We start from the raw sequence: 144,179 nt of genomic DNA, 5'->3' as shown, positions 1-144,179 counted from the left end.
TTCTATATGTGGCTGGATTCAGTTTGTTAGTATTTTGTTGAGGATTTTTATGAGCAGCTACTACCATTATTATCTTCTTTATTCCCACCATTCAAAGTGCTTTTACATGTATTATTTCACTTACCTTAAAAAGAATTGCATGAGGTGGGTAGTATACTCATATTCACTGAAGCAAACTGAGGCTCAGGAAAGTAATGTGATTTTACCCTAATTATAAATTTGCAGTAATACATCATATAAATTGAAACCAAAACCACAGATGAGAAGAACATTAGGGAGATGAAAGAAAGCAGGATTTGGTGAGAACAAAGAGAAACTTTGTACAGCTAGAAGTTTACAGGGTCAATTTGAATGGCATCTGTGATTTCAATGACATGAGAACTGAGGTCATCTGCTGATGTGCATAATAAAAGTAAATAGACTTGTGGTTTCAATTCATGCATGTAATGAAACCAAGTAGGGGTGACAATTCTCATTGAGATCATGATTTGACCAGATAAACTGGAAGGAGAATAAACCAAAATTTTGATGATAGAGATTTGACTGTTATCAATAACAGCACACTGCAACTTACAGATTCCTTTTTCCTTGGAAAGCTTTTCCTCAAGTAACCTGCCAATTCACACACTCTTCTCTAAGCCTTGGTGGAGCCGTACAATGATATACCATGACTGCTCAGTCAGAGAAAGCTGAGTTCAAATTCTACCTCTGGCCCCAAAGGACAGTGTGACTTTGCAAGTCATTTAATATCTGCAAGACTTTACTCCCTCATCAAATGAGGGAATTGAACTAGATGTTCTCTAAGCTGCCTTTCAGTTTTACGACTCTATTAATTAGTGAATAAGGGGAGTGGTGATTCAGTGGACTGGGAATTTTCAAACAGCATTGATGAGGAATTCACTAAGGGTAGATAGGAATTACTGAAGAGCAATGAAGCCTGGTAAGGGACAGAGAGCAGGTAAGCTAGGGTGGGTAGCCAGTGAAAGTGGGAAAGTAAGCAGATTGGGGTGGGGGCGGCTACCCAGAGTTGGGGATGTCATGGGGCATATTACACAGGCTACTGTAATCTAGTTGGTTAATTACATATTGTTTTAATTAAAAATAACTAAAAGTAATTAAAAATCCAGATCAGAGAGTCTAGACTGGGACAGAAGTCAGATAAACCCCACACCTTTCACCACCTATTTTTACATCAGGATTACGATCCCAGTTCACTGGATGATGCACTGAAGAGCAAGGATCTTACCCATAAGTGCCTCCAATAAAATTCCAGAAGTCCTGGCCCATCAGCTTCTCACATCATTCACAGGTCACATTTCATTTCTCTGAACTGTCACGTGACACTTCATAATGATCTGGTTCATCGGAGGCAATGTTCTGATAATCAAAAGACATCAGTTTTTCCTTTTAAGTTTTTAACTATTTTAAAATTCTCTTTAATGCAAATGAAATGAACTATTACTGTAAAAAATTCTAACATTCACACACATTATATAGATACAGACAGTCCCTATAATTCCTTTTCCTATTGTTAAGATGGGTGAAAATTCCTCCAAGTCATGCTTTCTCTGTATACACAAATGTAATATTATTTACAAAAAAACGGAATCATGAACACTATTTTGCAAAGTGCCTTTTTCTTGCTCACCAACCAGTATAATCCAGGTATTTTTTCATGTCAGAGCATACAGATGTGCTTTATCCACTTTGACAACTACAGAGGAGTCCATCATATCACTATATCATAGCATAATTTATGCAGCTCCTATTGATGGGTATTTACCTTGTTTCCAATTTTTTGACATGTAAACAATAGTGCAGTGAACATCCTTGTATATATCTTGCATATTTGGTTTTTTAAAAATAAATTTATTTATTTATGGCTGCATTGGGTCTTTGTTGCTGCATGCAGGCTTTCTCTAGTTGCAGCGAGTGGGGGTTACTCTTCGTTGTGGTGCACAAGCTTCTCATTGCGGTGGCTTCTCTTGCTGCGGAACACGGGCTCTAGGTGCGCGGTCTTCAGTAGTTGTGGCACGCGGGCTCAGTAGTTGTGGCTCGTGGGCTCTGGAGAGCAGGCTCAGTAGTTGTGGCACACAGGCTTAGTTGCTCCACAGCACGTGGGATCTTCCTGGACCAGGGCTCGAACCCATGTCTCCTGCATTGCCAGGCGGATTCTTAACCACTGCACCACCAGGGAAGTCCCTGCATTTCTACCTTTCTTGAAATAATAGAGCATAATATGCTGAAAATGTTGCTTTTTTTCCTTCCATCTTCAACATTAAAATGGCTACACAAAAATTCACCAATTTTGATGTCTTTTAAATGCATGCTGATATGACAGCTGTCACATACAATCTAACAAAATTGTTTCAAATGAAGTCAAAGACAAGTAAGTGCTACTAGAGCCATCTTATGGAAAAAAACAAATGAACCTTTTGGCAAACCCAGTGGAATGGGACTTTTCCCCCATTCTTTTTTCTGATCTATCCCCAAGCCCTACCCTATACTGTGGGCATTGGGGTAAGAGGTAGGGGAGAGCTGAATGATGCCTGGCACAATTAGAAGTGCCATCTCCAACCCCCCAGAGAACACCTGGCAGGAATCTCAGATCACAGCTTTGTCCAACCTCCATAATGCTTATAAATGTCACAACCTAGAAAATAAAGCAACAAAGTAAAAATTAACCAATCCACCAGGACAGATAGATTAAAAGTATCTTAAAGTATTAGAGTGGCTAGTTATCACTCTGTAGAAGGTATAGAATCTGCATTAGTCATATGCGTGGTTTCCATTTTTAGGAGCTTTGTAACATGTTAATATTACATGTTTCCCAAAATACTTTCCTACTTATTGTTGCTCCTAGGTTGCCAAGATGGGTCAGCCAACATGGCCTTAAAAATTAAGTACCACTGGGCTTCCCTGGTGGCGCTGTGGTTGAGAGTCCGCCTGCCGATGCAGGGGACACGGGTTCGTGCCCCGGTCCGGAAAGATCCCACATGCCGCGGAGTGGCTGGGTCCGTGAGCCATGGCCTGTGCGTCTGGAGCCTGTGCTCCGCAACGGGAGAGGCCACACAGTGAGAGGCCTGCGTACCACAAAAAAAAAAAAAATATATTAAGTACCACTGATGTTCAAATTAGATGAGTCAAAAATAGAGGACTCACCATGTGGATCTGAACAGGACGGCCTGAGGAGAAGGTAGAGAAATTAGGGGTAGGATGTGAAATTGATGCACAGCTGCATCTTATATGTCAGCATTCCCCAACATTTTTGGCACCAGGGACCGGTTTCACGGAAGACAGTTTTTCCACGGACTGGGGATGGGATGGGGATGGTTTGGGGATGATTCAAGCGCATTACATTTATTGTGCACTTTATTTCTATTATTATTACATTGTAACATATAATGAAATAATTATACAACTCACCATTATGCAGAATCAGTAGGATGGGAGCCCTGAGCTTGTTTTCCTGCAACTAGATGGTTCCATCTGGGGGAGATGGGGCTGCCTCAGCTCCACCTCAGATCATCAGGCATTAGATTCTCATAAGGAGTGCACAACCTAGATCCCTCGCGTGCGCAGTTCACAGTAGGGTACCCACTCCTATGAGAATCTAATGCCACCTCTGACCTGACAGGAGGTGGAGCTCAGGTGGTAATGTGAGTGATGGGGAGCGGCTGTAAATACAGATGAAGCTTTGCTCGCTCGCCAGCCTGCCACTCGCCTCCTGCTGTGTGGCCCTGTTCTTAATAGCCACAAACCGATAATGGTCTGTGGCCCCAGGGGGTTGGGGTCCCCTACTATATGTCTTTGGAACATGCATGAAGGACTGAATATTGTTCTATGTGAAAACTAATGACACTGTGGGAGTTAGGCAAAACAATACTTAAGATATGATCTTGGCTGTCAGAGAGCTTCTGTATGCTACAGTGACTGCAAATAAGAGATGCATGGTCACAATACTATGGAGATACATTAATTGTAATGAGAGAGTTCGAATTGCTTCAAGGCGAAGAAATGCATCAAGAGGCAGAAACAGAGTCTGTAAACTGCATTTATTGAGTGCTTATTGGGCACTGGGCACATCAGATACAAAAGAGTTGGGATGGGGGCAGGTAAGAACTTAAGAAATTAAATATACACATTAATTTTACCACGAATTCTAACTACTAGGGAAGTACAAAATTCATACAAGAGTTATACTTTATAATGAAATTCTGATGTCTGTCAAAAGGATAACCTATACATACAATGCAATAAAAATGTTTTAAAATTGTGCTTAGTATCAGGACTACCCCGAAATGGGTTGATAAAATGCCTATACAGCATTATACACATATATTTTACATTAAAGATTGCTTGTAAAGTACAAATACTTTGACCCCATTGCTGAGAAATCTATGGCTGACAACTATATGTCCAGTTCCTCTAAGAAACATCGCAGCATTTGTAGTCCATCTCTCCTTTAAACTCCACCTTATTTTTAGTTTCACTTACTATCAAGTTCTCTTCAGAACTGTTTATATTTCTTTTGTCTGATCATCTTCTTCGAGTTTCCTGATTTCATTTTTTAAACAATTTATAGTTTCACGACTTGCTTTTAATCTCTCTTTAAGCTCTGCAATTTCAAAGCTTGTTTTTTTTTTTGCAGCTTCTAATTTTTCTCTGGTTTTCACTTCAAGTTCTGCAACTAAAGAAAACATACACTTTCACTGATTTATTTCATTTTTCTCACATGTACAAGATATTTCATAGAGCAATAAATGTGGCATTTCCTTAAGCCAATGTTTTCATGATGAAATGCGGACAACTTAAGATATGTAACTTTATTTTATTTTTATTTTATTTTATTTTTTTTTTGCGTTACGCGGGCCTCTCACCGTTGTGGCCTCTCCTGTTGCGGAGCAAAGGCTCCGGACGCGCAGGCTCAGTGGCCATGGCTCACGGGCCCAGCCACTCCGCGGCACGTGGGATCTTCCCGGACTAGGGCACGAACCCGTGTCCCCTGCATCTGCAGGCAGATTCTCAACCACTGCGCCACCAGGGAAGCCCTAAGATATGTAACTTTAGACACAGGGGGGTGGGTAAGAAAGTCTGAACTCTCCAAAGAGGATCTAAGATGTCTTCTACCACTAAGAATGAAATTCTGACCACTAATATTTTAATTCACAGTTAACATTTTAAGACATAATGTCTTAAATTATGTCTAATTTCCTAATTTGATATGGAAATGAGGGAGTATATACAAGCGACATCCAGCTAATAAGTTTACTAAAAACAGTACTCTTAAATTTATGTACAGGTAAAACTTATATAATCACACTGGTAAAACAAACCTGTACCTTTTTTCAAAAAGATATCAATAAGTGTCTTAAGTTTGAATTCCAGCTCTATCATTTACTAGATGTGCCACTCTGAATAAGCTATTTATTATCTCTATGCTCTATTCCTCATTGCTAAAATGAAGATTATAATAGCAAATACCTCATAATATTATTTGTTTAAAAGATTTAAAAAGAATACTGTCTGGTACATAAAAAGCCATATTAACTACTATTATTATTATTACTGAATATTTAAACATTCTAGCTGGCTACATAACAAATTACAAAAGAAAAATATTATTACTGCAAAATAGATTATATCGATTTAACTATTCCACTTGGATAGTGTAGCATCAAGTTTTACAGAGAAAAATGACTACTATCATCCAACATTTCCACCTTGTGGACATTTTAGGTAATTGCTGCTGATGCCTGTTGAGGCACAGCTGTACTTTTGTTAAGGTAAAAGGATCACTAATTGGAAGCTGTGTGGTTTGGTGAAGAAAAAAAAACAAAACCATTGAAATCAGAAAGACTTGAGTTCAGATACACCCTTGGCCCCTTAATAGCTGAATGCTGATATCTCTAAGTCTCCCTTCGTCTCTTCTTTCTATATGATACAATTAAAACTTCGTATTTCTCGGAGGATTTATGAGGATTAAGTAATACACCTAAAGCATCTAGCGCATTAAAAACACGCAATGTGGGACTTCCCTGGTGGCGCAGTGGTTAAGAATCCACCTGCCAAGGCAGGGAACATGGGTTTGAGCCCTGGTCCAGGAAGATCCCACATGCCGCGGAGCAACTCCGCGGAGCAACTACGCCCGTGCGCCACAACTACTGAAGCCCACGCACCTAGAGCCCATGCTCCGCAACAAGAGAAGCCACCGCAATGAGAAGTCCGAGCACTGCAACGAAGAGTAGCCCCCACTCGCCACAACTAGAGAAAGTCCGCGCGTAGTGACGAAAACTCAATGCAGCCAAAGATAAATAAATAAAATAAATAAATTTATAAAAAAACAAAAACAAAGCACACAATGTGTCCTTATTTTCCTCACTGCTGGTGCTTTCTTTTTGTGATATATTTTGTAACACTGGTAAACTTTTATATTGCCAAAACAATCCATATTTTTCTTTGTAATTTTTCATTGCTTTTATTTTTTAAATTATTTTTGAAGACAGGTAGTACATACACATGATACAAAATTAAAAGGCTGAAAAGTGTAGACAATGGAAAAAATGTCTCCTTTTTACATGTGTATGACTGATTTACTTTGCTGTACACCTGAAACTAACATAACATTGTAAGTCAACTATACTCCAATAAAAACAAAAACAAAAACAGCCTCCTTTTAGGGCTTCCCTGGTGGCGCAGTGGTTGAGAATCCGCCTGCCGATGCAGGAGACACGGGTTCGTGCCCCGATCCGGGAAGATCCCACATGCCGCGGAGCGGCTAGGCCCATGAGCCGTGGCCACTGAGCCTGCGCGTCCCGAGCCTGTGCCCCGCAACGGGAGAGGCCACAACAGTGAGAGGCCCACGTACCACAAAAAAAAAAAAAAAAAAAAGCCTCCTTTTACCTCTCCACCCCACCAACCAGCGCTCTTCCCAGAGATAATCACTCTTAGGTTTCCTTGGTATCCTTCCAGAAATAATTGGTTCAGAGACGAGCATACACCTAAGTGTGACTTCTCCTCACCCCCAACACAAGTGGTGTCACACTATCCACACTGCTCAGCACCCTGCTCTTTCACTTAACATTACTACATCTGAAAGCTCATTCCATATCACAGGGCTGTCTCATTCTTTCAAAGGCTGCAGAGGACCTCATTGAATGGACATACATAATTAATTCATCTGTCCCCTCTGATGTACATTTGGAGTATTCCCAGTTTTCTCTATTACAATGCTATAACGTGTATGCTGCGCGTAATCACTTCGGTATACTTGTGGGCTAAATTCCAGTAAAGAGTAATTGAAGGACATTTGATCTTGTAAATCTGGAAGAATGACAAGTGACTCTTAGAGGTCCTCTTAATTTATAATCTCACTAGCATTGTACATCTATTTCCCTACTGCATCAACTTTTTGGTCTTAGTTAATCTGAAAGATTAAAAATGGTATTTCAGAATACTTTTAATTTACATTTCTATTACTTCTGAGGCAGACAATCTTTTAATATGTTTAGGGGACATTCCTCCCTTTCTTTTTATGGATTGTCTGCTTTTCCTTTGCTCATTTTTCTTTTAGGTTATTGGCTCTCCCCACCACCCTTTTAAAAAATTGAGGTATAAATGACATATACTAGTTTCAGGTGTACAACATAATGATTCAATACTTGAATATATTGCAAAATGATCATCACAGTAAGTCTGAAGTTAACATCTATCACCACATATAGTTACAGATTTTTTGCTTGTGATGAGAAATTTTAAGATCTACTCTCTTAGTAACTTTCAAATATGCAATACGGTATTATTAACTACAGTCACCAGGCTATAAATTACATCCCCAGGACTTACTTTATAAGTACAAGTTTGTACCTTTTTGCCCACCCCTCACCTACCGCCTCTGGCAACCACCAATCTATTCTTTGTATGTGAGCTTTTTTTTTTTTAAGATTCTACATATAAGTGAGACCATACTGTATTTGTCTTTCTCTGATTTATTTCACTTAGCATAATGCCCTCAAGGTCCATCCATGTTCTCGCAAACAGCAAGATTTCTTCTTTTATGGCTAAGTAATATTCCATTGTGTATATATGCATGTGTGTGTGTATGCATCTCTGTGTGTGTATATATATATATATGTGTGTGTATACACACACACACACACACACACACACACACATACATATATATAAAACACCTCTTCTTTATCCAGTCACCTGTTGATGGACACTTATGTTGTTTACCTATCTTGGCTATTGTAAATAATGCTGTAATGAAAATGGAGGTGCATACATCTTTGCAAGTTAGTGTTTTTGTTTGGTTCAGATACGTATCCAGAAGTGGAATTGCTGCATCATATGGTAGCTCTACTTTATTTTTCTGAGGACCCTACATACTGTTTTCCATAGTGGCTGAACCAATCAACATTGCACAAGGGCTTCCTTTTCTCCACATCCTTGCCAACACTTGTTATTTCTTGTCTTTCTGATAGTAGCCATTCTAACAGACATGAAGTGATATCTCATTGTGGTTTTGATTTGCAGTTCCCTGATGATTAGGGATATTGAACATCTTGTCGTATACATATTGGCCATTTGCATGTCTTCTTTGGAAAAATATCTACTCAGTTCTTCTGCCCAATTTAAATTAAATTGTATGCGTTTTTTGGCCATTGAGTTGTATGAGTTCTTTATATATTTTGGATATTAACTCCTTATCAGATACATGATTTGCAAATATTTTCTCCCATTCAGTAGCTTGCCTTTTCATTTTGTTGATGGTTTCCTTTGCTCTGCAGAAGCTGTTTAGTTACTGGTTATCAGCCTTTTTAAATGATGTGCAGGAGCTCTTTATACATTAAAGAAACTAGTCATTTGTGATCTGAGTACAAGATTTTTTCATGGCTTGTCTGTGTTTAGATTTTGTTGACAATACTTTTTTACTATGCATTAATTTTTATCCCCTTGCTCTCCCCCTCTCTCTCCATATCAATTATAAAACATATATGGAGTGAAAGGCACATTGTGAGATGGTGGGATACAGAAGTAGGAGATAGACAAGAAAGAAAAATGCATTACAGTGTCATGAAGTAATCATAGGGCACTATGACATACCAAGGGGAAAGGGTGTGTGTGTGTATATCAAAAGAAGGCTTCTTGGCAGTAGTAAAATCTGAATTGAGTTTTAAAGAATGAGAAAGAGGGCTTCCCTGGTGGTGCAGCGGTTAAGAATCTGCCTGCCAATGCAGGGGACACGGGTTCGAGCCCTGGTCCGGGAAGATCCCACATACCGTGGAGCAGCTGGGCCCATGTGCCACAATTACTGAGGCCCAGGCACCTAGAGCCCATGCTCTGCAACAAGAGGAGCCACCACAATGAGAAGCTCACGCACTGCAATGAAGAGTAGCCCCTGCTCTCTGCAGCTAGAGAAAGCCCAACGCAGCAAGGAAGACGCAAAGCAGCCAAAAATAAATAAATTAATTAAATTAAAAAAAAAGAATGAGAAAGGAATTAGGTAGATGAAGTGGACATAGTGGGCCTTGGAAAGAGTACAGAAAGATTTGGGAAACAACAAGGAGTCCTATATGACTGTAACAGGTAGTTTAAAATCTAGTCAGGAAGACCTGATTTAACTCATTTGTCAGAGGACAGCATGCACTGTAGATACAGATTTTTTGTGGTCTGATTTAGTCACTACACTTTATTTTTGACAAATCATGAGACTACAAAGGGTACCATATATTGAAAGAACTGGGTTAATTACCAATGAGATGATAGGGGAAAACATTAAAAAACTTCTTTTAGCCTGTTCTGGTTTTCTGCTTCCAATATATTAAATGCTTATACATACATTTAAGATATATGTGTGTGTGTGTGTGTGTGTGTGTGTGTGTGTGTGTGTATGTGTGTGTGTGTGTGTGTGTGTGTATATATTAATATAGATAAAATTTCTGTTTTAAATTTCCAAATAAAGCCTCAATTTAGAGTAAGTCAATCCAAAGAAGAATTAATATTTTTGCAAAGCCAATGTAACTTACTGGTTAGAAAAATAGACTGTAAGGCTCTTTTTTTTAAAAAAAAATATTTATTTATTTGGTTGCGCCGGGTCTTAGTTGTGGCAGGCTGGCTCCTCTGCTGTGGCATGCAAACTCTTAGTTGAGACATGCATGTGGGATCTAGTTCCCTGACCAGGGATCGAACCTGGGCCCTCTGCATTGGGAGCGCAGAGTCCTAACCACTGTGCCACCAGGGAAGTCCCTGTAAGGCTTTTTTACAAAGAGATAGAACAGTTTATCGGTTAAGAGCACACACTCTGTCTCAGTTTAAATCCTGGCTTTGCTGAGTGATTCAGGCCAAGATATCAAATCTCTCTATGCTCTAGGGTCTTACCTAGAAAATGGGGCTAACAGTAGTACCTTCCTCCTAGGGTTGTTAAGGGTATTCAATAAATTAAGAAATGCAAAACACTTATCTAGTACATGTAAACTCTCTTCAAGCATTCACTATTATTTTAATTATTCCTTGTATTAGCAATTTCTATTAAAAGCTAGATCATCAGTACTTAAGTAAATTTCCATAGGTTTACCAGTATAAACATCTTTATAAACTTTTAATGTGTTTTAAATTTTATAATGAGCAACCTCTATCCTGGCTATTACTCTAACTAAAAATATTACTATGTTTTTAGAGCCTAAGTTCCGAGGACTGCTTAGGATAAAGTCCTGGCTCTACCACTAACTCATGTTAACTTGGGCAAGTTTCTTACTCTCCCTGTGCCTCAGTTTCCTCTTCTAAATGGATTACCTAATAAAGTTATTGTACAGGTAAATGAGTTTATACATGTACAGATTTATAAGAGTACAAACAGTAAGCACTCAAAGCTAACTGATATTATTACCAAATATTGAGTATAATGCTCTCAAACTGGTAAAAGTATACCTATCTTTTTTAGACCTTTGATTAATATTCCCTAGTTGCTTTCCTAAAAGGCCTACCCATACAAACAATTCATAGAACACAGGGTTCACCACATCCTTAATAGGTACAACTATTAAAAATTCCTTTTGCTTATTTGATACAAATATAACCACCCATTATTATTCGGTTTGCATTTTAAAAATTACTAGCAGGGTCAAATATTTTCCCTTTTTATTTACTAGTCATCTCCTCTTTCATCTGTCCATGTCTTTTGTCCATTTGTCAACTGAAGTTTAAAATTTTATTCTATTTTATTTATTTTAGGGTTTAAAAGATATTAATCCTTTGTCATATTTTCTACAAATTTATCTTTCTTTTTTGCCCTTTTGAAATTCATAAGTTAAATATTTTTTTGCAAAATCAAGTTTGCCTTTCTTTCAATGTGATTTCTTCTAACACCTCAAATTTGGAAAGTCTTCACTAGCCAGGACAGTCATTTCTCTAATTTTTTAAACAGCTTAACTGACTTTAAAAAAAGTTAACTATCATTAATTAAACTGGAATTTGTTTTGATAAGTGGTATAAAGCAATGATCTAAATTAAGTTTTCTTCTCAAAAGTTATCAATTGTGTCAATATCATTTACAGAATTATCTTTTTCTTCCTTATGGATTTGACACTGTTGAGAAAATAGTGGACTGAACCCAGACCACGGCAGTGAAAGTGCCAAGTCCTAACCACTGGACCGCCAGGGAACTCCCTCATCTCATTCTCTCTTGATCCACTTCAACTGATCTTCTGTCCTTACTATTCTCCTTCAACTGCTCCTATTAAGGTCACCAAGGACCTCCACCTTGCTATAGCCAATTTCTTGGCTCTGATCTTACTTGACCTATCAGAGATACTGAACACAGCAAATGACTATTTCCTGATACAATTTCTTCACCTGGCTCTAGGATATTATGTGCACCTAGTTTTTCTCCCTCCCCACTCACTGTTCTTTCCTAATTCCTTTGCTGGTCATCTCCTTAATCTCTAAATGTTGGAGGGCCCAGGGCTCAATCCTTGAACCTCTTTTCTATGTTCACTTACTCTTGTGATGATACCATTTGGCCTCACAATTTATAAATCCATGTGTGTATTAACTTCCACATTTATATCTTCAGCCTAGGCCTCTCCTTGAATACCAGACTTTGAGTACAATCCCTCTCAATATCTCCACTTAGATGTCTTACAGGCATCCCACATCCGTCATGTCCAAAACTGTACTCCTAATCTTTCCCCTCAAAGCTGCCCCTCCCAGACTTCCCATCTCTATGAAAAGCAATAACGATTTTTAATTTGTTTGTTTCCTCAGGCCCCAAACCTTAACAGTCATTCTTTGTTCATCTCCTTCTTTCACATTTTATTATCAAGCCATCAGTAGATCATACTGTACCTATCTTCAAACTAGAACCTGACCCCTTCTCACCACCTCCATTGCTATCACTCTGGTACTACCCACAATTCTATATCTGGATTACTGGAATAGCCTCCTAACTATTCTGCTTCTACCCTTTCTGCTTTACAGTCTACTCTCAACACAGCAACCAGGGTGATTGATCTTTTAAAAATATTAGTCTTATACTGTCACTCTTCTGCTCAAAACCCACAAAAGACTTCCCATCTCCTTCAGTTTAATAACCTAAAGTCCCTATATGAGCTGGTCCCATAATAACTTCTTTGGCCTCATGTCCCACTTCTTGTCCCCTTGTTCACTCTACTCCAGGCACACTGGCCTTCTTGCTGTTCCTCGGATATGCCAGGCATGCTCCTACCTCAGGGTTCCTGCCCTTGCTGCCGCTCTACACGTAACATTCGTCTCTCATGTAGCTGCATGGCTCATTTCCCCACTCCTTTTGGTATTTGCTCCAATGCCACCATTTCAGAAAGCATTCTCTGACCTGCTCTTAACCATCTCCTCCCAACAAAAGTGTTCCCTCCCCTGCTTTAGTTTTCTTCATGCCATCCAATCACTACTTCACACTTCATTGTTCTGTTTATTTAATATTTGTCTTCTTTCCACTAGTATGTTAGCTCCATGAGGGCAGGGCTTTTGTCTGCTCTATCCTCTAAACAATGCCTGGCACCTTACTGTTGCTCAATATATACTGTAAGCAAATAAATGAAAGATCAAAGGAAAAACCGAATAAATGGTGACATAAATGTCAACACAGGGTTGGTAAGTGGATTTCATCTTGAATGACAACTGCAAATGGTTGGCAATAGCTGCATGAAACGATGTGTAGGGGATTCTGAGGCCTCGTAACGGGAAAAGATAACATGACTGACTATCAATAAGGCATTCTGGTCTTCACCACCCCAGCATAAATATAAAGCTATATCAGGTGACAAGTAAAAAAGAGAGAGAGGGAGAAACTAGTTCACAGTGCACTCAAGTATAATTATGTTCTGCCAAGGTTCTTCACATCGATTTTGTTAGCAAAGACTAGTAAACAGAAAATGATTGAGTGACAGGTTAAGCAAGACTAATGAAAAGCTATGCTTAAATGTAATTAGTGAATAAAGACAAACAGTATTTCAGAGTGTGTCAGAGGCTGTCTTTTACCTTTTTGAAAGTAGGCCTACTTTGAGAACTATTTAAAACATCCTTCTTACCTGTTCTTTAGTAATACATATATTGTGTAACTCCTAAACATTTTACCTGTATCTACTAAGGGAAAAAATAGTCGCTAATCATACAATCCTTTCACCATTACAGAATACATTATTTCTCAGGATTAATTATGAACTCATGGCACTTACATTCTGTTTCATGCTTATAGGCTCCTAAGGTAAGCTGACGAGATGTTGTTAATAACTGTTGCATCATTGCTGTTGGGTCTTGAAATATCTAACGGAAGAGAATGAAAAAAAGCCCAATGACTGCAAAATCTACAATTTAAAATGCTTTATTTATTTATTTATTTAGTTAGTTTATTTTCTTTTGCGGTATGCGGGCCTCTCACTGCTGCAGCCTCTCCCGTTGCGGAGTACAGGCTCCGGACGCGCAGGCTCAGCGGCCATGGCTCACAGGGCCAGCCACTCCACAGCATGTGGGATCCTCCCAGACCAGGGCACGAACCCGTGTCCCCTGCATCAGCAGGCGGACTCTCAACCACTGAGCCACCAGGGAAGCCCACCCTAAAATGCTTTAAAAACTCTCATTATAAAATCTCTTACCATTTCATCATAGAACTCTGAAACCACTGTCTTTTTTCCCAGCATTGCATTGGTGTCTGATTGAAATAGCTTTAGTAAGTGATACAGGGTTACCTGTGAAATAAAAACAGACATGACATCTGTGCAATGGTTATTATCATCATCATTAAACATCATCATTTCTGTAACTGATTTAGAGACTGAATTAGTAAACATATCAAATTCAGGATCTTGTTTCAACTATAACTTACTGTGTCAGGTCACCCAAATTCTGTGTGTACTTTTATTTTCCTATTAGGTATTACCTATGTTTTGAAGAGGGTAAGCAAACATTAGTTACAAAGCATCTCTAGAGAGTGACTATATATAAAAATAACACAAGATACAGCTATGGAAATTAAACTGGTAAGTCACTAAGATGAATTCTTTTACTTACACAGGTGAAATTTGATTAACTGTGACAGTTAAAGTTTACAAACTTAACTATGGCGAAAAAAGATTTGATATTTTCAAAAGGAATGATCAATACTAAAATGTTCAGCGAGGACAAGTTAATTTCTTTAGTGTAATAATAAGATTAATACATAAGTAGCATAATAAACAAACACAAAGTTAGTCAGTGATAATTCACTTCGGCAAGAGCAATATGTCTTCAAAATATTTAAAAACAGATACAGTAAGACATCAAAGGAAAAGCTTTGCAGCACAATGTGTGATTATTTGAGCAAAACAAAACCTAGCTGGTAAAACATCAGAGTTCATGTTGAAGGTATAGAAACCAATTCAGAGGCCTCAAAGAATTTTCCAAAAAGTTAGCTAAAATCATAAGGAGGATGGATCATATGTCATATTTAAAGCAGATAATTTGACAAATTTCTGGAACAGACAGAAAGCAGATGAGACCACACAGATGGATAAACCATAACAGGGAAACCCATAACCTAAAATCTTAAAGAAGAAAACTGCATCAGAGGTGGGAGCCGCTGCCCCCAGTGGAGCCCCAGAGAGACTGCAAGCGCAATGCTGGCAGGTACAGAAATCAAGGCTGTGGGGTGGCTAGGCTGACCAACCTTCCCTCCTCTCCCCCCACTCACAGACAAGAGAGCGCACCTCCTGTGGGACCTAGAATTCTTCACCCAATCAAGTGAGAGGTAAACAAAAATAAAGATATTTTCAGAGAGCATTGGCTCTGAAATTTTACTTCTCATGCATCCTTTCTGAAGAAAGTCCTGCAGCAAAATGAAAAAAGAAACCAAGAAAGATGAAGAAAAAGGATCAGCTGTCATCACTAGGAGCTGACAGGCACTATCTAAAATTGAAAAATCCAACCTTAGGGATTTAAATACATGAGATGAATGGGAATAATTTCTAGAGAACTGAAAACAGTAACTGTGATTTTCCTGAGGAAGGGGTCAGAGATGGGGGGGAGAGAAGATATTACGGGTTGAACTGTATCCACCAAAGGATATGTTGAAGTACTAAACCTCAGAACATGTAAATGTAACCTTATTTGGAAATAAGAGCCTTTTGCAGATGTAATCAAGTTAAGATGAAGTCATTGGGGGGGACCCTAATCCAATATGACTGGTGTCCTCATAAAAAGAGAAGTGACACACAGACAGGGAGGGAGAGAAGGCCATGTGAAAATGGAGGCAGAGACTGGAGTTATGCTGCCACAAGCCAAGGAATGCCTGGGGCCACCAGGAAGTAGAGGAGGCATGAAAAGATTCTCGCCTAGAGGTTTTGGAGAGAGCATGGCCAACACCTTGATTTGGGACTTCTAGTCTCCAGAACCGGGAGAATAAATTTCTGTTGTTTTTAGCCACTGAGATACTTTCTTATGGTAGCCCTAGGAAACTAATACAGGAGACCTGTACTTTTTAGTTTTTAAATCTTTTAAAAAAACTACATCATAAAGCCTTCCATTCCCAAATTTATTATTCAGACCTGGCGAGGCATTCATGCAGATAAAGGCAATGAATAATTTCAGGACAGATGTCTCTAATTTTCAGTGGTGTTTGAAGATTCTTAGAGCAATGAAAATGTCTATACTTGCCAGAGATATTTCTAGGAATAAAACCCCAATATTAGCATTTTGCTCTTAGAAACAACCATTCCTTTTACAGTGGTTTGATGTGTAACAGGATACTGGATAACAGAAGTAAATCACAAGTTGCCCATATCTTTCTTTTATATTTTAAATAAACCTCATACGACTTATTTTCTGTAAGAGCCGACTATTCAAAAACTATAATGGTTTCATTATACTAAAAGAACACTACAGTAATTTGGAGGGGATAAAACTCAGGCCTATGTAGATCTATATGGAAACCTATTCAATAAAGGAATCACTCCAGAAAGGCAAAAGATCATATTACTCTACTTTCCCAAGAGTAGACTTTGAGAGCTGTCTCATAATGAGGTTACATTATATAATGATTTCTTTCAGAGATGTATTTTCCAATTGAGGGCAGGGTAGGGAGGAGAGAAGGGGGAGACAGATGAGGAGGCAGACAGGTAAGGCAGCACATTCTCAAAAAAATGAATTTAAAGCAATCTTACAAAGTTAACAAGAATCTCTGCTCTAGTAACATGACCAACTTCTTCCTCTCTCTCAACATCTGCCTATTCTGTGCTCTATTCTCCCTAACAGACTACTTTGGTTAAGGATAAGTGTAGTGTCTTATCTTTGTATCCCACCCCTTGGGCAACATCTTGCAAATATGGATATTTAATATCCATATAATGTCTGTGAGAGTATCCCAGAAGGACAAGAATGGTAGGAGACCTGGAAACCTTATCACATGGAAGATATTTAAATGAGCTATAGATGGTTCTACAGGAGAACAGAAAACTAAAGTATGAATAGTTATCAGTAAAAAGTTCAAGGAAGCTTAACATAAAGTAGAGCTTTCTTAAAACTAGAACTACCCCAAACCTGAATAGGATGTTTCACTTAATAATGGAAGTCAATATTCTCTTCTTGCTATACTGGACTGCCTAAAGGAACTTCTTCTCCTATGTAGGAAGAGTATGGTCTACCTCAATGGGTCCTAAATATTACTGTGCATCAAAATTACCTGGGGTGCTGGCCCCTCTCCAAACCTGTGAATCACGCTCCATGGAATGGGGCCTAAAAGTCTGAACTTATAAAAAACACCTCAGGCATTTCTAATGCAACTAGTTAGGAACTAATTCTCTGTATCACTGGCCCAGGTGACATCCAAATCCTTTAAAAGCACATCGTTTTACAAATGTAATCTGATAATTAAAGTGTTAATGTTTGGTGCTAAAGAAGCGAGCTGAATGTATCAAGATGAAAATTAATGGTGATGAACATTAAAGCCCTGAAACTGGAGTTAAACACCAGCCACACAAATGTGCAATGAGAGAGCCTGAGTTGTGACCCTTTAGGTTTAAAAATAAAACAGGCTTAGTGGTTTTAGTCAAAAGCAAGAGTAAAGGAAGGAGTGTGAGGTCTGAATGCAAATACCTGGATTCAAAAACTAGCTCCACCACAATTAACTGTGTTTTTGAGCACATGACTTCATCTCTGAGCCTTTACATGTTTATCTTTAAAACAAGGATCTCACCAACATCACAAAGTTGCTGAGGGGTCAAAGTGAAAGCTTTGAGAGACTTTTTACATTATCAAGCAACAATCTGAAGAGATCAAATAATGAAAAAGTCAGTGGTTATAAATAAGGATATAATATATAAATTATATATTATAAATTATATATATAAATAAGGATCCAGGTATAAGATAAAGCTGCTAGTACTGATGACAGTTTGAAAATGTAAAAAGGGGGCTTCCCTTGTGGCGCAGTGGTTGAGAATCCGCCTGCCGATGCAGGGGACACGGGTTCGTGCCCCGGTCCGGGAAGATCCCACATGCCGCTGAGCGGCTGGGCCCGTGAGCGGCTGGGCCCGTGAGCCATGGCCGCTGAGCCTGCGCGTCCGGAGCCTGTGCTCCGCAACGGGAGAGGCCACAACAGTGAGAGGCCCGCAAAAAAAAAAAAAAAAAAAGAAAATGTAAAAAGACTTTCTAGGGCTTTTAACTATAAAAAACCGGACACTCCCATTCCAGAGAGCATATGGATTCCACTTGTTTGTTACTAATAACCAAACGATACTAATGAATTTAAAATTTTTTTGCTGTAGTAATCATGTAATTTCCATGATTCCTTTCAAATAACTGTTCACATTCTATCTCTTCTTTTTATACTTGAAAAACAAAAGAGTTTTGAAAGGCACTTCACTTAAAAATGAAAAACCTTAACTCATAGCAAGATACACCAAGCCATAAGCTTACATAAAGTATACCTGAATGAAAATGTCAACATATAACAAGCTATTGAATATTGTAAAGTTTTTACAATTACTAAAAAAATACATTTTATATTTGCAGAGATTAACATTACTCACAGGTCTTTCATTAGGATCAATGAAAAATATTTTGATGATTATTTCGAATTCACCCCAACCTGTTTCAGTAATTTCATATGGAGGCTTAGTAACTACTAAAAGAAAGAAAAAAATAAAACAATTATAAATTGTAAATTACTGATACAATTTCCTAGCTCTTTTAAAATTTATAATATTATGAATTTTAAAAAACTATTGTACCTCTTAAAGGATTGCCATAGCTTTCATGTAATTTAAATTGGATTTTCTTCACATATGCTGACATATCCTAAAATACAGAGGAATTAACTAATTAGTTCTGCCATCTACACATAACAATTAGGAAGGAAATACACAGAGCACCTGTGCCAATTTTATAAAATACACTTCCCCTTAAATTTTATGGCAACCAATTTTCTAAGAAACATGAATTATACCCTGGAGGTTTGTTTTTTATTTTAACAAAGGAAGCCTGTGCAGAATTCTTTCAAAATTCATAATATATAGAAATATATATGTCCCTAATTCATTGTTTTGCATTCCTATTTTTATATATCTCTGTAGACAATACACAAAATCAATTTTGATTTTTCCATAAAACAACAGTACATTTCCAATATTTTCTACAGAAATAAACATATACACCAAAGCAAATCTAAGAACTAATAAACTTCAAAAAACAAAATTATATTATACAAAGGTCAACTAAGCTAAGCAACCTAAAACTGTTGGATATAAAACTCTTCCTTTCCTTAATTATATTTTGAAGCACAAATGCATATTCATTAGTTCTGGCACACAAAAGGGATTCTACTAGTGAAGGAGGTCTTTTCAAAAATAATTCATTATAGAAAAACAGGAAAATGCAAAACAGAGTAAGTCGCACTCAATAGTAATGTTCATTAATCTTTCTATTTGCTTTCAGGAATTTTTATGTGCTTATTATCTACATATTTTTTTAACTGGGATCCTACTGTAATAATATATTACTATCTGCCTTCATCACTTAACATTATTTTGTGAACATTTTTTCTGAGGCAGATTTTCATAAGCATCTTTGAAGACTATTTTGGGAATACTTTCATTCATTTTTTCTACAAATATGAGTGACTACCAATATTGGTAGATGCTATAATGATAAATAACAGAATCTTGTCCTCAGGGTCTCACTGTAAAGTGGGGGGCAGACCAGAAAACCAGCATTTCAATGCTGTAATCTGTAATCTTTTGTGTGCATATTAGGTCATGTGTTATGAGGACATTAGGTACAAATCCATAGGAAAGGCAGCTATTTTAGTCTTTGGAGATCAAGAAAGTAGATCTAAAGAAAATACACTTGAACTAAGACCTAAGGGAACAATAAGAATGGAGTGGGTGGGAAGAAAGGAAGAGGTTTAAGAGTGTTCCTTTGGGAAACTGAGAGTAATTTAGTATTGGTAAAATGTAGCATATAAAGAAATGAGGCAAACACAGACAAGGGATAGGCTGCAGGGATAGGATAGGGAAAGGTCATGGCAGGCCTTCTAAACATGATAGCTTTATGACGAGGGCAACAGGTAGTCACTGAAGGTATTTTGTTTGTTTGTTTGTTTGTTTTTAACAGCTCTATCGAGATATTCACATACTACACAAATCACCCATTTAAAGTTCACCATTCAATGGTTTTTAATATATTCACAGAGTTGTACAACTATCACCACAATCAATTTGAGAACATTTTATCACACAAAAGGAAACCTCATACCCATTCTTCCTTCTACCCACTGTCAACCACTAATCTAGGTCCTATGTCTATGGATTTGCCTATTATGGACATTTTATAAAAATGGAATTATACAGTATATGGCTTTTGTGTCTCGCTTCTTTCACTTGCCATGTTTCCTAATTTCTTCCATGTGTTAGTAGCATGTATCAATACTTTATTTTATTCCTTAATAATATTCCACTATATGGATACACTACATTTTATTTATCCATTCATCAGTTTAGAGACATTTGGGCTATTATGAATAATGTCACTACAAACATTCATATACAAGTTTTTGTGTGGACTTTGAAGGTTTTTTTTTTCCTCCGTCTTTTAACTTTATTTAATAGAGAATAGTATAAATGCTGAAGAAAAAACATTATCAAGCTTAATTGGTTTCAACATGTATTAACTCAGTCTTTTGGTGGAATACATGAAGAAAAGATAAATAGAACTCAAAAGTCAACTGCCTTATTCTTTGTCCTTGAAATTAAGATAACTTTGGGTTGCATCACTACTTGATGTCCTATAGATGTTTGATTTCACCTCAAGAGCTCTACATTCAAGTGGTCACCTTTAAATTGTGGCTACAGCTGCACTGAGTTCAGTTACTGTAAACTGTCCTACATGGCAGTTTAATGTGTGGCATATTTTGCCCTTCTTTCGATTTACCTCTAAATTTATCATCCTTTAATTTATTAAATGTGACTGAACATACTGTGGGGTACATGGGAAGAAAGAGTATTCAGCATTGGAAGTAATTCTGAATGATAAGTCAGCATTTCTACCCTTAAAATTGACACTATAAAGTTATTTTGAATAATTATTAAATTTATTTTTAAAATGTGACCCCTTGATAAAGTAAAAGTATGTCCAAAATTCTAGTCTCTTACATGTGGTAAAATATAATTCAAACTGTTTGAAGCAGACTACCTTTATCATCATCAAGTTGTGAATCTACCCTTGGGCTATTTGGCACCATTTTCATCTTTTCAGAAGTAACAACTCTTCATGACATCTCTAACTGCTTTTTCAGATGTTTCTAAAAGGTGATGAATGATTACAATGATAACATAAATTCTCACCTGCCTTCTTGCTTCCACTATATTGGAACAATGATATTTGAAACACAGAATGAAGGGTTTTAAATAGAGGAATAGCTTATTCATTCAGTAAGTATCTGTTGAATACCCACTATGTACTTACTGCATTCCAGGCAGAGATTCAGTAGCAAAACCAAATTACCAGCAGCTAGATTATGTAGCAGTTTGTCTTTCATCTTTTCTGATGGTCTGATTACCAAATTATCACTTAAATTTACTATTCCTGAAATACCTGATTATATACTAGGCTACCTTAAGGTGTGGTGATTGGAAGACGTACTGTGCATATAGCATAGTTCTCTTTACTGTAACTTAATTTTAATTAGAAAACATTTTTGGAAAGTTGATTCTACTAACAATTATAGAAAGATGACAGCTCTTTATTCTTTCAACTTTTTTGGTAACATTTCTAAAATGGGCCAATTTTATTATCAGTTACTATACAACATTACAATTTAACTCTGAGGAAAAAAAAAACTATAGCTTCAAAAAAGTTTTAGGAAAAACAATTACCTACCTCATTTCTATATGGTTTTACATATACTGTCCACTGATGGGTGTGCCCATCCTCTTCTCTTTTCTTTCCAAAATATCGAGCAACATTACCGTAAACTATTGGTTTAACGATTGTAACCCCCTACAAGAAAACAATTTCAACACCAGTTAACATTTTATTGGGCTTCCCTGGTGGTTCAGTGGTTAAGAATCCGCCTGCCAATGCAGGGGACACGGGTTCGAGCCCTGGTCCGGGAAGATCCCAAAGGCCGTGGAGCAACTAAGCCCGTGTGCCACAACTACTGGGCCTGCGCTCTAGAGCCCGCGTGCCACAACTACTGAAGCCCCCACACCTAGAGCCCGTGCTCTTCAACAAGAGAAGCCACCGCAATGAGAAGCCTGCGCACCACGACGAAGAGTAGCCCCCACTCGCCTCAACTAGAGAAGCCCACGCGCAGCAACGAAGACCCAACGCAGACGAAAATAAATAAATAAATTTATTTTAAAAAAAACAACACATTGTATTATTACCCAAATAAACAGAATTAGAACTCTGAAAGCTTGTTTTAAGAAATGGCAGGCAGTCTAACAACCTAGAGTTTGCTTAAAACATGGATTTCCCTCAACAAATCATTTCCAGACAATTAGCCTCATTTCATAATACCACAAATAACTAAACATCACATTAATTACAATGTTCCCACTTTGAAAACGTGTATTTAAATCATGTGGAGTACTTTGAGAGTTCCTTTTTTCTTTCTCTCTTTTTTTTAAAAGAAACAGAAAAAGCTCTATTTACAAACTTTAAAAAGCAGTCTGGAATAACGCTCACCAACTTTACCATCACCTTATGGTAATGTCCTTATCAGCTTACACCAGGGTTCTCCAAAGCACAGTACAAAAATTAAAGACAGTTTGGAAGGGGATTTTAGGTAGAATAAGGGCAAACATTTTCATTTTATTATTTGTGTTTAATCTGTATTAGAAAAACCATAATTATAACTAGCAATTCAAACCCACAATTTCAAAAATAGTAATGCTTAGGAAGGGACTTTAAAAAATTGATTTAAACAAAAATGTTAAACACTACATTTCGATTCAGATAATGGCAAAGAGGCACTTGGATGACTCAAGCTCGGTAAACCCTGGACTGATGGCATGTGTGCTATATTTGTGTTCAGTTCTGAGATGTACATACATGTTTCTCATCACATCTGGTTAAGTGTAAAGGCAGATTATGATGGAAAGGAGATAGAAAAAAATTTCAAGTGAAGAAAATTGCTGAATGTTGCACATGAATTTGAGACCAATTGTTCAATAGTAAGACTGTATCTGAAGGTCAAAGAGCAAGATATATCACATGTGAAAAGTGCTGTGCCAATGTAATCAACAATTAATAAGAAATGAGGAAAAGCAGTGAACAAATGGAGAAACTTTTCATTGTGACTAGATAATTCACAAATAAAACCAATACCTATTAGCCTAAAGTTAGTTCAGAAGAAGGCAAGTGGTTTGTACACAAACTTAAAAAAAAAAAAAAAAAATCACAGCAAGTGCCCTTTTGTGGCACCCAAAGATTGGCCCTCACATTCAAGGCCCGAGTGAGTAAGTACAAGGAGCACCGACATGGTGAGGGATAATAGATCCTGTACTGCTACAATGTTGCTAGGAACTTGGGGAGTTCCTCAATGATGAAAAGCGGGCTCCTCTGCCAAAAGACTTTCTACCTGGATCAAATTTTTCTAAATTGGGAAAAGATGCTTACAAGACCACATAACAATCAGCACGCAGAAGAAATAAGTCCCTAATTTTAAAGTTTTACATGACTAACTCGGACCCATTTTCGGTGGAAAAGCATTTGAGGACTACAGGCCTAATTTCAAGTGATTTTGGACTTAAAAGACTTTTAGAACCTAACATGACTAAAGTAGAGAGAGTTCTGTAAGTTCTTCTCCAAAAGCTAGTGTTGTAACCCTTTGTTCAGTAGTACTTTCTTATCATTCCAAAACCTCGCCCAAAAGTGGGGGAAAAACGTATGTTGACGAACCTTATGGTACTATGAACTTTACCTGGCATCTGTTTCCCCTTCCATTAAATTTCAGTAGCTTTTCAAACTTTCAAAGCACTGTGTATGACAACTGTATATTCAGTATAAAATTATGTGAAAACAATATGACATAGAGAAGGACTCAAAAAAAACAAACCTAGATCAACTAGGTTGGTGCAAAAGTGGGTGATTTCTTTTATAAAAAATTTTCCTTTCTGCGGTAAATAAAAATCAGAAGGGGTAAAAATAGGTGTTATATCAGGAACCAGTTGGTCGTCTCATAAAAAATTAAGGTGCCAGGGGATGTAGTAAAGTGGGAGGGAAATGTGTCACAGTGTCATACATTACGTTAGGCTCTATGATCACTTTAATTAAAAACTAAGAAGCTACCGAGTACTGAATGTTCCCTATGTGCCAAGCAGTGTTATGTTCTTTGCATGCCTTGATTAGTATCTTGGCCGTAGCCTTGGGACTTTAGGAACACCATGAACTTGGGGAAGTCTTCTGAATTTTTCTAGTTATAAATACTGGGGGTGATACTGCCTCTGTAGGGGCTGAATCAGAGAATCGGGTAAAGCGTCCACCCACTGTGCTTACTTCGCACGGTATCTGCTACTGATATCCTCACAATAGGTGAGTACCGCCCTCCCCACCGCCTTTTTACAGGTGACCTGGGTTGGCAGAGGAGAAGCAAGCCAGGATCTGTCAGCCCCGCAAGTGGCTTTTCCCTCGGCAACAATGTCCAGCTCTCCCCCAAGCACCACCGATTATGCTTGTTTTTTGTCTGGGATGGTAGGGAGGCGGTGACACATGAAGTTGGGGCCAAATGAAATGATGATTTTCCCTCTGGGGCTTTGACTCGCCGTCAGCCTGGAAACCGCGGCTCCAGTCAGAGGCAAGAAGGCACCAGAGGAAACAGGCAGGCCCTCCCCAGGCCGCGTCAGGAGGAGCCGGGGCGAGAGAGCCACTCCCAGAGGGGAGGCGCGGGCCGGGCACTGACCTTCACTCTCCCGCCGGAGTCAGGCCCAAATTCGGCCATTCTCTTGAACATATTGTCCTACGGAAGAAGCCGCCGCCGCCGCCGCCAGGGAAAGAGACCGGGGCCGGCGGACTCGCCGCTCCGCTCAGAAGCCCCGCTCCTCCCGCGCGGGCCCAGGAGGAGGGTTTCTGGCCGAAGGAGGATGAGTCAGCTGAGCTCGGGGTGCTGAGGGATCGCCAACGCCTCACAGCAGACGGCGTCGCGGAAGCCCCCTCAGCCCCGCGCGGTTGGAGAGCGGGACGGGAAGGGCGGCAGCGGCGACGCTTTGTGCGCAGGCGCGACGAGCTCGCGCGCACACTGCGCACGCGCGGAGCCGCTGCTTTTAGGCGAACGGAAGACCGGTTTTGGTTGCCAGTGCCTGTCGACAGGCCAGACCGCCTGGCATCGTAATGACCGAGAAACTGTGTTTTGGAGGTAATACCTTGCCATCGCCAAAGCATGACAGTTCTGAAATTAAGTTCATGAAATCTCGCCCACCGACAGCTTTTCGTTGTGTTCATCCAGACGTCCTCAGGCTTTCAGGCTTGAATCAATAATTAAAAAAAAAATTTACTCCTTTCTTCCTCTCCTTCCTTCCTTTCTACTCATTTTGGATTCTCAGGTCCATAACGTGACGCAAACCTCCCCTCCCTTGCCCTTCTGTGGTACTAACTACTTTGCAGGTTAGTGCAGTGCTAAATGAATGACCTCCAATTTAATTGAAATATGAGGTGCTAGTCAGAGGTTCGCTCTCCTTTTTCTTCTGTTTTAAACTGTAAGCTATTCTATTTCCCTAGTCTCCTCAAACCTCCAACCTTGACACCAACCCTCTCATTCTGATCAGGTGACTTTGCATCTTATTTCAACAGAGAAAACGGACCTCCATGCCACCAGACCTAAACACAAGCTTTGGTTTGCCCAATATCCACCCTCCCTTCCTTTCTTCTCTTCTGTTCAAGGGAGAATCGTCTCCCAGTTTATTTATTTGGGTGAAGTAGGAAAGAGTAGCTTTATTGCTTTGCTAGGCAAAGGGACAGACACAGCGGGCTCGTGCCCTCAAAACTGTGTGTCTGTCTTCCAGTTTAAAATCAATCCTTCAGTCAGTGTTCTTGATCTCATTCTTTTTCACTTTCTTGAGGATTTTGCCCAATCAGCCGTCTCCATTCTGCCCTGTACCTCCAACTTTTCTTCTTAGGCTTTTTCCCTTAAGAAGAGTTAAACAAACTTTAATCTTTCCAAACACATCTCTAATCCTGCAAAACTCTCTGTTTTATCTTTCAAAGTCAAATTTGAACCTGAATTTCACCCTCACAGAAACCTCTCTGACCAGTTGCTGGTTTTATCAGTAAATCCAACATCCACGTTTAACTCCCTTAGCTTCTTGGCAGGATTTGACACTGCTATCTACTGCCCCCTTTTATAAAATGTATTCTCTTGGTTTTTCTCCTATCTCTCTGGCAGCTGATTTCCGGGTGGTTTATAGTCACACTGTCCTCTTTGTCTCCATGGTGCCTCAGGGATTGAAACACTTAACAAGTTTATATATGAGTTATTTGTGAACTCCACGAGGGCAGTAATCGTATCTTATACCCCTTAATGTTCTTAGGCCCTAGTAAACATTTCTATTCATCAATGTTTGTTGACTAGTGAATAAATGAAAAATGGAGAGGTTAAGAAGACTTGAGGCTCTTTTTCCAAAGGTGGTTGAAATCAGTGAGATCTGTTAAAGTCCGCTCTCATACAACATCCTTCATACTACAATATAGGATTGTTTGTCCCCTGTGAAACAGGAGTGCAGGGGGCAGGGCACAACCTTTGAAAGAATGACATAGACCAAGAACATGACAGAAACTGACTAGGACCAAATGGGTCCAAGATGGCAGACAAGTTGACTTCCACTAGACCTTGAGCCTCAGTATACACTCACTGTAACTCATCAGCAAGCTAAATGACACACCCACAGACGCCATGACTGTTCCAAGCCGGACCATGAGGATCAAAAAGTGGGCAGTGGCCCAATTCCTGGAAATCCCTGCCCTTTCCCAAAAGAGTTGGAATACTCCTCCTACTCATTAGCCTATGAAATTATCCACCCCTATAAAAACTGACAAGCCCATACCCTGGTGCCTCTCTTGCCTTCTGAGATGGCCCACACACTGTGGAGTGTGTTTCTCTCTAAATAAATCCCCTATTTACCTATCGCTTTGTCTTTCACTGAATTCCTTCTGCCATGAGACCTCAAGAACTAGGTGTGTGATCTCAGTTGGAAGACCGTGGGTTTTGGCCGGGTTTGAGTCCTGGCTGTGTGGGTTCAAGTCCCAATCAGGGTTTTGGCTGACTTTGAGTCCCGGCTGCGTGGGTTCAAGTCCTAATCTGGGTTTAGGCTGGCTGGGTCCCAATCTGAGGTGCAGTTTCACCTGTACCCTCTCCTCCATTTCACCTTTCAGAACATGATCTCTGGAGCACAAAATTGCCCTTTGTAATTATTTCTCCAGCTTTCGTATTTCTCCTTTCCCCCTGTTTCTCAATGAATTTTTTTATTCTTTGCTCTAAGTGTTACCCTAAGTATTTTTTTTTAATGAATTTATTCATTTTATTTATTTATTTTTGGCTGCATTGGGTCTTTGTTGCTGTGCACAGGCTTTCTCTAGTTGTGGCGAGCGGGGGCTACTCTCCCTCGTGTGGGCTTCTCATTGCCATGGCTTCTCTTGTTGCGGAGCATAGGCACTAGGCGTGCAGGCTTCAGTATTTGTGGCACACAGGTTCACTAGTTGTGGCACACGGGCTTAGTTGCTCCGCAGCATGTGGGATCTTCCTGGACCGGGGCTCGAACCCGTGTCTCCTACATTGGCAGGCGGATTCTTAACCACTGTGCCACCAGGGAAACCCAACCCTAAGTATTTTTAAAGCAAAATAACATTTTAACATTTAATAAAATGAAATTAATACGTTAAAACACATTGGGAACTTTGAGGGAAAGATAGTGGATTGAATACACATCTTCTGCTTCCTTTCAAAACTCCTTTGAAATAAGTAGAGATTTTCAAAAAGGCATGAACCTTTTAGAAAGGGTGGGGAGAATGGGAGAGAAGGCAGAAACAAAATCTTGAAACTTGGAATAAAAAAGGCAAGTGGTATACAGCAGTCCTAAGAGCTGAGTAATCAGAGACAATAAACTATTCAGTTCACACTGCAGAAACCCCCCGAATCTCAAGAATTTGTGGTTGTAGGGATCTCTGGAAATAAGGGAAGGGAGGAGGAGGAGAAGAGATAGCAAAAAAAGACTGGTTGAGATTCTGTTTAAGACATATTCAGGTCCTTACAGCCCAGCAATTACCCCTTACTTATCCCCAAGGGATAGAACAGTGGTAAAGCAGGGTCTCTGCATTGAGGATCACCAGACAGAATTGAGGGAGGAATACCCTACAGAAAATAGGTAGATTAGCCAAACACATGCCAGGTACTAAGACCATCATCGCACTTAACTCTAAAATAGTGGCAACCAGACCTTTTTTTTTTTTTCCTAGTAGAGAATAGGGATAGGCTTCTCTGAGGAATGTGACCAGTCTAAGAGGAGAGATCTAAGGAGCCCCAATGAAACTAATTCAACCAACTTGGTCATCCTTCAGTGAAGTACACATGGTCAAATCCACATAGGCCCTTGGAACTTTAAATTACTTTTTTAGTTTCCCAATCCTAAATATAAGTAGATAACCAAGAATTACCAAATAACAGAGAAATGCCTCTAGTATGAAAGATATAATCCAAAGTAAACAAGCAAAATGGCAGATTAGAGGAAACATGGAGAAGTCAACTAAAACCAAAACAAACCCAAACTATTATTATTACTATATCCAGATAAAATAAGAAATAGCAAACGTGACACAAAACAAGGAAAAAAAAAGAATATATATTCAGAGAATGAAAAACAGCTGTTGGAAATTAAAACTGTGATAGCAGAAATGAAAAAAAATGGAGAAAGATGAGACTGATGAAATTCTAGCTGTGTCTGAAGACCTGAGAGGAGACTTAAATAGAAGACCTAGATAGCAGTGGGGATTTAGACGTACAAACTTCTATGTATAAAATAAATAAGCTGGGAATTCCCTGGCAGTCCAGTGGTTCCGACTCTGTGCTTCCAGTGCAGGGGGCACGGGTTCCATCCCTGGTAGGGGAACTAAGGTCCTGCAAGCCATGCAGTGTGGCCTAAATAAATAAGCTACAAGGATATATTGTACAATACAGGGAACATAGTTAATATTTTATAATAACTATAAATGAAATATAACCTTTAAAAATTGTGAATCACTATGGTGTACACCTGAAACATAATATTGTACATCAACTATACCTCAATAAAGAAAAAAAAGACCGAGAGTTTGGGAATTGAACTAATGATAGATACAAAGAAAGCTAAGCCAATTAAAAAATCATGCAGGTATTAGCTCTAGGGAAAGGCTTCCCTGGTGGCACAGTGGTTGAGAGTCCGCCTGCCGAAGCAGGGCACACGGGTTCGTGCCCCAGTCTGGGAAGATCCCACATGCCGCAGAGCGGCTGGGGCTGTGAGCCATGGCCACTGAGCCTGCGTACGCGTCCAGAGCCTGCGCTCTGCAACGGGAGAGGCCACAACAGTGAGAGGCCCCCGTACTGCAAAAAAAAAAAGAAAAAAAGAAAAAAACCTCTTGCATAAGAGAAGAAAGTAATTGTATTTATGGCTATGTAAATACTGAGTATTGATCTAAAAACATATATGTAATTACACTGGAAGGATGGCTTTTAGGGAAAGGTGCCATGTGTGATGGAGATGGAGGAGGAGAAAATAGAACTTAATCCTTAACTTGCATAGTGGGGATCAATATCTTAAAATGGAAAAATCCAGAAGGAGCAATACAAGCCTAATACTTAAAAGCATGGGCATAAATATAAAATTCTTTCTGTGCCACACAGCTTGTGGGATATTAGTTCCCCGATCAGGGATTGAACCCGGGCCACAGCAGTGAAAGTGCCAAATCCTAACCATTAGGATTTGGGAACTCCAGGGAACTCCCTAAAATTCTTAACATTAAGCTAAAAGACTAGAAAATTGTGCATGTGAAGGGGGAGGAATGGGGAGTTACATCTTTCAAAACAAACCTTGTAGAACTATCTGACTCTGTAAACACTGAGAATTTATAACCTTGTTAAAATTTAAAATGATTCAAAATATAATTTGCATAAAAGACGTGCATTTAATTGAAAAACACTGTCTATGAATGACATTAGTCACTCATGATTGTAACTTTTAGTAATTCCCTTTAGCAACCTCTAAGAAAATATTTTTAAAATAAGTCCGCTAAATACAAGTGCAAGAAATGTGCTCAGGGCTTAGTTACAATTAGTGCTACATGAAGAGCCCCGTTATCATCTGGAATATCACTCTGCATTTCAAATAATATCCTGAGGTGAAACTGAGCAACATAGGAATTAAATTTCTTTCAAAAATGATCAAACTTTGATATTGATTTTTACTTCATTCTCAGAATAAGGGTTGAAATTTGGTTTGGGAACTTGATTGTATTAATATAACAGGTATAAGTAAGACATATTTATCACAAACACTAAGCAGAATCTCCAAAAAATATTGCTTTCCCTCTTAAGCCAACTTTTGCTAATCTCTGATCGTTTCTTCAGTCAGCCATTGTTATGGGTCTGTCCTGGTGCTTCTTGGATATATCCTACCTCTGCATCTGAGCTGTCACTCTTTTTTTTTTTTTTTGAGCTGTCACTCTTCAAGCCTCTCTCCCCTACCTTGACTCATTCTTCATACACCTCTGGAAATCCTGATATGAATAAACCCATATTCTTTTTTGTTTATTTATATCAAAATGGTCCCAGAATCTTGAAGCCTGAGGCTACATCTGTATTGGGGCCCTCTGCTGTCCTCCTATGGCTGGTCACATAGATTTGAGACCTGACCCTTGGAACCCCAGAAGCTGCTGTACTGGAATCATGTGGGGATCAGAGAGTAAGAAAAATCTCAGAGGGACTTCCCTGGTGGTGCAGTGGTTAAGCATCCAACTGCCAATGCAGGGGACATGGGTTCAAGCCCTGGTCTGGGAAGATCCCATAGGCCACGGAGCAACCAAGCCCGTGAGCCACAACTACTGAGCCTGCACTCTAGAGCCCACAAGCCACAACTACTGAGCCCATGCACCACAACTACTGAAGCCTGCACGCCTAGAGTCTGTGCTCCACAACAAGAGAAGCCACCATAATGAGAAGTCCGTGCTCCTCAACGAAGAGTAGCCCCCGCTTGCCACAACTCGAGAAAGCCCGCGTGCAGCAACGAAGACCCAACATAGGCAAAAATAAATAAAATAAAATAAAATAAATTAATTTTTAAAAAAAGAAAAGAAAAATCTCAGAATGCCCAGCATGGGGGAATATACTAAATAATCGGAGAGATTCAATCAGTGGATATTTACTGAGCACGTATCATGTTATAGGCACTGTTCTAGGTGTTTGGAATATGGGTGTAAACAAGAGTAAAACATTTCTGCCCTTCTTCCTGTAAGGACAGTGGCCCAGCATGGTGTGTCAGAGTAACACATGTAACACGGTAAAGAAGGTGTCCAGATGTGGAAGTAGGGGGGGCCCAATGAGGGCTATCAAAGTCTGAGTGAAGAGCATCTATTCCATGGTGTGGCAGTGTTGGGAGATTGGTTACATACAGACAAATTGATCAAATATATGCATGTGCTAAGGATACATTTTCAGGATACGAAGGACAATGGGTGCCAGGTTTCTCACTGTCATAGAAGGGAGTTACCAACATGAAAAAGGCAAAAACTAGAATTAACCTTGTGGTGTGGGATTGGAATTTGAGGTATTATACGAATTCAATTTAAATAGATAAATATTATGTCAATACACATATCCTCTAGCCCTGGCCATTGATGGGGCCTGGGAACAATGGCACTCTAGTGCCCAGAGCTTGTTTTTTAAATACCATTATCCACTATGAGGAATAAGGGCTCTTTGGAGAAATGGCTGATTCCAGGCTGAAGCAGGAAAAGAACAAGGTGAGCCTTAGAATATCTTATGCCAGAAAACAAAAAAGTGCACAAAGAATGATGGGGACATGTCAAAATGACACAGAAACTAGCTTGCAGAGGCTCTAGTGGCCAAATCAGGGACAATGTGAACATCAAAATAAATGATAGTAATGGATTATGACTCATTATAATTTGAATAAAGTAGGAAGTCAGGGGTCCATACTGATATAAGTAAATGCATACATTGACCTTTTGATGAGGAACAAAATTTCTCAAAGTACCTTACCCTCTCCCAAATACTTCACAGTGGAGGTGACTTGCAGACATCACCTTATTCAAATGATGAATGTGAACACCATCAGTAACAGAATATTTAAAAACTGCATGTCACCTGAAAGGATCCAACGAGAAGAGCACAATCACTTCTGTGGTATCCCTGCCAAAGATGCATAACCTAATCTAATCAAGAGAATATCAGAAAACTCTTAGGTCATTTTACAACATAGCTGGTTTGTGGTCTTCAAAAGGGTTAAAGTCAGCAAAGTCAAGAAAAAAAGTGAAGAAGTGATCTAGATTGAAGGAAACTGAAAAACATAATAACCAAATATAACACATGATTCTGAATTATACCTTTTTTTTTTTTGCGGGCGCAGGCCTCTCACTGTTGTGGCCTCTCCCGTTGCGGAGCACAGGCTCCGGATGCGCAGGCTCAGCGGCCATGGCTCACGGGCCCAGCTGCTCTGTGGCATGTGGGATCTTCCCGGACCGGGGCACGAACCCGTGTCCCCTGCATCAGCAGGTGGACTCTCAACCACTGCGCTACCAGGGAAGCCCTGAATTATACCTTTTAATTAAGAAGGACCTATGGGGACAGTTGATGAAATTGAATAGGATCTGATGATTAGGTGGTCCTAATTTGTCAGTGTTAACCTCCTGATTTGGATGATGTTTTGAGGTTATGTAGGAATTACACACAGAAGATTTCAGAGCCACTAGGCACCATGTTGGCAGTGTATTCTCAAACTGTTCAGAAAACATAAAAGGCTGTGCTTTACTTGCAAATTTTGGGAAAGATTGAGATTATGTCAATGTCTTTTAAAAGTGGGAAAAACTCTTATTCTTTTGAAAGTTATAATTCAGCAAGAAGAGACAAATGAGTAAGTAAAACATGTCTATCAAATGGTTATAGGCTTGAGCCTGGGGCACTCCCACAGTTAAAAATCAAACAGCAGAGAAACAGCCAGCCAAGGAGGACTGAGAAGGAGCCATCAATGAGGCAGGATGTAAATGAGAAGAAGCTGAGGAAGAAACTAGAAGTATGACAAATGCTGCTGAGAGATCAAGTAAGATGAACAGAAAACAAGTGATCACTAGAACTGGCCCCAAGGCATCATGGAAGGAGTCATGTTGGAGCAGTTTTCAGCTGAGTGAGGATAGCAGTCAGATGAAGAAGAGGTGAAAAGAGAAAGGGAGGTGAGGACGTGGAGTTGGTTGTGGAGCGCGCCATGCCCGTTAAGGGTATTCAGCCTGGAGGAAAATGACCAATTGAGCACAGGCTCCCAAAATAGAGGCAGGCATTCATGCATGCCTCAGTAAGGTTGAGCCAACGCTCTTGGGACTTCTCCAACCCACGTTTCCCCCCGAGGTGATCAGTGCATGACAGGTGCAAGTGAAGCCCATTCTGGACAGATGAAAGCCCCCTTTTTGCTAATGTTTATCACAAGGTCAAGAACAATATGCCCAGTCCTAGCAGAAACTTTGGGTGCAAACACAGACGGTAGAAATATTGTTATCAAGAAGCTAGCAGGATGAAGGACAGACTGTTCCCACGAGAAAGAAACTAACCTAATCTTAAATAGAACCTAGTATGCTTTAACTCCCCGAGCTCCCTGTAACTGCATTTTATAAAAGCTGTGCATATAAACAATAAAATTGACACTTGTTTGCAATGGCTCCTGGTGTCCCTCCCGTCCTCACTCTCCTCTTAAACTTTTTCCTCATCCCCTTGCCGCCTGAATTCGAGCCCTCGGTCGTGCTGGCAGCGACAGTTGGTAAATATAGATATCTCATCCCACAAGTGTTGCTGTAAAAGGAAGCAGAGAATGATGCTGTAGTTGGAGGGTTATGTAGAGAATACAGAGTTCTTTGTAAGTTGGAAGGTTACCAGGGCCGTTTGTACAGTGACGGGGTGATCCAGCAAAGAGGGAGAAACTCAGGATGCAGGAAACAGCCTAAATTGGAGTAGTGAGAGGGCTTCGATGACGATTGCATGTGGAGACACTGCCATTGGCAGGAGCAGAGGCCCTTCATCCTAGTAATAAAGGGGAAGGAAGAGATGATGGGCCCAGGGAAAGATGTGACCTCTGTTAATGGTGGTGAGGAGGGGGAGAATTTTCTCTAAGGTTGTGTCTATTCTCTCAGTGTAATATAAGGCAAGGTCCTCTGCTGACAGCAGAGAGTGTGGAAGGCCAGTGGTCAGGCGTGTGTGCTGGGACTTTGAAATGAGAGAAGTAAATAGTGATAGTCATTTTGGAGAGTGGGGACACTGACACAGAAGGATTGCAGAGAAGTGACTAAGATGACCAGGCAGACTTGAAGGCCCATTTGAGATTTGTGGTTATGAATTTAAAGTGAGGGGAGGGCTTCCCTGGTGGCGCAGTGGTTGAGAATCCGCCTGCCGATGAAGGGGACACGGGTTCGTGCCCCGGTCCGGGAAGATCCCACATGCCGCAGAGCGGCTGGGCCCGTGAGCCATGGCCGCTGAGCCTGCGCGTCCGGAGCCTGCGCTCCGCAATGGGAGAGGCCACACAGTGAGAGGCCCGCGTACCACAAAAAAAAAATAAATAAATAAAATAAAATAAAATAAAGTGAGGGGAATTCCCTGACAGTCCAGTGGTTAAGACTCCGCACTTTCACTGCTGAGCACGAGGGTTCAATCCCTGGTCGGGGAACTAAGATCCCACAAGCTGCGCGGCACAGCCAAAAAAATAAAAAATAAAAAAAATAAAGTGACATCTGTCAGCATGTTTTTGGATTTTTCCAGCAATATCTAGCTGTTTCAGTACAGGTGAGGATGTAGGAAATACTAAGTGTCAGATCATTTTTTTCCAAATATATACATATGTATTTCTTCAGCGATACTAAACGGCTCTAAACAAAGAGACAAGGTATGAATTGCAAAGCTTTTAATGAAAATGTTTGTATTTTTTACAGCATGCAGAATTTCACACCTGTCGTTAATTAGCAATTATTACAATACTTAAAAACTCATCTGCCTCTAAATTTGTCATAATGCATGAATCTAATTTAATAAAATTAAGGAAAAGCAACAGGTCATCTAATCCCTCTTTATATTCCTTCAAGACCAGCAAGATGCATAAATGAGTTCTTTAAAAGGGATAAGATAGATTGATGTATGAATTGTGAGTTTATTTTTAAAGCTGTGTAAATGCAACATTTCTAAGAAAACATTTAAATCAAAGGTCACACTTTATGGAAACAAAATTCTTAATTCAGGCTGTTTTCATTTTTAGCCACTTGACATTCTGCTCTTTTTAAAATTTTATATTGCCCAACAAAGAGTGGTTATCTTTTACTGTTTTTGGAAATGACAGAACAGATGAAGGTGTCACATGCCTACACAAGTGGGATTTTGCCTAAGATCAATTTGTTTAAACATATTCTTTGGTTATATTTTTATTGCATATTGGGGAGTACTTATATCATTCAAGATTAAGTCTGGGTTATTTCTTTGATTAAGAACTGAATGTACTGGACATATATTTGATAATTAAGATTTTAGAAAAATATTCATCAGCATTTGTTCTATTAGCAAACCGAAAAATATTGTAGGCCTAATATAAAACAATAAACACATGAGGTAAACATTAAGCCTCTTAGAAGAGAGACCATATGCTCCTGCTTCTGTAAAAACATTATTTGTTTGAAAGAATGGTAGTATGACCTTTCGCTCAACTATTACTTCCTTAATGTGAAAAAGAGACAAAGAGCTGAAGAAAGAAAACTCCACAGTTACACTCCACAACCCTGAACATAACTCCTGAGATCTCGGTTTTGACAGTGACTTTTCCATGCCACCCTGCAGAGAAAGATGAAACAAATGGTAATAAGGTTAAAACATACCGTCATTGTAATACATATACTTCAAATCCTTTGGGAGAACAAAATAGTTTATCAATACTGAAATACAGGCTACAGATCAATCCAAGTATTAAATGGAGATATGTATACCAAGTACTTCCTGTCTCCCCCCCAAGCCTTCACTAGAGCACAGAATGCTGAAGAAGAATGTTGAGTCCCGTGTAGTCCACAACTGCAAAGTACATTCCACATTTACTTAATTACAAAAATAATTTCAAGATATGACAAGGAGTTCATAGAGTGTGGAAAATCTTAAAAACTCTAGAAATTGGGACTTTCCTGTTGGTACAGTGGTTGAGAATCCGCCTTCTAATGCAGGGGATGCGGGTTCGAACCCTGGTCAGGGAAGTAAGATCCTGCATGCCGCGGGGCAACTAAGCCTGCGTGGCACAACTACTGAGCCCGAGCGCCACAGCTAGAGAGCCCGTGTGCTCTGAAGCCCGTGCGCCAAAACTAGAGAGAAGTCCGTGCACAGCAACGAAGAGCCCGCGAGCTGCCACGAGGACCTGACGCAGCCAAAAATAATAAATAAATAAATAAACATTTTTTAAAAAGAAAAAATCTCTAGAAATCTCCTAAAAAAAATTGAGGAGTAAAAGAATAAGATTCTGAATCAGTTAGTGTAGATGGTTTCTATGTGATACGTTGTTTAGCATATATACCTAAAGCTGCAATTTTCAGTTCTCAGTAGCATGCGTTGGTCTTTGGAAATATTCCCTCACTTCTCTCATAACAGTAGGGTAAAACAGCTCTTCCCTTTAATGATTAACACATAGCATGCTCTGTAACAGGAACTAACATAGTGTTGTAGGTCTATTATACTGCAAACACAGAGAAACGAACATACAAACAAACTCATAGAAAAAGAGGTTGGATTTGTGGTTACCAGAGGTGGAGGTTGTGGGTGGTGTGAGGGGAGGGGATTGGATGAAGGCAGTCAAAGGTACTACAAACTTCCAGTGATAAGTACTAAAGATATAACGTACAACATGATATATATAATTTTAACACTGCTGTATGTTATATACGAAAGTTGTTGAGAGAATAAATCCTGCGACTTTGCATCACACACACACATTTTTTCTTCTATTTCTTTAATTTTGTATCCATCCATGAGATAATGGATGTTCACTAAACTTATTGTGATAATCATTTCATGATGTATGTAAGTCAAATCATTATGCTGTACACCTTAAACTTATACAGTGCTATATGTCAATTACATCTCAATAAAACTGGAAGGGAAAAAAAAAGCATACCATGCTCTAATGCCTTGTGGATCCTGGACAACCCTCTTTGCACATTTTACAGCTTCAGTGATGTCATCTTTCAGCAACTCTGGAAAATAAGTGGTGAGAAATGGAAACAACGCTCATAGAAATTTCATTTTAAGTTTAGGTTCAGCCAGCTTCATTCTCTTAGGCTGAGAAAAGAACAACTACAATTATTTTTTAAGAGTCCATGTATCTGTGAATGTTGGGGGAAAACTCTTTCTTCATTCCATCCCATTTGGCATGAAATAAACCATTCTGTTTCTCATTTACCAAAGTCATTATAAGCTCTGGAATTATTCACTAATGTGATAGAAGATTATCTTTTTATTAGGCACTATAAAAAACAAAACAAAACAGAAACAAACCAACAAGCAGAAACTGGTCTAGCACTTCTTTGCTCAGCAATTCTACTATTGGATATTCACCCTAAAGAAATTGGGGCTTCCCTGGTGGCGCAGTGGTTGAGAATCAGCCTGCCAATGCAGGGGACACGGGTTCGTGCCCCGGTCTGGGAGGATCCCACATGCCGCGGAGCGGCTGGGCCCGTGAGCCATGGCCGCTGAGCCTGCGCGTCCGGAGCCTGTGCTCCGCAACGGGAGAGGCCACAACAGTGAGAGGCCCGCATACCACAAAAAAAAAAAAAAAAAAAAAAAAAAAAAAAAAAAAGAAATAATGAGATGTACCCAAAGATGTATGTACAAGACACTATCTAACTCTTAGAGGAAAACACAGGCAGAACACTCTATGACATAAATCACAGCAAGATCCTTTTAGACCCACCTCCTAGAGAAATGGAAATAAAAACAAAAATAAACAAATGGGACCTAATGAAACTTAAAAGCTTTTGCACAGCAAAGGATACCATAAACAAGACCAAAAGACAACCCTCAGAATGGGAGAAAATAGTTGCAAATGAAGCAACTGACAAAGGATTAATCTCCAAAATTTATAAGCAACTCATGCAGCTCAATAACTAAAAAACAAACAACCCAATCCAAAAATGGGCAGAAGAACTAAATAGACATTTCTTCAAAGACATACAGATTGCCAACAAACACATGAAAGAATGCTCAACATCATTAATCATTAGAGAAATGCAAATCAAAACTACAATGAGATATCATCTCACACCGGTCAGAATGGCCATCATCAAAAAATCTAGAAACAATAAATGCTGGAGAGGGTGTGGAGAAAAGGGAACACTCTTGCACTGCTGGTGGGAATGTAAATTGATACAGCCACTATGGAGAACAGTATGGAGGTTCCTTAAAAAACTACAAATAGAACTACCATACGACCCAGCAATCCCACTACTGGGCATATACCCTGAGAAAACCATAATTCAAAAAGAGTCATGTACCAAAATGTTCATTGCAGCTCTATTTACGATAGCCAGGACATGGAAGCAACCTAAGTGTCCATTAACAGATGAATGGATAAAGAAGATGTGGCACATATATACAATGGAATATTACTCAGCCATAAAAAGAAATGAAACTGAGTTATTTGTAATGAGGTGGAGAGACCTGGAGTTATCTCTCTTTTAAAAGGAACTGAACAGAATATTTGTTTCACCCCAATTAAAGAAATCTGTAAATTAACTTGTTAGAGTAACAATGTTTATACAGGAACTATATTTTTTGGAGATGCAAACTAAAGAATTTAGAAATGAAATGTCATAATGTTTCTAATTCACTTTAAAATCACTTAGCAAAATATATATATATATATAATATATACATAAAAGAAGTAAATATGACAAAATGTTTTACTGTTAAAGTACATGATGAGCATATTGATGTTTATTATACTAATATACTAATGTTTCTAATTTTCCATATATTTAAAACATTTCATAATAAATAAAAAGTAAAAACAATTTTTTAAAAAGGACCACACATATTCCTCCTCTTTGGTTAACTACTAATCCTTTTATTTTCCAATAAAGGAGGGTAGATTAAAAAAAAAAAAAAAGACAGCAAATCAAATTATCCTTAAACCTCCCAAACAAGGTAAGTAGGAGGAATGGCATTGTTCTTTTTTTTCCTTTTTTAAAAATTTTATTTTATTTATTTTTTTAACATCTTTACTGGAGTATAATTGCTTTACAATGGTGTGTTAGTTTCTGCTGTACAACAAAGTGAATCAGCTATACGTATACATATATCCCCATATCCCCTCCCTCTTGCATCTCCTTCCCACCCTCCCTATCCCACCCCTCTAGATGGTCACAAAGCACCAAGTTGATCTCCCTGTGCTATGTGGCTGCTTCCCACTAGCTATCTATTTTACATTTGGTAGTGTACGTATGTCCAATTGGCATTGTTCTTTACAAAGCATCAACAAGTCCAGTTATAATAAAGTGATGTCATTCCAGAAGCTTTTGTATATTAGAAAACAGCAACCTTTTATGATACCAGATCTTTAATTTCTTCCTTAAGGAATTATGAGAATAATAAAGAGTTTCTAGAAGTTAAGATGGAGTTTTTCTAGGTCCCTGATGAACCCTTCAAGACCTTTTCATTTGTATTGAATCTCTATTTTTGTAAGTCTAACCAGATGGATCCTGTGCCATCACTCAACATTATCTTGTCTTACCTCTGCAGGGTATGTTACAGGCGTTAACTGCTCCTGGGGTTTTGCCATCATTACACCAGTAGAGGCTATTGATTTGAAATATCCCATAATCAGTGCTTCGGTTTCCAGGATTGTAGTTTGTAGCTCGTGTATTATAACTGCTTTCCCATTTGGCCAAACACATCCCTGAAAAAAATGTATTTTAAGTAGTAAACAGCAACACCATATAATTTATAGTTCATAGCATAATTATATAGTTCTATTTAACTAATTCTATTTTACTAATGACTTTATAAAGATGTATTTTACTTGTAAAATATTTTAACACTTTGGTGTTAGAGGGCCCTTAAGAGAATTCTTTTGTTAGCAAATCATTTGGTAATACTAATGAAATAAGGTAACATATTTTTTAAAATATTAAAATAGCTGTTTCTTCCATTGCTATTACCCTTCCCCTGCTCCCATCCCTCAGGTGAGATTCAGCCTAGAATAGCAAAATCAACAGAGATGTTGAGTGGGTTTGGTAATTAGCAGCAGATGCATATGCTAATGCTTTTTATTAGGAAAAATAAGGATTTTCTGAGAGAAAGAAAATTTCTTATGATACCTAAAGGTGAATTTGGATATCAAATTAGAATCCAGACAACAGGAGTCATAGAATAGGAAAGACTGTGTCATCCATCCACCCATCTAGCCATTTGCTCATTCATTCAAAAATAGTTATGGAGAGGAAATGTCTGAATTCAATCTGAAAAATTCAGTGATTACATTGACAGATATGGACTAAAATATAGAGTAACTTTTACTTAGGGCAGATCTTGAATTCTGTGGAAGAAAATGAAAAATAATCAACTAGAGTAAGAATAATAAAATGTCATTTCATGCTACATTTCAGGAATACTTATATAGATATTGATTGAAGGGTAATAGGTTCCTACTGTCCCTGTTTTAAGAATTCAGTGTAATTTTTTAAAAACTTTGTTGTTAAAAACCCAACATCATGGTAAGGGGATTAAAAATGAAAAAAATACTACATTACTCAGGTTTGCAGAACCCAAGATCCAAACTGGAAATGGTTGGAGTCCAACAACCAAGGGCTTGATAGACATATCCTCGGTGCACAAATGAATCTTTGAATCAGCTTACATGTGCCAGCTGGCAAATTTAGTGGCACTAGAAGCATACAACGTGTCCTGGCATGCTTAGAATGGTATAGGATTTGCCTCAATCCTTCACCTGGTACATCTGATTCTAAAGGAAGTTGATGTTTTCAACCATTGTAAAGTGTACAAACCATCAAAGGAATAAAAAATCCATTCACTCAAAGTCCCTTTCTTATTCTTCATCCTCTATGAATATCTGTTCCACACCTGGCTAACTATTTGGAAGGATGAAGAAGAGTTAACTTACAGTTTGCCAGGCTGATTCCGTGATAGCCATCCAATCCAAGTCTTTTCAGAGTTCTGGCAAGCTCACACCTCTCAAAGATCTTGCCCTGGACAGCGACAGAAAGGAGAAGAAGCCCCAGAATAAGGACAGCCTTCATGCTGACTGAGAAGCCAGACCTCCAGGCTGGCCAGGGTGAGCTGGCCCTGGTATTTAGCAGCTTTTCACTTCCTTCTTCTTCGAGTGGTCTGGCAGCTCCACCCTCTGAGACATGTGGAAAACAGGAACCGTTTATTGGTCCACTGACTTTAAAAGTTTTCTTCCTTAGGTTTGAAGAGGGATATTCTGAGGTCCTAAGGATGAGCTGCAAGAAAATAATGAAATGACATTGCTTAAAGACATTGCTCAGGAAGAACTGGGATTAGCACTATTGCCAAAAGAGGAACTTCCTCCTTTTTTATCATGAATTTCAGCAACTATAAAGGAAAAAAACTGAACATTTTACGCAACTGCAAACGAGCTCCAATCTTTAGTTAATATTCATTTTCATTAAATTGTTTTATGTGTCTTCACTATATTGTCTCCATCTTTTCACTTAAAATTACTTTATATACTTTCCACAAAAGAACACGACACTCTGTTGTCTTGATAGTTATATAGCACAAAACCATGTTGCTCAGCCAGATTCCTATACTAACTTTTTTGGTTACTATTGTAAACTCTTAATTTATAAATCAATGTTTACTATTATAAATAAGTCTCATGTGAACAACATTCTTAACTCCTTTCTGACAATGCCTTACTTCACATTTCCATGTTAGAACATAAAGGGTCATTATAAAGCAAGGGAACTTTATAGCAAAACCTACAGAAGAATACCAGAATATGTCACCAAAAAATATTGCCCTTTTGCATGAGGATGATTTTGAGCTGAAGGTAACTGAAAAGAAGCAGATCCAAGAAAAGTTCTCTGCCCTCCCCCTATTTTCTTGAAAGCAGAACATAAATTTGTGCAGAAATTAATCACCTACAACCCTAGACACTTAGCCCCAAGACAGCACCAGAGGACTCTACAAAACAACATTTACTGACTAGCTATTATCTTCCATTGGTTTCTTATATATTGAATCAGAATCATTGATCCCACAATTTGCCACCCTTGGAAGCCTAGTGCTTGTTGCTCCTCTAAAAATATATTGTTCCTTTCGTTAAGATGATATGTAAGTCCAAGTTCTAGCCACCTCTTTGAGTTACTCATCCCTGCATTTCTCATAAGTATATATGAGATATACATGTTAATAAACTTGTTCTCCTGTTAATCTGTCTTTTGTTCCAGAGCCCCAGCCAAAAACCTAAAAGAGTAAAAGGAAACAAATTTTTCCTCCTGTACAGTTTCTGGTGATGGGACAGTAAAAGCCTGGAACACTCCACTCTCCCTAGAGACTATAGTTTAGATATGGGATAACTGACAACAGGCCAGCAGAAGGTAAGAATTCTTACCATGTCAGTCTCCCAGATCTCTGTCTGTAGTGCACAGTCAAGAGAGAAGGATAAACATATCTCCTTGTCCCTTCCTTGCCAAATGCACAGTGGCAGGAGAAAAACATTTGTGAAGATAGATCTTGAACAACTTTTGTGATTTTTGTTGTTGGTAATCAACACCTATGGGTATTCTTAGCCTCCCAGAAAGTCATGTTTTCCTTTGTCTCTGTCTTTTGTGTCATTTGTCATAAGGACGAAAAACCATAAGATGAGAATCTCCTTTTGTCTCATTTTATGTACTGAGAACTTGGCTTTGTAACCAGTGAGAATATTCCCTCTGGTTTCTGCCAGTTGGGGGGTGCAGACTGTCTGTCAGGCTTGCATCAGCAGCTAGTCAGCCAGCTAAGAGACTAAGACATGAAGTGACAGGCAACATTCTCTTTGTCCAACCATGCTGGCTCTCAGGGGAGTTTGTCTTAATAAAGGGTCTCAGTCCATAAGGGGCCTTTATTGGCTCTACTTTCATTGCCTTGTTTGTGAGGGAAAAATTCTCATCCCAGTATCCCCTTTTTGGTAACACAGATAAGTAGGTCAGTGATTTCAGGTGTCTCACTTTGTGGGAGATAGAGGTTTCTTTGACACCTGTGACAATGAAGGTCTTTGCTTTCTTAGGCTATCTCTGGAGTGGCTCTGCATCTTGAGAGGGCTACATTTCTTAGGGGACACCTTTTGTGTCCATGGTTAAGCCTTGAAATTGGTTTTAAGACATAAAAAGACTTACTGGTTTGGAGTCACAATTGAAATAGGTATATTAAAGCTTTGGACTTTTACATCTGAAAGGATTTTTAAGAGAGCCCTCATCTTAAACAGATGTCCTACTGGTACCTATGGGAAGATCAGATTGAAGAAAGGAAGAAAAGAAGGAAGGAGGGAAGGAGGGAAGGAGGGAAGGAGGGAAGGAAGGAAGGAAGGAGGGAAGGAAGGAGGGAAGGAAGGAAGGAAGGAAGGAAGGAAGAAAGAAAGAAAGAAAAAAGAAAGAAAGGAAGGAAGAAAGAAAGGAAGGAAGGAAGAAGAGAGATACAGAGGAATACCTTGGCTAGTGTGAGAAAAAAACAAAACACTTCCTGAACAAGATTAGGAGAGGAAAATCAGAGAACAAACGTCAAGAAGTGCAGGTGGCACTCAAGCAGGTGTACAACTTATGTAAATATTGATAGCCAGGAAATAGCTTTGATAAAAGTTCAGAAAATGCACACGAAGAGTTGATTTATTGTCCCTTACTCTGTAAGCAGACCCCACCAGGTCCAGACCTTCCCAGTATTTTGGGCCGGCACTACCAAAAAAAAAAAAAAAAAAAAAAAAAAAAAAATCAATGAACTATCCTATCTTACCGTTAAAGAAAAGAGAAACATTACAGTAATTATCCTAGATTTCTGATAATAGGCAAATATGCCTGAGTTCCTTCTTAGATAAAACCTACAATCCTTTTTCAGTCCGTTGGAAATATTGATCTTACCATATCTTTGAAATGTAAACATCCAAAGAGACAATTGTTGGGACTAGTGGCTCAATGGTTAAGAATCCACCTGCCAATGCAGGGGACAAAGGTTCGAGCCCTGGTCCGGGAAGATCCCACATGCCACGAGCAACTAAGCCTGTGCGCCACAACTACTGAGCCTGCGGTCTAGAGCCTGCGAGCCACAACTACTGAGCCCACGTGCCACAACTACGAAAGCCTGCATGCCTAGAGTCCGCGCTCCGCAACAAGAGAAGCCACCACAATGAGAAGCCCGCGCACCTCAACGAAGAGTAGCCCCTGCTAGCTGCAACTAAAGAAAGCCCGCGCGCAGCAACAAAGACCCAATGCAGCCAAAAATAAATAAATAAATGAATTTATTAAAAATAAAAAATAACAAAGATAGTTGTTGGCTAAAGCAGCTATGGGACTGGAAAAAAAAAGAGAGAGAGTTTTAAAAACAAACTTCTAGGGCTTCCCTGGTGGCGCAGTGGTTGAAAGTCCGCCTGCCGATGCAGGTCCGGGAGGATCCCACATGCCGCGGAGCGGCTGGGCCCGTGAGCCATGGCCTCTGAGCCTGCGCATCCGGAGCCTGTGCTCCGCAACGGGAGAGGCCCCAACAGTGGGAGGCCCGCGTACCACAAAACAAACAAACAAAAAACCTTCTATTTTATATTTCCATAAGCTCCCTTGCCCCAAATTTTGTCCACAGCCTCTATAAGATCATGTATTAAAGACAAGTAAAATTCTTAAAAGTCTTTTCCACAAATATTGGTAAAAGCTTCAGCCACCTGAGCAGGTAAACTTAACTTGTTCAATCTGCCAGAAACACCATTTAGATCCAACTATTCTTTTATAAGCTAGTGAGTTTTGTACTACTGTACCTGATATGTGGCTAAAATTTTTAAATGAAATCTATAATATCTCTGTTTGCATTTGTCTATGTGTCTATGTATATCTATATATGTATGTTATGTATATGTGATATTTTTCTCCCTCTGGAGAAAAACTTGCAAAAGAGCTCTATTTAATTGGCTTAAAGAAAATACAAGCACTTATATAAATTAAGACTAGTCAAGTAAGTTTATGTTATCTCTACTAGATGCTTGAGATTATAAAATTAGAAATTTAACCTAAGGAAATAGTTACAATAAAAATGATTTTCTTAATGTACGTCAACATGGTAGGGGAAAAAAAGCCATGTTTAAATGTTCAGGTTCTTTGCTTCTGTGATTTTTGCTACTTGCCTAATTTGTCAACAACAAAAATAACTTAAAATGATGGTTAACTTTTCATATCTCATGAAATTTTCATGGCCACTCAAGAATAATTGTTAAGAACACATGAATTAAATGGATGTAAGTGGGAGAAAAGTTTGTAAATGAATTTTGCAACAATCATTATGTTCTATAAAATATGTCTGCTTAAAAATAGTTTCCAAAATCTTTTCGTAACCTTAACTGTAAATGATGGATATTCAATGAATATCTAGATAATTTCCAAATAAGAGAAAATACTGAAACATTAATTGCCAAACATAGGTTAAGGTTATCTGCTTTTGACTTCTTATTACAGAGAAACTAAAGATATTTGGGTCTGTTAATAACATGTTCTTTTTGCCACTTTAAAAAAATTGTACCATGAAAAGGCATATGTCTCTAGAAATTACAAAATGATGTATTCTTGGGAATTCCCTGGCAATCCAGTGCTTAGGACTTGGTGCATTCATTGCCAGGGCCCGGGTTCAATCCCTGGTTGGGGAACTAAGATCCCACAAATTGTGCAGTGCTGCCAATAAATAAATAAATAAATAAAAAGTAAAAGGAGCAAATAAGATAGAAGATGTGGGTTCTAGGAAACAGGGTTCTAATACAGGGAAGAGGAGAAGGGAAATTATAGAGATGAAGGGAGAAGTGTCCCTGTGGACTCCCTGGGGAAAACCAGAAGAGATGGCCTGGAATGTCTGAACCTATTGAAGGGAGTTGGACAACTCTGGCTGAGACTTTGGGTAATAAATTAATACATGAATAAGTACATGGAAAACTAAGCAAACAGAAAAGTAAGGCAATTATTAACTCCAAGGAAACCAAAAAAACTTAAGAATAGAAATACAACCAAATTATACCATCAAATTATACTCATCTGTGAGTGTTTGTGCATGCTTGTAAAGGGGAACAACAAGGCAAGGGGAGCTGAGAGAGAGCTAAATCTTCATCTTCCTGGGTGGAAATAAATAGAAAATGTCTATGACTGAAAATAAAAACTGAGTAGAATAATCATGCTCTTGAGATATATGGCTGTAATACTAGAATATAGCTAAAGAAGCTAAAAATAGGGCTTCCCTGGTGGCGCAGTGGTTGAGAGTCCGCCTGCCGATGCAGGGGACGTGGGTTCGTGCCCCGGTCCGGGAAGATCCCACATGCCGCGGAGCGGCTGGGCCTGTGAGCCATGGCCGTGGAGCCTGTGCTCCGCAACAGGAGAGGCCACAGCAGTAAGAGGCCCGCGTACCGCAAAAAAAAAAAAAAAAAAAAAAAAAAAAAAAAAAAAAAAAGAAGCTAAAAATAGCTAAATAAGTTGAAAGGGATTATTACCTCTAGTGTTGGGAATTGGATGAGAAAGGTTAGGGCTATTTTTCATCATTAAACTTATAACACTTTATTTGACTTTAAAAATATATACATGTATTTTATGATAAAAAGAGTTTTAAAATGTATTATGTAAGAAAAAGAACTAAAAGACATACACCAGAATGTTTACAGTGGTTATTTATGAATACTCTTCAGAATTTTTACTCAATTTGTATATTTTGGCATTTTCCATGTTTTCTTCTTTCAGCATATATTACTTTTGCAATTAGCAAAATAATAAATAATTACACACACACAGAGGAATGTGCAGAATCACTAAAAAAAACAATGATTATTTTGAAGTCCTCGACGTCCCTCTATGTATATGAACTCAGCCATATTTGTAGAAATAGTCTGCCATTTAACTTTAAAATTATATTTCTCCTATACAGCTCTTCTGTACCCAGATCATTGATCTCTTAAGCTTCAATGGAAAGGAGTTAAATATTAATTTTCACTGAGCTTCATGAGCCGCATTAAAATGGCACATAAGCTATATAAAGATAAACATGAGAGAGTATCTTGGAACAATGCTGTTTTGGTAGGATCATTATTATTGTAGAGTTAATTTTTTCTAAAAGCTAAAATATACTCTTACAAGAATAGAATTTATATTCCTTGGAATAAAGCACAAGTTGCCAAGCTCCTGGAACACTATGTCCCATCCAGGTTTTTTCTTTGGGAGACTATATCATTGAAGGAGGATAAACTGGGGAGGAGACTCCCTGAGGCCAGGGGTGTTGAGGAAGCAAATTTGGCCAGATCTAAGATAATAGTGGTAGCAGGCTTAAAAGGTGGCAGGGCCCTGCATCCCACTCCCATGGGGGGCCCAGAGCAACGGCAAGAGGTCTCTTGGATGGCATGTAGTTGCTGGGGAAATTGAACACAAATTGCCCTGCCTTGGGAATCAATGACGCTTTGAAAAGAAGCTTCTGCCTGCAAATGAACCACATCAGCTTGGGTAATGACCACCGTATGAACATCTCAGTGATGGACCAAAACTCTAAGGTCTTCCTCAAGTTTTCTGGATTTTGTAGTTTCTTGAGATGCTTGGAAGCTCCTGGGCAGAGGATTAGCTAAAGAAGTTTAAAAAGACGATCACTGACTCACCATTTGGGGAAGTGGGGCTTACAGACAAATTTTGTTTGATCTAGAAAAGTAAAGCAAAGTGGTGTTTCTTGCAGCCATTTATGGTAGAGCAAATTTATACCCACTGCACTATTTGATCTACACTTACCTGCTCTGAATGGGATTGGAGAGTGGGAAGTGAGATGGCTCTTGGGAGCCCTAGAGATGAAACTATTTTCCTGAAAATGGCTCTTTGGTGTCATGATTCAGGTAAACATTAACTCTGGAGGTAGGCCTAGGTGTTTCAGTTTTCAGTGACTCAGACCTTACGGACAGACCACTCTGTCTTGATAATCATGTTTTGCTATCATCTATCCCATCACTTTTTTTGTTGTCATTCCTACAATCCTGTTTTTCTCTATTAGCACAAAATTAAAATCTATTTGTGTCAGTATATGAGGGACATGAAAAACTGTATGAAAATAGGATAACCTTGGAAAGTAACTGACACTGGTAAATCAAAACTGTCTGTATTCATGAAAAGAGGCATTGGCATGAGTTTTGTCAAAAGGTATAAATAATCACTCGTTAGTGAAGCAGTGCCATTTTCTTGAAGCCATTATGGACCTTGGGAGACCACGGTCAGGGCAGCTGCACTCATTGCATTCTCCAGCTGATGCCGTCCTTGTGTAGTTCGGCTCAGGGGTGCAGAGGACCTAGTCTCATCTCTGCTGTGACAGCATGGCGGCTAGGAGAATTTGGAGGGGTGGGGCAGTTGGAAGGGCTGCGGTGAGGAACACCGCTGGGCTCTCTGGGGGAGCCCACATGTTGAAAGGTTAAGGTGGAGTAAATTCTTCAACTAATGTAGCATGTAACAGCCTTGTGAAACAGGACCAGCACACAGCTGCTCCCTGCAAGTCCAGCAGCCTGGCCACAGGTCAGAGTGGCTCCCTGTGGGGACATTCCCTGACTTAGGAGCAGTGCTTGACCCCAATCCAAAGGTGGCACTTTGTTGGCCCCTCAGGTATATGGGTCATTGAAAAATGGTAAATGGTTTGGGTTGCCTAATCCAGACCACTGTATTTTTTTGCCTCAAGGATTAGTGACCACTTTCTCTTCTTTTAGCTCTCGATATCCCATTTATATCAAGATATATAACTTATATCCCAATTTAAGTTCCCATTCTTTGCAAAATAGATCAAACGAGATAATTTCCTGTGTTCCCTGACACCATCCAAACTCCAGAAATCATCTAATTTTTGTACTTAATTTTCTCTATGGTCTTGCTGTTTTTGTGTTTTCAGTCAGGTAGTTGGTTCATACCGAGAAAAAATAATACTATTTAACATACACAAGAGAAATTATTTCTAATATGGTAGCAATACTGTGCTGTAAGAGTCTCTGGTTACTGTGCTCTAGCACAGAGCCACAAGTTACTGACCCATCAATTGATCATTAAGCCTAAAAAAATAGTACTAGCCTAGTAATCTGCCATGTACTTTACTGCCAGTCATAGAGGAGATTTTACCATTCCTGATACTTGCCACGTACTCACTCTCTTCTCTGTCTTCATTCCTGCTGTTTCCTCAGGGTACTATGTAGACAACGAAAGAAAAGTTAGGATATCCGGTGGCAAAGAGAAAGTTGGAGGGGTGAGCAGGACCAGACCTGGAAGCTTAATCCCCGACCGTGAGATTTAGCGCTTAATCCCAAAGACAATGGGAAACTATTCATGAGTATTAAACTGGAGAGTAATTGGATCAAAATCTTAACAGAACAAAACACTCTAGATTGGATTCAGGGACCGCTGCTAGAAAACTGGCAAGGAATCCAGATGGCAGACAAAGGTGGGGGTGGGTAACAGAACTGGGAAGGTTTCAGAGATATTTAGGAGGTTTGAATAATCAGGATTAGAGATTATCCAGACCAGTTCAAGATACAGGGGAAAAGGAAAGGTAAATAATACTAGCTTTTGTTTATCAAATGCTTATGAAGTGTTAACCACTTAATAAACATTACTTATAATTCTTACAGGGGTCTTAAAGGTAGGTATTATATCTATTTTACAGATGAAAAAATATATGTCCCAGAGAAGAAAAGTCTCTTGCCCAAAGACATATAGCTAGTGAGTTGAAGAGCTGGGATTTGGATTCAGGTCAGTTCCATGGTCTTTTCAGTTTACCACATTACCTTGTAAAAGTTGAAGTGAATGGGAAGAAATTCTACCTTGACCCAATTCTCACCCTTTGACACACTCTAACTCCTTTGTCTACCTCTTGTCTGATTTTAGCGACCGATATAGTTCTGCAAACCCATTTTATGTATTTATTTTTTAAGGTGTGATTTTTCTCTAAGAGGTTGATCTAACACCAGGCAATGCCATGGAACAGTTAAGAGACTATTTAAAAATCAATATTCTTGATATGTGAACAACTGATAATTGTGGCAAGCTTTTGATTTCTTTGTGAATACTTTCTTTGTTCTATTACTTCTGTTATCATTATGCAATCAGAACTTAGGCTGGATCTCACTTCACTTCCCCCCTTTTTTTTTTCTGCCCCTCTTCACATTATGAACAAATATTTCCCTTCCCACGACCTGTCAGGTTACAAAATCCTCTTTCTCAGTTTACACAATAATTGGGTATTCATCATTGAGAAATTATAATGAAATAAGTAACTGACTTTTCAAACATGTGTTAAAACAGTCTTATTTACAAAGAGATGGAAATGCTCCCACTTTAGTTTCCTCTTTCCAGAAGAGTATTCTGATTTCACTTCTCTATTAAGTATGACTTTGGGATTTCAGGTTTGTTTGATCTTTTTATTTGTGCCAGTGTAACTGCATAATCATTAAACTTCTTTCACTGAACTAGAAAACTATTTCAATCCGTACAATAGCTCTGGTAACATCACAAAATGTTGGGGGAGGAGAGAAGAAATTGTTGCAAATAGGGGAATAAGGTCATGTATTTGGGTTGTATTTTCCCCCCTCTCGACAAACAAACATTTTATTGCTACCCTTGGCAAGCAAATAAGATAATATGCTTAACTTCTTATTAACAACAATTTATATGTACACATTTAATTGAAGATGGTGCTGTTCTCCCTTTGACATCACTCTAAGTTGTTTAAGATGCAGCCACACATTTTCTCACCCCAGTCCCCCATCTCAGGTCAATATCATACCTCTGTGAGGTGGCTGGTTTGCTGCCATGGGAGTGGTCTATTTCCAACTCAGTCAGAAAGGAAATGAACTCACAAACATAGCACCACTTACACACAGGTCTCACAATGACCTGAGCCAAAGATGATGGGGGCTAGTTATCAGTGCCTTACACATTTATTTTGGAAAATAGTTTCTTTGACTGCCGATTCAAAATGATTTTCAATTAAAGAGTAACTTAGTAAATTAGAAATACTATACAAATATAGAATGGTAAACTCTAACCTGCTTAAAAAAAAATGAATGGATGCTTTAACATCTAGGAACTTAAGATAATTTTCAGTTGCCTCATAAGAATACTGTCTTCTGGGCTTCCCTGGTGGTACAGTGGTTGAGAATCCACCTGCCAATGCAGGGGACACGGGTTCGTGCCCCGGTCCGGGAAGATCCCACATGCCGCGGAGCGGCTGGGCCCGTGAGCCATGGCCGCTGAGCCTGTGCATCCGGAGCCTGTGCTCCGCGACAGGAGAGGCCACAGCAGTGAGAGGCCCGTGTACCACAAAAAAAAAAAAAAAAAAAAAAAAAAAAAATACTATCTTGTAAAATGGAAAAGTTTACACATATACATACAAACATGACTACTAATTTTTGTGAAAAATAATAGGAATAAAATAAACCTAAATACAGAAAAACTACACTTAAAATATCTTCCTCATGTAAGAAATTCACTTCACTGCAAGTCAAATATCCTCAATGTACTCTGGTATGTGAAATCTAGTTTAGATCTGAATTTTGTGACAGGACTACTGACATGGCTTTCTAAGTAGTCTCCTTATGTCCAGTTTCTCTCCCCTCCAACCTACTTTGCATCCAGAGCATGCCAACCCTGAACTCAGAGGACTCAGAGTTTGTAACACACATATGTCGATCACATGTAATCTATGACTTTATTGTCTATTCTGTGGTTTGCTGCCATATTGTCCTCATATTCATCATGATGAGCTCTTTGAGAACTTATGCTCCTTTAAGATTTCTCCTCTGCCATCTCAGAAAGAAGCACACTCATGTGCACAGTGTAGACAGTCAACAAAATTGGTAAATTCACTGTATAAAAAAATGCATTCCACCTACAATTAAGGTGTTATTCTTCTCTCTCGACTACCTGTGTTAAAACAGTGTTTTGATATTCCAAATGATGCAAGGAAATAATACAAACTTACAAATAAAAACCAACCACAAACTACATAAGGATGTGCTTCTCCAACACGAGAAAACACTTACAAAAAGGTAACCTAGAATTTTAAAGAAAGAATCATTTTTTTATAAAGAGTTAACTCAGGCCTCTGGAATAAATTAGAAATAAGACAATATGTTTGAGACACAGGATTCCTCATGCCAATATATGTCAAAAATTTTGAAGGTATTATTCAATGCTTCACTATAGTAAGGGAAAAAAATTTCTACTTCAATTGTCAAGCAATTATACATGAATAATTGTATTATGGAAGAAGGTTCTGTGTACATTTGGTTGTAAGTTTAGGAATTTGTCCATTAACTAATTCAATAAATAATAAAAGCTTAAAAAATAATAATAATAAAAAAAGTTGATTGATTGAATACTTTCTATGTTAGAGGCATCATGTTAATGCTGAGGATACCAAGGTGAAAAGGCATGACTGTTTGCCTCTAACAGGACATGCAAACCAACAATTACAATCCAATATATAGTTGCTTTATTGTTGGTCTGCACAGAGGGCTGATGGAGCACAGAGGGGACCTGAAGTCAGTGGGGAAGAGACAGTGAAGGCTTCACAGCATTTCAGCTGGATGAGAATTGGAGGGAGAATAGGATTTTGTTTGGTGGGCAACTGGGGTAGGAGACTTGTGATAGGAACTTCCCATGTCTGTTCTCTTCCTTCCAGGCACAGGGGAGGATTATACTTCCCTACTCCCTTGAATTTAGGGAGAGCTATGTAACTAATTCTGGCCAATGGGCTATGGGTAGAAATGATGAGTCACTTCTAAACTGAAACATTTAAGTGCTAGTGCAAAACACTCCAGTACTTTTCTATCTGCCTTGGCAGCTGGTGAAGTTGTATGTGTCAGAAGGTGTAGCTACCTGTTGGTAAAACCTCTGTCAGCTCAGGTGCCTGAGTGACTGTGTGGAACAGAACCACTTGCTGAACTATGATAGACATTGTGGCGTGAACAAGAAATACATTGCGCGTTTAGCCATGGAAATCCTGGGAGTGTTTTGTTATTTCATCATTTCAGATGGAGGTAAAACAATTTTAAAAACAAAGGAAAGGGAGGGAGCTGCTGTCACCATGTCGTTGGTTGGCGCCCGCTTGGGCCCTTTCGCGCCCGTCCTGTTGGCCACTAGTGCAGGCCGCGGTACCCGCCACCTCGGAGTCGCCGGTGTTGGACCTGAAGCAGTCCTTCCTGTGCTGGGAGTCGCCGAGTGGCCAGGCCACGCAGGCCGGCCGTTGGTCGCCTCCGTGGGCCTCAATGTCCCTGCTTCTGTTCGTTATTCCCATACGAACATCAAAGTGCCTGACTTCTCTAACGTCACACTCGAGTGTTAGATAGTACAAAGTCTTCACAACAGAGCAGTGAGGCTAGAAAAGGTTTCTCCTGTTTGGTAACTGCAACTACTGTGGGTGTCGCGTATGCTGCCAAGAATGTCGTTTCTCAGTTCGTTTCCAGCACGAATGCTTCTGCTGATGTGTTGTCCATGTCCAAAACCGGAATCAAGTTATCCGATATTCCAGAGGGCAAGAACATGGCTTTCAAATGGAGAGGCCAACCCCTGTTTGTGCGCCACAGAACCAAGGAAATTGACCAGAAAGCTGCAGTTGAAGTACTCCAGTTGAGGGACTCACAGCATGAGTTAGAACGAGTAAAGAAACCTGAATGGTTTGTCTTGATAGGTGTTTGCACTCATCTTGGTTGTGTACCCATTGCAAATACAGATTTTGGTGGTTATTATTGCCCTTGCCGTGGGTCACACTATGATGCATCTGGCAGGATCAGGAAGGGGTCTGCACCTCTCAACCTTGAAGTTCCCTCATATGAGTTCACCAGTGATGATATAGTGATTGTTGGTTAGATACCTGGACTCAAGTCATAGGCTTCTTTCAGTCTTCGTGTCACCTCGGAAGAGTTACTTGAGAACAAGCCTTCTGTACCTCAAATTAGTTGAATTGAAATATTTAAGAATTGCTAATAATGTGTTTGCGAACATGTGAAGTAAACTGGATTTTATGTTGAATACTTTCAAGCATTCACCTAATAAAGCCAGTTAAACACTGTTATGCTCAAAGACTTCAAAGGTACAGTGATAGGTAACTCTAATTAAAAATTACAGACTGGTGTATGGAGAGAAAAAAAAGAAAAAAACAAAGAAAAGGGAGAATAGACAAATCTCCCATGCCAAAGTATTCCAGAAAATTTATGTAGATACTCTGCCCACAAGGAAGTGGAGTGTAACTAACCACTCCTTAAGTGTGGGCTGTGCACAGTAACTTTCTTCCCAAGAATATAGCATGGAAAGGAGCAAAAAGAGTAATTTTACTGCAGAGAAACCTGACAAATGCTACTTCAGCCAGTGGATCAAGGTTAATATCAACAGTAATAAGTTATGTTGATAGATTGTATCCTAGATACCATGTGATAAAAATGGTATCTGTGGTCTCCCTCCCCAAAACACATAATCCTTGCCTAGTCATGAGAAAAACATAAGACAAATCCCAGTTAAGCATCGGTCTACAAAATACCCCATCAGTGCCCCTCAAAACTGTCAAGGTCATCAAAAACAAGTGAAGTCTGAGAAACTATCAGAGCTAAAAGGAGCCAAAAGAACCTAGCAACTAAATGTAATGTGGTACTCTAGATAGGATCCTAGAACAGAAAAAGGACATTTGGTAAAAACTAAGGAAATCTGAATAAAGTATGAACTTTATTTACTAATAACTTTTTGATATTGGTTCATTAATTGTAACAAATGTACTACGCTGAGGTAAGATGTGAAAAATAGGGGAAAGTGGGTTTGGGGAATATAGAAACTATATGTACTATCTTAGCAATTTTTATGTAAATCTCAAACTATTCTAAAATTAAAAGTTTATTAAAAAAAAGAGGTATAAGAGAGAACATAGTATGTTCTAGAAATTCCTTTTAAAGTGGGGAGTGGAAGTAAAGAGTTTGGCTAGGTAGGCAAAAGACCTTTTATTCTATTCAAAGGAGATTCAATTTGTAACTTGTATAGGCTGGGGGAGGAATTCCTAGAAGAACTGTGGATGGGCTTCAGGGGTGTTGCAAAACCTCTTAAGTTGTATAAGATTTTATTGTGTGTATGTGTATATGTAAGTTTTTCTCAGAAGAATGTCAAAAGCTTTAATTATTATTTACTTATTCTTAAAGGGAAAAACACCTAAATATGTTAATAATCATTGCTGAAGGTAATGCTGAAACTGAAATATTCTGAGCAAGAGATATGAAACAATTATATCTTGTTTTTTTGTTTGCTTGTTTGTTTGTTTTGGCAGTGCCATGTGGCATGAGGATCTTAGTTCCCTGACCAGGATTCGAACCCATGCCCCTTGCATTGGGAATATGGATTCTTAACCACTGGACCACCAGGGAAGTCTAAAACAATTATACTTTGTGTGCAAAAGAGATCCCTTCTTGGTAGTACAGACTAAAGTGATAATGTGTGTGTGTTTGGAGGAGGAAGGCAGGAGTTAAAAGCCAAGATAGTAATAAAGACCACGATCTTCAAACTCTTGATTGTGGTCTACTTTGCAGGGGGAAGAAATGATCCCATAAAATACCTTACCCTACTGTTGCCGCTTTCCTGAGAAACAAGTACTGAGTCTTTAGGATGAAGTATCATTTTTTTTAAACCAAAGTTTGATGGGATTAAATATACATCTACTTTATCATCAGGGTTGTGAATGATTAATATTTGAATCAAAATGAATATATGTCTTTAAGGGTAGCTATAAGCCTAAAGCACTATGATATTAATGTACATTTATGGGAAATTATAGTTAAAAAGCCAAAAAGCAGGAACTGAAAACCATGACAATGGTAACAAGGAATCCTTTCTGAAAATTAGGGTAATTCCAACTATTGATGTACAATAACATTGCATTCTACCAGACTTCTTTATAGGGTATAGTTTAATTGGTAAATCCTATTTGTGTGCTAATTTTAGCTTATTAACACAAAATTTCAGTAATCCTTAGTAACTCATGTAGGTGGTTATTAACAATTAATCCTTTGTTGTATATACAGATGAAAATATATGGAGTTATGCATCATTAGCCCATAAAAATGGGGGAAAAAAGTTTTTTTTTTTTTTCAATTCATGGTCTCTTAGGAGGACTGTGGACTGCATATAATTCTTTGAGAAACTGCTGTCACAATCTACAAGAGAAATAATGAAAGACCAAGATAGAAGCAGTCAGGAGGTACAGAGAACAGGAGACAGATAGGACAGATATCAAAGGATCAGAATCAGGGGAATTTTTGGATTGCTTGGATGGGGAGATGCAAGGTAGAGGGGGAAAGCTACCTTGATTTTTTTGTTTCTGGCAGGCCAATTATGGGGAATACAGGACAGTGAATAAACTTAGAGGAGGAGAGGGTGGGTAGGAGATAAGTCCAATTTTTAATATGTTGTGTTTGAAATCCCAAGTCGATGTGTCTGGTAGGCACCTGGGTCCTCTGATCTTTCAGCTTTAGAAAAAAGGGTCTGGGCTGGAGCTGTAAAATTTTTTTTTTTTAATAAGTTTATTTTATTTTTGGCTGTGTTGGGTCTTCATTGCTGTGTGTGGGCTTTCTCTAGTGGTGGCGAAAAGGGGCTACTCTTCATTGCGGAGCACGGACTCAAGACGCACGGGCTTCAGTAGTTGCGGTGTGCAGGCTTCAGTAGCTGTGGCACGCAGGCTTAGTTCTTCCGCGGCATGGGGGATCTTCCCGGACCAGGGCTCGAACCCATGTGCCCTGCATTGGCAGGAGGATTCTTAAGCACTGCGCTACCAAGGAAGCCCTGGAGCTGTAAATTCTTAACTTAGAAAAGTGAAGCATTCACATCATAGTGTGACTTCTCTAACATTTACAACAATAAATAGGAGTTCCAATTTTTAAAAAGAATTCCATTATATATCTAGACACAAATATAGGGAGGGGGGAAGTCAGCAATTAAGAATTCCTGAGATACAGCAAGAGTAACTACTTTTTATGATTAGAAATTCTTGGTGGGGGAATTCCCTGGCGGACCAGCGGTTAGGACTCTGCACTTCCACTGCCGGGGGCGGAGGCCAGGTTTGATCCCTGGTTGGGGAACTACGATCCTGCAAGACGCATGGTGCACCCAAAAAAAAAAAAAAAGTAATTCTTGGTGAATGAAGTTTCCATTGCCTCATTTCTTGAAATTATGTTCCACTCATCTTTGTTTCTCCTTACCAATTTCTCTCCTCTTTAAATCATGGAATTCAGGTGTCCATTTATTTGTTGCTGTTGTTGTTGCTGCTGTTTTTCCTTCTTTAAAAAAAAATTATTACTTTAAGTTTTATATTGGAGTATGGTTGATTTATAATGTGTTAGTTTCAGGTGTACAGCAAATTGATTCAGTTATACATATACCTATTTTTTTCCCAGTTAGGTTATTACAGAATATTGAGTTTCCTGTGCTATATAGTAGGTCCTTGTTGATTATCTGTTTTATATATAGTACTGTGTACATGTTAATCCCAACCTCCTAATATATTACCCCCCCCCACCTTTTCCCTTTGGTAACCATAAGTTTGTTTCCTGTATCTGTGAGTCCGTTTCTGTTTCCTAGATAAGTTCATTTGTATCATTTTTTAGATTCCACATATAAGTGAATCATATATTTGTGTTTCTCCGACTTACTTGGCTTAGTATGATAATCTCTAGATCCATCCATGTTGCTGCAAATGGCATTATTTCATTCTTTTTAATGGCTAATATTCCATTGTGTGTGTGTGTGATATATACATATCACATGTTCTTTATCCATTTATCTGTCAATGGACATTTAGGTTCTATCCATGTCTTGGCTGTTTTAAATAGTGCTGCTATGTACATAGGGGTGCATGTATCTTTTTGAATTATAGTTTTGTCTTGGTATATCCCCAGGAGTGGGATTGCTGGATCATATGGCAACTCCATTTTTAGTTTTTTGCAATTTAGTTTTTTGCAATTTACACTCTCACCAAGAGTGCAAGAGGGTTCCCTTTTCTCCACGCCCTCTCCAGCATTTATTATTGGTAGACTTTTTAATGATGGCCATTCTGACTGGTGTAAGGTGGTATTTCACTGTAGTTCTGATTTGCATTTCTCTAATAGTGATGATGAGCATCTTTTCATGTGCCCATCGGCCATCTGTATGTCTTTGGAGAAATGTCTGTTTAGGTCTTCTGTCCATTTTTCGACAGGTTGTTTCTTTTTTTGTTACTGAATTGTAACTAAGCTGTTTGTATATTTTGGAAATTAAGCCCTTGTTTGTTCCATCATTTGCAAATATTTTCTCCCAGTCCGTAGGTTGTCATTTCATTTTGTTTATGGTTTCCTTTGCTGTGCTAAAGCTTCTAAGTTTGATTAGGTCCAATTTGTTTATTTTTGCTTTTATTTCTATTGCCTTGGGAGATTGACCTAAGAAAACATTGGTATGATTTATGTCTGAGAATGTTTGCCTATGTTAGTTTGAATAATTTCAGTGGGCTCTGGGCTATAGGAGTGGTCTCTAGTTGTTTAGTCCCTGGACCTGGGGTGATTTAGGGCAGAAGAAATATTGGCTCAATGTGTGACGGTTAGATAAAAGAGGTAGTCAGAAGTATGGGCTCTCAACTGGTCGGTTTGCATATGAAAGGTATGTTCAGGCAAATTATTTACTATCTCTAGGAATTAGCTAGCCCTGGGAGGGGCAGTCTCTCCCCAGCCAACAAGGTCCCCTAGATGCTGTCACAAAACACAAAGAATAAAAACATGGTTAATATGATAAAACCAAATAATACATATTATTTTGGGCATATTAATACAGACTTATGAGTGTTTGTTTCTTTCGTAGTCCCTCTTGTCTTTGTCAACCCCATTCTCATCTCAGCAGCTTCTGAAAGATGATTCAGTTTTTTTTTCTCTCTGGGTGACCAGGCCTTGCCTTCTCTCTATCATAGCCACATTTTAATGCAGCCTGCCTGGATAAGGCTGAGAGCTCCACTAAGAGGAAGACCTTCTAGACTGTTGGAGGTCAGGGGTGGGCAAGACTAGGGAATAAGAGTACTTTGGAAGGAGCTTTCTTCGTTGGAAGACTGACATCCATGTTCTGGGGCTGGAAGAGAGGGAGACCCAGTACAAAACCCAATGAGAGGTCAATCAGGGGTCACCAAGCAATCAGCATCCTGCAACAGAGAATAAAATCTATTCTCCTTGACAGGGCTTCCCACATGCTTCAGCAACAACTGTCTCCAGGCTGGTGAAAAGTACTGTATATTGACCTCTCCCTGAGAAGGACTGAGGCTTAGCAATAGTGGTAACAGCTATGATGAACAGGTCATTTTCTTGAGTTGTCTGGGCTGTCCAGTTTCAGGATGAAGTGAGAATAAATAGGATAGATACTCTGGACTGAGTAAGTATCCTTGGATTCTTTGAACTTCAAAGGAAGAGGTGTTTAAAGAAGATAGAACACATTTTTCTGTTAATGTGGCCAAGTGGGATCTTAATTGGGAAAACACCTCTGAATGGTGAAGTAGGAGACTAAGTAAGGCAGGGCACCTTGCAGGATATAGAATCATGCAACTCAGGTACTAGATAAATATCCTTTCTTTCCAACCATCCTATCATGAAAAGGTTATCCATGGCTGAATTAGCACCATCAGAATCTACATTTCCTGTAAGTGACATAAACTTGGCTCCAGGTGCCTCATACATATTTGCCCAAGTAACTGCTCTCTCTTCAAAAAAAAGATTAAAAAGCTGCACTCGTCTCTATGATCCTGACCAGGATCATCCTCATGAAGTCATACTCTACGAAGTACATGCTCATATTCATTATACATATTCTATGAAGCTCAATTTCTTCCTCTATAAAATGAGAGTACTAATGTTTACTCTGTAGCTTAGCTGAAATCATACTATGAAGATTATGGCAAATTTTAGACAATCAAGAAATGACAGCTCCTCTTCTTCCCCTCTCAGTTCTTTCTCTCTAAACAATAAAAACAACTTATTATTTTAATACAGCACATGCCATAGCATTTACGTATAATACTCTTCTGACTGTCTGAATAAACCACAAATCCAGAGAGACAAGAATAAAATGAGAAGATTTCATCACAGCTGATACAATATAAGAGCATGGTTGATACTAGAATAAGAATGAGAGAAAACAGAGAAAATACATTACCTTCATGGCATCTATTTATTAGTTAATTTTAGAAATTTTTGAGGAAAAATAAACAATAAAGAGATACCACCTGGAAAGACAGCTATTAAAAACTGATCATAGTAATCAAGAAAGTATGATGTGGAAGGAAAGATAGACACATAGGTCAATGGAACAGAACAGAAAGCCCAGAAATAGACTTATAGAAATATGCCCAGTTAATTTTTGACAAAAGAGCAAAAGCAACTTAATGGAGGAGGGATAGTTTTTTCAATAAATGGTGCTGGAATAATTGAATATCCATTGGCAAAAAGAAAAAAAAAAGAACCTTGACCTAAACCTCACACTTTATGCAAAATTATGCTCAAAACAAAATTTGAACTTAAATGTAAAACTATAAAACTTACACAAAAGAACATAGGAGAAAATCTTGAGACCTAGAACAAGGTAAGGAATTCTTAGACTTGACACCAAATGCATAATTCATAAGAGGAAAAACAGATAAATTGGACCTCATCAAAATAAACTTTTGCTCTTCAGAAGACCCTATTCAAAGGATGAAAGGACAAATTAGAGGCCAGGGGAAAAATTTGCAAATCACTTATCAGACAAAATCCCTTTATCTAGAATACATAAAGGACCTTCAAATTTCAACATTAAAAAAATAATAATCTAATTAGAAAACTGAGCATTGACACAGAAAAGACATTTACAGACATTTCTCCAAAAAGGATACACAGGTGGCAAATAAACAAATGAAAATATTTTTAACATTATTATCCATTAGAGAAATACAAATTAAAACTACAATAAGATATCATTATACACATGAGAATGAAAAAATTAAAAATAGCAAGAGCACCAAAAGCTGGCAAGGATGCAGAGAAACTGGATAACTCATACATTGCTCGTGGTAATGTAAAATATTACAGCCCCTCTAGAAAGTAGCCTGGCAATCCCTGTCAGAATGAAAAATGGACCTATTATACAAACCAGCAACCCACTCTTGGGTATTTATTCCAGAGAAATGTCTTCTTTCCACATAAGAACTTGTATATGAATGTTCAAAGCAACTTTATTCTTAATAGCCAAAAACTGTAAACTATCCAAATTCCCTTGAATGGGTGAATGGTTAAACAATCTGTTGTGTCCACACCATGGAATACTATTCAGTGATTAAAAAAAAAAAAGGAACAAACTGCTGATACACACAACATCTTGGAGGAACCTCAAGGAAATTATACTAAATGAAAAAAGCCAATGTCGAAAGGATACATACTGGAAGATTCCACTTATCTAACATTCATGAAATAACATAATAAAAGAGATGGAGAATAGAATAGCAGTTACCAAGGGTTAGGGATGGGAGGAAGGAGATGGGTATGGCTATAAAGTAGTGAAAGAAAGGAGTCTTGTGGTAATGGGTACAGCTGAATATCTTGATTGTGGCAGTAATTATCTAAGGCTCCACATGTGATAAAACAGCATAAGGCCACACATAACATACTCACAAATACATATATGTATAACTGATGAAATTTAAATAAGCTCTCTAGATTGTATCAATGTCAGTTTTCTGACTTTGATGCTGTTCTATAGTGCAAAATGTTAACATTGGAGGTGGCTGGAAGGAGAGTGCACAGGATTCTTCTGTACATTTCTTTGCAAACTTCTATGAATTTATAATTATTTCAAAATAAAGAAGTTTTTAAAGCTGCTATGAACATTTGAAAAATATAATTTATGATAAATAATTTTGTCAGATACACCGAAAAGACTTTCATATTTGTTCAACTTTACTGAATCTAAAACCTCCTTTCTTCTCTTACCTTTTATTGAAAACCTTTCAACAGAATTATTTTGACACTTAGAAGCTGGTATGGACAAAAGAGGCCAGTGAGAAATGTGTAACTGCTGGGTGTCCATAAATGATCTGGACATTTTGTCATTTTAGGAAAGAGAAAATAAGCTGGGCATGAAAGTGTACCCTTTATCTTTAAATTTTTTCTTGTATCTGTTGCAGGTTGCTTGAACCTCAACATTGTTTTAATTTTTGTTTTATTTATTTTATTTTTATTTTGTTTTACGACTGTAAAAAGAACATAGATGTTGCAAAATTATATACAATATAGAATTGTTTTTGAAAAGAAAGTGAATTCCCCTGTCTACAAATCAAAATAGATCCTAATAAAGAGACCAAGAGGAATAGTTTTATTTTTTGGTGGTATAAATCTGAAGCTTATTTTGATAACTTAAGATAAAGATGGTAAAAACTAGAGCAACTACCAAACAAAACCCCTAAAAATAGTGAAAAATCATTAAACACATTAAAATGCTGTATTAGAAAAATTCGTTTAATGCAAAAAAATGCAGTAAAGGACAAATAGTGGTACAAGAAAGACATGAGACATAAAAAACAAAAAGTAAACTGGCAGATGTAAATCCAACCATATCAATAATAACATTAAATGTGAATGGATAAGACAATCAATACCAATTCTTCCCAAACTCTACCAAAAAATAGAAGAGGAAGAAACAGTACCTGACCCATTTTATGAGGCAAATATTACCCTGATACCAAAACTAGAGAAAGACATCACAAGAAAAGAAAACTACAGACCAATATTTCTTATGAATATGGATGTAAAAATCCTCGACAAAATACTAGCAAACTGAATGCAGCAACACATAAAAAGAATTATACACCATGACCTAATGGATTTTATACCAGGAATACTAGTTGATTTAACATCTGAAAGTCAGTGTAACACATCACATCAACAGGATAAAAAACAAAAATCACATGATCATCTCAGTACACAGGAAAAAAAATCACTAAAAAAATCCCACACCCTTTCATGATGAAACTACTCAACAAACTAGGCATAGAAGGGAACATATTCAATCTGATAAAGGACATCTATAAAAAAACCACAGATAACATTATACTTAATGATGAAAGACTGGATACTTTCCCCCTAAGATCAGGAACAAAACAAAGAAGACCACTCTCACCACTTCTCTTCAACATTATACTATACAATTACTTATGAGAAAGAAATAAAAGGCATCCAGATTAGACAGGAAGAAGTAAAACTACCTCTATTCACAGATGACATGATCTTGTATATATTGGGTTGGCCAAAAAGTTTGTTCGGGTTTTTTCTGTTATAGCTTACTGAAAAACCTGAACAAACTTTTTGGCAAACCCAATAGAATATCCTAAGGAATCCATTTTTTAAAAAAACCTATTAGAACTAATAAACAAGTTCAACAAGGTGGCAGGATACAAGATCAATATACAAAATCAACTTCATTTCTATACACTTCCAACGAACAATCCAAAGATGAAATTAAGAAAATAATTCCTTTTACAAAAGCATAAAAAAGAATAAGATACTTAGGAATAACTTCAGCAAAAAAAAAAAAGTGCAAAACGTATACACTGAAAACAACAAACCATTGTTGAAAGAAGTTAAAGAAGATCTAAATAACTGGTAAAATACCACAAGTTCATGGACCAGAAGACTTACCATTGTTAGGACAGCAATATTCTCCAAACTGTACAATAGTCAGGACATGGAAGCAACCTAAGTGTCCATCGACAGATGAATGGATAAAGATGTGGCACATATATACAATGGAATATTACTCAGCCATAAAAAGAGATGAAATTGAGTGGTTTGTAGTGAGGTGGATGGACCTAGAGTCTGTCACACAGAGTGAAGTTAGTCAGAAAGAGAAAAACAAATACCATATGCTAACACATATATATGGAACCTAAAAAAAAAAAAAAAGGTTCTGAAGAGCCTAGGGGCAGGACAGGAATAAAGACACAGACGTAGAGAATGGACTTGAGGACACGGGGCAGGGGAAGGGTAAATTGGGATGAAGTGAGAGAGTGGCATGGACTTATATATACTACCAGATGTAAAACAGATAGCTAGTGGGAAGCAGCCACATAGCACAGGGAGATCAACTTGGTGCTTTGTGACCACCTAGAGGGGTGGGATAGGGAGGGTGGGAGGGAGATGCAAGAGGGAGGAGATATGGGGATATATGTATAGCTGATTCACTTTGTTATAAAGCAGAAACTAATACACCATTGTAAAGCAATTATACTCCAACAAAGATGTTAAAAAAAACAAAAAAACAGTGGTACATCCCCTCCCCACCGAAAATCTCCAAACTGATCTACCTATCAGAATTCCAGTAACTTCCTTGCAGAACTGACAAGCTGATTCTAAAATTCGTACAGAATTCAAGGAACCCAGAATAGACAAAACAAACTTGAAAAAGAAGAACAAAGTAGGAGGACTCACTCTCCCCAGTTTCAGAACTTACTACGAAACAATGGTAATCAAGACAGTGTGGTACTGGTTAGGAGGGCTAGATTCAAAAAGACAGATAATAACCAGCATTGGTTAGGATGTGAAGAAATTGGAACTCTCATACACTCCTGGCAGGAATGTAAAATGGGGCAATCATTTTGGAAAATAGCCTAGCAGTTTCTTAAAATGTTAAACACAGAGTTACCTTATGACCCAGAAATTCAACTTCTAGGTTTCATTCCAAAAGAAGTGAAAAACACATGTTCATGTAAAACTTGTAAACAATGTTCATAGCAGCATTATTCATAACAGCCAAAAAATGGAAACAACTTAAATGCCCATCAACTGATAAACAGATAAATAAAATGTGGTACATATATTTTTTTTTTTTTTTTTTTTTTTTGTGGTATGTGGGCCTCACTGTTGTGGCCTCTCCTGTTGTGGAGCACAGGCTCCGGACGCTCAGGCTCAGCGGCCATGGCTCACGGGCCCAGCCGCTCCGCGGCATGTGGGATCTTCCCAGACCGGGGCACGAACCCGTGTCCCCTGCATCGGCAGGCGGATTCTCAACCACTGCGCCACCAGGGAAGCCCAGGTACATATATTTAACAGAATGCATATAATGGAATATTACTTGGCCATGAAAAGAAATGAAGTACTGATATATGCTACAATGTGATGAATTTTTTTTAATGTGATGAATTTTGATAACATTATGCTAAGTGAAAAATGGCAATCATAGAAGACCACACATTATATGTTTCTATTTGTATGTTGTACAGAGTTGTCCAGACAGGCAATCCTATAGAGACAGAAAGTAGATTAGTGACTGCCTAGTGCTAACAGCATTGGGAAGAAATGAGAAGTGACTATTAATGAGTGATGAAAATACTTTTATCTCAATAGAGCTGTTTTTTTTTTTTTTAAGGAGCCAAAGAACAAAGACTTGTTACATATGGAGAAACAAAGGGTGACATCAGAATTCTTGTCAGATATAATACAATGAAGTCATTGGAGTAACATCTTTAAAGTACTGAAAAGCAAAAACTGTCAACCTAGTATTCTATACACAGAAAAATATCTTTCAAAAATAAAGTTGAGGGCTTCCCTGGTGGCGCAGTGGTTGAGGGTCTGCCTGCCCGTGCAGGGGACGCGGGTTCGTGCCCCTGTCCGGGAGGATCCCACATGCCGCGGAGCAGCTGGGCCCGTGAGCCATGGCCGCTCAGCCTGCGTGTCCGGAGACTGTGCTCCGCAACGGGAGAGGCCACAACAGTGAGAGGCCCGCGTACAGCAAAAAAAAATAAAAATAAAAAAATAAAGTTGAAGCATCACACTTCTAAATAATACTTGGGTCAAAGAAGAAGTCTCAAGAGAAATGAAAAAATTGTTTAAACTAAATGAAAATAAAAATACAGCTTATCAAAGTATATGGGATGCAGTGAAAACAGTGCTTACAGAGGAATTTATAGCATTAAATACATATATTGGTAGAGAAGAAGATGTAAAATAAAAGACCCTAAGCTTCCACCTTAGGAAACTAGAAAAAGAACAATTCAAGCCTAAAGCAGAGGAAAATAATACAAATTAGAGCAGAAATCAATGAAATTGAAAACAGGAAAATAGAGAAAATCAACAAAGCCAAAATCTAGTTCTTTGAAAAAATGATTAAATTGATAAACCTCTACTAGGCTAACCAAATAAGAGAGAGAAGACACAAATTACTAAATTCCGATACATATGCTGATTAGTACAAGTACTGATACAGGACGAACTTTGAAAAATTATGCTAAGTGAAAGAAGCCAGTCACAAAGGACCACATATTATGTGATTCCATTCATACAAAATGCCCAGACCAGGAAAATAGAGACAGAAGGTAGATTAGTGGTTGCCTTATGCTGGGGTTAAGGGTCAGGTGGGTGATAGCTCAAGAGTACCTGGTTTCTTTTTGAGGTCATGAAAATGTTCTGAAATCAACGTTGGTGATGATATACATTTCTGTGAATATATTAAAAACCATTGTACACTTTAAATGGGTTAATTGTATGGTATGTGAACTATATCTCAATAAAGGTGTCTAAGAGAAAAAGCAGGGTACAGAACATTGTATATAACAGGCTAATTGTGTCAGAAAAGGGGGAGGGAGGTTACCAAATATTTCAGCACAAAATGCTTATCTATGCATAATATTTCAGGAAGGACATAGGAGACAGACTATATTTATTGTCTCCAAGGAGGAGAACTGGTGGCTGAAGGACATGTTTGGAGGAAACTTCACCTTACACATTATCTTTTTGTACTTTTTGAATTTATACCTTGTGCTATATTATTAGGCAGATTTACCATGAAGCTAATGAAGCTTAAGTTCTGGGGCCCCCTCACTTGCAAGGGCTCTTCATAAGGCCCCAAGAGGGACCCCAATAACATATTTACGTGGTCATATGTGTTTGTAAAAATTCCAAAAATGAGATGTGTTAACTTCAACAGCTAACCTTGCTGTTTCTTTCCACTCCAAATTCCCCTCCTTTACTTCTCCTTTTGTGTGATGTGTGGGGAAGGGAAAAGAGGGAATCTGGCTGTAAACATTTTGGGGAAATGGTTAAGGGAAAGTAGACTAAAGAGACACTTTTAGTTTGGGTTATGTGGATGGCAGTCACTTTCACATACAGCAAAATTATTGCTAGTTGACCTGATGTAGAAATGACTTCCAGGAATATTATCTTATTATCCACTATGCCAACTCATCTGGCACTGCAATAAGAAGGTGGATGGATGGACCTTGAATTTAGACATAGGTAGGCAGAATGATGGGTCCCCAAAGATGTCCCGTGTCTTAATTCCCAGAACGTGTAAATATGTTATGATACATGGTGAGGGAGAATTAAGGTTGCACAGGGAATTCAAGTTGCTAATAAGATGATCTTAAAATGAGATTATTGTGGATGATCTGGATGGGCCTAATGTAAGTTAAAGGGTCCTTAAATATGGAAGAGGGAGGCAAAAGACTCAGTGTCAGAGTGATGCAACGTCAGAAAGACTCAACTGGCCATTACTGCCTTTGAAGATAAAAAGGGACCATGAGCCAAGGAATAAGGTGGAGCCTGTGGAAGCTGGAAAAGGAAAAACAACAACAACAACAAACCAAAAGCAAACTCTCCCCTGGAACTTCCAGAAGAGATGCAGCCCTATTGACACCTTGATTTTAGCTAAGTGAGACCCATCTTGGACTTCTGACCTCTAGAACTGGAGATAATAAAAGTGTGTTGTTCTAGGCTGGGGTGGGTAAATTTGTGGTAACTTGTTACGGCAGCAATAGGAAACTAATATACCATGTAACTTACTGTAATGAAACATGAGAGTGACATTTAATTACCAGTGTGACACCACCACACTCCCTTTGACTTGCCACCATTGTAAATTTTTGTAGATGATAAAGATGGAGTGTTCATTCAACTTGAGTTCCTGAATGAGGATGAGTGATCCAGCATGGATACGTAATATGAATAAGGAAAAAAAATCTTTGTTTTTAAGCCACTGAGATTTCAGGATTTTGTTGTTGTTGTTGTTACTGTAGCATAACCTAACCTGTCCTAACTGACTGGCCCTCAAAGGAAGGAATCATACAACCAAGTGGTTATTTTCACTATATAAAAGGGGGATAAGGGTGGTTGTTTCAGCTTCTGGTAAACACTGCATCCTCATTAAAAGGAACAGTTGTATAATAAATGAGGCAATGAAAAATGTTGTCCTAGTGAATTATTTCACAATTAAAGTGGGAGAGAAAGCCACTCAAAATGCTTAAGGCTTATGCAAACATGATTGATGCATTTCACTTTACTTTTGAATAGGTAAGACTTGAGGATAGGTACATGTTGGCTGACAATTTTCATAATACTTCCTTCCTTAGAATTTCAGAGTGTATATTATGTGACTACCTCTTTATATGACAGCGATTTTGTAACATATCCTATGGGTAATGGAAAGAGAATTCAGTCTTTGTTTTAAAGTGGCTGATCAAAATTTATTTTTTGCTATTGAAGATATTTTAAAAAGTTCCAGCATCATAAAGTAAAGATATTTTCAAGTAAATGTTTAGGGTGGCGATCAAATTTGACACAACTTCTATGAAGTTTTTTTTCATAAATGAGCTGTCAGATTTCAGGGCATTTCAAAATTTTCTTGTGCAATGACTAATTTTAAATACTCAACCAGTTTTTCATCAATATCCTTGTCATAGTGACATGAATTTTGTGTTATCTTTGTAGATGTCACTATTTTGTGTCAAATCAGCAAGAAATTTTAAAATTTCCTATTGTGTTCTTATAATTCACTCTTCTTTAATTGTATTATCAGACAATCCATAAGTCTACTACTTTTATTAAAATTTTCTCTTATGAATTACTGCTTTTGTATGATCTGAAAATATTTGTTAAAATTTGCTACTCAATGTCAGGATAATTTTTATTCGTTTATATGCTCATTTAAAAAATAATTTTTGTTTCATATTCTATTAGTTTTTATCTGAATTTCTCCTTGGTTCCTTTTCTTTAAGAAAAGAAAAAGCTCTTCTTTATTGAGGTATATGTAACATACAATAAACTGCACATTTTAAAAGTATACAATTTGATAAGTTTTTATATATGCATATACCCGTGAGGCCATCACCACAGTCAAGAGAATGATCATATTCTTCACCTCCAAAAGATTCCTCTTGTTCCATCATCAAGTATGTGCTTACAAAGATTTTCTCCCAGTCTTTTCATAATCTTAGCAGTGTCTTTTTAAAAGCACAAGTTTTATAAATTATGTTGAAGTTCAATTTATTTATTTGTTCTTTTTTGATTGTGCTTTTGGTGTTGTATCTAAGAAATCTTTGCCTAATATACAGGTCACAAGATTTTCTCTTATTTTTCTTCTAGAAGTTCTATAGGTTTTTCATTTAGGTCTACAATCCACCTCGAGTTATTTTCCGTATGTAGTGTGAGGTATGGATTCAAGTTCATTTTTTTGCATATGGATGTCTAATTGTCCCAGCACCACTTGTTAAAAGGCTATCCTTTCTCCACTACATTGCCTTTGTGCCTTTAAAACATTTTTTATATTTACAGAAAAGTTGCAAAGGTAGTACAGACAATTCTGTCACTGAGTTTCCCCAATGTTAATTTCTAAGATTTGACAAATAAACTAGAGTTACGTTAAGATGTTGACATTAGTAGATTACTATTAACTAAATTCTAGGCTTTATTTAGATCCCTCTAGTTTTTCCACTAATGTCCTTTTTCTGTGCCACGACCCAACACAGTATACCACATTACATTTGTTTTCATGTCTTAAGTTTTCTTCTTCTTTCACATAAATCAAATAAAAATGCACTAGACCAGTCTTAAACGCAGACAAGAAAGAACGTTAAGTGTTATATTCTGAAGTGCTAATAGTTGTGGATCTTAAAATTTTAAAGCAAAAGAGAATTTCTTTTCAGAGGTCAGAATGAACAGTGGCATTCTTAAATAACAAATATTTCAGAGGAATCATCAAAATAATTGCTGCTTTTAATCCATGAGCATTTTGGAAAATACTAAAATGAGAAAGGCTCATTTAACATTTATCCAAAACACTTTATTAAAAATTAATTTTAAAATGGGAAAATATGTATAAGATTAGCTGGTAAATAAATCAAACAGCAAGTAATAGTCCATTATTGGAGATTTCATTTCAGATATGGAAGCCCTGACCAATTTTTGATTTTTGTATAATATGGTTATTATAGAAAACCTTATGAATGATTTTAAACTTTCTTGTCAACTATAAACTAGCTATGACTTTATTCAAGAAAGTGAAGCAAGTTTTGGATGATCTGAATTTGTTTGTGAATGACATTTCTGGTCAGCTGTATGATAACAAAGCTGTAATGAAAGATGTGAACAAAGCATTCTTTTAAAACATGAACAAGTACACAATATGTGCTCTGTCTAGTTTCTTTAAATTCATTGGAGAAAATGTCGCTTCCTCACTACCAGGCTGTGTTGACTTGGATTCAATATTTTGCAACTATTATTTGTGTTCTTTTCAGGTTCATCTGGCAGATGAAGTATTTTTAAACATACAGGTCAACTTAGAAGATCTGCCCATAATAAAGCTGTTCAAACTTTGCAACACGGGTTCAAAAACATACAAAGGACTCTAAAACAAATTTTCAAAGATTTGGAGAAAAAACTCACAATAAAGAAGGTGCAACATGTTTTTTCCTAAAAGCTGATAAAGCTCAAATAAACCATTAAAATTTTTAAACAATCATAAGATTATAGGAAAGTTGAGAGAATATTATAAAGAACTGTTTTCCCTGAATCATTTGAGAATAAATTGCTAAACTGATACCCATTATGTTAGCTGTATTCTTACAACCAAGGACATTCTCCTACATAACCACAATCAAAATCAGAGAATTAACACTTATACTTTACTACCAACTCAGACCCTATTCAAGTGTTGATAATTATCCCAATAATGTGTTTTAGAGCAAAAGAATCCAGTTTACCATCACACACTGGCTTTGTCATGTCTCTATGGTCCTTTTAGGATAGAACAGTTCCTTACAGTATTTTCTTGACTTTTATGACCTTGACAATATTGAAATCATAGAAATTTACTTTGTAGAAATGTCCCTCAATTTCGGTTTGTCTGATTTTTCCTCATGACTAGATTCAGACTGTGTATCTTTGGCAGGAATATTGCAGATACTAGGCTGTGTTCTTTTCAATGCATCCTATTAGATAGCACATGGTTTCCATTTGTCCCATTACTGATGATAATCACTTTGATCACTTCAATTAAGGTGTGTCTACAAGGTACCTCCGCTGTAAAATTAATGTTTTCCCCTTTATAATTAGTAAGTACTTTGTGTGGAGATATTTGAAACTGTGCAAATATCCCATTCCTTATCAATTCACCCATAACTTCAATTTATTTGTTTATATCTGTATACGCTCAAGCTTATTTTTACAATATGGTAAAATCTTTTATTATCACTTTTTTGCCATTTAAAAAATGGTGGTAAAATACATAATATATAATTTAACCTCTTAACCATTTTTAAGTGTACAGTTAAGCAGAGTTAACTGTATTCACAACATTCATTGTTGTGTAATAAATCTCTACAACTTTTTCATGAAAAAGTAAAACTCTATATCCACCAAAAAACAACTCTCCATTTTTCTCTCCCCCAAGCCCTTGACAGCCACCGTTCAAATTTGTTTCCATGATTTTAATAGGAAATTTGGAATCATAATTTTGACTGGGGACTAAACTAGATGTTTCATGATAGTGGAATAATACAGTGTTTGTCCTTTTGTGACTGGCTTATTTAATTCAGCATAATGTCCTTAAGGTTCATCCATGTTGTAGCATGTGACAGGATTTCCTTCTTTTTTTAAGACTGGATAATATTCCATTATATGAATGAAACATACTTCATTCATCTGTTGATGGACATTTGGGCTGCTTCCACTCTTGGATATTGTGAATAATGCCGCAATGAACATGGGTGTGTGAATATTTCTTCAAAATCCTGCCTTTCAATATTTTTGGATATATACTTAGAAGAGGGATTGCCAGATCACATGGTAGTTCTATTTTCAGTTTTTTAAAGAACTTTCATGCTGATTTCCACAGTGGGTGCACCATTTTGCATTCCTACCGAAGGTACACAAGGATTCCAATTTCTCCACATCCTCACCAACACTTATTTTATTTTTTGTTTTGGGGTGTTTTTTTGAAAGTGGCCATCTTAGTGGGTATGAGGTGGTATCTCATTGTTGGCTTAATTTGAATTTCTCTAGTGATTACTGATGTTGAGCATCTTTTCATATGCTTGTTGGCCATTCTTTGAAGAAATGTCTATTCAGGTCCTTTGCCCATTCTTTAATTGGGTTGTTTTGTTGTTGAGCTGTTAAGAGTTCTTTGTATATCCTAAATATTAACCCTTTATCAGAAATATGATTTACAATTTTCTCCCATTCCATAGTTACCTTTTCACTCTGTTGTTTATTTTCTTTAACGTGTAGAAGTTTTTAGGTTTGATGTGATCCCACTAATCTGTTTACTTTTGTTGCCTGTGCTTTTGGTGTCATATCCAAGAAATCATGGCCAAATCCAATGTCATCAAGTTTTTCTCCTATGTTTTCATCTAGGAGTTTTATAGTTTTAGGAGGAGACAAGGACTGAATACAGTTTTCAGAGGGAACATGGCCCTACCTACATCTAAATTTCCAAAGTCTAAGCCTCAAAACTGTGAGTCAATACATTTATTGTTTTCGTGGTGCATTGTTACAGCAGCGCTAGGAAACAAATACAGAGGGTGTCTCCCCTGCCCCCTTGTTGCTCTGGCTGGTTTCTAGAAGGTAGAAGAACTTTGTATCTAAACTGTCATCAAGTTCACTGCCCACTATTATTCTCTACTTTTACAAAAGAATTCTGTTACTAGAATTGCTTACATGATTTCCCAAAAAAGGACTGGGTCCTAATTCCATATGCTAACTCACAAATTATCCTGAATAAATAAATAAATGTATATAATGAGTATATTCGTACATGGAGGCAAATGAACTTCTCCACAGTATAAGTGTGACTGCAATATGTAAAGCTATTGAGTTACTACTGTGAGTTTGTGTCCTTGTCAAGTACTTGCATTGTTAGAAAAAATGGGAAGCTCCATTGTTAGGACTGTGGAGGCCTTAATGAGGTCACTGTTCCAGACTTTTATATACTCTCACTTTTCCCTGACCAGTTAGTAGCTTACTGGAGGGTGGGTATTTTGTAAAAATGTGTGCTCCCTGGGAGCTTCAACTTTATATAAGGCAACAAGTGGAAGATGGCCTTTCAAATGTGACTTGGACATTCCTGAATATTCATCATGACACTCGTTTTGTGTGAGACCCCAGATATCCACGGATTAATAATAACATCTCCTTCCAGCTACTTTCCCATTTCTTTGCTCTTTACAACAATATTTTTAAAAAACGATCTCCTTTTTCTTCTCCCATTCCCTCCTGAATTCACTCCAATCATCATTTTATCCTCACCACTCCATTAAAATCACTCCACTCAAAGTCACCAATGAATTCCAGATACCAAATCAAAAGGTCAATTCAGTCTTCATTTTATCAAAACCCTCAGTAGTACGTGACACACCTCACTCCCTCTTTTGTGAAACTTGTCTTCTGAGACACCCTCCTTTTCTCTTCCTCTCTCCCTCCCTCCTTTCTTCCTTCCTTCCTCTCTTTCTCCCACTCTCCCTCCCTGTCTCCCCACCCCCACCTCTCTCCTCTCTCCCCCTCTTCCTTGGTTCTCTCACTCAAGGGCTGCCACCTCTGTCTATTTGGTTGCATCATTCTGTTTTCCCTATTTCTAGGCATAGGAGTCCTCTATGGTTCAGGCTGCTGACATTTTTTTCCTTATCTATCATCATTCTCTCAGTGACCCCACCTGGTCCCACTGCTTTAAATAGTATTCAGACACTGATACCTTGCACAATCATATCTTTAGCCATGAAATTGTCCCTGAATTCCAGATATGTACATCCAAATGACTACTTGATATCTCCACTTGGTAGTCTAATCGTTCTCTCAAACTCAACATACCCAACATGAAACTTTTTATTCCTGCTCCCACCAGAAAATGTTTCTACCCCACCCTCCAGTTTCTTTATCTCAGTGGAAGATAACTCCATTTTTTTATTTCTTAGGTCAAAAATTATAGAGATAGCCTTGATTTTTCTCTCACATTCACCTTTTGTCCATCACCAAATGTAGTTGGCTTTACCTTTAAAATATACTCAGTCTCACTGCTTCTCCACTGCTATTACCTTAATCAAAACCACTTTAGGGACTTCCCCGGTGGTCCAGTGGTTAAGACTTCGCCTTCCATTGCAGGGGGTGCAGGTCTGATCCCTGGTCGGGGAGCTAAGATTCCCACATGCCTCGCAGCCAAAAAATCAAAACATAAAACAGAAGCAATATTGTAACAAACTCAATAAAGACTTTAAAAAAATGGTCCACATCAAAAAAAAGAAAAATCTTTAAAAAAAACCACTTTAATTTCAAACCTATACTTATGCAAAATCATTCCAATTGGTCCAACTACTCCCTAACAGCCTCTTCCTTCAGATAGCAACCTGTGATAAAACTTAGGATTATATCACTCCTCTACTCATATCTTTCCAAGTTTCCTGTCACACCATGAGTAAAAGCTAAAATCTTTACCATTCCCCATAAAGCCCCACACAATCACGCCCCCAAACACTTCCCTAAACCCATTTCTGACCATTCTCCTCTTCCCTCATCGTACCATCCTTTGCTGCTTCACTTACCCTTTAGGGCATCTCCACTTACCATTCCCTCTGCTAGAATGGTCTTCTCCTTGATATCTACATAGCTGACTCCCTCACTATCTTTGGATTTCTGTTCAAACTGCACCTTATAAAAAAGGTCCTTCCCTGATGAACCTGTATAAAAATATCCTGCCTTATTTCACTTAATAACTTTTTAACACCAATTGGTATATTTGACTGTTGTCTATCTTTCCTCATTAAAAATAAGCTCCAAGAAAAGAGGGATGTTGTCTATTCCACTCAGTGCTGCATTTCTAGCTCCTAGATCTGTGGTCAGCACATTTGTTTAATGAATGAATCTCTCCTACCTGGAGAGAGATACTAACTATACAGTGTCCTGATTTGGACACCATATATGACTTCACATAAACCCCTCTTCCAAGACATCCTGAATACTGCAGCACCACCTCTTTTGGGGTTAACTCTTAAAAGCATGCACATAAAAGCACTCAAAAAGTGAAGTTCATGAGCTATATCTTCTTCAGCCAAGTTAGCTCCGTAATATCCAAAAAGAACTCAGTCATAGAAGATTGGGAGCCCCCCAAATTGATGAAAATATATCCACTGCTTCAGGGAAAAATTACCTTTTCATTTCTTCACTAATCTTGAGATGAAGGAATTTTTTTTTCCAATCTGGCCCTTAGAACAGTGCCTGGCATCTAGTAAGCAACTCAGTAATTCCTGAAAGAATGAATACACAGAACCCATTGGTAATTAAGGCCTTTCAAGTATTGGAAGACACTCTTCACTGCCACCCACATAATATCGATAGCTTCCCTAACCCATCTGGCCTGCCACCTAGTGGTAGTTGCTTCCAACACTATACTAGGCCCCATTCTGTCCCAAGAAGACTCGTTCTGGTAATCTCCATTTTAGCTAATTTCTTCAAGAAGCAGACTCCAACTGAGGTCATCATTCCAAGCTTTGGGAGCCGTTAGCACAAGCAGCTGTTTTTCAAAACAGTTTTTGAAAAAAAGGAGGCACCACATCACCGTAAGGAGGACAGAGATGGTTTGGCACATGTATACTACTGTCTAAAAGCAAAGGCTCACCCAGAGTGGCTCTAGAAGGCGTAGAACTCCAGAACAGTCTGCTCGATGAGGGAGGACGACTGTTCAGTCTACATCCAAGTACACTGATTGTACTGACCACTGCATCCCATCTAAGACAATGAATACACAAAATATACTTGTGTGCAGCCTGACACGCAACTCAAAGTTTCAGAATGTTTATCTTGTTACAGACCATTGTTGGCAATTGCTCTTCTCCCAACACTCACTCTAGTACGCTGGGACACTGGTGACCAGGCACGTGGCTTCCTTTAACCAGAACGGTGTTAAGACTAATTTTAAGGCTGTTCTGAGAGCAAATAGTGTCATAAGCTCACTTCTAATATAAACCTTATGCTTTACATTGATGTTATTTAAAATTTTGAAATAAAACACATCAAAGCAATGGTAGTTTTTCCAAACTACACATCTTTCATGTTGACAACAGAGCAGGAGGCTGGTTATAACATTATCTGCTATCGCCATGCCCTCAATGGATTGTGCTATCTCCCACTTCAAGTCAACTCGTACTCAAATAAATCTTCAGATATAAATAGGAAATCAACTGTTTTAGAGTAGCATTTGTAATGTTTTTGGAAAAATACCTTAAGTATTATCTTAAGTACTCGTTAGTAGCATTATCTAGGTATGATGATAGCTTGATCTAGAATTCAGTTGCACTTACACAACAAAAGGCTATTTCTATCACTGCAATTTTATTGTGTATTAAATATATCTAAAATGTATATTTACAGCTCAAAGAGTAAAAACACATGAGTACCAACCATTCCGATTAACAAATACATTATGCCACCTTAGGAGCCTCCTGTGGCATGCTCCCTTGACTGTATTCCTCTACCTCCCTGCCTCCGGAACTATTATGCTAAATGTTGTTCGTGACTTTCTTGAACTTTTCTATTGTTTTCCTTACATAGGAATCTCTAATACACACTCAAAACTTTGCCTGTCTTGGAACTTTATATAAATAAAATAATACTGTGTGAATTCTGTGACTTGCTTCTTCCAGTCAATATAATTTTAAGACTCACTTATGGTGTTGTGTGCAGCTAGAGTTCTTGTCTTTCCAGTCTATGTAGTATTTCATTGTTATGGATGCCCTGCTATTTATCTACTCTATTGTTGGTGGGCATCTGAGCCATTTCCAGTTTTTTTGCTATTGGAAATAATGTTGCTATATACATTCTTGTAAATGCCTCCAAGTACAAAGATACAAGTTTCCCTGCTGTACACATGCACATTTACTTTACAAAGTAATGCTATACTGTTTTCCAAAGTGGTTTTAACAATTCACACCCTTTCCGGCGGTATTCTTCATTGCACCATCTCCCAGCCAATATTTAGAACTGATTAAACTTTTTCTGGGGGGGGGCAATCTAGTAGGTGTGAAATGGTACCTCTGATTTCAACATGCATTTCCTGATTACTAACGCAGTTGGGTATCACTTCATATATTTATGGAATATTTGTTTTTGTGTGAAATATCAGTTCATGTCTGTTGCCCATTTTTCTACTGGGTTTCTGTCATTCTCTTATAGGTCTGTAGTTTATTATATATTCTTGATACTAATCCTTTGTCAGTTTTATGTGTTCCAAGTGTCTTTGCCCAGTTTGGGGCTTCTCTTTTCACTCTGTGGTGTCTTTTAATGAACAGAAGTTCTTAATTTATTCACATTTATCAATCTTTCTCTTTTATGATTTGTACTTGTATCTTAAGAAATCCTTCCCTAATCCAAGGTCATAAAATTATTTTCTATATCTTCTTCTTAATAGACTAGCTTTGCCTCTCCCATTAAGTCCACATTTAATACACCTAGAATTGATATTTACGTATAACATTAGGTAGATCTCATTTTTCTATTGCAGTATAATCCATAGCATTTCCATCTTAGCATAAAATCTAGCTTTCATATATATGTGGTTTCTGGTCCCTCTATATTGTTCCATGGCCTACTTATTTATTCGTGTACAAAGTCTGCACTATCTTATTACAGGCCTTCGTATAAGACAGAGCAACTCTTCCCTCTCTTGGTTATCATTTGCTTTTAATTCCGCATAAAGTTTAGAACGAGACTGTCATATCCAGTAAGACCTGACAAACCTCTTGGAATTTTAACTGGATTTGCACTGATGGTAATTTGGAGGGAATGGCCATATTTACATTAAATCTTCCTATTCATGAACATGGTATGTCCATTGATTTGGGTCTATATGAACGCCTTCCAATAGAGGTTTAAAACTTTCTCCAAAAGGGCTTGCACATCTTTTATTAGATTTAAAACTAGCTACTTTGTATCTAGTTTCTATATTGATTTTGTGTCCACAGAGCTTTCTAACCTTTTGATTCTAATAATTTATCTGTAGAATCTTTCATACCATCTCCTATCTTCCGTAAGTAATGACCAGTAAATCCCACTGTCACATTCTCTAGATCTGCTCTTCTGACCCTAAAGTGGATTACTGCTCTGCTATTGAATCCTCTTAAATTCATTTCCTCACCTGTAAAATGAGGAACTCCAATGGAATTGATTTGATGCTTATATTAAAAATACCACTTGGGAAAGTGGCCAGCATATATTAGTCTCTTCAATGGCTTTCTTCCAGACAGCACATGGTTTTCTTTATGTATTCATGGTATTTTGCACATGGCAGTCATTTTGAGTATTCACTGAGTATAATTTATTTCCTGACTCTCGAAGGGCAGAAAGAATATTCCTCGGCTTATGTCCCCCTTCCTGAATGCCATGTACAGCAGAGTGGGCACTCAAACGCTAAAAAAAGATAGGCTTTTTCCACCCAGGGTTAAAAACAAAAAAAGTTATTATATAGCTAAGTAAAATTAAGCCCACACTCTTATACCTACCATAAGTATTCTATTCAGAATGACATTAGAATACTATACTTTTCAAAGAAATGTTAAATATATTCTCCATATAAATAATCTATATATAAATACAAAATATGTAGATACAAAATTCCTTCCCTTCAAATGACCCTTATTATGTGCACTGAGCAAATTTAGATATATTTTCAGTATAAAGATGGAAATAAAAAAGTTTTATTAACTGATTTCATCAGAATATTATCATTATTACTTTGATCTTTTGGTTTGACTATATTGCTGTGACTTAACAGGGTCAATAGATTAGAAAAGAATCCTTCAGATCTTCCTTGGGTGAGAGCCTGGCTTGGATTTTTCAGTTCCTGAGTTTGTCCTTAACTAGTTATTACTTTGGGTCCGAATGCATACTTAACTGTTTCCTCAATTATAAAATGAACTTACTAAATTACAACTTACCCTTTTTTCCTTACAGTTATCACTAGATGGCAGCAAACTAATATTTTAAAATATTAAGCCTCTGTAAAAAAAAAATCACACTTAAAAAGATACCAATTTTCACCTCTAAAATCGATAATTTTTAAAGCACCCATTATTGAAAAGGATGTGGACAAATACACATTTTCACATACAGCTGTGGTGAAGGTCAATCAGAGGGCAACTTCATGTGTCAAAACCCTCAATTGTCCATACTTATTGAATCAAGCACCAAAAGAGACTTTTTGGAAAAAGATGTGCATTTACTTGTAAGGATTTTCATTATAATATCCTTTATACAAGTCAAAAGTCTAGTGAGATAACCTGAATACTCAATGATAAGAATTAAAATGCCCTCCACATTAACCTACCTGTACAGTCCCTCTATAAAACTGACTTATTAACACAACATTCATGTCCAAGAACTTCTGCTTACTAATTACACTACATAAGACTCAGTGCGTGTGTTCCTAAACTATATCGATAGTATTTTTTCCTGTGATTTCATGACTTAACATTATGTAAACCAATAAAATGTGAGTGCAAACACAATTGGTTCAATGAAAACTACGTTAAGTGCTTTGGAAAGACTGGCTAAAGATGAGCCACTTTAAAAATCACAGTTGGGGGCTTCCCTGATGGCGCAGTGGTTGAGAGTCCGCCTGCCGATGCAGGGGACGCGGGTTCGTGCCCCGGTCCAGGAAGATCTCACATGCCGCGGAGCGGCTGGGCCCATGAGCCATGGCTGCTGAGCCTGCGCGTCCGGAGCCTGTGCTCCGCAACGGGAGAGGCCACAACAGTGAGAGGCTCGCGTACCGCAAAAAAAAAATAATAATAATATTAATAAATAAATAAATAAAAATCACAGTTGATACAGGGACATCACACAATGAGAAAGGGGTCCATTCTCCAAGAAGACATGATTTTTAATGTGTATGTGCCTAACAACAGAACATCAAACTACATGAGGCAAAAACTGATGGAACTCCAGGAAAAAAATTAAATAAAAATCACAGTTCACAATGTCATACTTCACACCCATCAGGATGGCTATTAGAAGAAAAATGGAAAATAGGTTTAGTAAAAATGTGGAGAAACTGAAATTTTCACACATGGCTCATGGAAATATAAAATGGTACAGCTGTTGTGGAAAAGCTTCAGGGTTCCTCAAAAAGTTAAATACAGAATTACCATATGATCCAACAATTCCACTCCTAGGTATATATCTAAAAGAATTTCAAGAAGAGACTCAGATACTTGCACACCAATGTTCAGAGCAGCATTATTCACCACAGCCAAAAGGTGGAAACAACCCAAATGTCCACTGACAAATTGATAAAATGTGGTATATGCACACAATGGAATATTCAGTCTTAAAAGTAATGAAATTCTAACACATGCTACAATGTGCATTTTGAGATTACGCTAAGTGAAATAAGCCAGCATATAGGACCAAATATTGTGTAATTTTACTTATATAATGTACCTAGGACACACAAATTCATAGAAAGTACAGTAGAGGTTGCCAGGGAGGGGCTAGAAGTGGGGCAGGAATGGGGAGTTACTGTTTAGTGGGTGCAGAATTTGTTTAGGATGCTCTAGAAATGTATAGTGGTAATGGCTGCACATTGTGAATGTACTTAATGCCACTAAAATGTATATTTAAAATGGTTTAAATGGCAATTTTTGTTATATGCAATTTGAAAGATGCTGAATTAGCTCTTACAACTGCACTACCATAAGCATAAGCTAAAAGGATAATGTGGTAGACCGAAATCTTAAGGACATTCATTCATTATTTACTGAACATTTATGTGCCATGCCCTTATGTAGGCACTTGGGACTTACAAGATCCACGCTTTCATGTGCCTTATAGTCAAACAGACAACAAAGATAACATATTGTGCTAGGTAACAACATATATTGTGTTAGGTTACACATAGAAAAATAAAGCAGAACTAAGGGAGATATTGGGTTCCATTCTTCAATAAAAAGGTGAAAATAAATCTCATTAAAATGACACTGTGATGCAGATATCCAAAGCATTCCAAGCAAGGAAAACGGCCCATACATAGGCTGAGAGAGGAATATCCCTGGACTGTTTGAAAAAGGAGGCCAGGGGAATTTCCCAGAAGTTCAGTGGTTAGGACTCCGAGTTCAGACTGCTGAAGGCCCAGGTTCAACCCCGGTGGGGGAAGCCACGTGGCATGGCCAAAAAAGGAGGCGAGAATGACTGGAATGCAGCGAGCATGGGGAAAGGTACTGGGAGGTCTGGTTAGACAGGTAACAGGAGCCAAACATGGAGGAAGCTTTTAAGGACTGGAGTTTTACTCTAGTACAAATGGGGAGCCATAGCATGATTTTGAACAGAAACGACAGAAGCTCTGACAGCGGTGCTAAGAACAGACTGCAGTGTGAGGCAGGAGCGGGAAGCACGGAGAGCTGTTAGGAATCATTGCAGTAATACAGGCAAAGAATGAACGCAGTGCAAGCAGCTGTCAGATTCTAGGTATTTTCTGTGGTGGACAAAAGATTTCCTGATGTACTGGATATGGGGTGTGAGAAAACTCAATAATTTCAAGTTTTGACCCTAAGCATTTGAAATGATGTTGATGTTAGCTGTTAGGGAAGACTGTGGGCTGAGCAGCTGGTGGGGAATGGGTGAGGATGAAAGAATTCAGCCTTGGCATGTTATGTTGGGGATGCCTGTTTGATATTCAAGTAGAGATGCTGGTAGACACTTAAGTCTCCAGTTTGAGAAAAAGGTCTGAATCGGAAATATGAATTTAGAAACTGACAGCATATTAATACTCAGAGCCATGAGACAGGAAAAGAACACCAAGGAATGCAGGGAGGCTAAGCCTCCTGGGAGTACCCCCACAATTCAAAGGTTAGGGAAGAGAAACAGAAGACTAAGGATGTAAGGAATAATAAAATTTTAAATTAAAAATCTTCACTTATGACCCCATTTTATCTGCCTATTTATGTTGAACTGATCAACTTCTAGTAAGAGGGCATGTTCCATCCTCAACATTCACATAAGCATGCGAAACTGGTAAAAGGTACTTTCAGGTTATCTCACCCAGGGGTGAGGAGTTGTGCCATTTATCTCCCTCCTCCCTTTAGTGTTCATCTACATACTCAGCTCATTTAGAAAGCCAAGGACAACATAAAACTGATTACCACAGAAGATTATAGGTAGGCAGTTTCCCGGTGTGTAGATATACACAGCAGGTTGGTTGCCAGCCATCCTGAAACAATTTCTTTTTTTTCTTTTCTTTTTTTTTTTTTTTTTGCGGTACGCGGGCCTCTCACTGTTGTGGCCTCTCCCGTTGCGGAGCACAGACTCCAGACGTGCAGGCTCAGCGGCCATGGCTCACAGGCCTAGCCGCTTCGCGGCATGTGGGATCTTCCCGGACCGGGGCACGAACCTGTGTCCCCTGCATCGGCAGGCGGACTCTCAACCACTGCGCCACCAGGGAAGCCCCCTGAAACAATTTCTGAGATACATAAAAATGATTTCAACAAATGTTTACAATGGATATACTATTATTAACTGTGAAAAGCCAGCCATCACTAAATTCAGGGAATAACCATTAGCTCCAGTCTTCAGTCTGCAAATCACTTTCTAATAAAGTGAGAATGTTCTTAGGTTAAGTGAGATGCTTAGTTAGACTGCAGTATTTTGTTTTCATTTTCTCCCTTACTTGGGAAAAGCTGAAGAAAGAGTAATGTAAAATGACTTAACCAGTTTCAGGAGAAAAAGAACTAAAGTGGTACACAGTGATACTTGAGTTTCTATACTGCACTGGGGTGCGGCCCAATTCCTGAGTCAACGCCAAAATTTCCCACAATGTTAAGTTAACATTTCCACAAATGTTACTCATTGATCTTATATCTAACAGGACAGCTACAGGAATTATGTCAGTAGAACCTGTACAACTATTAATATGAAATATTTTTTTAAATAAAAATAAGATACAACTGAGATGCTATGGTCCGTCCTATACAGCACAGTATATTTTACAGAACAGGTATGTTCAGTATTTGTGGAAATGAACATTTTTGTTTTGTATGGCTGCACTGCATGGCATGTGGGATCTCAACTCCCTGACCAGGGATCTAAACCCTGCACCTCCCCCTTCCTTCCCCCACCCCCACCCCGCGTTGGAACAGCACAGTCCCAAGCACTGGACTGCCAGGTAAGTCCCAGAAATGAACATTTTAAAGTAATATACTCCTATCAATACAGCTATCAATAAAAGCTTTTTAATTTAGCACTTAACGGCACTGGGGGCTTAGTTTGATAACCATTCAGCAAACAAGCTGTGTGGATTTGCAGTCATAAACCTACTCTAACTTCAACTCACCATTCTGCTAGCCATAACCCCTCAGCGCCTGCTGGCTCACTTGTAAAAGGAGAAAACCACCTTGCGTACTCGACAGGCTAAGAAACTCTATCCAGATAATAGGTACAGCAGCAATTTTAAAGAATGCTCATGGATGGATCTTGAGCATATGCTAATAAGCTAGACAAGTACCCTATCATTTATATGTAGAATATAAAAAATCAAACGTAATAAATCCCGATGGCACTCCCCCCACCCCCCAAAAAACAATGAGGGCATGGGTGATTCTATTCTGCGGCTCGGTTGACAGCCATTAAATTGAAAATGATGAAGACTCTCCCCATTATTTAGTTTCTTCTCTATTTTGTTACTACAAAGTTATGGCTTTAATCAACATCTTCTAAACTCCAAAACCATATAACTACTGAATACATGACTACTTGCTATTTCTTGGATCTCAAAGGCATTAAATTCAGTGTCTCTCCATCTTTTTCCAATGTTTCCCATCTCAGGCAATGACATACCACTAGGCTCTAAACATCATCCTTCCAAACTTTCAGTTATTACCAGTTTTGTCTCAAGTCTTTCACTAAATCAACTTTTCTCTACCACTATCTCGCTAGTCAAAGACTTGTAATAGTTTCACTGGTTTACCTCATCTATTCTTTACCTGATTTAATGTGCAGCCAAGAAGCTTTCAGAAATGCTTTGACACTACACACACTTCAGTGATGCCACATCACTCCTGGGACAATCTTTAGTGATTTACAAGCCCTGCAGTCTTGGTCCTTGTCTGTTTCTTGAGCCCCACACATAGGCCACGTTCTTCACTCCCTACTTCAGTGAAACCAGTATTCTTCCTAATATGCTCCCTCAGACCAAAAGGCCTTTTATGCAAACCTCCCTTTGCCTAGAAGGTACTCCCCTTCCTTTTTCCCCAAGTTAAATCTTATTCCTTCTTCAGGACTTGGTGTAACTTAAGGAAGTAAACTATTTTCTCAAGTTTTCCTATAAGCTATAGGTTTTTTGAAAGGTTTTTAAAAAATATATGTGTATTCCTTATCTAACACTGAAAATAGCAACTGACTGGAATTGATAGAACATGAAAATTCAAGAACTGTTAGTGAAATATAAAAGAGAAACAAAGATACAAGACAAGACAGCACTGGAAACTATTTCTAATATCATTTATTTTTGGAATTAAAACTAGAAGACTGGGAAAATTCTGTCTACGAATCTTTTATTATTATTATTATTATTTGGTCGTGCCACACAGTTTGCAGGGATCTTAGTTTCCTGACCAGGGATCGAACCTGTGTCCCTGCAGTGGAAGTGCGGAGTCTTAAGCATTGGACCGCCAGGGAATTCCCTTACAAATCCTTTATTAAAAAGCTCCCTCTTTCACCAAATCAGGCCTTGACTGACTCCTATTAAGTTTTGTGTAGCACCTGATTAAAAGATGTTCCCAATAACCTTTTCTTTCAAATACTCTTTCAAGAGACTCAATAACTCAATGCAAGTGAGGATCAATGAACACAATCCTCTTTAAAATGTAAACATATAACAAAGAATATTAGGGAAACTAATAAAACCTCAAGCACAATTTTAATGGGGTCATGGAAAGAGATCCTAGTAACGGTCATTTATTTCTTATATCGTTATTTCAACTGTTCAGAATTGCTACCTTCAACATACACTGAATCATACAGATGAGAAATCTGGGGCCTGATTTAACACCTGGCACACAAATCTTTATTGAAATCATAATTTGTTACTGTTTAAAAAGTACTCTATATTACTTCAAAGCTAGTATGAAATATTTCTGCTGCAACCTAGAAACATTTTTACTTGATTAAAGTCTGGTAAGGTTAATAAATCCTCTAAAATTAGACATTTTCTGAATCTTAGACTTAAAAATAAAGCAGCCTAGAAATCTTTTAGGTTTCTAAATCCTAATTTTAGTCAGATATCATCTGCTTTAAAGACCATCAAAATGCCAATACAAAAGAAAATGACCGGTATCTAGGAGGCTGGATTAAAGATAAAATACAAATAGTCCAATTTCTGTTATACTGCATATTGCAATTAGATATGAATTATTCACACCATACACAATGGTTAACAAATTATAAATCAAACAAACAAGACAAACTGCAAAGTATTATAAAAACTGTGTTTTATTTTCAATACAAGATAAATACCATGCTCGTTACTAGTGCAGTTTAAAGGCCAACAATGGCCATATAGCAAACTGCTGAACAGTCACCTAAATGCTAAAGAAAGAAAAGACAGAAAGTAAACATTAAACACAAAATTGCAATTACAAACATTTTAATAAAATGGGATGAGCTTTTTAATAGAAGCTAATATGGAAGTCTAGTTCTCAGGGACACCAAAAAGATGTTTATTTGATCAAATATCACCTTACCTTTTGCACAGAAATCTTATTGTGAAGTCACCATAGAGTCAATAGCTAAAATTTTAAGACTTTCTTTGGCCTTCTGGTATTAGTCAAATTATTTACAAACCATGGTTCAGTAATGCATGTATACTGGTAATATGATACAGTTTTTTGTTAAGGGCTTTCGATTAAAAATTGTAAAACAACTTTGTAAGGCTGTACGAGGCTGTAAACTACTTTGCTAATATACCATGGAATGAAGAGGAAGAAGGAATAATAGACCTTTCTTTAAGGCTAAAGTCAATGTTATAGATGCATTCCTTAGAATACATTATGATTTATCCCCCAAAGGATCCTTTCCCATTAAATACCACCTGAGTACTACAATTTTCAAAGTAAAAAAATAAACATGAATTCACCATTTTAAAATAATTTAACTTACAGAATGCTGAGAAGTGTTACGCAGTAACAATGAGACAAAAAGAACACATCTTCAAAATGAAATGTTTTCACTAAATGCGGGGTCTGTCCAATTATGAAATTAATGTAAAACATTTACACCCATGGTGGAGTTTTAGGATACTCCCACAGGAAAAACTCTCCATAGTATTTATTATCTGCAGATACCATTTCAAGATTTGTGTGACTTCAATTAAACTCCACCTAATATTTTTAAAAACTCCCATTACAATATGCTAATTAATATAGCAGGAAGCCTTTAAAACATTAAAATCTGTCTATACCTAACCAAGTGTTTATATGTCCCATACAAAAACCACAGTAGCTGCATACTCAGAGTGAATGCGAACAACCTGAAATTTTAAAGAAATTGGTTAAGACAAACCTAAATCAATCTGAACAAGATACAACTGCCTGAATATTTTTAATATTCATAGAAATTCTTATTGCTTCTTTCTAATACCAAGAAAGAAGAGTATAAGAACTTCCTCCCAGAAGCCTAGACATTTTAGACATTTTAACACATTTTCTATTTCAACTTACTATTGTAAGATACTTTAATCCTGAATCTTTTGAGTTCTCTAAATCAAAAATCTCACATTACAAACACAAGGAATGCTATATGTAAGGCCACATCTTAATAAATTTATAATTTTTGGTTGAATATTTATTAAAAAATTAGTCTAAGGCTTCTAAGAGTCAGGTTGCTAAAAAATAAAATACACCAGTGTTTAAACTGAAGGTTAACGTAAAAAACAACACACACACACTGTAAAAACAGAAAAATGCTTTGCTACAAAAATCCCACTTAATATATATTTTAGCACAAAAATGTCTACTGTGTACAATGGGTAAGTGTGCACTTAAAGTACATACAACTATGGGAAATATTACAGATGGCTATGGGATGCAAATGAACTTAATGAATAAAATTTAAAAGGCAGTTATCTGTAAAACAGCTAGGATCTCAGTACTGTATTCTCAGTAAAGAAATAGAACATAAACTTCCTCTTAAAATAACAAGCTGAAGCTTAAAACACAAAAGTGAAGCCATCTTACAAGATACAGAAAACGCAATGATCATTCAGGTATGAAAACCAAAATGTCAAGAGCACACCAACAGAAAGTCTTGTAGTAGCATCTCATTGTATAAAACAGTATGTATTTAGGTTACTGGCACATTTAAATACATAAGGGAAAGAAAGTCTTTACCCTTCCAACAATTTTTCCCCCTCACTATAAAATGTTATACAACATTCATTAAAATCTCCATGTTTAAGAACTGACCTAAAACTAGTAGAAAACAAAGCAATATTCTCCACAGGAGAATTAACTCAAAGTAATACCTTAAGCTACAATTCATAAGTTTTTTGTGAACTCCAAATTGTAGTCAACTGCTTAAGAATATTCTAGGTAAATGGGCTAAACTACGATCATTAGCCACTGTAACTTACTCTGAATCTTGCTTATAAAAATTGACAAAATAAACACTTATAAATTTATACTGGAATATCCTTTCCAAAACCCATGTCCATTAACCAAAAGAAGCACATTCAATTCAAAGTACTGTTTCAAAAGCAATACCATTCAGGTGCTGCGTCACTCATTCATAACTTTACCGGCTGAAAGGAATGTGATGGCATAGCACTAACAAGTGCTATGGTTTAAAATTAAATTCAGTTTTGTTTTCATATCCACTATAATCATTATTAAGAAGAAATGAAAAGATCTCTGGGACTCTCTTTTTTTTTTTTTTTTGGTGTCTATGTAGAGATTTATCTCTTTGGATTGTTTGTAAACATTAAAAAAAACTTTCAAAATCATCAGCCCATTAAAAAAATTTTTCATAATCATCAGCCCATTTAAAAAAAAGGGATATGAAGAATAAAACATAGCTTGCATTTTCACCTTAACTGCTATATATTCATGTATCAGATAGAGACTTTGCAAAAATTGGTCAAATCAAAATTATTCCCTTCTGATAACACTTTTAATGGACTAACAGCAAACAATTCTAGTACACTCACATTGTCTGCAACAAAAGTCACATAATGAGATCAGCCAAGTAGGGAGAAGAGTGATACAGTATGAGCAATTAAAGGGTTCCACTGATTAAAAAAAAAAAAAAAAAAAAAAAGGTAAATGAAGGATTTAATTAGTACAAAATTTCCAGTTTTCATTTCAAGTTCAAGCACGGTTAAGATTTTTATGATTCCATTTTTAAATTGTTCTGAGAAAATTGTATCCTCATGGACATTTACTTACCTTTTAAGCTTACTATTAACTAATTCCCTTGTAATATATTTATGTCCATACTTCTTCCCATTACAGCATTGTAATATAAAAAAATCTAAGAAATAACAAAAACTAACAACATCTATACACAAAGCAAGAAAACTGATTTTGATACAACTCTCAAATGTTAAAAAAGCAACTGCATTTTCAACAAGATAGAACACTTAAAAAATCATTTTTGAGAGCAAACAGTTCTGATAAACACCAATGATTCCATGCACAAATACTCTAACCACAAAATGTTTTAAAATAAAGCTGGCAATAATATGGATAATTTAAAACAGCTAATTCTGCAAGAACTGGTATGATGGTGGACAATATGAAAGTAAAGAACTGCAGTTCTCTGGAGGGCTTCTAAGGTTGCACTTACATAATATTTAGGGTGCCTAAACTAGCAACGTCCTAAAATTTGGCTATACATTAAAAAAAAAAGCGTATTATCAGAAGATCTCTCAAAGATAACCAGATTTTTAAAACATTAAAACCAAATTAACTTGCTTAAGGATTTTAACTCAAATTTCTGAAGTAATGATTCAGAATGAACTTTCTATAAAAATGTCTAATCAAATTGACACTCTGCCTATACTAATTTTACAATTAAGAACAGATGCTAGCCAGGTGCTTTTAATGTGGGCTTATATGCAAGGCAGGTTTGAAAACAATCTTTGATTAGGTAACTTTAGCATGAATTAATAGGTTGCATGAATACATAGAACTTAAACTGTGGAGATTGGTACACCTATAATCTCCTATTACACATATAGGAGAATACAACCCAATGTTAATAAACATCACACCCTTCAGAAATCTATTTCCTGTAACTGGAAAATAAAACTAAGGCTTTCTTTACTCACATTTGTCTGCTGCACGGCTGCCTATATTTACGTTGCCCATGGCTTCAAAAATAAACCATAAGCACTATCAATATAAAATAGCAAATAACTGCTGCATCAAATCAGAACTGTCAAAATATTTCTTCAATGCTAGCAGTTTACAATTAAGCGTTTCAGTACATCTGTATTGTAATTAAGCTGCATTACTGTAGCAAATCACGTGTGGGTTTTTACTAAAATGTTAAAACCACAAAATCTTTGTTGACCCCTAACACAATGACTGGATTGCTATGTTGTGAAATTTCAGTTTTTACAAGTTTACATACCATTCAGCAAAGTCACAAGCTTAACTAGGTAAAAACAGCTAGAAAAGCAGAATATAGAAATATTGAATAACCATGTAATCACCTATTCTAATACCAAAATCAAGGGCAAGAGACACTTAATTAGTATGTTTAATTCACTGAACGCAAGATTAGATTGATGCATATCCAAAAATGCTATTGCAATGTTTTTTTAAAGGACAGTATAAATGTCATAGTAACATTATCTTTAGATATTGCTGAACACAAGACTTTCCCTGAGGTGTAAACATCAAATAACTTGAACAGCTTTACACATCAGCCCCATTAAACAGTTTATTACAACACTACATCTATTGTAATCAAAGTGGTGCTGTTTACAGACATTATCATATGAACATTTTAACAAGAACAAACTACTATAAAACAAGCATTTACTTGATGTTTTTTCCCAATTGCTTGCACATTATAATGGCCAAATGTATATAACCAGTAATAAAGTTGCAAAAGCTATAACTTTTTAAATCACACAGGTTTCCTTCAAATAAAACAGGTAAGCAACATAAAAAATAAAAGTAGAGCTACTGGTTACCATTTATGCAGATTTGCTTTATTCAGATCTATTCCTGTTCATTTTATCCATGAATCCTTACAGGTTCAGTTCAATCACAAGAAGCAAACTGCTGGACAAGCGTCATTTTTCCCCCATGAAGACTCTTTTGTCTTGGAAGGTGTTCCTCTTCCTTCAGCTGTAATGTGTCAAAATTTATGATGTAGATTTTGCTATTCCCCATAATACACAGAAAAATGCTGGCTTAACTATACATACACAAGTCGTGCATCTACTTCACTGTTATGTATTCTAACACAAAATAAGAATTAACTGAAACAGTAGCTGCCTTTGTGATGGAGAAACGTTTCCAAATTTATGTGATGATTAAAACTGAGACATTTTGATTTCATTCTTCTTAAATATTATTGCCTTATAAATTTAATGGCTGAAACAGAAATGAAAATGTAGCAGCTACTGTTTCTGTGAAGATGGAAACATTTATAAGTCATTTTCTAAAGTATGCGTACTACAAAAATAAATGGAAAAACGCTTGGATGATTTTAATGTAAATATTTTCATTCACCCACATAAATTCTATATAACTCATAAACAATTAAATGAGAACTGAATATAAATGCAATCAATTATTTTACAAATTAGTTGTATTTATTTGACATACAGGAACTTCTGCAAATGTTATAAATCAAACGGTCCTCCATGTTACAAAATTTATAAGCTCAGTATGCACATTTAAATAAATATAATGACATCCACGTACAAATCTTTAGACATATACAAATTTATAACATACTGTCCCTCTATTCCACCTACACTGAAATATCTAATGTAAGAATATAAATTAAGCCAAAACAAGCTAAATGGGAATCTACAATGATAAATTTCATTGAAAATTCACATAAAGAAAAAAAACCCAATAAATGAGATCACCTAAAATTTCAGGAATACATAAATATGCAAATGTCAGGTAGAGGTTCACAAAAGAAACATTCAATTAACGTGGATATAAGTGATCACTTGAAACACGAGATATTTAAAATATAAATTCCAAGAGAGTGTTTCAATAATATGATGTAAGAGGCAAAAGGGCACAATGTTTAGTGATAGTCTTCCATAAAAGTAACTGAAAAATACTTTTGCTCTACAATTAAGAGTAATTAATATTCTGTCACAACTATAAATTTTCTTCTATGTCCTCCTCAATTAGGGTAAGCATCTTAAGAGCATCAGTACACATATGCATTCACATTGCCTAGCAGTAAAAAAATTTTACAACTACAAAAGGAAAAAGCAGATGTTATAATCCTGGACTTTTAAATAGTTTTTAATTTGTCCATATTTTTCAAATAGATACTTAAGCCATTTCTAATGTTACCTTTCACTGTATTTTATCTTATGCTGATAAAGCTTTTGGTGGAATTATTTCATGGAAAAAAATCTAGAAAGGTAGCTTTCACACATTTTATCTTTACTACTTTGCAATATACTTAAAAGAACTGGTATTGAAATATTAAAGAGAGACAAGGCACATGTTCTAATCTGAAAAAATAGATTAATGGGAAATTCATAAATCTTATTGCAAAAGGATGTTATTTCCCTAATTATTTTGTCATGCTGGAAAGGATTTAAATAAGAGGGGAAAAATTAAGTCACAGTGAGCAAAACAAAAATACCCAACCCTTCCAAAAAACATGGCATACAATGCAATTTTATATCACTCCAATGGAGAATTTTTACTACTTTTTAGGTAGAGAATCCTGTTTGTGAAATTACAACACATATCTTTATGATGAATGCACTTATCTTTTGCCTTATATAGATCTTTACTATTAATAAGTCTCTAATTTTCACAATACAGACAAAATCTGGGGGATAATCTGACAGTTTTTATTTCTATTTCTAAACACTTTACATTTATCCATTTGGAAATACAAAATTTTACAATCTCAAAAAAAAAAGAAAAAAAAAGAAAAAGCAAATTTGAAGGCAATACAACCCATTTCCAATAACCCAATTCCATATTATAGTCTCAAGTTTCTAAGTAGAAATCTACATAAACAAAGATCAAAAAGAAGCTTAAAGTGACAAATACATTCAACGGTCATGTTTTCAGAATACCATGTGGTCAAATCTGTAATGTCAAAGCCACACAATTTCTTGCTTTAGCTATCAGTTATAGAAGGAAGATCTATGTAAGCAGTTGTTAAAAAAACTAAGACAGATGGAATCTATGGCTCTTTAATGAAGTATATAAAGTGAGCACTAAGTTAAAATTTCAATACAGAAGAAGCACCTGCATTTTGAGATAATGCAAGATCAAGTCAATACTAACAACTCAAATTACGAGTGTTTGTTAGAAAACTTATCCAAGCAACTTTACCAGTATCAGTTCATTCACCTTTCAAGTAAAAGATTCAAAATATATATTAGATATGGATCTTTTACAGGTTTTCACATTAATACACTGAATTAGAAGGATTCTAATATAATTTTAGATATACTTTTATTAACGCAGTATAATAAAATTCCCTTTTTTCTTAATAAGAGGAAAGGAGATGAAGTGGGCAAAAGAACTAGAAGTATCTACATACAAGTGAACTCTTTAAAATCAAAATCCCTTCTTGCATTGACTAGAACATATTACACAAAATCCTGTTTGTTGTAGATGTTTACAAAAAACTCCCTTACTACCAAAACATTTCGCACTTTCATCTTTGCACCTTTGCAGATAGTACTTACCTCATTTTAACTAATGCATTTCATTACACTATAAAACATATATAGGATTGTTACTCTAGGCAGTTCACTAAATAGTAGAAATAAACTTCACAGTTAAAGAATACCCAGCTTTGCCCCCAAAATTTGACAAAATGGACATTTCAAAATAAGCTGCTGTGTGATTTAGATTTCACTGTGAAAGTTAAAACATGCTACCACCAAGGCAAATTAGTAAATTTGGACAGCATATATGACACCCTTAGTCCTTTTTTGGTTATTAGATTTCCTTTAAATAATGCTAACTATTCATTCAAATCATTATTTATTCAAAACAATCTAATTTACAAACTAAAACAATGGCAGTAAATTTCACACTGAGATGAAGGTGAGAGATCAAGGTGAGTCACATTGGCACTGATTTTTTTTTTTTAAACAGGGAACATTAATCATTTGTAAACAAAACCATATTCTTAAACCACAGTGAGCAAAACACACACTATACATCCATTCTAGGATCACTTCTTACCCTTTTCTCACTTTAATTAACGTAACTGTGCAGTCAGGCAGGTTTTGCAAATAATACTAAAAACAAGGAAAATTAGAGCGAAAAAAGTGAGAGCTGGCATATCCAGATGAAGCAGTTAGGATATATGGGGAAACCATAAACAGAGGGCTGGACAGTATTAGTCAGATCCCAGATGACTTAAGAGTTGCAGAAATAATTTTTAAATCTCATTACCACCAGTATCATTCATCAGATAATTAGAAAAATTTAATTTTCACAGAAGACTCAAGTAACACTAACTCTTGAGGAGATAAAACACCTTAACATTTATGCAAGAACTTTTGATTCTTTTGGCTTCCCACCCCCAAATTAATGCAAAGCTATAAATTGAATAAGGAATGCAAAACACCCTAAATCCTGTGCAATGACAACAAAATCTAAGACCATGGTATTTGTGATAGGAGAAAAGTCATCATACAGCAAAGGATAGTTACTTAACCTATACCCCATATACGATGCTTAAAGTCTAATCAAAGGAATGGATAATAATTTGAGAATGTGTAAAACATCATGTGTCACAGAGAGGAAAAGCATGAATAAAGAGTATTTAAAAAAATAATTTCATTTCATTACTCTTCAGTATACAAAGAAAAGTGGAACTGTTAACAGAAATCTGCTGAGTAGGGTTGTTCCCAGCAAGTAATAAGAGGAACACAAAAGAAAACACCTATGAAAACAAAATTATTTCTGTAAAAAGCATATAATCTTAAAACACTGAACTACTTTTGTTTTGCTCAGAGTGGTCTGAGAATAGAGGCAGAAATTACAGAATATGAAGCACAATATATTTACATACTGAAATTTACAGTACCGATATTCCCATTAAAATATTATATATTTGAACTTAGATATTAAATGCTTTTAGAAAAACTAATACATTTTTTAAATGAGAGAATGCAATTAACATTACCAACAGTTCAAACACACAAAAAAATTAAGATGGGACAGACAGTAACAGCTTGCCAACATCATTTAAGTTTCCAGTTAAATGAAGAACTTGCCCTTTTAGCCATTCATCATCACTTTAATAATAGATTACATTATTGTCTTATTTGTATACAGACTTACTACTGACATTCACTTTAGCTTCCAAGTTACTCTTATTCCATTCAGTCCATTTAAGATTTACATGAAAGTTCAAAAGGACTCATATTTTAAAACTTCTAAAAAAGGTCAATAGACCTCATTATGATGGTGATTAAATGTGCAGATATCTTTTATTTGCTCAAAAAAGTTTTTCACTCATATATTTAATCCCAGTCCCTACCCATTTATTCACATCTATGTTCACAATAAATACTGTTTGGTATAGCAAAGGTACAATATTATAGGGTAACAGAATTTTTTGCACTGGAAATGCTTATGTAAAATTTTGCTTGGATGAAGGCACATAACAATATTACAACTCAATTCTGATTAATGCACAAACAAAACATGGGAATTTTGGTATGGTACACATCAGTGATTAAGAAAAAATGTCAACAATAGTTTGCAAGTTAGGAATTCATAGTTAATGTCTGAATGTAATGAAACTCAAGCCATGATATAGTTAGGTGTACCCATTACAAGAATGTAATGTTAATTCAAAGTATTTAAAATTAACAATGGGCCTTTCAGAAGGAGTTTACTTAACTATGCTAACATCGTTAAGAAGACTCGTTAATTAACTTTGGGTATAAACTGGTTCAGAATGCCCTCAATGGACATATCCAATTTTGGAGATGACTGAAAATTTATGCAAGTTCCATTATCATGACCAGTAACTAGAAGCTTGTTGATAACTGACAAAGTCTAAATAAAAATATAACTTGAAGGACCTGTACCTTACTTTAAATGAAATGGCTGATATACGTTAAGCATTTCCCTAAGTTGGCCACAATTCACCTTAAGCACTGATGGACACTGAGAATTTTTTCATAAGATGGGATCAGATCTATTCAATTGGGGGGTGGGGTGGGCGGGAGTGGGAGAGGCGGAGGGCTACATCTTTAAAATTTAGTATTTAGTCTTACATGATACAACATTCAGTTCTTACATCCAAAAACAGTATCAATTTCAATAAGCTTAGTTTTAAAAATAAAAAGTTTTGCCTCATATTAAAATAATATTTTGAGAATTATTTATATTAAGTTCTATAATACAGTACATGGAGAACTATTTTAAAATTAAGGTTTTGATATATATTCAAGATGCATATTCAAAATGCAAGGAAAAGTATTAAAACTTGCCTTTTTACTTCAAAAAGCCCTTAAAATTGTAAAAGGTTATTTGTGTACCATAAAAATAAGGATCTCGTTTGCTAAAATATATCTACTTTAAAGAAACTGTTATTTTGTCACAGAATTACATACAAGCCTTTGATTTTGCCCATAACAATTTAAATACTAACAATTACCATAATTGAATTTTCAATATTTCCCCATTTTATTTTATGGAAAATAATCATGTAAAGAGTAATTACCAATAAGGGGTTTGTTTTAGCCTAATTTATTTTGGCTATGCCACCAACATATGAAGAAAAAAAAATCTGTTTACAGAATAACCTTTGTGTCACATGCACAAGCCTTATAGTGCCCTCTCCCCACTTTTCACATGAATAAACGCTGTTCACAAATATAAAAATAAAATTACACGTGAAAATGAAGTATAAACAGACAACTCTTCCCGCTTTATGAAAAATGTACACAATAGTTTTAAAATACAGAAAAAAAAGACAATGATTATGGTTTATGAATGAAACAACAAAGAAAATTATTTCAAGGTTATTCTAACCTGGGATGTATGATTTGATATAATTTAAAATTCTCTATATGGAATACCCTGAATCCATTTTAATTGAGTAACTTTCTTATCTTCTTTGCAAATTAAAGAATACTGTTTCTTTTCTTTTAAAAACAAAACCCAGATGGCAGGAAAAGTGTCTTTCCTAAAAAAAAAAAAAGTTTTTCTCAATGCTGAGAAACCACCCTCCTATGTTCTTCCTGTATTATGAACTATTATACTGTCAGATTTTCTTTAAAAATTTTAGGGATAAATAAAGTTAGCTCAAGGAAAGGAACTTTATTTTTTAAAGTCCAAGCATATTATATATAGTATGAATTAACTCCCTATATTTTATATTTTAAATCACATGCAAACTATGTATGTGATTAAGATAATTCCAATTTTTAGATTTTTAGAAGTAGACAATGAGTCCTCTTGATTATTTCTTAGGACCATTAACAACCTGAAACCTAAAAGCTGTAACTCAAGCAAGCAACACAATATTCAAGGATAAGAGGTCAAAATGTTTACCTGTTATTACTCACCTGTCATTTATCTCAGATGTTTCCAGAAGATTAAATTCAGAACAAGTAGCTGAACCATGTAAAATGTGGGTATATACTGTATAAACAATAGCCTCGGAGTTATAATTACTATTAATAATACATATGTTAAATACAACAGGAATAAGGAATACCCACCTTCTAACGATGACGATACTCGCGCTCTCGGTCGCGCTCTCGGTCCCGGTCCCGGTCCCGGTCCCGGTGTCTCTCTCGTTCTCTGCTTCTCTCTCTGTAATAATCATCATGACGATCTCTACTGCGGGATTTATGACGCCGACTCTTTTCTCGTGATCTACTATGATCCCTTTCTCTTGATCGTTCACGTCTTCTAAAAGAAATTACTGGATTAATGCTCTCCATAATTAGATAGTTTAAAAAGATATTCAATATTTTGGTGTTTAAAAATACCTAAGGCAAAAAATAACTTATAAATCTAATTTAAACTAAAATATCCTGAATTGCCAAAAATTATTTACTCACATACAAGCATGAACTAGAAATCCCATTTTTAAAAACATTCACCCGGAACTTCCCTGGTGGTCCAGCGGTTAAGACTCCTCGCTCCCAATGCAGGGGGGTCCTGGGTTCGATCCCTGGTCAGGGAACTAGATCCCAAATGCCACAACTAAAAATCGCATGTGCCACAACTAAGACCCGGCGCAGCCAAATAAATAAAAATGGGAACCAGACACACCATATCATCTATTACATCTATTACAACTAGCAGCCTAAAACAGACATGCAATATTTACTGAATGAAAAGCAGAAAGGTAAAGGAGAGAAAATTTCAAAGGACTTGTGTTTCAAGCTAAAGAACATATAGAAGGTAGTTTTTTTAGACATAAAATTCATGAAATCACTCAATATATAATAAGACTTAAATACATAAAACTACCATCTATTAATACAGGTTACCTAAACCTATATGTAAATATCAATTTTACATTTAAAACTAGCCAAAGTATGGTTCATCATGAGTGTTACCCCACTAAGAAAATTTCTAATGAAATATATACATAGGTATGCTTGGGGGGGGGGTGCTGAGGGGCATGGTGGGAAGCAGAGAAGAAACTTAGTAAACATGACCACTAGGAAAGACTGAGATACTATCTATTCTCATTTTTATTTAATAAAGAGAAATGTTTCATGAACTGCCTTTAAAAACAACAACAAAAAACAAGTACTTTAACCAAAGTATGTATCTTAGAAATCCTACTATTCTAAATTCTGAAATTCACAACAAGGAAATAACAACTGGCTATTAATCTCTATTTTGTATTTCTGCAACAGACAGCTCAACTTAGCAAACCTTATTAAGTGCTAAGCCTGTGATCAAAGTAGAAGTTATTATTCTGGACTTAAATAGTTAAAAGAAGACTATATAAGATACAGTCTTTAGCTATGACAAATGTGTTCAGATCCAAACATCTTTATACTGGGTCAAAAAGGTAATAATTATAAAGTTGGGGACTATGACAAAGACAAGCTCTCTTTTCCTATCTTAATGAAGACAACTCTACCACTAGATAAAGTACACTAAAGACCTAAAAGTATCATGTCAAGGTGAAAGATCTACCTTTTGAAAATATGTAAAATTTCAAGGTTAGCAGTAATGCCAAAAAAAGGAACTTCCTAATTAAAATAAAAATACTAAGAAATAGATTATTCATTAACTCCTTTGTTCAGGAAATATTTATTTAGCACCCATTCTGTACCAAGCATTGTTTCATCTTTATAAATATTGTAGCGAACAAGACAGGTAAGGTCCTTTCCATCTTTCGATGTGTTCTAGTGAAAAAAAATGTGCATTAGTAACAAATAAGAATAGACTGTAGTAAGTATTATGAAAGAAATAAACAGAATGAACATGACAGAATAACCTGGGAGAAGACCCCTCTTAGCAAGTTAGATTGAGTTGAGGCATGAAGGATAAGAGCCAGCTATTAGAGCCCGGGAAAAGGACTCCCGGCAGAAGAAATACCAAGTACAAAAACAGTGATCTGGGCAAGTGTTTGATGTGTCAAGAAGAAGAGAAGGGAGACCAATGTGGCTAGAGAACAGTGAGCCAGAGGAGAGACACAGTGAGGCTGAAAAGATAGGTAGAACTGTATCACACAGCACTTCAATATTTACAGTCTTATTCTAAGAATAACTGGAAGCCATTGAAGGGTTTTAAGCAAAAAAACACCTAACATTTGATTTAGGGTTTAAACAAAAACAACAAGATTACACTAGCTGCTAAGTAAACAGTAAGAAGTAAAATTAAAGTCCCAAACACAGTATTTTTTCTATTTGCAAAGCAGCAGTTTTAAATAGACATGAGACAGGAAAGTTTTACCTTGATCCAGACCCATAAGACTTGGATTCAATTCCATGAAGGCAATCTTGCAAAGAGCTAATAAGAACTTTGCAACGATCATCAGCAGATACTTTGGATTGTTTAATTAAAGAAATTGCAGTTACCAATGTCTCAATAGCACTCCCATAATCACCTGTGAGTGGAAGGAGAGGGGCCAAAGTCAAATAAATTTTGTTTTCAAAATACCACCAAACCATTTGGGGCAAACATTTTACAAAAGGAATGCACTTTAAAATCACTACAGAAGATGTCTTAATTTTTTTCAGAGTTTCACCATTCTGAAAGGCTTTAATGTACATGAACTAACACCATGTGTTACTATTATACCTGTGTGAAACACATCATCATTTAGTAAATATGAGAATAAATGAGCTACCTTAAGGTCCCTGAGCCATTAAATGTCAGAGCTAATATTTAAATTTACACGTAAAATTTTTAAATTAGGGGTTTTTCCACTACACTGTGACATTGAAATTCCCTTCAATGCCTTTTAAATAAAGTATAGGTAGTCATTTGTAAATATAAAAATAACTATATGTAGATGACCCATCTTCAAGACTGTACTTTTTAGGTCATTCCTAATAACATAAATAAGAAATGTTAATACAGAAAGAAATATACAAACCAGCACTGGCATCAGACACAGCTCTTGAAATAGCACTGCTTGAGATTGCCCTATTTCTATTCATGATTTCTTCAAACTCAGCTTCACTCAATGGTGTTCTTGCAGTATCCATTTCCCTGTAAAATTGAAATAAACCTTAAATCATACTCAAAAGATTTTCCAAATTAGTCACAATAGTGTAAAGCAATTCAAATAATTGCTTTTGACAAGTGCCTTAGAGCTAATAGTTACTTTTTCAGATTGAAATGTGATCTTTTTCCTACAAAGAGATAAGGTCTAAGCAAAATTCCCTTATCTTTCAGCTGAAATAAAGTAGCAACTTAGAAACCTCATCTTTCTGGAGGCCAGAAATTATGTATTTACATAACTACAATATACTATTTTTCAGAATCATACATAAAACAGATATAATAAATTGTTCTGATGTCCCCCCAAGACGTATGTATATCTAAACAAAAAATCCTGACTGCAAAAAATACAACCTGCAAAAAATACAACCCTACACAATCAAGGGATGGAATTTGGTTTCATTTATATTTGGATCCTCTAGGTACAAGGCCCAATTCATAAGAGAAGGATAATAAATGTCTGTTGGACTAATAAAATTTCAGGAGGGAGAAGATTTTAGACTTATCTTGTTTGCCACTGAATCCCTAAAAGGATATCTGGCAAATAAAAGGCACTCAGTACCTGTAAATATTTGCTGGAAAAAAAAAGTAAAAATCCCAAGATTTTCTAAAGCTGCTGGACAAGTTTAAAAATTGTGACTGCATGTGTAGTATAGGAAAAGGTAAACTTTTTGCCATCTTAGTTATTAGTTACTAGGTAGGATGTTGAATTGAGGCAAGCAGTAGCAGTTCATTCCAATGAAATGAGGAAACAGCTGATATAACCTTCTTCATGTTTATAAGGTATTACTGTTATTCCAAAAACTTTATAAATAGCCCAACCAAATTACAAGTTGTTCAAAATCCATGTATGATTTCAATTAATTTCTGTGACTCATACCCATCTGATCCCCTAAACAAAAAAAAACCCATGCACGATAATCAGTTTTCTCCAATTTTCAATTAAAAATTACTCAATAATAACCAAAAATATATACACAAATGTATTTTAAGGAAAACTGACACTGTAGAAATTCTATTATGTTAGAAAAAGGACATGAGATTAAAATTTTAAACTGTCAAACCAAGCCACCTAACCCACCCCTATACACTGAGTGGACACTTAATAGGTAGTTGCTCACTGAAATTAAGCTGAACAGGAGAAAAGTTGTGCTAGCTTCCTAGTTATAACGTTTTTCAAAAGAAAACGGAGCAATTTTGGCAGTCACATAAAGACACAACCTCTATGGATAAATAACTGTCAGGAAACTTTGTTTACAACATCAAATTTATTTCCCTGGCCCTGTGCAAATGTATGGAATTAGGCAGATGCTCAAATCCATCCCTGCAGAACACTGTCAGACAAACCGAAATACAAAGTCATTCAACAGTGATACTTAAAGAATATAAAATCAAATAATAAACTCAAAAGAAACTGAACGGGGAAAATTCAAGTAGTTCTTAGAGATTAATCTCTAGATTATGATTTGAGTATGGATAGCTTTAAAAGTACTTTGAAAGGGGGCTTAGGGATCACTTAGTTCCACCTTGATTTCCATGCAGCTTTTTTCTAAGGATTGCCATTAACCATTTTAATTTCCATAAAGTCTGTGTTTTACAAGTCTTTGTCTACCCAAATATGCTTGTAAATTATTTAATGTTCCCATTTTAATTAAAAGTTAGTAATTCTGCTACTCAGGACTCCTGATAAGCATGAGATAATCGATAGTACCTATCTAATAAACTAATTCCTAAACCAATGAAGAAACTTTAGTATTCTATGTAATGTCATCAATGGTAAATGAGATTGACTTTAAAACCTTAAAAATAGCTTAAGGATCCCATTTGCTTGCTTAAATTATCTTTATTAACCTCTTTTAACTTAAAAATGATGAAAACAAAGTGACTTGCCCTAAAATCACATGGCTGTATAAGTGGCAGAGCTGGATTATTCCCAACCCCGTTCAGTATGTTTTTCACCATATCACACTGCTTCTTCTAAGAGAAAACAATACAGAAAATTATGTACCTGAGGAAAAGGACATGATTTTTTTTTAAACTTCACTGATAGAGAAAAATACCTTTTGCAGATAAAATACACCAAGTCTACTTTATAGATACATACTAACTTACCTTCCAGGAGGCCCATAGTCACCCCTATCATATGGTGGAGGCCGGCCATATGGATCCGTTGGTGGTGGACCCCGGCTATCTGATGTAGGCATGCCGCTGTTAGTTGGTGGAGGAAAGAAAGCGGGGTTCACATGTGGAGCTGGTGGTGGGGCACCTGGAGGTGGTCCAGGAAGATGCGGAGGAGGAGCGAGTGTAAGGGGTGGCCCAAGAGGGCCAGGTGGGCGAGGTGGAAAGGGGCCTGGAGGTGGAGGTGGTCCCTGTTGTGGAGGTGGTGGACCAGGAGGGGGGCCGTAGCCTGGAACTGGAGGTGGAGGACCAGGAGGAAGCGGACCCAATGGAGGCTGCCCAAAAGGTTGTCCAGGAAAAAGAACTGGTGGTGGAGGGCGATCTCCTCGATTAGGAGGCCCAGCTAAAGGAGGAGGCAGAACCTGACCAGGAGGTGGAGGACCTGGTGGACCGGGTGGGCCCGGAGGACCTAAGGGTGGACGTGGTGGAGTCTGTCCAGCTATAGAATAAAGGGGAGAGAGAGAGAGAAAAAAAAAAAAAAAAAAAAAAAAACACACTTCAATAAGGCAGTTTAATCTTCACACCAAAATTATACTTTTAAAGCGTAACTCATAGACCAAGACTCTTTCTCTTTAAATGAAACCCATATGGTAAATGCTACACTAACAATTACAAAGGTGAAGTTTATCCTTACACATTTAACTAGCTCAATTTATGCTTAAGAAAAATTACTGAAACAAGAACTTTAATAGATTACATTGCTTAGAGATAGTTTCCATCTTTCAGCGTACACACACTTCTTACAGTGAAATCACCCACCTTATAGTCTACTCTGATGCCAAGCTAGAAAGTGAAACAAGGAAAAATGGTCTTGAAAGGATTTTTTAAGAGGTAAGAAAATAAGACGGATGTAAATATTCTATATATAAGTCAAGCAAGTTTGGAGAAAAATAAAGACCTTTTAGGCCAAAAATGGGTATTTCCTCTATGCTGTGCCCCATATGCCATGGAATCCTAGTTTCCAGGAACAAAGGCCGAGTTCCTTTAACAAGATGCTTGATCAAATTTCCTGGATTCCAAAAATAGCATAACAAGGAGAGTAAGTCACATTAATAATGCATTACTTGAAAAAGAGAGAAAAGGAAAAGAGGTATTAGGTAGACACATTTTATCCATGGTAATTTAAGAAAAATTTTACCTGGAAAAGGTGGAGGTGGCCCTCCTGGTCCTGCTGGCCCAGGAAATCTGTCCCCACCAGGAACAGCCCCTGGAAAACGGGCCCGTCCTCTACCACCTTGTGGAAAGGCTGCACGTGAACTGCCTCCCGGAGGACCAGCTTTACCTTCCCCAGACATTTGTCCTGATTGTGTAGCTGCAAATATCCAAATACTCATAAATAGCATTTATTAAAATAGCTGATACATAACCACCGTTAGATATTAGAAACAACTCTATTTCAAAGTTCATTTACACTATATACTAACTTGCAAATGCCTTCGGCCTGTCCAAACTACATGAGAAGTACCGGTTTAGGAAAACATTCATATGTATTTAAGTTCTTTTGAAGCCTCAAAAGATCCAGGCTTAAATGTATTTCCAATAAGCAAGCATGAGTTACTTTCAAAAAACCAGTACTCCGCAGCCGCCAAGACCAAAATTCTCCAACAGAAATCTAAATGTAAGTATAAATCATTTAAATTTTGTAACATTCGTCAGTTGAGTTTTAAGTCCTAGAACATTAAAACTACCACTTGAATTTCTGTTAATTGCCTGATCATCCATTTATCTCTTTAAGTGATAACATTTTTAAGTGTATAATGACCAATCTTCTCTATAGCCACTTTACCGAGTGGTGAAAGGTCTTGGTGCTAAGCAACAATACTCAACAAATACTTTCTGATTATCAATGGTTCCTCCCCCACCATAATAGACACCCACATAAACTTTCCTGCAATCTAAGGATTAGAATGTAGTTTCTTCCTTTCTTTACGATGGAAATGACAGGACAAGAATGGCAGGGATATAGAACTTGAACACTGTTGTATAGTATAATGCTGGGTCTGTGACATCTAGAGAAAAACGGGAGTAGGTTCCCAGTACATGGGACCAGTCATAATCGGTAATTTAAATCAAATTCAAAGCATGGACTTTCTAAAATGGATTCTCCAATGAACTAAATACTAAATATAAATATTAAGATAACTTCTCCAATATAACATCTAACAAATGCTAGCAAGATTAGTTAAAATGTACAACTTTTAATAAAAGCCTTTGAGGGGTTGCTTACTTTTCCTGGACTGCATTTCAAATTGACTCAGGAACTGTTTATTGCATGGAGTTACAACAGGATTCTGACCATGAAGTTCTCTTTTAGGCAACAGATCCATTAACTTTTTTGAGGATGCTTCAGATCCAACACCAACAAGGGCAAACCTAAAAGACGTTTAAAGGGGTGTGGGTAGAAAGTGAGGAGGGATTAACTGTTATTACTCTTATTAAAAAGAAAATGGTCTGAATTTAATTTTACCTAAGAAAATGGAAAATATTTCTTAGAAATATACAAAGCTCACACTTTGATCTTTAACTTTTTTTTAATAACACATCATACAACCTACTCAAAGTGTATAGAATTCAGTGGTTTCCTTTTTTTAGCATATTCAGAATTTTACATCACCACAATCAATTTTAAGAATAATTTTCATCACTCAAAAAAAACCCTGTAACTGTGAGCTGTCACTCCATTTCTTCCCATCCTCCAACCCTAATGAATCACTAATCCACATTCTGTCCCTACAGATTTTCCTATTCTGGACACTTCATATAAATGGAATTATACAGTATGTGGTCCTTTGTGATTGGCTTTTTCCACTTCGCATAATGTTTTCAAGGTTTATGCATGTTGTAGCATGTGTCAGTGCTTAATTCTTTTTCATGGCTGAATAATATTTCATTATATGGATATACCACATTTTCCAAAAACTGACAGACATTTGGGTTGTTTCTACCTTTTTCATTATTATGAATAATGTCACCATGAAAAGATGCTCAATATCATTAGCCAACAGGGAAATGTAAATTAAAACCACAATGATACCATTTCACATTCACTAACCAAAAAGACAATTAACAAGTGCTGGTGAGGATGTGGAGAAAACTAGAACCCACATACACTGTTTGATGGGAAATGTAAAGTGGTGCAGCCACTTTGACAAATATCCCAGCAGCTCCTTAAAAGGTTAAATACAGAGTTAAAAACACAATCCAATAAATCTTCTCTCCTGGGAGTTCCCTGGTGGTCTGTTTAGTGGTTAGGACTTGGTGCTTTCATTGCCGTGGCCCAGGTTCAATCCCCGGTTGGAGAACTGAGATCCTGCAAGCCTCATGGCAGAAAAATAAATCTCCTGGTGTATACGTGTACCTAACAGAATTGAAAATATATGTTCCCATAAATTGGTACATGAATATTCACAGGGGCATTATTCATAAGAACAAAAATGGAAATTTTTATAAATATTTATAAATTTAACTTCTTTCACTGAATATTTGTCTGTCTATATGAAAGGGTGGTTCTGGAACAGCACCAAATTATATGGGGACTACAGTGTAACTTATCTTTTTTCACATGCTACGCTGATGTTTAATTAGAGTTCCGTGTTTACACAATTAACATACATAAATCAGGTATAATGTGTTGGACCAATAATAAACTTCCCCCCAAACAAGACAAAAAAAGTTAATAGTGCAATTCAACCTATTGTTGGCTCTCAGAGAATTTGCACCTTAGAATGAAGAAGAAATGGGATGCTTAGTACACAGCTTCCACAGTCAGATCTCATCTCCATGTGCTTCTCACAGTATGAGTAGCTCACTTTGCTTATGAGAATCTATTTAGTGTTTAAAAATACAAAATTAGGGCTTCCCTGGTGGCGCAGTGGTTGAGAATCCGCCTGCCGATGCAGGGGTCACGGGTTCGTGCCCCAGTCCGGGAAGATCCCACATGCCGCGGAGCAACTAAGCCCGTGAGCCATGGCCGCTAGGCCTGCGCGTCCGGAGCCTGTGCTCCGCAAAGGGAGAGGCCACAGCAGTGAGAGGCCCGCATACCACAAAAAAAAAAAAAAATAAAAAAAAAAAATAAAAAATAAAATAAAATAAAAAAAATACAAAATTATTTTTCAAAATTAACATTTTATAAAACAGCCCCAAATTCAAGCTATTTAATCAAGTAGCAGCAGTGGCAGAAGATACAATTACAAGTGTAACCTATTTAGACGAAAGAAACAATTTCCTTAAAAAAATATATATATATGCTCATGCAAAAACTGGTATATGAATATTCATAGGGGTCTTACTCATAATAGCAAAAATGGAAACAACCCAAATGTCCACCAAATGATGGATGGGATTTTTAAAATGTGGTGTATCCACATGGTGGAATATTATTTAGCTATAAAAAGAAATTAAGTACTGACACATGCTACAACATGATGAACCCTGAAAATATTATGCTAAGTGTAAGACACTAGTCACATGGGACCACATTCTTTTTTTTTTTTTTTTTTTTGCGGTACGCGGGCCTCTCACTGTTGTGGCCTCTCCCATTGCGGAGCACAGGCTCCGGACGCGCAGGCTCAGCGGCCATGGCTCACGGGCCCAGCCGCTCCGCGGCATGTGGGATCTTCCCGGACCGGGGCACGAACCCGTGTCCCCTGCATCGGCAGGCGGACTCTCAACCACTGCGCCACCAGGGAAGCCCAAGGGACCACATTCTTTATGATACCATTTCAGAATAGGCAAATCCACAGAGACAGATTGCTAATGCATATGGGATTTCTTTTGGGGGTGATTAAATATTCTGGAATTAGACAGTGGTAATGGTTGTATAACTTCATAAATAAACTAAAAACCACTGATTTGAAGACTTTATAATGATGAATTTTATAGTATGTGAATTATATCTCACTAGGAAAAATAAATTTAAAATAGAGAAAAAAAGAACGAGTATCAATTCACAGTTATATAATATTCTAAATTATTCTCAGAAGGACTCTTTTCTCCCTGGTATTCAAAATGGTCCTTTGGGACTTTCCCGGTGGCCCACTGAGTAAGACTCCATGCTCCCAATGCAGGGGGCCCAGGTTTGATCCCTAGTGGGGGAACTAGATCCCACACGCATGCCGCAACTAAGAAGCCTCCATGCCGCAACTGAGTCTGCGTGCTACAATGAAGATCCCGCATGCCACAACTAAGACCCAGCACAGCCAAAATAAATAAATAAATATTTAAAAAAACAAAACAAAACAAAAAACTAGATCCTTGGTCAACAAAGTCTGCTGTTTGATTCAAGATTATCTTGGGTCACAACATTTAGAAATAATTTAATTAATTCACTAATTTAACAAACATTTATTGAGCACCATCTCCTATATCCCAGGCACCATTCTAGGGTTAGGGATACAACAGTGAGCAAAGCTCTTACGGAGCTTACATTCTAAACCTAGTAGGAGACAAGACAATAAACGAGTAAAATATACCATAAGAAAAACTAAAAAAAGGAAACAGTGATGGGAGCAGAAGGTCTTGCACAGGGTGGCCAGGGAAGGGAACTCAAGCAAAATCCTGAATGAAGTGAAAGATCCCATATGTAGACATTTTGGGAAAAAATAAACCACAAAGAAGAAACAGTGTAAAGGTCTTAAGTAGCAATGTGTTTGAGGAACATCAGAGACTAATGTGGCTGAAGCTGCAAAGGGAAGTCAAAGAGTAGTAGAAGATGAGGTCAGAGAGGTAGTGGGAAAACCAGTCTTAGTGCCTTGTAGGCCACAGTGAAGATTCTGGGTTTTACTCTGAATAAAATAGATAACCATCATCAGAAGATTCTGAGCAGGCAAATACTGATGTAATTTTTTTTCAACTTCTGCTATGTGTCATGTATATAGACTATAGAGAATCAGAGTGAAGGCAGGAACACCACGTAGGAGGCTATTACATAAGTTCAAGTAAGAGATAACATTGGCTCCGATCAGGTAGTAGAAGTGAAGTTCATGAAAAGCAGTCAGACTCTGTACGTATTTTGAAAATATTCCTACTTATTGAAAACTGGCATATTAAACAATATAAAATAAGTACATTAAGCATATTTTTTATCATTCTGCATCTAGCAAATTACCTTTTAAAAAGTCCAAAATCTGCACCTAAAGATTTATATAAAATGAAGCCTGCCACAACATTATTTATAATAGGCAAAAACTGGAAATCCAAATAACCAAAGATAAGAATGGTAAAATAAATTACAGTAGCATACAAGGTATGACGGAAAGAACTAATACATTAGGGAAGATATATGTTTATTGTTAAATATTTGTTTTATTCCATGTATCAAATACATTATAAAACATGAGTTATAATCCTATTGTTTTTGCAATAAAATTTAAAAACCTGAAAGTATATTCACTAAAATGTCAAGAGTGATCATCTATGGATGGTGAGATTGTGGCTTTTTATTTTCTTACATTTGGACATCTGTATTTTATAATGATCCCGTAATGATCCTACCTCATTTGTGTAGTTTAATAGTTGAAAAAAATAAAGCAAAACATCCATGTTACATTATTCTTCAGTTGCCCATCTTCCACCATCCCTTAATTACAGGGATAGCAATGTTTCTTCAAACTGTCATTTCAAAAATCATTTCAACCACAGATGGAGAAAAGTCAGGAAAATTGGAAAAGAGACCTAATCTATCTACACTCCCAGCTCCACTAGTTTTAGTGAGGTAGATCACAGGATACATGAAATGAGTATGAATCTTTGTCTGAGAACCTCCTGACAATGTAGAAATAAAACATCCTACACATGTGTAGTTAGCGTTAACTTCAAGGGAAGTTAACCCCAAAATTGTAATCACTAGCTACTAACTTCCATTAGGGAAAAAAAAGAATTAAAACAAAATTCTTACCCCTTTGACTGGCCATTTGCCCGATTTTCAAAAAATTTTATCTCCAAAATATCATTTACTCCCAAAGAATGAACTGCTTCAGTTAAGTCTTCATCTGTTGTCCACTGCAAGATATTTCCCTCTCATTAACCATCAAAACATATCCAAAGATTTTTATTGTTTCCATTTATTTTTTAAGGGTAAACTCAGGATAAACAAGAGAAAATGCTTAGTGCAAATTAAGTACAATTACTGCCAGTCAGCCTTCAATTTTTAAATAGCACAAAAGCACCTGAGGACATAATTTTATCCCTTGGTAAGAGTTTTAGAAATTAGAAGGTACATACCCTTAGAGAGAACATAGATTTTTTTTTTTTAAACTCTTTATGAGTTTTTGGTCTCTTCCAGCTTTCAACTGCTACAACTTTAAATTTTCAATAAAACCAATCTCACTTGTCACTTCCTTTCCTTAAAGGAAATTATTTGGCGAAATAAACTCCATCTTATGTTTCAATGTAAGATGGAAAAAAACAAAACAAAACAAAACAAAACACGTAACATGTATTGAGTACCTACCATGTACTTTATATCAAATATTTAATTCTTAAAACATAAAAGTCCTATATTACTCCCATTTTACACATGGGATAGAGAGGTTAAAGAGCTTTTCCAAGGTTATAAAACTAACATATGTAAAAACTAAGATTCAGAGGCTTACTTAGCAACCATACTCTTCATAACTACATTGCTACTGTCTCCAATATTATAAAAATTGCTCAGGGACTTCGCTGGCTGTCCAGTGGTTAAGACTTTGCCTTCCAATGCAGGGGGTGTGGGTTCGATCCCTGGTTGGGGAACTAAGATCCCACATGCCTCGGAGCCAAAAAACCAAAACATAAAACAGAAGCAATATTATAACAAATTCAATAAAGACTTTAAAAATGGTCCACATTTAAAAAAAAAAAACACCCAAAAAATGTAAAAAAAAAAAATTTTCCTCAGACTGTGTAGTGGGAGATAGATCAGTTTTTTAAAAATGTAAACATTTAAAAATAAAATGCTATTAAGGAAATGGAACAGTAACAAGTTTTGATTTCTAGACAATTTAAAAATTTTCAAGTATGTGTAACAAATGTTTCTAAGTAGAAATGCAAAAATTCTAAAGGACTATTTTAGTAAATACTTAAGATTTAATACTAATAAAATATAGATAACACTGAACGTCCAGCTAATGAAACTCCCAACCAATAATAATCCTACAGTCTCATAAATAACCCAAATTAAAATATAATGTATACAGCAGCATTTCTATAAATCAGATTTCAAATTTATGAGTGAAAATGAAACTCAACATGTCTGTAATATGATTTAGATAATGAAAACTCTTAAAACCAGGAGTTGTACTGTGTTTCTCTCCTGCACTTCTGAATCCCTGTTTGACCTTATGTGAGCATTTTTCTTTGTAAAACTGGGATAGCTGAAGTGTAGGAGTAGTAAAATAAAAAGAATTGATTTGAAGATAAAATCGAACTATATTTAACTGGAATCTCTACCAAAACAAGTTGAATGTCTAAAAAATTCAGAACTAGAAGATTTGGAATTTATGATATTTTAAAGGTACTTGTATTTCCCTCCTCGTTGCATAAGCAAGCATGTAGAACCAATCTAGTAACTTCAAATTCTTACTTTATAAAACTGGAGAAAACCAACGACTGGAACAGTTTGAAATCAATCACCTATGATTTTAATTCATATGTTAAGTCACTTACCCATGTTAGATTTCCAATATATAACGCAATTCTCTTTCCAGTATATGTATAGACAACATTCGGTGCTGCTCCTTTACCCACATCATCACCAACAGTTGGTGGGAGAGTATCCATGTAATCCCGATCTTCTGGGGCATCTCCATTATTTGCAGATGGAGAGATGACATCATCATACAAATCTATCTGATCATGCCCACCATATTCAGCTTCCTGAGATACAGAAATAATGCTCTAGATTATACAATAGTCAGACTACTACTAAACAGATTTGAATGCAAGTTCATTCAACTATCTTGTTTTAAACATTTGGTAGAAGATAGAAACAGCCAAAGATCTCAGTACAAATCTTTTCACTATATGCCATAGATGTATTCTTCTTGAACAGTGCCTATAAAGAGAATTTCTATATAATCAATCCTATTTTCCCACCAATATTTATTATAATACAGGAAATAACATTCCTCTAGGAATAGAATAACTTGTAGACAAAATAAAGTAATAATAAAAAACTTTCCATGGAAATAAAATACTCTAAAAGTAACAACACGTGAATACAAATAGATGGACTTAAATTATTTTTTTGACACAAAAATCAGAGCCATTACAAATCTTCAATATTTAACAGAAAAATACAACTATTGTTTTCTTTGGTATTCAGTATCTTGCTTCCCAACTCTGTGAAAGCTATTAGTTTCAGAAAAGGCATAGTGAGCTAAGCCATAGGAAAGATAAAGAAATGTGCGTATGTAAATGATTCCGTATGCCACAACAAATGAACAGGGGAAAGAGAAACAATAAATAAAACACAGGTTAAACTATCCAAATTAGTATCTATTAATAGTTTAATTATTCTCAGTCAACAAAGAGTTAATGCTTACCTGACTTCTTAGTCAATTGGCAAAAGATATCTACATAGCCAAGAGAAAAGGGATACCAACAAGGATCTAGTAAAGCTTTGCCACTGTCAGCAGCAGAATTAAAGCAATGCTAGTAGATGCCACTTACATGCCCAAGTGATATGCAAGTAAGAGGTAAACGAAAAGGAAGCAAATATGTGAACAGGAGAAAAATGGAAAAATAGGGTTCAATCTGTAAATAAGCACAAGAAAAATGAAATGCAGGTACTGGCAGAACACTGAACACCATTTAAATTGCCTTTGGTAACAGTTACTGGGCCACAGGCTTGACTAGCCAGTACCAAAGGGAAAGTTCTATTTTTATCTTCCTCCCTTTCCACAGCTAAGTACCTAGATAGATGTGAACTATTTTATTCTTATGAGGTAGAATATTTGAGATAATAAGGGAAGAGAGGCAATTACACTTAGAAAACAATAAACTTAAAGAGTTCAGATATAACTCATATCCTCCTCTCCATTAATACAATTCACTAAGGATGAATACAAATGGCACATAAGGAAAAGCTAATAGTTTTAGGGACTAACAATTATATGGATAAAGAATGACACAGAGAAGGTATTTGTGATGACTGTGAACAGATCAACAAAATATTTTTATTATAGGCCCCAAAGGAACATGGCTGTTGTTTTGTTATTCAGAAGGGAGCCAGAAAAAGATTTTTTTAAAAAGAAACAGAAAATGAAGAAAAAAATCTCCAAGAGGGAAATACCACTTATAACACATAGCCCAAGGGACCTGAAATTTGTAAAATCATTTCAGGTAACCTTCTGCATAACAAAGTTATCCAATTTACTGATTATGTAACAGAATCTCTACATAACATTGCTAACCAGGTTGAATGTCTGTAACATTTAATAAGGAACACAAATCTCAAGGTAAGTCAGAGAGCAAAACCATCATTAGCAATGGGCAGAAACTAAGACCACAAGTCACTGAATAATGCCATAATTTTGTTTGTACAACAATACCAAAATAACCTTTGAGAACTGTGTTTTTAAAAACCAAACAACATGATCAAATCGCAGTGATAGCAAAAATTAGAAAAAAGAAGGGTGAGTTTTGTTATGAAGTTTCAGTGTAGCTGAAGCTTCAGGTGGCATGGCTGCAGCAGTGATTCCACACACTCAAGATACTAAAAACCTTCCCGCAAGGGGTAGTGGGCACTTTAGACTCTTTGGCAATCCAGTTCTGTACATCAAGTAGAATTATTATTACTATTATTCAAAAGGAGTTGTGTTTCCATCCTCCTCAGCAGAGACTATAATCACACTATATGGTCTGAGGGAGAGTAAAAGAGAATGCAAGGGTTATTAATAGCAGCACTAAAATAAAAGTATTTAGATTTATACTTTCATGAAACAGGTTAACACATGATTTTTCATTAGTTGTAAATCTAGGAAAATGTTCACATAAGTAGACAATCATTTACAAGCATAATTGCAGCTACACTAACCTGGTAAATCACCATGACTTACTATTTTTGTCCATCCACGAATTCCTATGTTGACACCAACCAATTTTCCATACTGATATGATTCTACCAATATTTAGGATCAGCCATTTTGTCTGGTAGCTGGACTGCTTCCAATTGGTTGAAGTATGATGCTAATTGAGACCATGGTCCTGGGGTTTGATCTCCATGTGGACTAGTTAGCTTCGCTCAGTTCCAAGGCCACAGCCTGTACTTCTAGCCCCAATGGTATGCATTTGGACTTGGTGAAAAAATATTAATGAATCTGAATACATTTGCCACCATTACTAAAATGCAACTCAAAACACATAGTATTCTGTAGTATCAGTAATCTTCCTTTTCAGCTTTAGCATATCACACCTATCCTCCAGATTAAGGAAAAAAAAAAAAATATATATATATATACACACACACAGAACACATCCTACTTTCTGTTCCCACTCTAAAAAGGGGGAAAACATGCACATTCTGAAATTATGGAAAATGTATATATATCACAGGTCACATATAAAGAAGGTGAGCTCTGAAAGTCTATTGGACAAACTGTCAAAGAGAGATAGTCCACAGTGTCAAGTTCTACTATGTAGTCTTTTCAATTATTACCATTAGGAAATTTTAATGGCATTCATAAACAACAACAACAAAAAATAATCAACATTACCCCTCTAATTATTTTGGACACCAAATACTGCCCAATTGTAACTATCTACTTTTCATAGCAGCTAATCACCAATAGAGCTGTACATTATATATAAATTCCAGTAGGCAACAGCTCCTAGGGTTTGTTAAAAAATCCACTAAGTTATTTCATTCCCTACATTCTAATTACTATAATCATTTTAAGGGCAAGGTATCCTTTCAAGATTGTACACTTCAAGATTATGTTCCTCATGATATATAAGTAGCTGTTGCCCAGTCAGAGAAAACACTTAAATTAAGATGGACAGTAAAATAACCAAAATTCAATTAGCTCCTTTTAAAAGAAGTGTTTCTCACCCTTTTTTCCATTATCATTAACCCCTCCCTCCAAAGAGTTATTTTTTAGACATACTTTCCCTAATCACCTCCCATAAAATTTTAATGTCACAGATATACTGTATACCATTATTGGGATGGCTGTGGTAGTTTTACTATATCTTCACTCTCTCTGACAGGCCCAAGACTGCTTTTGGTGGTCCTAAAATTGTATTAATACCACTTCTGCATTATATGATACTACCACTAATGGCACAGCAAAGGCCACTTGTTCCAAGTCCCCATAGTTAAAAAAAAAAAAAAAAAAAAAAAAGTAAATTTAATAGTCATTTCCATTTAGAGAAATATAGCAGGGGGAACGGTTTTATTTTGCATTTACAAAATGTATTCTATACCATGGAAGAGAATATAATATACCAGCACATAAAATCCAACAGCAGATAATCTAATACATATTTATCTTTTAAAAATAATTCACTTTCTGATTTTGTCTATATTTCAAGTAGATATTAAAATTAGTTTGTAATCCCTGTAAAAAGCTCAACTAATGGTAAGGAAGCCAACTCGGTACTAAAAATATGCCACATAAACCAAGAAGTGGGCAACTGAATGAACTACTCATAAATAATAAAACTGAGTAAGAAGACTTCCAGCTCCCCTAAACATTTCTATCCAAGTTTCTGAATCAATCTCTACCTACCTCAGTTTCCACCTTACAAGCCTTATCTTAGAGGGTTCTCTATTCAACATAAATTTATTAGAAATAAGATTTCACTGATATTTGCCTTATAAACTTATTTTCCAAAATTAGCTAGACATTGGCTAAAGTAGATACACAATAACTAAATATAAACTATAACAACTCATGATATAAAGGCAAGTAGACTTATAAGCATGTCTAGGTCTCTAGCTTCCAAATGAATTTCTTCGCACTACCTATATACATTTTCATTTTAAAGTTGGATGGTCAGATTATTAAGTGAGCACTGCTATCAGTGACCTACCACCAGGTACATCAATAACTAAATTCCACATTAAGAGCTTTTGCTCCTCAAACAAGCAAAATACACACTATTTCAACGCACCCAGCATAAGCTTTCTTGAAGTTCATAGAATCTGACTTTCCTCTCCTCTGCCAACAAAAATTCTACAGATAAAGATACACATAAAGGAGTGGTTTCTATAACACATGACCTGTCAGTGTTATATTTATGTATGTGTCTCTCAATATCACTACAGTGCACTCTAAGGACAGACTATCTAAACTTTGTATCCTTCCTTGTTGGCATATAACAAATACTCAAGAAATATATATTGAACAATTGAGTTAAAATTTTTTTAAATTTAGTTTTGGTCAAAATAAAAATCTGTAACTATTAAATATTATGCTAGTAACTACTACCTTCCAAGTACAAATCCCAGTTCAAACTGAATTGATACACACTATAGAGGCTGAAACCAACCACTTTCTTCTCAACTCCAAATCCAAGGTAGAGGTTTGGAAGTTCAAATTCTTCCACTGGGACGACTGTTCTCAATTTGGTTGGTTACATGCAAAGACCTTCAACTTAAGAACTAAAAGAGCAGCTATAAAGAATAGCTGAGTCCCATGTGCCTTCTCCCCTTCTCCAATTTCATTCTCCATTCTTAATTCATTTGGTGAAGAAAGGAACTATTCTATAGTTTCACTAACTTTTTCTCACACCACCTCCAAATTAAAGTTTCTTCTAAGACAGCTGAATATCTCACATTTTGAAATAGGTTTATACTGTTCTTTACCAAAACACACATGAAAAAAAAGCATCATAAAAGTATGACCATTTAAAATTTAAAAATACATGAATTACAAAGAATTTCAAAGCACACTGTGCAATTTAAACTACAGCTCACACTGAAGAACAAAGATTTTTTTCAAATGTTTACAGCAGTTTAGAAGCCAAAGTCAAGACCCGTTATACTTAGAAAACATTTTACTCAACTACAACAAAATAAAGAGTCACAGTTGGGACTTCCCTGGCAGCGCAGTGGTTAAGAATCCGCCTGCCAGAGCAGGGGACACAGGATGGAGCCCTGGGCCAGGAAGATCCCACATGATGGGGAGCAACTAAGCCTGTGCGCCACAACTACTGAGCCTGTGCTCTAGAGTGCCACAACTACTGAGCCTGCGCTCTAGAGCCTGTGATCCTCAACAAGAGAAGCCACCGCTCGCCGCAACTAGAGAAAGACTGTGTGCAGCAACGAAGACCCAACACAGCCAAAAAAAGTCATAGTTTACTACAGCAACCAGCAGAAGTAATGTCACCAGCTAAATAAGAGTACAAAATAAAACAATCAACAATAATTTTGTAGTTGCCTCTAATTCTGATAAAATTTCAGATAAATATTTCAATGATAGTAACATTATTAAAAATGAAGGATGAACCTTAAAAACCACCAACTATCCTTATGTGGCCATATTTTGAACAGGAATTCCCACAGGACGCAGATTACAAAGGACAGTGATATGCAAAATAATAACAAAAACAAAGATTCTATTTAATCCCATTAACCATCTGAAAAGTATAAATATCCTTCTAGTAAAAATCATGCAACTATGTGTGAAATATAATATTATATGTACAAATCAACAAAAAGTTACATTTTTAAAAGAACGTTATAAAGCAGTTCCTCATCAGGGCCACAGAATTTTAACCTCTTCTTACCTCCTGCTCAGTCGGCACTAGTTACTGCACAGGGATAAGCAAGTAACACTACATCCAGCTATACAGGTTAGAGAAATGCCCATCCCAAATTAAACAGGCAAAAGCCTAAAAAATATTTCATTAAAAAGTTCTGAAGAAAGCTCAACTTCTAAAATTGTAGCCCAATTCTTCCTTTATTGTGGGTAGAAAGACAAAGCAAATATATTTTCTTGTAAGAAAGCTAATGAAGATTGTCTTGAACATTTAACTCTTCCTTTACTTCCAGATACGGACCTCTTTTCGATGGAAAGTTACACTCATTTGATAAATAAAAGGAAAAGAAATTTCCGAGAAGTCTTTGTCTACTGACCTTAAAAAAGGATTCGAATCTGACTGTGTTTAGCACTCAAGGTAATTTTCTAAACTGTCATTGACACAACTCAGGCATCATATATCCAAAATAAAAGCACAACAAAAAGAAGAAAAATTTTAAAACTTAATGTTTGATTACAGTGGGTTACATTTAAATATTCAGTCGTTAACGGAGTAGGAAACATTTAAAGCTAATTGCATTTTTTCCCTAATATTTAAGCCAGGGGCACAATCATCCCTAAAAAAAAACCAGAAAGGATTTCTAGCTTTCCCTATTTAAAATAAAATCTTTAGCCCCTAGTCACAAATAAGATCCTTAATGGAAGGGGGAAAAACCCACAAAAACACATTAACTAGAATTTTACTAAGCTTCTCATGTGGACCTGGAAAATATAAGAGATAAAGCGATTAGGTGCACTGCAATTAGGCACAATTTGATTTTTTAAATGTGTTACTACATAAAAGGGAGTAGAGATGTGAGCAGCAGGCTTACAGCTTAAACGTCACTACTCTAGTAACAACCTTTCGCAAGCATGCCCAACATCAGACATCACAGCCCCACAGCTAGTCCTTCTAGGCTACAATGGCCAGTAAGATACCGGAAAAACCTTGCATTCTCACTTTCTCCAATCTTTCAAAACCCCTCGGAGGACAGTAAACATTTTGCTTTCGGAAATCGAGTCATAACTACAATTCTTTATTTTAAAACTAACACCACGTGAATTTCGGGTGAGATTCTTTCACCACACCTCTTATCTCTTGGTAAGCTACCGCCTTTTTTGTTCCATCCAACCCTCGGGCGTCCAAGTCTTCCTTTTCGCCAAGGCCACCTATCTTCACAGGTATTTTCATTACAAAGGCCAAGCACGAACGACTGGGCCTCAAAGGCACTACAAGCCCTGGGCCACTGAGGCAGGGAGGCAGCGAATCGACTTTTTAAACACGATCCCTGGGTCCGAAAGTCAAAGGACTTGTTGCAAACATGCCCGCCACGAAGCCGCCTTCCCAGAGTGTGAGGGGAGGAGGAAGAAGGCGCCACGCCGAAACCTGTCGCAAACACGAGCAGGGGAGCGCAGGAAGCAGAGCGCGCGGGATACAAAGGGCCGTGAATGCGGCCTTCCATGAGGCGACCGTGCGCCGACAGAGACAAAATGGAGCGACCGGAAGAATCGGAGCCCGAGCGGCAGGGCCGGGGGCGAGACGGCGGCCGGCGCGCGCCCCGCCAGGCTTCCTCCTCTCCCCGGCGGCCGGGGAAGGGGCGCAGGGGCGGCCCGTTCTCCCCCCCGCGAACAAGCCGCCCCTCCGCCCAGGCCTAACACGGCGGGAAGCGCCCGCAGGCCGCCGCCAACAATGGGGAGCGAGACAGCGGAGAGGGAGGGGTCGGCGGCGGCTGCACGGCGGCCCGCGTCCGCGCTCCGGGACCCGCGGCGGGTGGCGGCGCCCGCCCCCCGCAAAACGACGCGGTAGAACGAGGGGTGATGGGGCGCCGCGCCTGGCTCGGGCGGCGCGGCCCACAGGCGCCAAGGGCGCACGGGCTGCAGCCGCGGTGGCTCGCGGCCCACTGTGGGCCCCGGGTCCGCATCCCGGCCGCAGCGCCGCCTACTTCGGCGGCGTGGGCCCAGGGCCCTCACGTACCTGGTTGAACTCTTCGCCCACATCCGCGTAAATGTCTATGTGGTCCACACCGTCCGCCATCTTCCCTCGGCCTCAGCCGCCACCGCCGCTACCTCCTGCAGGTCCGCCCGCCGCGGCAGCAGCAGCGGATCTAGCGGCGGGGGCGGGGCGCGCTGCGTCACTTCCGAGGGCCGAGGCGGGGGCGGCCGGGGGCGTGCGTCTGCTCCGCTGCCGCCAGTTCCGCAGGCGGAGAATCAAAACTGCACCTCGGAGGGTACAAGCGGTTTCTTTTGTGTGTCTGGATTAGCTTGGGGGGCGGGGCGGGGTGGGGCGGGGGTGGTCCCAGTCATTTCCAGAGACGGTGGTTTCACGTTGTCCCTGGCAGACTCAAGCGTCCTGTGATATTTTCATTTCTCAGTTTTTCTTACATTTCTCACAGCCAGGGCTTTTAGAGAGGTGGAAGTTTTATGTCACGATGAAATACAAAGTGTAGCTCCGCTTTCTGTGAGCGCCCAGAGAGGATGTCTCACCCCTTCAACCTCAGAGACGAGCAGAATTTCGTTTGCCTTGTAAACGCTAGTTAGTTACCCGTTGATGATTATCTTGAGTTATTTGCATGCTACTTGTGTCATTTGCATGGTGTTTATCTTTCCATCTGTATCATCGGCATCGTCTTCTTTCATCTCCTCCGCGTCCCACCTCCCCCCGCCCAACCTTTCATCTCTCTTCATTTGTTTCCTCCTTTGAGCTGCAGTTGGTTTTCTCTGGGATAGTGTAAATGCCTCTAACTTGAATGCGGTCCCCCTCGTACCCACCCTATAAGGTGGAGGAGGTATCTTGAGGCAAGGGCTTCACTCTTAGACTCATAGAATGTCAGAGAACTGGAAAAGGTGTCATTAGATCCAAACATCTTTTACAGATGAGAAAGGGAACTGAGGCCTAAAGAATCGTGTTTCCCTGGTGGCACGGTAGTTGGGAATCCGCCTGCCAATACAGGGGAGCTGGGCTGGAGCCCCGGTCCGGGAAGATCCCACATGCTGCGGAGCAATTACGCTCGTGCGCCACAAGTACTGAGGCTCCACTCTGGAGCCTGTGAGCTGCACCTACTGAGCCCATGTGCCTAGAGTCTGTGCTCCGCCATCGCAAGAAGCCCGAGTACCACGACAGAGTAGCCCCTGCTCTCTGCAACTAGAGAAAGCCCGTGCATAGCAACGAAGACCCAACGCAGCCAAAAATAAATAAATCAAATAAATATACTTATTTTTTTAAAAAAGAACCAAAGTGGTTTAACCAGAGTCACGTGGTTAATAAAGTTTTTGCCACCAATATAGCAGTCCTCCCTTAAAGAGGTTTTCAGTTACCTAGGGTCAACTGCAGTCCAAAAATGTTAAATGGAAAATTCTGGAAATAGACAATTTCTAAGTTTTAAGTTGCTACCGTTCTGAGTAGTGTCAAGTAATCTTTAGCCATCCCACTCCAATCAGCCCTGGAAATGAATCATCTTTTTTTTTTTTTGTTAAACATCTTTATTGGAGTATAACTGTTTTACAATAGTGTGTTAGTTTTTCCTTTACAACAAAGTGAATCAGTTATACATATACATATGTTCCCATATCTCTTCCCTCTTGCATCACCCTCTCTCCCACCCTCCCTATCCCACCCCTCTAGGTGGTCACAAAGCACAGAGGTGATCTCCCTGTGCTATGTGGCAGCTTCCCACTAGCTTTCTAATTTACATTTGGTAGTGTATATATGTCCCTGCCACTCTCCCACTTCATCACAGCCCACCCTTCCCCCTCCCCATATCCTCAAGTCCATGCTCTAGTAAGTCTGTGTTTTATTCCTGTCCTACCACTAATCTCTTCATGACATTTTTTTCCCTTAGAGTCCATATATATGTGTTAGCATATGGTATTTGTTTTTCTCCTTCTGACTTACTTCACTCTGTATGACAGACTCCAGGTCCATCCACCTCATTATAAATAACTCAGTTTCATTTCTTTTTATGGCTGAGTAATATTCCATTGTATATATGTGCCACATCTTCTTTATCCATTCATCTGTTGATGGACACTTAGGTTGCTTCCATGTCCTGGCTATTGTAAATAGAGCTGCAATGAACATTTTGGTACATGACTGTTTTTGAATTATGGTTTTCTCAGGGTATATGCCCAGTAGTGGGATTGCTGGGTCGTATGGTAGTTCTATTTGTAGTTTTTTAAGGAACCTCCATACTGTTCTCCATAGTGGCTGTATCAACTTACATTCCCACCAGCAGTGCAAGAGGGTTCCCTTTTCTCCACACCCTCTCCAGCATTTATTGTTTCTAGAGTTTTTGATGATGGCCAATCTGACCGGTGTGAGATGATATCTCATTGTAGTTTTGATTTGCATTTCTCTAATGATTAATGATGTTGTTGAGCATTCTTTCATGTGTTTGTTAGCAATCTGTATATCTTCTTTGGAGAAATGTCTATTTAGTTCTTCTGCCCATTTTTGGATTGGGTTGTTTGTTTTTTTGTTATTGAGCTGCATGAGTTGCTTATAAATTTTGGAGATTAATCCTTTGTCAGTTGCTTCATTTGCAAATATTTTTTCCCATTCTGAGGGTTGTCTTTTGGTCTTGTTTATAGTATCTTTTGCTGTGCAAAAGCTTTTAAGTTTTATTAGGTCCCATTTGTTTATTTTTGTTTTGATTTCCATTTCTCTAGGAGATGGGTCAAAAAGGATCTTGCTGTGATTTATGTCGTAGAGTGTTCTGCCTATGTTTTCCTCTAAGAGTTTGATAGTGTCTGGCCTTACATTTAGGTCTTTAACCCATTTTGAGTTTATTTTTGTGTGTGGTGTTAGGGATTGTTCTAATTTCATACTTTAACATGTAGCTGTCCAGTTTTCCCAGCACCACTTATTGAAGAGGCTGTCTTTTCTCCACTGTATATCCTTCCCTCCTTTATCAAAGATAAGGTGACCATATGCGTGTGGGTTTACCTCTGGGCTTTCTATCCTGTTCCATTGATCTATATTTCTGTTTTTGTGCCAGTACCATACTGTCTTGATTACTGTAGCCTTGTAGTAGAGTCTGAAGTCAGGGAGCCTAATTCCTCCAGCTCCATTTTTTGTTCTCAAGATTGCTTTGGCTATTCGGGGTCTTTTGTGTTTCCATACAAATTGTGAAATGTTTTGTTCTAGTTCTGTAAAAAATGCCAGTGGTAATTTGATAGGGATAGCATTGAATCTGTAGATTGCTTTGGGTAGTAGAGTCATTTTCACAATGTTGATTCTTCCAATCCAAGAACATGGTATATTTCTCCACCTATTTGTATCATCTTTAATTTCTTTCATCAGTGTCTTATAGTTTTCTGCATACAAGTCTTTTGTCTCCTTAGGTAGGTTTATTCCTAGATATTTTATTCTTTTTGTTGCAATGGTAAATGGGAGTGTTTTCTTAATTTCACTCTCAGATTTTTCATCATTAGTGTATAAGAATGCCAGAGATTTCTGTGCATTAATTTTGTATCCTGCAACTTTACCAAATTCATTAATTAGCTCTAGTAGTTTTCTGGTAGCATCCTTAGGATTCTCTATGTATAGTATCATGTCATCTGCAAACAGTGACAGCTTTACTTCTTCTTTTCCTATTTGGATTCCTTTTATTTCTTTTTCTTCTCTAACTGCTGTGGCATGAATCATCTTTTTGTCTAGCACTTAAAAAAAAATTTTTTTTATTGTGGTAAAAGTCACATAATATAAAACATACCATTTTAACCATATGTAACTGTACAGTTCAGTGGTACTAAGTACATTCAAATTGTTGTGCAATTCTCACCATCATCCATCTTCCGAATTTTTCACCTTCCTAAACTGAAACTCTGTCCCCTTTAAACACTAACTCCCCATTCCCCCTCCTCACCCCCTTACCCCCTGGCATCTACCAATGCACTTTCTGACTCTATGAATTTGACAATTCTAGGTACCTTGTATAAGTGGAATCAAACAGTATTTGCCTGCATCTAAAGTATTTTGGAATGCATTTTTAAGGTTAACTTAATATATGTCCTGCAAACAGATTGTACCTTTTTTTCCCCCGGTGCTGTACAGTAGGCACTCACCAGCCATCTACTTCACACATAGTAGTGTACATACGTCAATCCCAATTTCCCGATCCATCCAACCACCCCTCCCCGCTAGGTGTCCGAACGTTTGTTCTCTACATCTGTGTCTATTTCCGCTTTGCAAATAGGTTTATCTATACCATTTCTCTAAGTTCCACATATGTGCGTTAATACCTATTTGTCCAGGAAAAAATATTGTATATGTAGGGTTCAGTACTATCTGCAGTTTCAGGCATCCACTGGGGTCTTGGAACATATCCCCTCAGGTAAGTGGGGACTATCACACTTTATTCAAAGGTGTCTCTCCAGTTTGAAACCTTCTCCCATTCTTTATTTCTTTTTCACCCCTTTTAAAACCCACCAAGTTAGAGTGTGTTTCATAAGATACATACTGCCCAGAAATTATTCATACAATGATAAGCCAAGTGATAACTGTACTTGATATAGTAGGAAAGCTTGGTTGGAGGCTTAGAGACCAATCTGGTGATCTGGACAAATTTCTAGTCAGACACTTTACCAGCTAGATGACCTCCTTCAAGTTACCTATCCTCTCTCATGTTCAATTTCAGAATCTTTAAAATTGGGGTAATAATATTTACCTCACCAAGGTTGAAGGTTGATAGTGGTTTAAATGACATAGTACGAAAATGCCTATCTGCTTCTGCTTCGTAGAAACACTGATTTCCTTTTTTCTATGGGGCTTCATAGAAAGAAAGAGCCACTCATGATAAAGGGCAAGAGCAATTTTTATATTAGTAATGTGGTAGGTACAATAATGGCCCATCATAGAGTTCCACATCCCAATCCCTGGAATCTGTGAATATGTTACCTTACATTCTAAAACAGACTTTGCAGATATAACTAAGTTAGGGATCTTGAGATAGGGAGATTATCCTGGATTTCCTGCTGGGTCCAAAGGAATCACAAGAGACCTATAAGTGAAAGAGCAAGGCAAGAGTCAGAGGAGAAGTGGGGTAAAAGCAGTTTTTGTTCTTTCAGTACACTTAAAAATCACTCCAAGATTCTGACTTCCATTGTTACCTGTGAAAAGTCAGCTGTTAGCATGACTGTTTTTTTGCGGTACGCGGGCCTCTCACTGTTGTGGCCTCTCCCGTTGCGGAGCACAGGCTCCGGACGCGCAGGCTCAGCGGCCATGGCTCACGGGCCAAGCCGCTCCGCGGCATGTGGGATCTTCCGGACCGGGGCACGAACCCGTGTGCCCTGCATCGGCAGGCGGACTCTCAACCACTGCGCCACCAGGGAAGCCCTAGCATGACTGTTTTTTTGAAGGTCATTTGAGATTTCCCTCTCTGGCTGCTTTTAAGATTTTTTTCTCTTAGACTTTGGTTTTCTGCTCTTACTGTGTATGTCTGGAAGTGTATTTCTTTCTTTCTTTTTTTAAAAATGAATGAATAAGTGGGATTTATTATAACAAATGCTTTAAATATGAGATTTAAAGTTATTGGAAGTGTATTTCTTTTTATTTATGATGCTTGGAATTCATTGGGCCTCTTGAATATATTGATCGGTGCCTTTCATGAGTTCTGGAAAATTCTCAGACACTATCTCTTCAAATATTGCTTCTGCCCCACTCTTTCTTCTCTCCTATAATTCCAATGAAATGTTTGTTAGATCTTTTCTATTCACTATTTCTCTTACCTTCTCTTTTTAATTTTCCATGCCTTTATCTCCCCCATGCTTCATTTTGAATAGCTTTTTTTCTGGTTTATTTTCTGGATTACTAATTCTCTCTCCTATAGTGTTAGATTCATCTGTTGAGCTGTTAATTTTGTTTTTTAGGTTTTTTTTAAATTTTAGGTTCTAAAATTTCTATTTTATTCTTTTTAAAATCTGTTAGGTTCATGTTGATGACATCATTTTTTTTTTCAAAACTGTCGATCTTAGCTTTTATCTCTCTGGATATCATAATTGAATCACTTGAAGAAATAATGTGGGACATATGATGATTTTTTTCCATAGAGGATTTTCATTTTCTTCTGGCAGGCACCTGGTGATACCAACAAACCCAGATGATTGGGAATCTTGGGGAGACTGCTTTAGTTTGGTTTGCCCTTACTTCCCAGGATACTGTCCTTGTGAAGACCAGCCCAAAATATGGTTTACCAAAATCACCACTTTTGACAGGTTCAGAATTATAATTTTGATGGGTCCTAGACTCCATATTTTGTTCCCCTAGATGTCAAAAGTGGAGTTAAAACGCTCAGCCATCTCTTTTGAATCTAAAAATTCCCCCCAGGACAAAAGCACTCTGAATGTATAGACACTATCCCCTTCTTCTTGGCCAGGTAATTCCTCACTCACTTCCTGGTTAGCTTTTTGATTACTTTATTTTATTTTTAAAAGTAATTTTTATAGCTTTTCATTCTAATTTTTATTTTTATGGCCACGCCACATGACTTGTGGGATCTTAGTTCCCAGACCAGGGATTGAACCCATGCCCTTGGCAGTGAAAGCATGAGTCCTACACACTGGACCACTAGGGAATTCCCATATATACTTTTTAAAGGTTACTTTCCATTTACAGTTATTACAAAATATTGGCTATATTCCCTGTGTTGTACAATACATCCTTGAGCCTATCTTACACCCAATAGTTTGTACCTCGCACTTCCCCAACTTTCTGATGATTTTAAAAATGTTGTTGCAGGGTACTTCCTTTTTTGGCCACAAAATGAAACACTGTAGTGGGTTACAAAGGAAAATGTATAATAATTATGACAACAATGACAAACTTTTTCCCTTATTGAGTACCTTCTGCATAACAGTTTCTTTGTTAGACATCTTACAGTTGTTAATGTACATAGATGAAAGACAGGAGACTTGGGTTCTTGTCCTGGCTTTACAATTGACTAGTCAAGTAACCTTAGACAAGTCCTTTCTCTCAAGTCCTCCATGAAGGTCTCTCTCAGTTCTGAAATTCTGTTGTTCAGATCTACATAGAATTGAAAGTTCAAGGTGCCTTGGGAGAAATTTGACAATAGTATATGAAATATTGCAGAGGAGTTTCCTTCTAGCCCACCTGCATTGGTTTCCTATTGCTGCTGTAACAAACTACCATAAATTGAGTGACTTGAAGCAATACAAATTTATTATCTTACAGTTTTGGAGATCAGAAGTCTAAAATGGATCTCACTGGGCTAAAGTCAAGGTGTTGGCAGGGCTGGATTCTAGGAGGCTCTAGAGGAGAATCCATTTTCTTGTTTTATCCATCGCCTATAGGCTGCCTACATGCTTTGGCTATGGCCCCCTTTCCACAATCATATCACTCCAATAGTATAAATAATATAAATTTAAATATTTGAGAAGAGTAGCAAAGAGATTGGAAGGGAGATAAGTAATGTTCTAAGGTTCCCTATTGAACATTTGCTTTTCCTCTGTATAGAGGAACTTGCTCTCCTTTCCCATGCACATGGCCTTGCAACAATGGCAACCTCAGCTCCAGAATTCATATAACCACTATTCAAGAACATGGCCACCTGTCTTAGTTTTGATTACAAAATCTAAGGAGAAAGCAACTGATTAGCTCAGTTTTAGTAGAAGTCTACTCCTAGTCCAATCAAGTTTGTCTAAGGCAGTAGGGTAACAGAGTAACAACTTGGCTTACAAATTCTACTCGTGTGAGTTAGGAAAACATGGAGAATTGTCAGTTAAAGATGGTTGCTTTGAACTAAGCGGACACCCCAAAGGTTGTCTAACACATTCCACCTATTGAATGACAACACATAGACAAAAGCCTGATGGTTGGGGAAGGCAAATCCAAATCCATGAATATTTAACACATGCTATCATTCTGACTTACTCCAAATAAGTCAATGCCATAACCTCTGCAGGAACATGATTTTGCTTCTAACATACTACAGGCCATAGTTTAGCCCTATGGTCCCCAAACTTTTAAAAATACTTACCCCTATCAGTATAACATTTAAAAACATACAGCCATAGTGTATGAAAATGTAAACATTATTCCATTGAGACATTTTACATTAACATTTTTATACCGTGAACATATATACAAATATACAATTTTAGAGGATGAAATAAATAAGATTTTTAAATGTCTTGCTAATCATAATGGCCTAGTATTATCATTAGTGGATGTTAATCCATATTTCAAATCTTCTTGAAATTTTGTAGTTTACTCTTGTCAAATCTGATTGTATCATCATTGTTTTCATCTATTATGTACCTGACAAGGGTTCATATTAGAAGTAGATAATGTTGCTTCTGCCATTTTCCTGCTTTCACTTGTACTTTCATTATTAGTATTAACTGTGAACCATGGTTTCTTAGGATTGTTTTTAAGATGATTGGGCATTTTATTATGGTTAGTTTAGTTAAAGCTAGAGAATATAATCTGTAAATCTGTATAACTGGGCTCTCATAAACTGCCACATGTCGAAATACACTGCAAGTGAAGTGTATTAAGTGCCTGTGTGAGGGAATATTTTTAGAATCCTCTGTGTTGAGGAGGAAATTCCCCTCTTTCCTCAGAATTGCCCCCAGTAGGAGGGATTATGTAGGAAGCAAAAGGAGTTAATGATTCAAAGCACCTTACTTTCATGGCCCTTTCCACAATTTGAGACCACTATTCCTTTCCACTCCACTTTCCTCTGTCATACAATGCCCTCTCATGCTGGATGGGGGTTGGAATGGTATTGGGCTTCTTTTTGAATCTAAGTGGAAATTGAATGGTGGGGTACATTTAGTTTGGGGTTAAAAGAAAATATTTGTGTGTAAGTTATTGCTAGCCATCCTGATATAGGAATGCTTTCTAGAAATATTTTTATTGCTACTGTGCCAACTCACCCAACTTCTGTGGTACGAAGACACAAGGATGTCCTACTGTGATCTGGGAGTGTCCCACCGTGCTAGGCTCTGGAGGTATGTGGGTAGTGGAGGAGAACCAAAGTCTGAAAGGTATGGAATTATATACTATTCTTTAGAAAATTAATCTAAAGAGACTTGCAAAATTATAAGTGGAAGATTTGGTTCTCATTAATGGCTAGTCAAAATGAAAGTCTCTACTGACAGGAATACACTAAATAATGAGGCATATAAAATTATCAACTCACCATATATTTTTTTCTCTTTTTGAGAAAATCACATGAACTTGAAATTCCCTTCTCTTTTCTTCTTCTAAATAACAATTTGCTTTCATACCTTATTTTGTATTCATAATTTTTGTTCTTTTTCTTTAAGAAAACTCCCCAAATATAGACATATTGGGCCCCAGGAAACCTCGATTCATACCTTCTACATACCTTAGTAGCATAAAACCATTTGACATATGAATTGAGTGAGGACACTAGTGTCAATTCACATATTAAATATTAGTTCAGCTGAAGTTTTCAATTTTTTAAATAAAAATTATAACAGTACATGATCTAATAACTTTCTATATCCCAATGAACAGATTTGTATACTCCACTTCAGAGACAATGGTTAAACCAACTATTTTGTGATGGCTAAATAAGAAAGACCTATTAAAGTCCAGAAAAGTGGGGCATTTCCTCCTTGAATCAGTCAGTTTCATATTTCAAGCACTGCACTTCCTGTTAACCAAATTCTGTTAGACTGAACCACCTAAAATTGCAGTTTTTATAGGTCAACAATGGTCTAACATTAGTGAATTCACCCTAATATATCATTTAGGATGTACTCAGCTGCAAGTAAAAGAAAGAGGACTCAAGTTGACACTAAAAGTAAGAAAATATATTGTGAGGTATCAGTGAACACACAAAATTGACTAAAAGGCTTGAGAACTGAGTTTGGAAAACAGGCAGAAAAACCAAAGGAGGCAAAGTAGAGTCAGGAGCATGTTGCAGAGAGAAACTGCCTAGGAAGCTTTCACCTGCATTGTTGCCACTAGATAACTGCTGTCACTTGGCTGAACTCCACCCTTAACGGTTGATCCTTGTTAGACTGACGCACTTTTTACTGAGCTGAAGCCACCTCCTACCTACTCTAAGTGTTGTTTTTTTGTACATTCCCTCAAGATTCAAAGTCCAGGGCTGGAACATTAAGCAGAGGATCATGTACACACTGCCAGGATGATCAGATACTGGCCAAAATAAAAAGTTCATCTCAAGTATGTATAGACAAAATACTGGCTACAAACACATCCAAATGTTAGTATCATCTTTGGGCAGTGGAGATCTGAGTATTTTTAGTTTCTTATTTATTTACACACTTCTGTTTTCATTGTTGCTATAATATATATTTATTAACTGTATAATCAAGAAAAATTTAAACTTTTTAGTTTTTTGGGGCTTTTTTTTTGCGGTACGCGGGCCTCTCACTGTTGTGGCCTCTCCCGTTGCGGAGCACAGGCTCAGCGGCCATGGCTCACGGGCCCAGCCGCTCCGCGGCATGTGGGATCTTCCCGGACCGGGGCACGAACCTGTATCCCCTGCATCGGCAGGCGGACTCCCAACCACTGCACCACCAGGGAAGCCCTTAACTTTAGTTTTAAAAATAAAAAACCATAGAATTAAGACTTTATTCTGTGGTATAGCTATTCATTTGGACTCAGGATGGAGCTTGGAATTTAGAAAATTATAATCCTAATGAGACACACCTGATTAAAAAATAAAACCATCTGAAGGCTACACTGTAGTTTGCCATAGACTATTTTTCAACATTTGTGTGAAAATATATTTTAAAAAATAAACAGTTCTCGCCATGACTTTAAAGTGTGTTGTTTGTTAAAAGTAGCCTTATTTTGTGCTTTGTAAAATATATTTGTCTTTGCAAACAAATCTTTGCAATTTGTTTCTGGAAATTACTGGTGGTGAAATGGAAATATAAAGTCCATGTGAAGGACTGGACTCAGCAAAACACAATAACATTAATATGAGTGTAAGTATTTTTTTAATATCAAAAATCAATTTTTATGGAGCTAATGGGGCTCAAAATTAATAATCATACTGTTTATCTTTTCCTACAACTTATACAGCAACTAAATAAATGTATAAGTGATGACATAATATATTCATTCCATTAATCAACACGCATATATATAATTTTTTTAGCTGCATGGCTTGCGGGATCTGACCAGGGATTGAACCTGGACCCTCAGCAGTGAAAGCACAGAGTCCTAACCACTGGAACGCCAGAGAATCCCTTTAACACATATTTTTAATGCAACTACTATGTGGGGGCCACTGTAGTAGGTAGTAATGAGTGTTACAAATGTAAATAAAACTCCATCATGATATATTAAGAAGTGGCATGGTAACATGCAATGTGACAGATCTAGGTTTGAGACTCAACACTGTCATTTGAGACCCAAGTGTGACATTTTGGGCAACAGTTACTTAAACTCAATAGGACCTGTTGAAAAAAATAGGGATGATACTATTACCTCAAATAGAGTGTTAGGATGAGGACAAGAGAAATGGGAAAGAGCCGACAATTATTGAGCATATAGTAATATGTGCCAGACCCTGAGAGGAATGCTTTATAAGCATCAGCTCAAATTAGAAAGCATGGGCTTCCCTGGTGGCGCAGTGGTTAAGAATCTGCCCACCAATGCAGGGGACATGGGTTCAAGCCCTGGTCCAGGAATATCCCACATGCCGCACAGCAACTAAGCCCGTGAGCCATAACTACTGAGCCTGTGTGCCTAGAGCCCGTGCTCTGCAACAAGAGAAACCACCGCAATGAGAAGCCCGTGCACTGCAACGAAGAGTAGCCCCCCGCGTGCTGCAACTAGAGAAAGCCCGCGCAGCAACAAAGATCCAACGCAGCCAAAAATAAATAAAATAAATAAATTTAAAACAAAAAATATAGTATATGTACAGTGTGGTGTGTGGAATGTGAGGGAGCTAGTAGTCCTTAGAAGCAGTGACACTCTTTTGGAATTCTCTGGGAAGATGTGCCAGTCAGAACGCAGCAAGAAAGAGATGCCACACTCAATGTGGAAAAGAGATATTTTTTTTCTCACACACACACACTGTATTTTATTTTTACAAGAGATAAATAAACTGACACCAAGCATTGTAAATGGATGACCACAACAAAAGCAACAATGATTGCAATTACCAAACACGAAACACACCCATACTATGTCATAATACTGACATTCTGTCCAGTAATCCTCCACTGTAACAGCTCCTTTACTTTGCAGTGATCATTGATTTGTATTTGAAAAGAGAGAATTTAATAGAGCAATGATTTATGAGCGTGTGGGCAGGGTTAAGAGAAACTAATAAAGGGTGATGAAGCACTGTAGGGCAAGGTTGAAGGGACAAAGAGAGCAATCCATTACTAAAACTCAGAGAAATCTGTAACTGTAAGAGAAGATCCCTTGCCTAGGCTGTAGCCTTCAGTAGAGGCACACAGTGGAGAGAACCTGGAAAGTAAATACCTGATATTTCTCTGCTCTTGACCTTAGATCTCCTGGTAGGGCCTCCTGTTGGATGAACCCAACCGGAAAGGTGGAAGAGGTACCACTGATATGGTCCATAAAGGTCACCCACTGAAGTAGAGAGCAGGGTGGAAAAGGGTAGAAAGTGGATCTGGAGGGGCAAAGAAGAATATGTAGCATAGAAAGTACAGAAATGAGTAAATGTTACCTACCATGTATATTCACTTGTGGGATCAAAAAGCTAGAAGGGATCTTTCTAGGCCAAGCTTACTTTATAACCAGCATTGTTCTAAATTCTAGCCCAAGAGTAATGAGATTAAAGTGTATTAGTCAAATCTGGTTAAGCCTTCCACATGGCCTGTTCAGTGAGTTAATTCTTCAATAGTGAGCACTTGTACTAGTGTTTGTTTTTTTTTTAAATGCCTCTTCTTCACTCAAGTCAAGAAGTAATGTTTGATCTCAGGAGCTAGGGAAGCTATTACGGAGTTCTGACTAGCAAGCTAGTGTATCTCCAGCTCCACCTCATTTTCATGGATCCTTCCAAAAGAAAGCTAATCCTGCCATTCACTCTTTTTTCTGTATGCTGTCTCCCTTCTTCAAGAAACAATCCCAGCCAGGTCTTCCCTGGTGGCACAGTGGTTAAGAATCCTCCTGCCAAGGGACATGGGTTCGTGCCCTGGTCCGGGAAGATCCCACATGCTGTGCGCCACAACTACTGAAGCCGGTGCGCCTAGAGCCCGTGCTCCACAACAAGAGAAGCCACCGCAATGAGAAACCTGTGCACCGCAACGAAGAGCAGCCCCCGCTCGCTGCAACCAGAGAAAAGCCCGTGTGCAGCAATGAAGACCCAACACAGCCAAAAATAGAATAAGTAAAAGAAAAAAAAAGAAAAGAAACATTCCCAATTACATGGAGCCAGGAAAGGCAATACCTATGGTAAAGTTACAAACTATCTCTGTACTAGGCTACAACAATGTTTGGAAGCAAGCAGGCCTGAAGGAAAGCAGGCCTGATGGTGATGATAATGATGATGATGATGATGATGATAAACCCTAATGTCACACCTATTATACTGTGAATTCCCTGGGGTCAAGGAACACATTTTACTCATCTCTATATTCCCACAGCATCTTGAAGAATGCCTTAGTTATAAAAGGCATTAAATGAATGTTGGCTGAATTGACTTGTTAAAAAAGAATCAAGAAATTTCAGAGCCAAGAAGGACCTATGAATCCAAGTTCCTCTTTTTTTAAATAGAAGAGAAAACCCAATTCTAAAAAGGTTAGTGGTAGAGCAGTGATGATCCCACATAAATCTTTGAATAACCAAGTAAAAGAAATTAGAACTGAGATATAGGTGTTTACTAGGTAATGTTGAAAGAAATGAAAAAAAAAAAAAAAAAGCAAATTGTTGAAAAGCCTGAGCTCATTCAGTCTCAAACCCGTTACATTTTTCTTTAACTAGTTCTCAAATACTTTTCATTCTGCTATTATTATTTTGCCCCAGGCCTTCATCACCAACAAAGATTATCTAATATAATGTGCTAGTTTTACAACAGAGGAAAGTGACTTGCTCCAGATCATAATTAGAAGGGATGCATTTGGTTCCCTCTTATAAACCATTATCAAGTTTTGTAAAGTGGGAATGGAGTCCTGATCTACTGGCAAATACTGTGTTGCCTTAGTTTTCCTTGCTTCCTTTGCAACTAGGGACTTGGTTCTGGCCAATGCAAGCTAGTTGGAATTCTGCTAGTAGCATACGAGAAAAGTTTTGCTTTCTTAATAAATAAGATAGATATAAACTTTCTCTTCACCTCCCCCCCTCCTTTTTTCTGCCTTGAATGTAAACTTCGTACCAAATGGAGTTATGGCAACCATATGGCAACCATGAGGCAGTAAACATGTATGTAAAAGCCAACGTGATAATGATGCTAGAATAGATAGAAATAGCTTGTGCTAAGGTTCTGTTCTGGACTCTGATAGAACTATCGAATAACTTCAGACATAGGTTGAAAAAAAATGTATGTTAAATTGTTATATATATTAAATATGTTACTCAAAAAATAATATGTTACTCAAAAAATTAAAGGTAACCTCCAAAATTAGAGTTCTGGAGGTCAGAAGACTGAAATGGGTTTTACTGGGCCAAAATCAAAGTGTTGGCAGTACTGTGTTCCTTTTTGGAGGCTTTAGGAGATAATCTGTTTCTATGTCTTTTTTTTTTTTTTTGCGGTACGCAGGCCTCACTGCTGTGGCCTCTCCTGCTGTGGAGCACAGGCTCCGGAGGCACAGGCTCAGCTGCCACGGCTCACGGGCCCAGCCGCTCCACGGCATGTGGGATCCTCCCGGACCGGGGCACGAACCCGTGTCCCCTGCATCAGCAGGCAGACTCTCAACCACTGGGCCACCAGGGAAGCCCTCTATGTCTTTTTGACAAAAGATCAGTCTTCAGCCTTAAAAAATATCCAGCGGAAACATTTGCTGTATGGTTACTTGCACAACATCTCCCAAGCCTGCAGCACAGAAGTCCCTTTTGAAAACTAAGCAGCCAGCCCCAAGTAGATCACACTCTACAAAGCCTACTTCAGATGTGACCACCGAGAAGAATGGACAGGAAGAACCTCCCGTAGGACAAAATTTGGGGTCAGGGAGAGAAAAGGGCAAGGATTCAGGAGAGAGGTTCCCACTTACCCCACCTGTCCACCCCCAAGCAGCAATAATAGCAACTGCCATATGGGATAACCTAGGGATTCACTCCAATACCAGGGAAGGGAGTCTTTGCAATTACTGATGTGCAGGATTTGATGACTGCGATGAACCAGAGGCTGCTGTGTCTTTCCCATTCACCTCTTTTCAAATAGATGGTTTAAAAGGGAGGGAAAAAATATATGGAGCAGTCTTATTCATGCTCTACAATTTATAACAGGATGATTGGAGGCAGGTGACTTTCTTTTAGTTTATAGGCTACCAGGCCATGAGGAATTATACATGGATTCTCTAAATAGGACTGAGAATTAAACAGAGATTGAGAACTTTGAGCTGGATGCAGAAACTGGATGGGACTTTGGTGGTTTCTTCCCCCAGGGAGGAAATAAATGTGTAGGAAGAAGGGTGCACGTGGATATTTGGGTGACTAGAGGGGCAGAATGGGCTGGAGACTGTTAGCTGTCCTTCCACATGTCTTCTCTTCTTTCTTAGTATCAGAAGTCTTGAGTTTGGCACATGGCTACCCCGGAAGACAGTATATTTCCCTGCCATGCTTACAGCTAAATTATTCACATAATTAAGTGCAGGTAAATGGGATCTGAGTGGGAGTGATGTTCGTGACTTCTAGGTTGCACTCTTAAATGGAGTGGCATATTCCGTTCCTCTTTTCTTTCTTGGTGGTTGAAATGTGATATGATATCACATCTGGGACCACGAAGGCCAAGAGAACACCATAGAGATAGGGATACAATAAGATAGAAGGAACTTGGGCCCCTGACGCTGTGGAGTGATTTACCAGACATACAGGAAAGAGAAATAGGGCTTCCCTGGTGGGGCAGTGGTTAAGAGTCCGCCTGCCGATGCAGGGGTCACGGGTTTGTGCCCCGGTCCGGGAAGATCCCACATGCCGCGGAGCGGCTGGGGCCGTGAGCCATGGTCGCTGAGCCTGCACGCCTGGCGCCTGTGCTCCGCAGTGGGAGAGGCCACAACAGTGAGAGGCCCAAGTACCGAAAAAAAAAAAAAAAAAAGGAAAGAGAAATACCTTTTCTCCTGTAAAGCCACTATTATTTTAAGTCTTTATGTGTGTGGCTGAAACCATATTTTAACTTTCATATACATGTTGAGTTTGAGGTGCCTTTAAAATTTCTTATGAAAACATACACAAAGTAGAAAGGATAGTATGATAATTTCATGCATACTCAACTTTAACTTCAACAGCTACCACTTCATCTATCTGATTTAAGTTAAACCCACACCTCCCCCTCTTTCCACTGACATATTTTGAGGCAAATTCCAAATATCATATCATTTCTTCTACAGATATTTTAGCATGTATCTCTAAAAGACAAGGATTTTTTTTTAAAGAAGAGTTTCAAATGCTTTTGAGTAAAAAAAAAAAAAAAATGTAGTTATCTAGTAGGCAGTTGGGCATATCTCTTTAACATTCGGGAGAAAGGTCTGGCCTGAAGGTACTGCTTTGAGAGGTATCCTCATGGATGGTATTTAAAGCCTTGGCAGTAGATGAGATAATCCAGGGAAGGTGGCCCACTGATTTGAAAAGAGAAAAATTGTATCAGTTTAGATGAGCAAAGATTTCTTTACCTGGTGTCAGGTAGCATAGGGAGTTGTGAAAGATAAAGGCACATGGGTAGGAAACTTGCACAGACATTATTTTCACTACCCCAAATCCATTCCATATCCTGATATTCTTCAGGGTAGAAAGTTCCAATCTTATTTCCTAGGTACTAGTTAATTGTTCAGGGATGGTCATATATCTTAGTCACAGCTGATGAGCCCCAAGGAATGTTTGCTGGCACTTCTAAGAAACCCTCTCAGTTCTTAAAGAACTACTTGCATCTGCCTGGATGGTGTGGTGTGATGGAATGTGCTGCAGCCATTTTGTTATCTCAAGAGGATTCTAGAACTACTGAGGGCCTTGTTGTAAAGACTGAGGATGAAGTCAACACTGAGTGGAGAGAGAGAGAGAAACCAAGTCCTTAATGATACAATTTGTTATGAGGTTTAAGCTTCTTAAAGCCAGCCCTCGCTCTGGATCTTTCGAGTTAACGATTTACCAATCGTTTTAAATTGGATTTTCTGTCACTTCTAATGCAAAGTGTTCTGACTGATAGGATAGGCCATGAGATTAATGTCTTTCAAGACCTGGAGGGACACCAGTGCTGGTCATCTCAGTTTTAGCATGGGTCGGTAATATGTTTGCATAAGAAAAATAACTATTCCATGGCTTCCACTCAATATATTTCCTTGATGTTCAGTATCAATAAACATGGATTGCTTTCTGACAGAGAGGAGGATTTCCTGCAGGCTTTCTCTAGTGGCTTATACCTTCTTCAGGTACTGGCCGGTTGATGGGGGTAATGGTGGTACTTAAAGGTATGGGTAAATAGCAAATGTGGAACCAGCTGCTGTGAAAGAAAGTGTTCTGGGTAGTGAAATGCAGTGAATTGTGTATAAAATCTGCTTTGGTTATGGATAGACCTAGTTATTCTCTGTAGAAGCACAGCATGGAGTATTGCTCTAAGACTTACCTAATACACCCAACCAAGTGGACAGGAGGATACAAAACTATATCTTTTTGAATCATATCCTTCAAAACAGCAGCCAATACAGCCGTTCTTAGAGGCAGATAGTTCTTTGACAATATGTTGGGGGGATGGAGGATGGATGGTATTAATGGAGGGCTAGAACAGGAGTTGAAATGTACCATATTGATGCAGGATGACCTCAACCTTCAAGCCTGCATTGAATTCATGGGGCCATCATTACCTGAATGTGGTTTCATTCTGCAGCACTGACACTTCAAGTAATCATTAAGCAAAGAATGCTCAGTGATGTGGACAATTACTAAAGTTACCCCCTCAATGATTTTCCTATATGCAGAAAGTGGAATTTCTATTCCTTTTTAGCCACCATTGAGAAAAAAAATGGTAGCCATGAGGACTATTTGCCAGGAAGAGTACTCACACTTTTTGACAGTGATTTGTCAGGGAAATTAGCTGAGGTCACATATCTCTTATTAGGTAAATGGAAGATAGCATATGAATATTTCAAAAAAGCAATTCATATCTATTTAAATATTTAGCTCAGAGTATACTAAAGTTTGTTAAAACTCCATAGACAAGGGCCTACAGAGGACAGGCTTATTTTCATTTTTGTTTTAAATACCTAGAACCCAGCATTTGGAGAAGCCAAAAGGGATTTATAATTTAATTATAAAGTATTTATGAACATTTGCATTAGCCAATCAAGCATCTTCTTTGGAATGTAGATACTAGGATAACTGGATTAGTAAGCACATTTGACAATATTAGCGCAGGGAGAGTCAGCTCTCTTAGAAGAGAGCAAAATATCTCAAGTGGTAGAGGGAACTCTTGGAGACAAGAGAACAGAGCCCCATGCTGGCAAACACAAAGACCAAAGAAAAACAGAGACCAGAAAACAGAGTAGAAACATTCATTGGAAATGCTGTCAGAAATAATGAAGTGGGAGACATAAAGAACAGGCTTGTGGTTGCCAAGGGGGAGGTGGGTGGGGGAGGGAAGGAAGTTTGGAATTAGCAGATGCAAACTATTATATATAGAATGGATAAACAACAAAGTCCTACTGTATAGCACAGGGAACTATATTCAATATCCTGGGAGAAACCATAATGGAAAAAAGGAAGAAAGAAAGAAAGAAAGAAAGAAAGAAAGAAAGAAAGAAAGAAAGAAAGAAAGAAAGAAAGAAAGAAAGAAAGAGAGAAAGAGAGAAAGAGAGAAAGAGAGAAAGAGAGAAAGAGAGAAAGAGAGAAAGAGAGAGAGAGAGAGAGAGAGAGAGAGAGAGAGAGAGAGAGGGAGGGAGGGAGGGAGGGAGGGAGGGAGGGAGGAAGGAAGGGAGGGAGGAAGTAAAGAGAGAGAAAGAAAGAAAGGGGCTTCTACTCATAAGCAAAAGAAAAAAAAAAGAAAGAAAAAAAGAGATAATGAAGTGGATCAGAACGTGATGTTTTAAGGTTGATATGGAAGATTAAGATTGTTGTCACCCTTAGCAGGAGAAGCTGAGAGTTTACAAGTGTATCCTGAGAGACAGCTGTAAAAGTTGACCCAACCAGTACAAATGAAAATGGCAGAGGACCAGAGTGGGAGTCAAAAAATCAGTAAAGAAGTAGAAGTGGCAGTGGTGTGACAAACCAGAGTTACAAGTGTTAGTCTTGCAGGGGATAAAGGAATTGGTCAGCATAGATGTGGCAATCCAGGTCTGAGGGCAAGTTTAGCAGAAAATTCTCCAGAACTAGAAAGAGTTTTTTAGATGGTAGCCTCTGGATGCTCCTGGCCAGGAACCTAAAGTGCATATTCATCTAAGATCTACTTTCACCCCCCACCTCCCACCCCCACCCCTGGGCCTATTTGTGGAAAAGATTAGGAGATCTGCCTTTGTGTTGACTACGGGACCTCAAAGAGGTCACTATTTGAATTTGCTGCCTGTTGCTCTTACGCCCCAAAGTTCTGGGCCACCCTCGGGCATTCTATTCCCCTGAAGGCAAGGACTCTGTGTGTGTGTGTGTGTGTGTGTGTGTGTGTGTGTGTGTATGTGTTTTAATGTTTTCAGCCCCTACCCTCCCTAATACAATGCCTGGCTCATAGTAGATGTTTAATCCATATTTGTGAGGTAAATGAATAAATCATTAAACCAGACCTGTGGGAGGCCTATAATTTGGTAATGTCTCAGAAGAATAATTTACTTATATATTCATTTTCCTCTCACTTTATTTCTGTTCTGTCCTCTTCCACAAGGGATTCCAAACGCTTACAAGAATACATATGATCCATTAGAACATATAAATAATAAATAAAGTCAGGATCATTAAAAACACATATTAAGCAAAAACAAGTCAGTAGAGTGGAATGAGTTATATAAGCAATAGAATTTCATATAATTATCTAAGCTGAGCCACAGATAAGGATTTGAGTTTTCAGCTGAAAAATGAAGGCCAGTTGTGATTTTTCTTGACTACAAAGGCAAAATGTTCTAGTTGTTCAAGCTTTTATTGGAACTTAGCTCTAAAATAAATTTCTGATATGGAGTTTTATATCTGGGACATTGAGTAATGTGGTAAACAGTGTCCTTAATGATATTCTTACAAGAAATTCAATAAGAGGTTTGTTTTTTCTGTTTTTTTTTTTTTTTTTTTGCCGTGTCGCGCGGCATGGGGGATCTAGTTCCACCAGGGATCAAACCCGTGCCCCCTGCATTGGAAGCGCAGTGTCCTAACCACTGTACTGCCAGGGAATTCCCTCAATAAGGTGCTTCTAAAGCTGGTGCATGATCCATAGTGTGACTCATTGAAAGCAGTTTTATGGAAGACCAGGGAAATATGGTTTGAGATCAAAACTTTCTAAAATTTTAGCTAAATCAAAGAATACATCTAGAAAATCCAGAGGAATGCAAGTCCTTCAAACAATTCTCCATTAAGATCACCTCTCTGAACTAGATCTCTTACAAGGGTTGGGAGCAGATCATTGGCATTTATATCTTCCCTCAGAGCCTGAAGGGTGATTGTTCTATGTTGTTCATTTAGGATGGCAACACATATTATAGTTATCCAAAGAGATTTTTACCAGCTTTTATGAAAATTGAGACACCTAACCAAACCATTCTTTAGAATAGATGTCTAGTTCTCTTTTTTTTTTGTTATCTATCACTGCCTAGCAAACTACCCCAAAACTTAGTGGCTTAAAACAACAATGGTTGTTATTAGTATCTGTCATAGTTATAGGGGTTGAATGGGTTTAACTAGGCAGTTCTTGCTCTGCTTTTCTCATGCAGTTACAGACAGTGGCTGGGGCTGGAATCACCTGAAGGTCTGCTCACTCATACGTCCAGTACCAGGTTGAGAAGACTCAGTCAGCTGGGAGCTGGAACAGCTGGGCTCCTTGGGCAAGTCTATCTCTATGTAGTCTCTGCATGTGGTCTGTCCAGCAGCAAGGCTTTAGGATAACTGGACTTCTCACATGGTGGCTCAGAATGAGAGGGAGAGAGAGAGAGAAAGTCAGGTAGAAGTCATATTACCTTTTTTGACCTAGCCTTGGAAGTCATATACTGTCACTTCTACCACATTCCATCCATTGCGGCATGTACAAAGGTCTGCCCAGTTTCAGGAGGAAGGGATATAGACTCCAGGAGGTATTAATGGGGAAGTGGTAGAGTTTAGAAGAGCATGTGGGACCTAAAATATTGTTGTAGCCATTTTTGTAAAAGACAATCTGTCACACCCTCCTCATTTCAAAGGTCCACCAAAGGAGTATCTATAACAAGAACATTCTTAATAACCTATTCTGGTTCTTCAATAAATGAACAAATTCAAGTCCCTGAAGTTTCTTTTCTTTTTTTTTTTCATCACGGAATATGGACGAGGTGACTTAGCATGGAAGATTTTCAAAGAGGCTTTTACTCATCACTCACCACAGACATAGAAAAAAAGTCCAGTTCTGAGCAACTTTGAAGCCATTTCTAATTCATGTCTCCAGCAGAGGGGAATGTACCCAGGTCATCCAAGGGTTTTCTGTCATTCAAAGAGCAGTTGATAAGAAGGTGTGGGAGGTAGAAGAACACAGTCCTGCTTTAGACCCCTCAATGTCATTATCTGGTTTGCCAGGAGACAGATCTGTCAGAAAACAGATACTGACTCTTGCTAATATGTTAAAATGCAGCTTTTGTATAAGAACCAAGAGCTGGGAGTTAGTACTGTGCTCAGGAAGCTTAACGTAGTAGAATCATTCTAGTTCAGGATTAAAGGCAGAGGACAGGTAAGTCAAAAAACAAACAGGAAAAACCAACTCTATAATTCATTTACTGTATTTAAGTTTTTAAGTTATGCCCATTTAATTCCAAGAATGTGAGGCTACTAACAGTCTATTATATTACTCTTGGTAATTTTTTCTGTTAGGTAATAGTGGAGTATCTATGCTTGAAACTTGTATAAAATATTGATCCAGAAATCCTCAGTCTGATGTATCTTAAGGAAGAAATAAGCATCAGGTTTAAATGGACCATTTAATAAACAGATGGGTCTATATTTTAGAGGATGTCATTTGAACAGGCTTTGAATAAATTTGATAGCTGAAGGTCTTCACCTGCTTCTTTATTGAATGTAAGCCTTCCAACCAAATGAAATACATGAGGCGATATTCCTAGGTACCAGTGAAGACTTCAGGAACAGCAAATTTCAATGTAGTTTTAAAATGATACTAACAGGAAGAAAGGGTGACCTCCCAGTTGTCAACTGAGATTTGTGCTTATTTATGCTTACTGTAAATAATTACATCTCCAGATCTATCTTCATTATTGCTTCAGGCAGTAAAAACCCAGGCCTCCCTACAACATTCACTAAATCAAATTTTAGGCAAAACTTTTAAATTGAAGGAGATCCTGTCTGATCCTTCATGTTCCTTTCATGCACCATTGCACCAACCCAAGTAATGTTTAGAGGAGTATTAACTAGAATTCTTAACTCCCAGGACTCCAAATTCCACCAGCCTCTCAGGTGCATGTCCTGAGAGGGTGCTCCTCAGATCCTCCTCCTTCAGAGAACCAGAGGGAAATGCACTCAGGTAGTGCAGGGAGAGCAGGAACCTCTGTTCTCAGAGCCCCTGGAGTGGCTGTGACAGATACTGTTCATTGTACCCAACAGTCCTTGGGACTAGAACCTCCCAGTGTTTTTGTTGTTGTTGTTTTGTTGTTGTTGTTGTTTTTACTTTTATAGAGGGATAATATCTGAACACCAAAGGCACCAATTCTAAGAGTATAGCTCAAAGAATTGTTGTATCTGTATATACTTGTATCATTACCACACAGATCAAGATCTAGAAAATTTCCAGCACCTCAAAAGCTTCCCTCTTGGGCTTCCCTGGTGGCGCAGCGGTTGAGAGTCCGCCTGCCGATGCAGGGGACGCAGGTTCGTGTCCTGGTCCGGGAAGATCCCACATGCCGCGGAGCGGCTGGGCCCGTGAGCCGTGGCCGCTGAGCCTGCGCGTCTGGGAGCCTGTGCTCCGCAGCGGGAGACGCCACAACAGTGAGAGGCCCGCGTATCGCAAAAAAAAAAAAAAAAAAAAAAGATTCCCTCTTGCTTCTTCCAAGTCTGTATCCCAATTCCATGGAGAGGAAGGGTGGGTAGTCACTATTCTAACTTCTATCATCATTGATTAGTTGTGCCAATTCTTGAACTTTGTATAAGTGGACTCATATGTACCTTTTAAACTTGGCTTCTCTCACTCAGTATCTATGCGATACATTATGTTCTTACATGTACCAATGGTTTGTTCCTTTTTATTGCTAAATAAAAGATATTCTATTTTATGAATATACCTCAATTTATTTACCTATTCTTCCGTTGATGGGCATTGAGTTGTTTCTACTTTGGCTAATACGAATAAAGCTGGATGAACATCCTTATGCATGTCCTTTGTGGACATATATACTCACTTCTCTTCAGTAAATTCCTAGAACTGGAATTGCTGTCAAGTGGTTGGATATATTTAGTTTTAGCAGAAACTGCCAGATTTCTGGTTTACAAAGTGGTTATACTGTTTTATATCAGCCATGTTTAAGAATCCCAGTTCTGGGCTTCCCTGGTGGCGCAGTGGTTGAGAGTCTGCCTGCCGATTCAGGGGACACGGGTTCGAGCCCTGGTCTGGGAAGATCCCACATGCCGCGGAGCAGCTGGGCCCGTGAGCCACAACTACTGAGCCTGCGCGTCTGGACCCTGTGCTCCGCAACAAGAGAGGCTGTGACAGTGAGAGGCCCGCGCACTGCGATGAAGAGTGGCCCCCACTCGCCGCAACTAGAGAAAGCCCTCGCATAGAAACGAAGACCCAACGCAGCCAAAATTAAATAAATAAAATTTTCTTTAACAACAAAAAAAGAATCCCAGTTCTTCCACACCCTTGCCATCATTTAGCACTATTGATCCGTTTAATTTTAGCCATTATGGTTGGCATCTAGCGGTATTTCACTGTGGTTTTAAATTGCATTTCCCTAACGAGTAATGATGCTGAGCATCTTTTCATACACTTATTGGATGTTTGGATATCTTATTTTGCAAAAACCTCTTCAAACCTCATGTCCATTTTTAGTTGGGCTGTTTATTTTTTCCTTACTGATTTGTAGGAGTTATTTACATATTCTGAACATGAATATTCTGACAGAAATATGTATTGTAAATATCTTTTCCCAGTGTGATTTGTCTTTTTATTCTGTTAATGGTACCTTTTTTGGGGAATTCCTGAAAGAATTTTAATGAAGTCCAAATTATCAAGTTTTTTCTTTTATAGTAGTACTCTTTGAGTCTTGGTTAAAAACATCTTTGTTTACCCCAATGCAATGGTATCAGTCAAGTTTCAACCAGAGAATTAGAACCAATAGATTTATATATTAAGAGATTTATTGCAAGAAATTTTCATACGTGA

General features: G+C 37.7%; 2 protein-coding genes and 1 pseudogene across 9 annotated transcripts; 1 reads left to right on the top strand and 2 right to left on the bottom strand.

The window, feature by feature from the left end:
* Positions 1 to 4,036: 4,036 nt before the first annotated feature.
* Positions 4,037 to 25,243, bottom strand: YEATS4 (YEATS domain containing 4). Its single transcript, XM_059080267.2, has 7 exons — positions 24,911 to 25,243; positions 21,886 to 22,005; positions 18,741 to 18,807; positions 18,540 to 18,634; positions 14,133 to 14,225; positions 13,716 to 13,803; positions 4,037 to 4,690 (listed from the first exon to the last, which is right to left on the bottom strand). Exons 1-7 carry the CDS (start codon positions 24,959 to 24,961, stop codon positions 4,521 to 4,523), a joined length of 684 nt encoding a protein of 227 aa, XP_058936250.1. The 5' UTR covers positions 24,962 to 25,243; the 3' UTR covers positions 4,037 to 4,520.
* Positions 25,244 to 35,132: 9,889 nt separating this feature from the next.
* Positions 35,133 to 119,826, bottom strand: LOC131766216 (cleavage and polyadenylation specificity factor subunit 6). Of its 8 annotated transcripts, none has more exons than XM_059080234.2 (11): positions 119,534 to 119,776; positions 111,482 to 111,691; positions 109,734 to 109,837; positions 105,066 to 105,211; positions 103,977 to 104,150; positions 103,737 to 103,847; positions 102,773 to 103,277; positions 100,533 to 100,648; positions 99,887 to 100,040; positions 97,684 to 97,873; positions 90,684 to 91,114 (listed from the first exon to the last, which is right to left on the bottom strand). In XM_059080234.2, the coding sequence occupies exons 1-10, from the start codon at positions 119,591 to 119,593 to the stop codon at positions 97,687 to 97,689; spliced, it is 1,767 nt and encodes a 588-aa protein (XP_058936217.1). In that variant the 5' UTR covers positions 119,594 to 119,776; the 3' UTR covers positions 90,684 to 91,114; positions 97,684 to 97,686. The 8 variants fall into 8 exon arrangements, with proteins under 8 accessions (XP_066865824.1, XP_066865823.1, XP_058936258.1 ...); XM_059080232.2 differs by having other exon boundaries at positions 97,684 to 97,876; positions 119,534 to 119,678; XM_059080233.2 differs by lacking the exon at positions 90,684 to 91,114 and adding an exon at positions 97,533 to 97,603 and having other exon boundaries at positions 97,684 to 97,876; positions 119,534 to 119,678.
* LOC131766227 (cytochrome b-c1 complex subunit Rieske, mitochondrial pseudogene) lies at positions 53,546 to 54,367 on the top strand (annotated as a pseudogene).
* Positions 119,827 to 144,179: the final 24,353 nt, after the last annotated feature.

The sequence above is a fragment of the Kogia breviceps genome, chromosome 12 (genome assembly GCF_026419965.1).
Source record: "Kogia breviceps isolate mKogBre1 chromosome 12, mKogBre1 haplotype 1, whole genome shotgun sequence".
NCBI lineage: Eukaryota > Metazoa > Chordata > Mammalia > Artiodactyla > Physeteridae > Kogia > Kogia breviceps.
This window is presented reverse-complemented; position numbering and strand designations above follow the sequence as displayed.

What these genes read in the sequence shown, in the direction of transcription:
- YEATS4 (XM_059080267.2), bottom strand. Translation starts at nt 24,961, where the DNA reads ATGTTCAAGAGAATGGCCGAATTTGGGCCTGACTCCGGCGGGAGAGTG. An exon ending in TTGATCCTAATGAAAGACCT is followed by an intron (nt 14,226 to 18,539) that starts GTGAGTAATGTT and finishes TTTATTTCACAG; the next exon opens with GTAACCCTGTATCACTTACT. An exon ending in CTATAAGCATGAAACAGAAT is followed by an intron (nt 4,691 to 13,715) that starts GTAAGTGCCATG and finishes TGTTTTCTTTAG; the next exon opens with TTGCAGAACTTGAAGTGAAA.
- LOC131766216 (XM_059080232.2), bottom strand. Translation starts at nt 119,593, where the DNA reads ATGGCGGACGGTGTGGACCACATAGACATTTACGCGGATGTGGGCGAA. An exon ending in TGGGCGAAGAGTTCAACCAG is followed by an intron (nt 111,692 to 119,533) that starts GTACGTGAGGGC and finishes TCTGTATCTCAG; the next exon opens with GAAGCTGAATATGGTGGGCA. An exon ending in ACCCATTTTTGGCCTAAAAG is followed by an intron (nt 103,278 to 103,736) that starts GTCTTTATTTTT and finishes TTTATTCTATAG; the next exon opens with CTGGACAGACTCCACCACGT.